The following is a 144,179-nucleotide window of genomic DNA, read 5'->3' as shown; positions in this document are numbered from 1 at the left end:
TTATATGTATATTCACATACGGTATATGGTTTTCAGAATAGCGATGTAGAGCCGATAACTACCTTTATATGTGATAATATCAGTCCCTAGTACAGTGGTTTTGGTTAATGATCAGAATGATGGTATTACGAATGCTGCATATTCTGGTAATATTTGGTTATGGTCTGACAGTATTATTTATCTATTACACACATAGACAAAATTGTTGGTATCCTTCTGGTAAAGTAAGCAAAACCCACAATGGTCACTGAAATTACTTGAAACTGAAAAGTAACTTACTGATTATCAACTAATGAAAATCAGACATTTCTTTTAATTTGTGGTTCAATGGAAAAATTAAGAAAAAAAAAATAAAAAATTGGCCATGGACACAAAGGATGGTAAGTAACCTTAATGAAGACTGAAAACAATTTGAAAAAGAGACATGTGAAATTATGGTGTGTCTTGTAATTAGCTACAAAAGTGTATACAAACTTATAATTGGTCAGTTTGCTTATTTAAAAGGGAGAAAAGTAGTCAATGTACTGTTTGTTATCATGGTATATAGGTATATACCACATTAAACATGGACCAAATAAATCTAAGGAGAGAGTTGTCTCTGGAGATTTGAAAGCAAATTGTAGATAAACATGGTAAATTAAAGACTATAAGACATCTCCAAACAGCTTGATGTTGCACATATTATTCAGAATGTTAATGTCTATGGGACTGCAGCCAACCTATCTGTGTTAAGAGTGGCGGAAGGCACTAAATAAAAAATATAAATAAAGTGACTTCGCCGCTCGGGGTTCACCGTGCGGAGGATGGAAAAACCGCAGCTAGTAGATGCAGAGCACTATGGCGGTAATGGGCACAGGGTTTAACTGCACCCAATGTGCACTGAAGCAAACTGTTACATTCACAGAGCTGCAGGCAAAAGCATACACAAAACGCTGAGTCTGTTCAGGGTCACAGAGACTCAGCGATGCAGACACGGTATTCAAAGTCACAGGAGTAGCCTTAGACAACAGGACTACTCCGTCTAGACCTACCGTTAAATTATGTGAGTGGCATCGCAACAGCGGACGCAGAGATAAGCTGCAACTGCAGCGCGGCTAGAACAGGGCCACTGGTAAAGCGCTGCGATAACGGTGGCGCAATGCAGACGCTAGGCTGCTGAGCAAGATGGAGCTAGGCGAGCTGGCGCTGGCGCTACTACTGGCAGGAACCAATCACTCACACAGACGTATTATCAGAGGGAAGGGGTTTCTTAATAAGTCATTCACCAGTCCAAGCATCCATCATCAAACATACAGCAGCAAGTATGAAGAATACTAGCGCATGGAGGAACAGCCATGCGTGCTTTTTATATCAAACGGGACCTTCCAGAAATCTCCAAGGCTCCAAGAGGAGCCAATAGGATTTGACACAGGACCTGAGCACCTGGACTCCCGAACTCCAATGGGAGCTCGTCCCATGAGCATGCTCAGTTAAGGGAACAAAGGACTTAGCCTCTGGAGAGAGTTGCCGCAAGGCACTCTCCTCTGCAATCTCCTCTGCAATTTCCTCTGCAGCAGATGAAGCGCAGGAGACTGCAGAAAGTAAGGGTCAAGATTTCAGCATAGGAGAGGTAAAAATCTGACTCCTAACAATCTGGACATGGTTGCAAGTGAAATATTAATGACAAATTGAAGAGATGGATAATACAAATGGTAACCAAAGCACCCAGAACAACTTCCAAAGAGATTAGAGATGAACTCCAAGGTCATAGTATATCAGAGTTAGATCGCACCATCTGCTGCTGTCTTGACCAACGTGAACCTCATGGAATTACCACCGATGAGCAATCCACTGTTGAAAGCAAATCATAAAAAAGCATGTTTATAAGGAGGTGCCTTCTATGAGGCTTGATATAAATCATATTGAACATCTTTGTAAGGAGCTGAAACCAGCAGTCTGGAGAAGGTGCCTAACGGCCTGAGATGCAAGTAGCAGTTTGCTCATGATGAGTGGGTCAAAATACCTGTAGACAGGTGCAAACATCTCATTGAAAGTTACATGAAATGTTTGTTTGTAGTGATTGCCTTAAAAGGTTGTGCAATAAACTATTAAAGGGGTTGTCCACTACTCAGACAACCCCTTCTCCATTACAGTGTTCCCCCTTATAAAATAATGACTCACCTCTAGTGCAAGTGCTGTTGTAGCAGTGTTGGCACTGGCTCACCCATTACTTGAACCTTGCAGCCAATCAGTGTCTGCTTTACTTTCCACTCCTCCTGTACAACCTTTTTACAAACCAGTATGATGGCGTTATTCTATCACTATATGGTGGTATTATGTGGTCATAGTGTGGCAGTTTTATTTAATCTTACATATAGATATTATGGGTAATGTTGGTTTTGCAGTAAACCTTGATTACCGTTAAAGGGAACGTGTCACCAGGTTTGACCGATACGAGTTACGGCCATTGTGGCGCCCCCAGGAGTATGGCCGCCACAGTGACTTTGTCTGCCTCCAGGGGAGGGTAATGCCAGGCTTGGAGGCAATGATGGGTCTCTGTTGCAGTCAATCCATACATGCAACACAGTTCCACTCCAGGCCAGCAGGGGGAACTCTGAACCAGGATTAAGGGGAGGGGTGCCCTCTGAGGGCCAAGAGGAAGGAGTGATCAGTTAGTCTGCGGAGGGTGAAGTGTGCAGACATGTAGAGAGCTGCTGGAGGTTGAGCTAGGAAAGGAGAGCTCCCTTGCAGTGAGAGCGCAAGGACTGGAGCCTGGTCTCCACGGCTGTACGGATACTAACGGCCCTACAGCAGATACCAGAGGAGTAGGAGGCTGTAAATGCCCTACTCCCATCTAAGACTTGAGGCACAACAGCAGCTTCGATAGAGAGCCAGGACTCAGAGAAGGGAGTCCCCGAGAGAGGCTACAGCTGTCTGCCATGCAAGTAAGGTTCTTGGGAACATCTGACAGGAGGAACTTCAGAGTAACTTAGTACTGGAGTATTTCATTCAAACAAGCGCTAGGAAGGAGACTGCACAGCCCGTCTGCTGAGAGAGAATCCCTGAGTTGCTTCCAGGCTAGCCTGCTCCGTTACCATCTGTAATCAGGACCCTGGACTGCAGTTATCAAGTAAAGGTACAGAAATTGCACCCCGCTGTGTCTTGTCTGCTTCCTACCCTTACGGCACTGCTACATCCCCGTGCCAACCACCTCTACACTGCCCTGGGACTATAGCTTCACCTGTGGGGAGCTTTTACATCCTTGCTGCACTATACCATCAGTCCCAGCGGATCTGCATGCAGCGTCGGCTTAACATTTCCCTTGCTGAGCACCACAGGTGGCGTCACGAACTATCACATAAACTATAACACAAACCACCATTGATTTGGGCGCCCAGGGCCACGGACCGGGTCACAGCTGCCGTGACACATTCCTCTGACATCGGCCCGGTACCGAGTACCCCACAGCCCTTGGAGGGCGACCCAATTTTGGCATCACGAACAGGATTACGGAGCCCGGTATCCCCGGATCCTGTGTGCCATAGACTGTGTTTGTGCAAAAAGACTGTGTGTGAAATTGCCGCCATTGGCGCGCGCAGGAACAAAGAGGTAGGCCTTCATGGGCGGAGCCTGCCGCAGAGCGTGAAGAAGTGAAGTGCCGCGTGGGAAGAGAGGACAGCGCGCCAGAGAAGGAGGAGCTGAGGCCTACAGCCCGGAGTGTCGGGCCTGTGAAGCGGCCGCCGGTGAGCTCCCGTAACCCCCGGCCCTGGCTAACGTTAACTAGGGGGGAGAGCATGTCCGTGCCCAACGGCGATGCAGCGGCAGCCGCCAGTGCCAACCCCGCAGCACCGCTACAGCGGTCTCCATAATGCCGCTGTCTATGCTCTACATACCGGGAGCGGCCTGGCTACCGCAGTACTCGGGTGAGTCGCATACCCTGAGTGAATTTAAAGAGAGACTGTGTAGTTTGTTTAAAGTATACCCTCTGTCTGAAAGCCAGAAAGTGAATATCCTGATTGGACAGCTAACGGGTGCAGCACAGAGAGAGGTGAAAGCCTGGCAAGACACTGATAAAGAGACTGTTGCAAAGATCCTGGCCAAGCTGAGGAGCACCTTTAACACTCGCACTGCAGCTGAAATCAAGATGAGGTTCTTTGGCTGTAAACAGAAGGCGCTGGACAGTATCAGGGATTATGCTCTCAACCTGCAGGAGGCACTGCGAGCAGTTAAGCAAGTTGATCCTGACAGTGTAAAGGCAGAAGATAAACTGTTAAAGGAGCAGTTCATTGAAGGACTCCTATCCAGTACCCACAGAGGACAGTTGCGTATTATAACCCTGCAAAACCCTGATCTGAACTTTGCTGATTTTAAGGACCGGGCTATTCGGGTACTGCAGGAGTTCACTGACAGCCGTCCAGCGCCCCCAAGGTGCCCAGCGATCACCTACCATCAGGAAGCGACATCTTTTCCTTCCATCCCTGTGGAGGCTGATGCACAGACTCTGGATAAAGATCCAATTGAGGAGCTGCGTCTTCAGGTCCAGGAGTTGACCAAAGGAATGGCTGCACTTACTAAAACCATGCAGTCCCTACAAGTGTCCTCCAAAGAAAAGATTCAGCTTGCTTCCAGTTCAGAGGATGTCCCGTGGCTCCGGAGGAGGAGAGCCTCGCCACTTCAAGGGAGGAACAACGATCGCTATGACCAGGACGGACGTCCCATCTGTCGTCGCTGCTACAAGGCCGGTCATCTTGCAAGATTTTCTCCTTTAAACAAGCAACCCCTGGGGCAGAGGGCCAAACCCCAGGAGTAGGATCCCCAGGCCCAAGGAACTGGAGAGCCAAATATGTGGGAGGGAGACCAATCCTTCCTGTGGTGATTGACGGCATTCCCATGAATGCTTTGCTGGACACTGGCTCCCAGGTGACCACTATGGCGTACATTCTGTACAAGAGGTATTGGGCTGATTCAGAACTTACCTGTGGCCCAACTGATGACCTGACAGTAGTTGCTAGTAATGGTCAGTCTTTACCGCAGATATAAAGAACTGACTAGAGTTGAGCGACTTTTGGTTTTTTAGGGTCGCGTTTCGTTTCGTGAAACCCGACTTTTCCAAAAGTCGGGTCGAGGAAGATCGTCCGATTATAGGGAAAAGTCGGGGTCGTCCCGAAACACGAAACCCAATGTAAGTCAATGGGGAATAAAAGTCGGCAGTGAGAGGAGGACAGGAAACACACCTACAGTGCCCATTTGAATGCCAAAAGCATCAATTCTTCTTTCTTAAGCTTGTCAACCTTAATTAACTTCATAATACAAGTTACGCACTGAAAAATGGGGGTTATTTGGCTAAAGTTGTGGGGGGGGAGGGCTGGCTGCAGGTTTTCATGTGCCCTGGGCGAAAGAGCGCCCCTTTAACACATACCACAACTCATCATGCTCCGATACGGCAGAGAAATAGCGGTATAGTACAATGAAAAATACCTCACTTTTTACATCTCATGACGAGGCCCATCTATTTCTCCATACAGAATCATTGGTCCCATATAATGTTTGAAACAGTATATGATGAGCTCCACATAATGCTACAGTATATGATGGTCCCCATGGATGAAGCTCCACTGTCTTATGGGCCCAAATAATGCTCCAAACATAATGGGCCCCATTTCTAATGCTCTAGTGTATAATGGGCCCTGTAAATGCTGCTCCAGTGTCTGATGTCCACCTTTGGAATGTTCCAGTGTATGGTGGGCCCCATCTATCATTCTCCAGAGTATAGTGCTCCCCAAAAATTGCTGTCCCAACATTGAAAACAATCAAATAAGTCTCCTCGCTAGGGAATCCCTGTACTTGTCTGGACAGGTGCTGTAGCTTGCTTAACAGCTCGCCAGCCGTTCTCACGCCCAGTATGGATTACACGTGATTGCACAAAGGTGAGAAAGGGTACCATATCCCCAGATAACATGTATGGATAGCGTACACATTCAAAATATATGTCTCAGGAGGCAGGCTCAGACGGTGTTAGGCCCAGTATGGATTGCACGTGATTGCACAAAGGTTAGAAAGGGTACCGTATCCCTGGATAACATGTATGGATAGCGTACACATTCAAAATATATGTCTATACAGCATGAGGCAGGCTCAGACGGTGTTAGGCCCAGTATGGATTGCACGTGATTGCACAAAGGTTAGAAAGGGTACCGTATCCCCGGATAACATGTATGGATAGCGTTCACATTCAAAATATATGTCTCAGGAGGCAGGCTCAGACGGTGTTAGGCCCAGTATGGATTGCACGTGATTGCACGTGATTGCACAAAGGTTAGAAAGGGTACCGTATCCCTGGATAACATGTATGGATAGCGTACACATTCAAAATATATGTCTCAGGAGGCAGGCTCAGACGGTGTTAGGCCCAGTATGGATTGCACGTGATTGCACAAAGGTTAGAAAGGGTACCGTATCCCTGGATAACATGTATGGATAGCGTACACATTCAAAATATATGTCTCAGGAGGCAGGCTCAGACGGTGTTAGGCCCAGTATGGATTGCACGTGATTGCACAAAGGTTAGAAAGGGTACCGTATCCCTGGATAACATGTATGGATAGCGTACACATTCAAAATATATGTCTATACAGCATGAGGCAGGCTCAGACGGTGTTAGGCCCAGTATGGATTGCACGTGATTGCACAAAGGTTAGAAAGGGTACCGTATCCCTGGATAACATGTATGGATAGCGTACACATTCAAAATATATGTCTATACAGCATGAGGCAGGCTCAGACGGTGTTAGGCCCAGTATGGATTGCACGTGATTGCACAAAGGTTAGAAAGGGTACCGTATCCCCGGATAACATGTATGGATAGCGTACACATTCAAAATATATGTCTCAGGAGGCAGGCTCAGACGGTGTTAGGCCCAGTATGGATTGCACGTGATTGCACAAAGGTTAGAAAGGGTACCGTATCCCTGGATAACATGTATGGATAGCGTACACATTCAAAATATATGTCTCAGGAGGCAGGCTCAGACGGTGTTAGGCCCAGTATGGATTGCACGTGATTGCACAAAGGTTAGAAAGGGTACCGTATCCCCGGATAACATGTATGGATAGCGTACACATTCAAAATATATGTCTCAGGAGGCAGGCTCAGACGGTGTTAGGCCCAGTATGGATTGCACGTGATTGCACAAAGGTTAGAAAGGGTACCGTATCCCTGGATAACATGTATGGATAGCGTACACATTCAAAATATATGTCTCAGGAGGCAGGCTCAGACGGTGTTAGGCCCAGTATGGATTGCACGTGATTGCACAAAGGTTAGAAAGGGTACCGTATCCCTGGATAACATGTATGGATAGCGTACACATTCAAAATATATGTCTATACAGCATGAGGCAGGCTCAGACGGTGTTAGGCCCAGTATGGATTGCACGTGATTGCACAAAGGTTAGAAAGGGTACCGTATCCCTGGATAACATGTATGGATAGCGTACACATTCAAAATATATGTCTATACAGCATGAGGCAGGCTCAGACAGTGTTAGGCCCAGTATGAATTGCACGTGATTGCACAAAGGTTAGAAAGGGTACCGTATCCCCGGATAACATGTATGGATAGCGTACACATTCAAAATATATGTCTCAGGAGGCAGGCTCAGACGGTGTTAGGCCCAGTATGGATTGCACGTGATTGCACAAAGGTTAGAAAGGGTACCGTATCCCTGGATAACATGTATGGATAGCGTACACATTCAAAATATATGTCTCAGGAGGCAGGCTCAGACGGTGTTAGGCCCAGTATGGATTGCACGTGATTGCACAAAGGTTAGAAAGGGTACCGTATCCCTGGATAACATGTATGGATAGCGTACACATTCAAAATATATGTCTATACAGCATGAGGCAGGCTCAGACGGTGTTAGGCCCAGTATGGATTGCACGTGATTGCACAAAGGTTAGAAAGGGTACCGTATCCCCGGATAACATGTATGGATAGCGTACACATTCAAAATATATGTCTCAGGAGGCAGGCTCAGACGGTGTTAGGCCCAGTATGGATTGCACGTGATTGCACAAAGGTTAGAAAGGGTACCGTATCCCTGGATAACATGTATGGATAGCGTACACATTCAAAATATATGTCTCAGGAGGCAGGCTCAGACGGTGTTAGGCCCAGTATGGATTGCACGTGATTGCACAAAGGTTAGAAAGGGTACCGTATCCCTGGATAACATGTATGGATAGCGTACACATTCAAAATATATGTCTATACAGCATGAGGCAGGCTCAGACGGTGTTAGGCCCAGTATGGATTGCACGTGATTGCACAAAGGTTAGAAAGGGTACCGTATTCCTGGATAACATGTATGGATAGCGTACACATTCAAAATATATGTCTCAGGAGGCAGGCTCAGACGGTGTTAGGCCCAGTATGGATTGCACATGATTGCACAAAGGTTAGAAAGGGTACCGTATCCCTGGATAACATGTATGGATAGCGTACACATTCAAAATATATGTCTCAGGAGGCAGGCTCAGACGGTGTTAGGCCCAGTATGGATTGCACGTGATTGCACAAAGGTTAGAAAGGGTACCGTATCCCTGGATAACATGTATGGATAGCGTACACATTCAAAATATATGTCTATACAGCATGAGGCAGGCTCAGACGGTGTTAGGCCCAGTATGGATTGCACGTGATTGCACAAAGGTTAGAAAGGGTACCGTATCCCCGGATAACATGTATGGATAGCGTACACATTCAAAATATATGTCTCAGGAGGCAGGCTCAGACGGTGTTAGGCCCAGTATGGATTGCATGTGATTGCACAAAGGTTAGAAAGGGTACCGTATCCCTGGATAACATGTATGGATAGCGTACACATTCAAAATATATGTCTCAGGAGGCAGGCTCAGACGGTGTCAGGCACAGTATGGATTTGACGGCCCAGATTACACAGCGGAGGAGCAGGGAGAGGTAAAGATTGCAAATGCTGGGGCCCTGCCCAAGCAAGGGGGGCCCACTCGTGGGCGTCGGTACTGGCACTGGGCCCCTCATAGTACAGCGGTGTGTCTGACGGCGGGTGTGCACCACAACCGTCAGAGACACTTGATTGCACTATGAGGGTCCCCTGTGCCAGTGCCCGCGCCCAAGAGTCGGCCTACCCACCTGTCCAGGGCAACGGCACTCGCACGGTGTCGTGCGGTAGGTGGTGACCCCAGCCATGGGGGGGGAGGCAGCACAGTTAGGGAGTTTTAGAAAGTGGCATATGTTGATGTTGGACATTCAGCTGATGCAAAAGGCGAAATAGGTGAAGTACCAGGAAGAGGTGGACCAAAGCAAGCCATTTTTCTGTCACCCTATGTGTCATCAGGGGAAGGTGGAACAAAATCCTTGGAAACCCATGCGTGGTTCATTTTAATGAAGGTTAGATCATCCACATTTTGGGTTGACAGACGGGTCCTTTTTTCTGTCAGGATTGATCCAGCTGCACTGAAGACTCTTTCCGATAGCACACTTGCAGCTGGGCAAGCGAGCTCCTGTAAGGCATATTGGGCCAATTCAGGCCAGGTGTCCAGTTTAGCGGCCCAATAGTCAAAGGGGAATGACCTGTGTGGGAGAACATCGATATGGGAGGAAAAGTAGTTTGTAACCATAGTTGACAACTGCTGTCTCCTGTCACTTTCCATCGATGCAGTATTACCAGTTGTGTGAGCGGTATTTGAAAAATCAGTCCACAACATTGTCATGAAACCCCTGTCTCCAACGCCACTTCTGCTGTGTGCACCACGAACACCTCTGCCAAGCTGACCCCGGCCCGTACGGCTCATGTGAGAACCATCACCGCTGCTGTGTGCTGGGAATGCCTCAAGCAACCGATTTACCAGAGTTGCTTGTTTATTAGCCAATATTAGGTCAAGGTTCTCCTGTGGCATGATGTTTTGTAATTTGCCTTTATAGCGTGGATCCAGGATGCTGGCCAACCAGTAGTCGTCATCGTTCATCATTTTGGCAATGCGGGGGTCCCTTTTTAGGATCCGCAAGGCATAATCTGACATGTGGGCCAATGTTCCCGGTGTCAATGATGCACTGCGAGTGCTGGTTGGAGGAGCACTTTCTGGCAAATCCACATCCCTCCAGTCACGCACAAACCCTGTACGAGACCTTGCCACGCCAACATTTTCACTTGCCCCACGAGATGCATCCTCCTCCCCTAAGTAATCATCCCCATCATCCTCCTCCTCCTCTTCTTCCTCCACCTCGTCCAGGAGAGGTCCCTGAGCAGACAATGGCTGAATGTCATCAAGGATTCCCTCCTCCTCTTCCTCCTCATCAACATTGGCTGCAGACGCCTGCTCCTTAAGGTGCGTCAAAGTTTGCATGAGCAGACGCATAAGTGGGATGCTCATGCTTAGGATGGCGTCGTCTGCGCTTACCAGCCGTGTGCATTCCTCAAAACACTGAAGGACTTTACAAAGGTCTTTCAGCTTCGACCACTGCACACCTGTCAACTCCATGTCTGCTCTCAAAGTGCCTGGCCGTGTATCCTCCCACAAATGCATTATGGCCTGCCTCTGCTCGCACAGCCGCTCCACCATGTGCAGGGTGGAGTTCCACCTTGTTGCAATGTCGATAATGAGGCGGTGGTTGGGAAGGTGGAGCAATCGCTGCAGCTTCTGCATACGAACGGAGTGTACAGGCGACCGGCGGATGTGCGCGCACAGTCTTCGCACCTTCTGGAGCAGGGCTGTTAACTCCGGATAATTTTTGAGGAAGCACTGCACCACCAGGTTCAAGGTGTGAGCCAAGCAAGGTATGTGGCTGAGTTTTGAAAGGGCTATGGCTGCCACAAAATTACGGCCGTTATCACTAACTACCTTGCCTGCCTCAAGATGTACACTGCCCAGCCATGACTCAGTTTGTCGCTTCAAGTACTCGGCCAGCACCTCGGCGGTGTGTCTGTCGCCCAAACACATCATCTGCAACACAGCCTGCTGACGCTTTCCACTAGCTGCTCGATAGGGGGACACATCATGTGCAACAGTGGCAGCTGCAGATGGAGTGCTCGTACGACTGCGCTCTGTGGACGAGCTTTCGCTTCTGGAGGAGGAGGAGGAGGAGGGTCGAACGCCTACAGCCAACTGTTTCCTATACCGTGGGCTAGGCAGCACTGTCCCACCACCGCTGTCCCCTGTGGACCCTGCATCCACCACATTAACCCAGTGCGCAGTGATGGACACGTAACGGCCCTGGCCATGCCGACTGGACCATGCATCAGTTGTGAGGTGCACCTTTCCGCTCACTGACTGCTTGAGTGCATGGACAATGCGGTCTTTCACATGATGGTGGAGGGCTGGGATGGCTTTGCGAGAGAAGAAGTGGCGACTGGGTAGGTCATAGCGTGGTACTGCATAGGCCATGAGTTCGCGGAAAGCTGTGCTTTCCACCAACCGAAAGGGCATCATCTCAAACGAGATTAGTTTGGCAATGTGGGCGTTCAAACCCAGTGTACACGGATGAGAGACTGAGTACTTTCTTGACCTACTCATAGTGTCTGGGAGGGTGAGCTGGACTTGAGAGCTGCATATGGTGGAAGTAGCGGTGGACAGGGCGGACTGAGAGAGGGTTGATGATGGTGATGGAGTTGGTGTTCTTTCTGATGGCCTAGAATCAGTCTTTCGTTGATATAACAGTGGGATTCCCTGACTGCTGTGGTCTTGCAACGACACCTCAACATTTGCTGCTGTGCTAACCGGTGGGCTTACAGTGGGGGAAACAATGTAGCGTTGCTGACTACCTTCGTTGTGATCAGTTGCACATGTGGCACTTGAGGTTTGGTGTTGTGTCCACGCTTGCAAGTGCATGCTGGTTAAATGTCTAAGCATGCAACTGGTATTCAAATTTTTCAGATTTTTCCCTCGGCTAAAGGTCTTTGCGCACTTCTTACAGATAACCTTGGCCTGATCATGAGGATTTTGTTCAAAAAAGTGCCACACTGCACTCTTCCTACTTTGGCAGACATTTTGCGGCCTAGCACGCTGTGATCTTTTGACCCTCTGGACAAGCTGTCCAGCAACTCTTTTGATGTTTGGAACCTGTCTTTGGAGTGCTCCGGGCCTGCCAGATAACAGCTGTTGCGATGTCGATGTCTGCTGTGGATGCTCCTCATCTGAGCTATTGGAAGCAGCACCCTCTTCCCCCAATGGATGCCAATCTGGGTCAACAACTGGGTCATCCATCACCTCCTCTTCTATGTCATGTGCACCTTCCTCTGTGTCACCGTGTATGGTGGTATAGTGTGCGGGAAGGGGCACCTGAGTCTCATCAGGGTCAGAATCTGGCTCTGTACACTGCGAGGACAATGTAGTGCTCTGAGTGAATGTACCAGCAGAATCATCCATCAGCGGCTGTGCATCAGTGCACTCCATGTCAGATTCATCTTGGCCTGGGTAATTCACCATTTCACTTGATAATCCAGGCATGGTATGTGAAAACAGCTCCATGGAGTAATCAGTAGTATGGCCTGCGTCATCCTTCAATCTTGGTTGGGGTGAAGGACACAAGGAAAGGTGTGGTTCATGAACATGAGCCTCCAATGACGACTCATTGCTTTTACTTTTTACAACTGAAGAAGAGGAGGCGATAGAGCTGGAGGCTGAGTCAGCAATGTAAGACAAAACTTTTTCCTGATGCTCTGGCTTTAAAAGCGGTTTGCCAACTCCTACAAAACTAAGCGTTCGAGGCCTTATGTAGCCAGACGATGACGCAGGGTCAGCACCTCCTGCATTCGGTCCTATGTTGCTCTTGCCACTACCATCAGATCCACCACCAACACCATCATTACCAGCTGCCAACCCCCGCCCAATTCCACGGCCTCTTCCACCAGCCTTCCTCATTTTTGGTAGAAATGTAGACAAAATCCAACAAACTATATAGTAATGTAAAACAAGGTACAAGGTGTCTATAGGACAGGGGAGATTTTGAATTTCTGCACACACTTTTGGACACTGGACACTTTTGGATTGTGTGAGGCCCGATGAATATCTGAGCGCTATGTGACAGGCTCGATGGCACAGCTGTGACAAAAGTGACTAGAGGATAAGGGAGATTTTGAATCTCTGCACACACTTTTGGACACTGGACACTTTTGGATTGTGTGAGGCCCAATGAATATCTGAGCGCTATGTGACAGGCTCGATGGCACAGCTGTGACAAAAGTGACTAGAGGATAAGGGAGATTGGATTGCTTTTAAAAAAGCAGTTTGCAGAGCAGTGGGTAAACAGCAATGCAGGAATGTCAGGAAGCCTTAGAAGGCAGCCCAACAACCAACACCACTGATACACCACTATACAGCCTCCCCTTGCACTGCACACACAGTGACTGGTGTGTTGTGCAGGCCAAATTGCTAGCAGCAGAAGCAGTTTTTTTTTCTTCTCAGCAGGACAAAAAAAAAAAATTGGGATTGCTTTTAAAAAAGCAGTTTGCGGAGCAGTGGGTAAACAGCAATGCAGGAATGTCAGGAAGCCTTAGAAGGCAGCCCAACAACCAACACCACTGGTACACCACTATATAGCCTCCCCTTGCACTGCACACACAGTGACTGGTGTGTTGTAGCCAGACGATGACGCAGGGTCAGCACCTCCTGCATTCGGTCCTATTTTGCTCTTGCCACTACCATCAGATCCACCACCAACACCATCATTACCAGCTGCCAACCCCCGCCCAATTCCACGGCCTCTTCCACCAGCCTTCCTCATTTTTGGTAGAAATGTAGACAAAATCCAACAAACTATATAGTAATGTAAAACAAGGTACAAGGTGTCTATAGGACAGGGGAGATTTTGAATTTCTGCACACACTTTTGGACACTGGACACTTTTGGATTGTGTGAGGCCCGATGAATATCTGAGCGCTATGTGACAGGCTCGATGGCACAGCTGTGAGAAAAGTGACTAGAGGATAAGGGAGATTTTGAATTTCTGCACACACTTGTGGACAGTGGACACTTTTGGATTGTGTGAGGCCCACTGATATCTGAGCGCTATGTGACAGGCTCGATGGCACAGCTGTGACAAAAGTGACTAGAGGATAAGGGAGATTTTGAATCTCTGCACACACTTTTGGACACTGGACACTTTTGGATTGTGTGAGGCCCAATGAATATCTGAGCGCTATGTGACAGGCTCGATGACACAGCTGTGACAAAAGTGACTAGAGGATAAGGGAGATTTTGAATCTCTGCACACACTTTTGGACACTGGACACTTTTGGATTGTGTGAGGCCCACTGATATCTGAGCGCTATGTGACAGGCTCGATGGCACAGCTGTGACAAAAGTGACTAGAGGATAAGGGAGTTTTGAATCTCTGCACACACTTTTGGACACTGGACACTTTTGGATTGTGTGAGGCCCAATGAATATCTGAGCGCTATGTGACAGGCTCGATGGCACAGCTGTGACAAAAGTGACTAGAGGATAAGGGAGATTTTGAAATTCTGCACACACTTGTGGACAGTGGACACTTTTGGATTGTGTGAGGCCCACTGATATCTGAGTGCTATGTGACAGGCTCGATGGCACAGCTGTGACAAAAGTGACTAGAGGATAAGGGAGATTTTGAATCTCTGCACACACTTTTGGACACTGGACACTTTTGGATTGTGTGAGGCCCAATGAATATCTGAGCGCTATGTGACAGGCTCGATGGCACAGCTGTGACAAAAGTGACTAGAGGATAAGGAAGATTTTGAATTTCTGCACACACTTGTGGACAGTGGACACTTTTGGATTGTGTGAGGCCCACTGATATCTGAGCGCTATGTGACAGGCTCGATGGCACAGCTGTGACAAAAGTGACTAGAGGATAAGGGAGATTTTGAATCTCTGCACACACTTTTGGACACTGGACACTTTTGGATTGTGTGAGGCCCAATGAATATCTGAGCGCTATGTGACAGGCTCGATGGCACAGCTGTGACAAAAGTGACTAGAGGATAAGGGAGATTTTGAATTTCTGCACACACTTGTGGACAGTGGACACTTTTGGATTGTGTGAGGCCCACTGATATCTGAGCGCTATGTGACAGGCTCGATGGCACAGCTGTGACAAAAGTGACTAGAGGATAAGGGAGATTGGATTGCTTTTAAAAAAGCAGTTTGCAGAGCAGTGGGTAAACAGCAATGCAGGAATGTCAGGAAGCCTTAGAAGGCAGCCCAACAACCAACACCACTGATACACCACTATACAGCCTCCCCTTGCACTGCACACACAGTGACTGGTGTGTTGTGCAGGCCAAATTGCTAGCAGCAGAAGCAGTTTTTTTTTCTTCTCAGCAGGACAAAAAAAAAAAATTGGGATTGCTTTTAAAAAAGCAGTTTGCGGAGCAGTGGGTAAACAGCAATGCAGGAATGTCAGGAAGCCTTAGAAGGCAGCCCAACAACCAACGCCACTGATACACCACTATATAGCCTCCCCTTGCACTGCACACACAGTGACTGGTGTGTTGTGCAGGCCAAATCGCTAGCCGCAGAAGCAGTTTTTTTGTCTTCTTCCCTGCCTAACGCTCTCCCTACAGAATCAGCAGCAACCTCTCCCTATACTAAGATCGGCAGAAGTAAGATGGCGGTCGGCGTGCACGCCCTTTTATACCCCCTGTGACGCCCACCAAAGCAAGCCAATCACTTGCATGCCCTTCTGAAAGATGGTGGTGACCTGTGCCTATGTCATCACGTTGCCCACTGTGTCACAGTGATTGGCTGAAAAAGAGCGCAAAACAAACTTTTGAAACGCGACTTTGGCGCGTAAGTCGCCGACCTCGTGGCCGACCTCATCCTAGGGTCGGGTTTCGTTTCATGAAACCCGACTTTGCCAAAAGTCGGCGACTTTTGAATTTTTTCGACCCGTTTCGCTCAACTCTAGAAATGACTGTTAAAGTGGGGCGGGTAGAGCTAAAGTCTCAAGGTTTAATAGTTGTTGATATTGACCGACGTGAATGCAATCCCATGATGACTCTTGGTACAAATGTAATTGAAAACTGTCTGTCCGAGGTATAGTCTTGTTGCAACAGGTCGCTGAAACTGCTGGTTCCGGAGAACAACGAGTCTTGCAGAAGGAGATCCGAGCCCTGATGCAAAGACAACAGGTAGAATTCTCTAGCAGAGAGATTGGCAGCGTCAGAGTGAGTGATGCTTTTCCCATTGCAATACCCCTCAGATGTGAAATGTTGGTTTGGTGTCGGGCAGCTATAGGTCTTAGAGGGAGAGATTACCAGGCGTTGGTAGAACCAGTATACTCCGAGAGCAGGCCCACTGTCCTGACAGCCAGAGGGGTGGTTGATGTACGAAAGGGGAGAGTACCTGTACACCTTTTGAATTGTGGGGAAGAGGAAGCCACAATACCTCGGTATGCCACAGTTGCTAAGCTGCTCACCGTTAATAACAACTCTTTGCAGGCAGCAGAACCCTTGGCCTCATCCGATCAGGTGGAGGACAATGGCTCTGTGAAGCAGCCAGATGAGTGGTGTCAGCAACTGCAGGTGGGAACTGACTCTACACCTTCATACCAGAAAAATGGGGTTTACAGAGTGACACAAGAGTATGAGCGGGTATTCAGCAAACACCCACTAGATTTTGGGCAGGCAAAAGGGGTTCAACATCATATCCCCACTGGAGACCATCCACCCATAAAGAAGAGGTACGGACCTATACCCCCAACACAATACCAGTGTGCTAAGAGTATGTTGAGGGAGATGAAGGAGGCAGGGGTCATCAGAGACAGTTGTAGCCCCTGGGCAGCTCCAATAGTGTTTGTAAAGAAAAAGGATGGTACCATGAGAATGTGTGTTGATTACAGGAAAATTAACAGCATTACACATAAAGATGCCTACCCATTACCCAGAATTGAGGAATCATTAGCTGCACTTAAAACTGCTAATTACTTTTCCACCTTAGATCTCGCTAGTGGGTATTGGCAGGTTCCCATGGCAGAGGCAGACAAGGAGAAAACAGCATTTACCACTCCAATGGGTCTCTGTGAGTTCAATTATATGCCATTTGGGCTCTGCACTGCTCCAGGAACATTTCAACGGCTGATGGAGTGCTGTCTGGGACATATAAACTTTGAGACGGTCCTGTTGTACCTGGATGATGTCATTGTTTTCTCCAAAACCTATGAAGATCATCTGGAGCACCTGGCTGAAGTGTTTGAAACTTTGTCCAATTTTGGCCTGAAGGTGAAGCCCTCCAAGTGCCACCTCCTGAAGCCCAAGGTGCAGTATCTCGGTCATGTGGTCAGTGCAGAAGGTGTGGCACCAGATCCTGATAAGGTCACAGTCATCCGGGACTGGCCGAAGCCCAGCAACCTTCATGAAGTACGCCAATTCCTTTGACTGGTAGGCTACTACCGAAGATTCATCAAGGGCTTTACTGAAATAGCCACCCCTATGCAAAATCTCCTGGTGTGGCAGTCCAAGAAGACCAAACAGAAAAATTCCACCTTTGAATGGACTGAAGAGTTGGAAAGGTCCTTCACCAGATTGAAGATGGCTCTCACAGGAAACGAAGTTCTGGCTTACCCAGATTATGACAAAACCTTTTTGCTGTACACAGATGCCAGCAACGTGGGACTAGGAGCAGTACTGTCGCAGGTACAGAATGGGAAAGAAAGAGTGATCTCCTACACCAGCAGGAAGCTGCGCCCCACTGAAAGGAACCCTGATAACTACAGTTCTTTCAAGCTGGAGTTCCTTGCCATAGTCTGGGCTGTCACCGAAAGGTACAAGCATTACCTAGCCTCCGCTAAGTTCACTATCTTCACGGACAACAATCCGTTGACGCATTTGGACACTGCAAAACTAGGTGCACTGGAACAGCGATGGATGGCTCGGCTGTCAAACTATGAGTTTACCATCAAGTACCGGGCAGGGCACAAGAATGCCAATGCTGAGGCGCTGTCCAGAATGCCTAACCTACCAGATGCAGGAGAAGACCCTGAGGCTCTTGAAGAGATAGAGCTACCTCCCTTCCACCGGCCACTTGCGGCCCAGCGTGCTCAAGGAGTGAGAAACAGACGGTCTGGCTTGAAGGAGGTCACCCTGAACCCGTTGCCCCATCATGATTTGGCAGAAACGCAAGATAGTGACCCTGCAGTCTGCCTGGTGAAAGAGTTGTTGACACGAGCTGACTCACGTCCAGAGTCGGATGCTCCTGAAGAAACTCAGCAGTTGTGGAAGGAGAGAGGCCGGCTGTTCATTTATGAAGGGAAGCTGTGTCGGAGGAGTATCAATGCCCGCACGCATGAACTGGTCTGGCGGGTGATAGTCCCAAAGAGAGAGGCATCAATGGTCCTGGAAGCATACCACAATGGAGCTGGACACTTCGGATGGAAGAAGTTGGAAGTATTGCTCCGAGAGAGGTTCTACTGGGCTGGTATGAGGAAAGCCATTGAGAGGTGGTGCCGGGAGTGTGGACAATGTAACCTGCGCAGAAAAGATCGAGACAGCCAGAGAGCTCCCCTACAGCCAATCATCACCAAGCAGCCCCTTGAGTTGGTAGCCCTGGACCATGTGAAGCTGGTTCCAAGCCGGTCAGGCTACATCTATGCACTTACCATTGTGGACCACTACTCAAGATTCCTGGTAGTTGTGCCTGTCAAAGATCAAACTGCTAGGACAGCAGCCAGAGCATTCCAACAGCACTTCTGTAGACCACATGGGTATCCTGAAAGAGTGCTTACGGATCAAGGTCCAGCTTTCGAGGCAGAAGTGTTGCACGAATTCTGTAACCTGTATGGTTGTAAGAAGATCCGGACAACGCCGTATCACCCACAGACCAATGGCATGTGCGAGAAGATGAACCAGGTAGTGATTGACCTCCTGAAGACTTTGCCCTTGGAGGAGAGGAATCTGTGGCCCGAGAAGTTGCCAGATCTGGTGGACCTCTACAACCATATCCCAGTGAACTCCACCAACTGTACCCCAGCCTATTTATTGAGAGCCAGACCTGGTAAGCTGCCTATTGACTTAGACAAGGGAGTCCTGACACCTGAAGTAGCGTCACCGGATGCTGATTGGGACACGGAGAGGCAGCAACAGTAACGGAGAGTTCAAGAATGCGTGGAAAGGAGTCTGACACAGGCAAGGCAAAAGCAGGAGAAGCTTTACAATCAAAATGCACCTGCCATTCCTTTGTCACCGGGGGAGCAAGTCTTGAAAAGGAAGAGAAGATTGCACAAGTTTGATGATCAATGGGAAGCTGAACCTTATACCATTCTGCCCTCAAATTTTGATAATACTAAGGTATGCTTTGTTAGTAAAGACGGAGGAGAGACCTCAGCAGCGGTATCGAGAGATCATTTGAAGTTATGCCCTGACTAGTTAAAAGAAAGAAAAGAAGAACCAGATAATGTCCAACCCCTAGTGGAAGAAGAGAAGGTCAGTACCGTGCTTGGGGAATTCCCTGCGAATTGGACTAGAGTGAACGATGCTATAGTGGTGCCAGTGTTGCTGTTTCCCCAATTGGTAGCACAGGAAGATGTGACTCAAGAGAATCAGGAAAATCGGGTAACAGATGTCACACCAGCAGTTGAGCCAGAGAACCCTCGCCCTGCCAGTGGTGAACCTGTTGTGCCCTTGGTGAGTCTAAGAGGTCACAGTCAGTCCAGTATCCCTGTGTTACATAGAACCCCCAGTAGTGTATCCAGTACATTACCCACTACACCAGTCTTACGCAGTTCTACCCGCACCACACAAGGTATACCACCCCTTAGATATCGTAAATAGGTAAATGTAAGTGTTGAAATTGTAAATGTAAATATGTAACTGTTCTCAAGCTTTGTACCTACAGGTAATCTATAAGAGTTTCCTTTGGAATTTGTTTTATGGACACTGAACCACAGGACTTGTGTGTGGTCAAAAGCTTTCACCATTTGCCCAGGAATGGACCATGGACACTGATGCTTGGACTTGCCATCATAGGACCATTTTTGAAGCACTTGGTTTTTGTACATTTTTCATTTTTTTTAAATCTTGTACAAATGTTATCGTCTAACTGTTTACATATGTTCATGTTTTTGTTCAGCCCAGGAGTGCTGACTTGCACTAGGGGGGAATGTGGCACCCCCAGGAGTATGGCCGCCACATTGGCTTTGCCTTCCTCCAGGGGAAGGTAATGCCAGGCTTGGAGGCAATGATGGGTCTCTCTCGCAGTCAATCCATACATGCAACACAGTTCCACTCCAGGCCAGCAGGGGGAACTCTGAACCAGGAATAAGGGGAGGGGTGCCCTCTGAGGGCCAAGAGGAAGGAGTGGTCAGTTAGTCTGCAGAGGGTGAAGTATGCAGACGTGTAGAGAGCTGCTGGAGGTTGAGCTAGGAAAGGAGAGCTCCCTTGCAGTGAGAGCGCAAGGACTGGAGCCTGGTCTCCACGGCTGTACGGATACTAACGGTCCTACAACAGATACCAGAGTAGGAGGCTGTAAATGCCCTACTCCCATCTAAGACTTGAGGCACAACAGCAGCTTGGATACAGAGCCAGGACTCAGAGAAGGGAGTCCCCAATAGAGGCTACAGCTGTCTGTCGTACAAGTAAGGTTCTTGGGAACATCTGACAGGAGGAACTTCAGAGTAACTTAGTACTGGAGTATTTCATTCAAACAAGTGCTAGGAAGGAGACTGCACAGCCCATCTGCTGAGAGAGAATCCCTGAGTTGCTTCCAGGCTAGCCTGCTCCGTTACCATCTGTAATCAGGACCCTGGACTGCAGTTATCAAGTAAAGGTACAGAAATTGCACCCCGCTGTGTCTTGTCTGCTTCCTACCCTTACGGCACTGCTACATCCCCATGCCAACTACCTCTACACTGCCCTGGGACTATAGCTTCACCTGTGGGGAGCTTTTACATCCTTGCTGCACTATACCATCAGTCCCAGCGGATCTGCATGCAGCGTCGGCTTAACATCTTCCTTGCTGAGCACCACAGGTGGCGTCACGAACTATCACATAAACTATATCACAAACCACCATTGATTTGGGTGCCCAGGGCCACGGACCGGGTCACAGCTGCCGTGACACATTCCCTTGACACCGGCCCTGTACCGAGTACCCCACAGCCCTGTTAGGGCGACCCAGCCATCACCTTTCAGGGCTTATCTACAGCATTCTATAATGCTGTGGATAACCCCCTGTGGTGTAGTGACCACTTTTTCCGCTAGGGGGCGCTTTGTGGATGTCCTAGGAGAGAGGATGAATGGCAGAGTCATGAATGACCATTATGTATTTCAAGGTGGGTGGCCTTGAGATGGAGACTTATGTGTGTGTTGATCAGCAGTGATACTGCTGACGTGTTGTTTCAATGTGTCAGGGAGAAGTCTCCAGGTAGCTGGGGAGACGGACGAACCCAGTTACCTACAAACCCACCCAGGGGGAGTGTTTAAGAACGCTACTGCAAAGTGTGTGTGAAGGGTTCAAGGACCTGTGATGAGGTCATAGCCATGTGTGTTGTGAGTTCATTTTCCCCTTCGTCACTGAGGTCTGGTGAACTCCCTATTCTGGTAAAGGAAGGTAATGAGCCTGATTATCAGGCACCTGAGCCTGATGATGATGACTGGCTGAGTGGAGTCACGGACTGGATATAAGGCTGCCGACGCCCTTCTGCCCTGCGGGTGATTTCTCTGTGGACTTCTAGGAGACCAGTTTGATTCGTGCTCCTCTAAAGCTAAGTTTTCTGCTTTGCTTGTTAGCATTTGTGTTTTGTTTTTGTTTGCCTTGCTTATCTGGATTCTGCCATTCCCTGCTGGGGTGAGCTGAATCTCCTTTTGCCGGTTGCTCTGTCTTCAGAATATTCCTGAGTACTGACATAGTTTTTTGAAGCCTAGCGTCTTCAGGGCCTTTTTCACTGTCAGTTTGTTGGCTCTTATTTTCATAGGGTTTTTCACGGATTGCAGACAGCAGCCTTCCTGTCATTTCCTATCTAGTTAGCTTGGGCCTCGTCTTTGATCAGTCTATCTTTCTGTCTGTGTTAGTGTTCTTTCTTCTTGCTTCACCGTCATTATATGATGGGGGCTGCCTTTTGCTTTGGGGTCTGCTCTGGGGCAGTTTAGATTTCCCTTTCTGTCTTTAGTCTATATAGTCCTCCGGCTGTGATCGAGGGGTCTAGGGCATCGTAGGAACCCCCCACGGCTACTGCTAGTTGTGTTGATAGGTTCAGGGGTCTGCAATCCGATAGCTGCCAACTTCTCTGGTTTTCTGGACTTAGATAGCATTTCTGTTTTTGCCTCCTACGGTGACTCATTCATAACAGAATCACCCGCCATACCGCAGATCCTAGGGTACTCAATAGCAGGAAAGAATTGTGTTTAAAAAAAAAAAAAAAAAAAGAGAGTGTGTATATTCTTTCCTCTATATCTCTGAGGTCGTAAGGGGAATTTTTTTTTCTCTCAATGGAGATAAAGCAATTGTCTGATCATGTGGAGCAGCTCGCTGCGGAAGTGCGGGGAATTTCCGCCTACCTTGCTCGTTCGCATGCTGTTGAACCAAAGATCCCTACACCTGATGTATTTTTTGGGGATCGATCTAAATTTTTGAGTTTCAAAAATAATTGTAAATTATTTTTTGCCTTGAAGCCTAACTCGTCAGGGAGCTCCGCGCAGCAGGTTAAAATTGTCATCTCTTTGCTGCGTGGCGATCCCCAGGATTGGGCGTTTTCTATGAAACCAGATGATCCTATTCTGACCAATGTGAACGCATTCTTTCAAGCCTTGGGGTTGTTGTATGACGAACTTAATGCTATTGATCAGGCTGAAAAGACCCTGTTGGAATTGAACCAGGGTCGAGATTCTGCAGAGTTGTACTGTCAAAAGTTCCGAAAGTGGGCGGTCCTTACTACCTGGAATGATAATGCCTTGGCTGCTCTCTTTCGGAAGGGTTTGCCAGAAGCCGTAAAAGATACTATGGTGGGATTTCCTGTTCCCTCTGGTCTGGACGATTCTATGTCATTAGCCATTCAGGTTGATCGGCGTTTACGTGAACGCAGGATTGCACGAGAGGTGTTGCCACTGGTTGAACAGACGTCTGAACTTATGCAATGTGATAGAGTTTTGTCTAGGGCGCAACATCAGGAGTTCAGAAGGCGTAATAAGCTGTGTTTTTTCTGTGGAGATGCCTCGCATATTATTTCTGTTTGTCCTAAACGAGAGAAACGCTTTGCACACACGTTTTCTGTTGGTGGTGTTCAACCTAAGTTTCTTCTGGCAATTACTCTGATCTGCTCCCTGTCCACATTTTCCGCCAAGGCTTTTGTGGATTCAGGAGCAGCGCTAAACCTAATGGACTTGGATTTTGCTAAACGTTGTGGATTTCCGATGACACCTCTGCAGACGCCTATCCCTTTGAGGGGGATTGATACTACTCCTTTGGTGAAAAATAAACCTCAGTTTTGGACCCAGGTGGTCATGCGGGTCGCCCCAGACCATCAAGAAAATTGCAGATTTTTGGTGTTGCATGGTCTGCATGATGCCGTTGTTCTGGGGTTTCCCTGGTTGCAAATTCATAATCCAGTTTTGGATTGGAAATCTGTGTCTGTAGTGAGTTGGGGTTGTCGGTGTGCCTTTAGTGAGGCTCCGGTTTTTTCCACCTCTCCTCAGTCGCATGATGTTCCTGACTATTTGGCGGACTTTTATGATGTATTTAGTGAGAATGAGTCTGCATCTTTGCCTCCTCATAGGAGTTATGACTGTGCAATTGAACTGAGCCCGGGGTGTAAATTTCCCAAGGGTCGGCTCTTCAATTTATCTGTACCCGATCACGAGGCTATGCGATCCTATATTAAGGAGGCGTTGGACAAGGGTCATATTAGACCATCCTCTTCACCCTTAGGTGCCGGTTTTTTTTTTGTGGCCAAAAAGGATGGTTCTTTAAGGCCTTGTATTGATTATCGTGCCCTCAACAAAATTACTATTAAATATCAGTATCCGTTACCCCTGATTTCGGATCTATTCTCTAGAGTTAGAGGTGCTTGCTGGTTTACCAAGCTTGACCTCAGGGGGGTGTATAATCTTATCCGCATTAAGCAGGGGGATGAATGGAAGACGGCGTTTAATACTCCGGAGGGACATTTTGAGTACCTGGTGATGCCTTTTGGGCTCACTAATGCCCCTTCTGTCTTCCAGTGCTTCATGAACGATATTTTCCGAGACTTTGTCGATAGATTTTTGATTATCTGTCTGGATGATATTTTGATCTTCTCCAAGGATTGGGATTCTCATGTGGAACATGTTCGGACTGTGTTCCGGATTTTGAGGGAGAATTCCCTGTATGTCAAAGGATCGAAATGCCTTTTTGGAGTACAGAGGATTTCATTTTTGGGATTTATTTTGTCTCCGTCAACTAATGAAATGGACCCGGCCAAGGTACAGGCCATTTATGATTGGGTTCAGCCCACTTCTTTGAAGGCCCTCCAGAAGTTTTTGGGTTTTGCTAATTTTTATCGGAAATTTATAGCAAAATTTTCTAGTATTGCCAAGCCATTGACTGATCTGACTAAGAAGGGTGCTGATGTGTTGAATTGGTCTCCGGAGGCTGTTTCTTCCTTTCAGGAGCTGAAGCGAAGATTTACCTCCGCCCTGGTTTTGCGGCAACCTGATGTCTCACTCCCGTTCCAGGTAGAGGTGGATGCTTCTGAGATTGGTGCAGGAGCTGTTTTGTCCCAAAAGGATCCTGTAACATCTAAAATGAATCCCTGTGCTTTCTTTTCCCGAAAGTTCTCTCCATCTGAACGTAACTATGATGTGGGGAATCGGGAACTGTTGGCCATGAAATGGGCATTTGAGGAGTGGAGACATTGGTTGGAGGGAGCTAAACATCAAGTTGTGGTCCTCACTGACCACAAGAATTTGATTTACCTAGAGTCGGCTAAACGCTTGAACCCTAGACAGGCTAGGTGGGCCTTGTTTTTTACACGTTTTGATTTTGTGGTCTCTTTTCTTCCTGGAACTAAGAATGTCAAGGCAGACGCCCTCTCTAGGAGCTTCTTTGCTGATTCTCCTGTGGTGACCAAGCCTGCTACCATCTTAGGCGAAGGGGTAGTTCTTTCTGCCATCTCGCCCGATTTGAGACTTGCTCTGCAAGAGTTCCAGGAGGACAAGCCTGAGTGTTGTCCCAGTGGAAAGTTGTATGTTCCTGACCAGTGGAAGAAGAGAGTGATGTCTGAAGTTCATTGCTCTGCATTGGCTGGTCATCCAGGTATTTTTGGTACTAGAGATCTGGTGAGTCGCTCTTTTTGGTGGCCCACCTTGTCTCATGATGTCAGGAATTTTGTGCAGTCCTGTGGGACTTGCTCCCGGTCTAAATCTTGTTCTCGCTCTAGTGGGTTGTTGATGCCTTTGCCGGTCCCCAGGAGGCCATGGACCCATATTTCTATGGATTTCATCTCTGATATGCCGGTCTCTCAAAGGATGACTGTTATTTGGGTGATTTGTGATAGGTTCTCTAAGATGGTTCATCTTGTACCACTCTCTAAGTTGCCATCTTCCTCTGAGTTGGTGCCCCTGTTTTTGCAACAGGTGGTTCGCTTGCACGGGATTCCTGAGAACATTGTATCTGACAGAGGAGTTCAGTTTGTGTCTAGATTTTGGAGGACTTTCTGTTCCAAGCTGGGAATTCAGTTGTCCTTCTCCTCTGCTTTTCACCCTCAGACCAATGGGCAGACAGAGAGAACAAACCAGACCTTGGAGTCGTATTTGAGATGTTTTATTTCCGCTGATCAGGATGATTGGGTTTCATTTTTGCCCTTGGCCGAATTTGCTTTAAATAATAGAGCTAGTTCTGCCACTTTGATGTCACCTTTTTTTTGTAACTTTGGGTTTCATCCTCGATTTTCCTCAGGGCAGGTGGAGCCTTCTGCCTGCCCAGGTGTTGACACTGTGGTGGAGAGAATGCACCAGATCTGGGACCAAGTGGTGGATAAGTTATCTCTCTCCCAGGAAAAGGCCCAGCGGTTTTCCAATCGACATAGGACCATTGGTCCCCAGTTTAAGATTGGTGATATGGTGTGGTTATCATCAAAAAATATTGCTATGAAGGTGGCTTCTCCTAAGTTTAAGCCTAGATTTATTGGACCTTACAAGATTTTGGAGATTATTAATCCGGTCTCTTTTCGTTTGGCTCTTCCTGTCACATTTAAGATCCATAATGTGTCCATAAGTCCTTGTTGAAGACGTTTGTTGAACCAGTTGTTCCTGGGGTGGCACCTCCGGACCCTGTTTTGGTTGAAGGTAACATGGAATATGAGGTAGAGAAAATACTGGATTCCCGTCTGGCTAGACGGAGACTCCAGTATTTGGTTAAGTGGAAGGGTTATGGTCAGGAGGATAATTCCTGGGTCTCTGCCTCTGATATTCATGCCAAAAGATTGGTGCGTGCCTTTCATCGGGCTCACCCTGATTGGCCTGGTGGCATGGATGAGGGTTCGGTGAACCCTCCTCAAGGGGGAGGTACTGTTGCAAGTTCATTTTCCCCTTCGTCACTGAGGTCTGGTGAACTCCCTATTCTGGTAAAGGAAGGTAATGAGCCTGATTATCAGGCACCTGAGCCTGATGATGATGACTGGCTGAGTGGAGTCACGGACTGGATATAAGGCTGCCGACGCCCTTCTGCCCTGCGGGTGATTTCTCTGTGGACTTCTAGGAGACCAGTCTGATTCCTGCTCCTCTAAAGCTAAGTTTTCTGCTTTGCCTGTTAGCATTTGTGTTTTGTTTTTGTTTGCCTTGCTTTTCTGTATTCTGCCATTCCCTGCTGGGGTGAGCTGAATCTCCTTTTGCCAGTTGCTCTGTCTTCAGAATATTCCTGAGTACTGACATAGCTTTTTGAAGCCTAGCGTCTTCAGGGCCTTTTTCACTGTCAGTTTGTTGGCTCTTATTTTCATAGGGTTTTTCACGGATTGCAGACAGCAGCCTTCCTGTCCTTTCCTATCTAGTTAGCTTGGGCCTCGTCTTTGCTCAGTCTATCTTTCTGTCTGTGTTAGTGTTCTTTCTTCTTGCTTCACCGTCGTTATATGTTGGGGGCTGCCTTTTGCTTTGGGGTCTGCTCTGGGGCAGTTTAGATTTCCCTTTCTGTCTTTAGGCTATATAGTCCTCCGGCTGTGATCGAGGGGTCTAGGGCATCGTAGGAACCACCCACGGCTACTGCTAGTTGTGTTGATAGGTTCAGGGGTTTGCAATCCGATAGCTGCCAACTTCTCTGGTTTTCTGGACTTAGCTAGCATTTCTGTTTTTGCCTCCTACGGTGACTCATTCATAACACATGTGACCCAGTGGGCGTGGGTACGGACCATGTAAGGTGGCCAGGTTAGGTCACATGGGGTGAATGCAGGGACCCGGTTGGTCCGTTTGGAAGGTCTCGCTTGTACATGTGTCTGCCTCCCTGAAGTGCCTGTGTGTAGTGGCTGCACGTGTCTGCGAGTCCCCAGAGGAGGGAATAGACATCTGCAGCATGGAGAAACAGGCATGAGGTAGAACCCTGACGGGTGAGATAACTATGAGGCTGAAGAGCCTGCATATGGAACATTGTATAACCTGTGTGACCACAGGGAGGACAGAGTGAAGCTCTGTCAAGGACGCTATGCTGTGAATATGAACTTTATGTTGCTGGTTATGGTTTATGATGCCTGAATAAACCACACGGTCTGAGATTGTTTTATGGAAAACCCGTGCCGGATGTGATTATTTGGCTGCCAAGCGAGAATCCCCTACTTGAATGACATCGCTACCTCACACCCTGATCCGACCTGTAAGAGAAGAAAAATAACCTTTATTATACTCTCCTGCAGGGTGGTCCGGTACGATGGGTATCGCAGGTCCTGGTCCAGGGCCTCTCAAAGTTCTGCAGTGGACAGGCGCTTGGTCTCTCTGACCTTTCCCAGCGCCTCGCACTGCACTACTTTGCTCTGCCCTCAACAGGGCAGAGAAGTACGCCTGCACAGGAGAGCGATGCTGGGAAGCCATGAAGCAAGCAGGAGGGCGGCATCGCATATAGATGGGAGGCGCTGCACCAAGACCTGCGACACCCATCGGACCAGACCACCCCCTTATTTTTCTTCTCTTGCAGGTCGGATCGGGGGCTTGTCTACAGCATTATAGAATGCTGTAGGTAAGCCCTGAAAGGTAGTGGCCGTAACGCGTATCGGCCAAGCCTGGTGACAGGTTCACTTTAAAGGTTTACTGTCACCAGTTTTGTCATGTGTCAACTAAAACTCATTCAGTGCCTGTGCTGCAGTGCATAAATGGCTAAATAATCCCCTGACTCGCCCTGTATGCCCTCCAAAAACCATTAAAAGTTCTCCCACGCTGTATGTTATTCCTGTGGGTTGGGAAAGACAGGAATCCATTCTGGACTTTCTATCCATCCTCCCGGTTGCTGCTTGCTGTCTTACCCCTTTGATTGACATGGTTGACGCCTCCTGTGCCATCCAAATAGCCAGGCGAAATCCCATGCTTGCGCAGAGAAATCGCTTGCTCGCACCTTTAGTGCGCATGTGCCGGAACACATCTTTCCAGCTCACATACCGGAACTATTTTGCCGCCATTGCTGTACACATATGCACCAATGTTTTCGTCTTTGCCCGCATTAGGGCTGTGCATAGTGCACAGGCGCAAGCCGGCAATTTCTCATGGGATTTCGCCCAGCTATGTGGATGATGCAGGAGGCAGGAGGACGGCGAGCAGCTTCTGGGATTAGGGAGTAAAGAGCCCAGAATGGATACTAATAACAAACTCCCAGTATCTCTTTACCATTGTTAAATAAACAATACCATTACAAATTTTATTGGCTGTACCTGTGAAAATGTGTATGTACTATAGTGTGTACGTTTGTTAATATACTCATAGATCACCATATTAACCAATTTCCAGTGCCGTGCGGGTGCTCTTCGGAGTCACCTGCATGTATGGGGTTAATTTGAAGATTATTAGCATTATGGAGGTGCTCAGCCGCTTTACTGAAAGTGCAGTACAAGGGAGAAAATCAACTTCAGGACTCCTTGGAACCGCTGGCTCAACTATTTAGAGACTTAAAAAATGGTGGCAATTGTCTGAATATAGTTTTCAGTCATGCAGAGGTGTCGGCGGGGCTTCAGTCAACTCTTATTGTACACTGAGTGCAGAATTATGAGACAAATGAGTATTTTGATCACATCATCCTTTTTATACATGTTGTCCTAATCCAAGCTGTATAGGCTTGAAAGCCACCTGCCCATTATGTAAATCAGGTGAGTTGCATCTCTGTAATGAGGAGGGGTGTGGTCTAATGATATAAACACCCTATATAAGGTGTGCGTAATTATTAGGCCAATTCCTTTCCTTTGGCAAAATGGGTCAGAAGAAAGATTTGACGGACTCTGAAAAGTTAAAAACTGTGAGATGTTTTGCAGAGGGATGCAGCAGTCTTCAAATTGCCAAACTTTTGAAGCGTGATCAACGAACAATCAAGCGTTACATGGCAAATATCCAACAGGGTCGCAAGAAGCGTGTTGATAAAAAAAGGCGCAAAATAACTGTCCATGAATTGAGGAAAATCAAGCGTGAAGCTGCCAAGATGTCTTTTGCCACCAGTTTTGCGATATTTCAGAGCTGCAACGTTACTGGAGTATCAAAAATCACAAGGTGTTCCATACTCAGGGACATGGCCAAGGTAAGGAAGGCTGAAAAATTACCACCTTTGAACAAGAAACATAAGACAATACGTCAAGACTGGGCCAAGAAATATCTCAAGACTGATTCTTCTAAGGTTTTATGGACTGATGAAATGAGAGTGACTCTTGATGGGCCAGATGGATGGGCCCAAGGCTGGATCAGTAAAGGGAAGAGAGCTCCACTTTGACTCAGACGCCAGCAAGGTGGAGGTGGGGTACTGGTATGGGCTGGTATCATCAAAGATGAACTTGTGGGACCTTTTCGGGTTGAGGATGGAGTGAAGCTCAACTCCCAGACCTACTGCCAGTTTCTGGAAGACACCTTCTTCAAGCAGTGGTACAGGAAGAAGTCAGTATCGTTCAAGAAAAACAAGATTTTCATGCAGGACAATGCTCCATCACATGCATCCATATACTCCACAGCGTGGCTGGCCAGTAAAAGTCTAAAAGAAGAAAAGCTAATGACATGGCCCCCTTGTTCACCTGATCTGAACGCCATAGAGAGCCTGTGGTCCCTCATAAAATGTGAGATCTACAGGGAGGGAAAACAGTACACCTGTCATGATACCAGTGCTGGGTGACCGGCACTGCTGGGGTTAATGTTCTGACCTCAGTGCAGACTCTCACCTGCACACCTGGGACCTATTATGGTGGCCTCTCATTGGTTCTAGGGAGGCTTCTTATAGCCTCAGGAAGCTCCCATCCCCCGTCAGTTATACTTTCGCCCTTGGCATTGTGTGGTGACCCCTGAATGTGTTAGTGCTGTGTTCTGGTTGCATGATTCTCTGTGTATGACTCGGTCTGTTCTCTGGATATTGCTTTGGATTCTGCTTGGTACCTTCTACGTCTGTTTGGTTTTGATCTCTGCTTGGCCCTGACTATCCGTTCTGTCTCATCCCTGGTACTGTACTGATATCTTGTGTATGACCTTTGGCTTTGTCTGACCTCTCGTCTGTTTATCCCTCCTGTACCTCGCTTGCCTGTACTGTGCATGACCCCCGCTTTGCCCAACTTTGAGTTTTCTACCTTCTTTGAAAGCAGGATGCTAAGCCCCGCCCCCTTGCAGTCACATGACCGTTCACATGACTGTAGGTCCTGTGCCGGCTTGCTAAACTTCTACATTCAGGTCCTGTGCATCTTTATTTTCCGGCTGTTCTTGTCCCCAGGGGTCCCTACGGTGCGGGTGAGTCCCTGCTTAGCGGAGGCTGTACGCCGGCGCTGTCAGGACCCTGACAACACCTCTTGGAACATTGTCTGGGAGGCTGTTGCATGCAATGTTGATCGTAAACAGATCAAGTAACTGACAGAATATATGGATGGAAGGCTTTTGAGTGTCATCATAAAGAAAGGTGGCTATATTGGTTTTGAATGTCAGAAATGTTATTTCTAAATTTTGTGTTATATTGGTTTACCTGGTGAAATTAAACAAGTGAGATGGGTATATATTTGGTTTTTATTAAGTTGCCTAATAAATCTGCACAGTAATAGTTACCTGCACAAACAGATATCCTCCTAAGATAGTCAAAACTAAAAAAACCCACTCCAACTTCCAAAAATATTAAGCTTTGATATTTATGAGTCTTTTGGGTTGACTGAGAACATAGTTGTTGTTCAATAATAAAAAGAATCCTTTCAAATACAACTTGCCTAATAATTCTGCACACAGTGTATTGCCGGCTCAGCAGTGAGTCAATGCAGAGCCGGCTGAAAGCTGCCTGTACTGTGAGCGGTGACTGTAGCTGTGCCGACACACCAGCATGACTCATAGCCAGCGGTTCCCAGGAGAAATAAAGTTAATTTTCTCCCAAGTGCTGCACTTTCAGTACTGCGGCTTAGCACTTTCAGTAATCAGCAGATAAAGCCTATATCTGGAGGTTAATAGCTTTATTCCACCCGATAGGTTCCCTCTGATTTTTTCAGATTAAATGGAAATATATCTTTCACCTTCTGATCTGTGTTCCGTGTCATGCTGTGTATAAAATAAACTATAAGAGATTTCCAAATCGTTGCATTTTTGTTTTCTTTACATTTTACACAGCGTCTAAACTTTTTTTTGGAATTTGGGTTGTATATTTTTGAGTGGAATAACAAAAGTTTGACACAATATAATGCTCTAAGAAAAGGAACACCAGAGATTGCTGCCATTTACTAAAACTCTGTCTAGACCAGGGTTCCCCAACTCCAGTCCTCAAGGCCCACCAACAGATCATGCTTTCAGGATTTCCTTAGTATTGCCCAGGTGATAATTGTTTCACCTGTGCAATACAAAGGGAATCCTGAAAACATGATCTGTTGGTGGGCCTTGAGGACTGGAGTTGGGGAACCCTGGTCTAGACGACAACTTTTGCCGTGACACAGGATTGTGTGGCCAAAATCGTTCTGAGCAAGTGCTACTCTGTAATGCAGGTAAGTTGTATTGCGATTAACAAGCTGCATAATGTTGGAGCCTGTTAGATATTTTGTGACTTGCTTATTACAGTCTCCTTAGGGATCACAATGTTGCTCCATTCACCTACATTGTGCTTGGGATATAGCACCTGCTCAAAGCAATTTGTGTCACAGCCAAAGTTTAGGGGATAAAAAAAAAATGTTAAAACAGGTCTACAGAATTTCAGGTGGACATTTGTATCTATATTATAAAGCAAATGTTTCCACTTTTTATGTTCTCTCTCATATTAATATTTGAAGGCTTTTCATAAACTACAGGAATAAAGTGCATAAATGTTATTATACTGCCTCTTCAATAAAACCGATACTTGTGAGTTGTAAATATCTTTTTTGAGACATCTATTTACCACTATATATTCTTTCCTGGTTTGCCTGGACAGGAATATTTGTAATTAGAAGAGATATTGTTTTATGGGATAACTATAACATTTTCAGCAAGCTTTTAACAATCATGGTTTGGGACAAGTGGCTGACAATACATCTGACAGGTTAATAGCGGGTGAGAAGTGTTTACTGTCTATGCTATAAAAGGGTTTATTTGTAATTTTATTGCTTGCCCTCCTATATAGTTTATACTCTAGGTATTTATTTTAAATCTGTAATCTAACACAGACAATGGATGTGCATCTGAACTATATGTTTATTGTGTTCCATAATATAAAAATTATGTGCTTTTTGATCTGCTGTGGCGTAAATATGGTTAAGCTGTTTGTATGGCTCCTATGGGGCCCTCATCAAACAGGGTTATGGAATCAACATTAAAGGGGTATTCCCATCTCCAGGATTCTACTCCAATATGTAGTAAGTAGAATAATAATATATAATAATATTTATTTTAGCAAATACCTCCAATTAGAAATGTAGCATAGTTTTTCTGATTCGCTATGTCTTTTTCTTCATGTGCAGGCATTGCAGGACCTTGGGTAGTGGTCACAACCACTAGATACAGCTAACTGTCACTATTTTTGTGGTCATAACCATGGATACCTAAAGTCCTGCAATGCCTGCACATAAGGAAAGAGACATGAGCACTTTATAACCATGCCCCCACAACTGATTGACAGCTTTATGCCTATGCATAATGTGCCCAAAAAGCTACCAATTAGTGGAGTGGGCGGGGTTATACAGGGATCAGCATTAGAGAATTGCTAGGTCTGCAGCAGAGAAAACAGTGATTTTATCAAAACTACACCAATCAGCCCAGTAAGTGACACATTGCTGGAATTAGAGTCTATAACCTTACATCATGCTGCTCTCAGTTGTGGTAATGAAACTTGCGACTGATTTCCTTGGTGACAGTCTCACATGACCAGGCCTCCCTCCTGAGATTTTCTGTTCGTAGAGTACCAGGAGAGGAGGCGGACAGCAGGATCAATGTGAAGAACGTCACGGGAGCAGCTGACAGTTACTGTTAGAGAGGTAGGGAGGTGAGGTCAAGTGAGACTAAAAGCTCCAACACATATTATACTAATGTTGGGCGATATCAACAGGTTTGTCCAACAGTCTAATGCGTATCGGGGCAGCGGCCAACTGATCATTGGGGAGATGTTGATAGGGCATGTCCGATTTCAGACTGCTGATCACATTGTTCTGGGTACAAGCCGCCAGCTTTCTCATAGAATGCACAGGAGCTGAACGAGTGGTCCTGCTTATGAGAGAGTTGGCTATCATTGGACGAAGCACCGGTTGGCCAACAGCCATCAAATGTATATGTCGGAATTAAGTCTCACGTGACAAGGGTGAAACAACTACTGATTTCATTTGGTGTTATATTTAGGTCAACACTGTAGGCATCTACTTTTCCTACCTATGGACGCCGCCTTTTTATGATTCTACAGTGTCTTTGTTGGATGAAACTACATGCCCACAGAGCTGAATGAAATAAAACACCCAGTTGGAAGATAGGAGAATAAGCACATTAGCCGTCATAATTTTGGTGACCTGTTCAAACGCTTTGGAGTGGAGAAAAAAAAAGTTTTTATGTACATTGCCTTGAAAAAGTATTCATACCTCATGAACTTTTCCTCATTTTTTCACATTATACCCACAAACTTAAATGTATTTTATTGGCATTTTATGTAATACTAGCTGAAGAGCCCGGCGTTGCCCGGGCATAGTAAGTAACTGCGGTTATTTATAGCAAATTATAATGATTATATATATATATATATATATATATATATATATATATATAAAAAGATGAGTGTATAGTTCCGCCCATTCCACATAGTCACATTCACTATAATATCCCACATCATCCCGTCAGCCAGAGCTACCGGACTACTACCCCTAATATCCCACATCGTCCCGTCAGCCAGAGCCACCGGACTACTAATATCCCACATCATCCCGTTAGAGTTACCGGACTACTACCCCTAATATCCCACATAATCCTGTCAAAGCCACCAGACATCTACCCCTAATATCCCACATCATCCCATCAGCCAGAGCCACTGGACAACTACCACTAATATCCCACATCATCCCATCAGAGCCACCGGACTACTACCCCTAATATCCCACATCATCCCTTCACAGCCGCCGGACTACTACCACTAATATCCCACATCATTCCATCAGAGCCACGGGAATACTACCTCTAATATCCCACATCATCCCATCAGCCAGAGCCACCGGACTACTACCCCTAATATCCCACATCATCTCGTCAAAGCCACCGGACAACTACCACTAATATCCCACATCATCCCATCACAGCCGCCTGACTACTACCACTAATATCCCACATCATCCCATCAGAGCCACCAGACTACTACCCCTAATATCCCACATCATTCCATCAGAGCCACGGGACTACTACCCCTAATATCCCACATCATCCTATCAGCCAGAGCCACCAAGCTACTACCACTAATATCCCACATCATCCCGTCAGCCAGAGCTACCGGACTACTAACCATAATATCCCACATCGTCCCGTCAGCCAGAGCCACTGGACTACTCCCCCTAATATCCCACATCATTCCGTCAGAGCCACCGCACTACTACCCCTAATATCCCACATCGTCCTGTCAAAGCCACCGCACTACTACCCCTAATATCCCACATAATCCCATCAAAGCCACCGAACTACTACCCCTAATATCCCACATCATCCCTTCACAGCCGCCTGACTACTACCACTAATATCCCACATCATTCCATCAGAGCCACCAAACTACTACCCCTAATATCCCACATCATCCCGTCAGCCAGAGCTACCGGACTACTACCCATAATATCCCACATCGTCCTGTCAACCAGAGCCACCGGACTACTACCCCTAATATCCCACATCATCCCGTCAGAGCCACCGGACTGCTACCCCTAATATCCCACATCATCCCGTCAAAGCCACCGGACTACTACCCCTAATATCCCACATCATCCCTTCACAGCCGCCGGACTACTACCACTAATATCCCACATCATTCCATCAGAGCCACGGGAATATTACCTCTAATATCCCACATCATCCTATCAGCCAGAGCCACCAGACTACTACCCCTAATATCCCACATCATCCCGTCAAAGCCACCGGACAACTACCACTAATATCCCACATCATCCCGTCACAGCCGCCAGACTACTACCACTAATATCCCACATCATCCCATTAGAGCCACCAGACTACTACCCCTAATATCCCACATCATTCCATCAGAGCCACGAGACTACTACCCCTAATATCCCACATCATCCCATCAGCCAGAGCCACCAAACTACTACCCCTAATATCCCACATCATCCCGTCAAAGCCACCGGACTACTACCCCTAATATCCCACATCATCCCTTCACAGCCGCCGGACTACTACCACTAATATCCCACATCATTCCATCAGAGCCACGGGAATACTACCCGTAATATCCCACATCATCCCATCAGTCAGAGCCACCGGACTACTACCCCTAATATCCCACATCATCCCGACAAAGCCAACGGACAACTACCACTAATATCTCACATCATCCTGTCACAGCCGCCGGACTACTACCACTAATATCCCACATCATCCTGTCAGCCAGAGCTACCGGACTACTACCCATAATATCCCATATCGTCCTGTCAGCCAGAGCCACTGGACTACTACCCCTAATATCCCACATCATCCCGTCAAAGCCACCGGACTTCTACCCCTAATATCCCACATCATCCCATCAGCCAGAGCCACTGGACAACTACCACTAATATCCCACATCATCCCGTCAGAGCCACCAGACTACTACCCCTAATATCCCACATCATCCCTTCACAGCCGCCGGACTACTACCACTAATATCCCACATCATTCCATCAGAGCCACGGGAATATTACCTCTAATATCCCACATCATCCCATCAGCCAGAGCCACCAGACTACTACCCCTAATATCCCACATCATCCCGTCAAAGCCACCGGACAACTACCACTAATATCCCACATCATCCCGTTACAGCCGCCTGACTACTACCACTAATATCCCACATCATCCCATTAGAGCCACCAGACTACTACCCCTAATATCCCACATCATCCCATCAGCCAGAGCCACCAAACTACTACCCCTAATATCCCACATCATCCCGTCAGCAAGAGCTACCGGACTACTACCCATAATATCCCACATCATCCCGTCAGCCAGAGCCACTGGACTACTACCCCTAATATCCCACATCATTCCGTCAGAGCCACCGCACTACTACCCCTAATATCCCACATCATCCCGTCAAAGCCATCGGACTACTACCCCTAATATCCCACATCATCCCTTCACAGCCGCCGGACTACTACCACTAATATCCCACATCATTCCATCAGTGGCACGGAACTACGACCCCTAATATCCCACATCATCCCGTCAGCCAGAGCTACCGGACTACTACCCATAATATCCCACATTGTCCCGTCAGCCAGAGCCACTGGACTACTACCCCTAATATCCCACATCATCCCATCAGCCAGAGCCACTGGACAACTACCACTAATATTCCACATCATCTCGTCAGAGCCACCGGACTACTACCCCTAATATCCCACATCATCCCTTCACAGCTGCCGGACTACTACCACTAATATTTCACATCATTCCATCAGAGCCACGGGAATACTACCCCTAATATCCCACATCATCCCATCAGTCAGAGCCACCGGACTACTACCCCTAATATCCCACATCATCCCGTCAAAGCCACCGGACAACTACCACTAATATCCCACATCATTCCCTTCACAGCCGCCTGACTACTACCACTAATATCCCACATCATCCCATCAGAGCCACCAGATTACTACCCCTAATATCCCACATCATTCCATCAGAGCCACCAAACTACTACCCTTAATATCCCACATCATCCCGTCAGCCAGAGCTACCGGACTACTACCCATAATATCCCACATTGTCCTGTCAGCCAGAGCCACAGGACTACTACCACTAATATCCCACATCATCCCTTCACAGCCGCCGGACTACTACCCCTAATATCCCACATCATCCCGTCAGCTAGAGCTACCGGACTACTACCCATAATATCCCACATTGTCCCGTCAGCCAGAGCCATTGGACTACTACCCCTAATATCCCACATCGTCCCGTCAAAGCCACCGGACTTCTACCCCTAATATCCCACATCATCCCTTCACAGCTGCCGGACTACTACCACTAATATTTCACATCATTCCATCAGAGCCATGGGAATACTACCCCTAATATCCCACATCATCCCATCAGTCAGAGCCACCGGACTACTACCCCTAATATCCCACATCATCCCGTCAGCAAGAGCTACCGGACTACTACCCATAATATCCCACATCATCCCGTCAGCCAGAGCCACTGGACTACTACCCCTAATATCCCACATCATTCCGTCAGAGCCACCGCACTACTACCCCTAATATCCCACATCATCCCGTCAAAGCCATCAGACTACTACCCCTAATATCCCACATCATCCCTTCACAGCCGCCGGACTACTACCACTAATATCCCACATCATTCCATCAGAGTCACCAAACTACTACCCTTAATATCCCACATCATCCCGTCAGCCAGAGCTACCGGACTACTACCCATAATATCCCACATTGTCCTGTCAGCCAGAGCCACCGGACTACTACCACTAATATCCCACATCATCCCTTCACAGCCGCCGGACTACTACCCCTAATATCCCACATCATTCCATCAGAGGCGCGGGACTACTACCCCTAATATCCCACATCATACCGTCAGCCAGAGCTACCGGACTACTATACATAATATCCCACATTGTCCCGTCAGCCAGAGCCACTGGACTACTACCCCTAATATCCCACATCATCCCGTCAAAGCCACCGGACTTCTACCCCTAATATCCCACATCATCCCATCAGCCAGAGCCACTGGACAACTACCACTAATATCCCACATCATCCCGTCAGAGCCACCGGACTACTACCCCTAATATCCCACATCATCCCTTCACAACTGCCGGACTACTACCACTAATATTTCACATCATTCCATCAGAGCCACGGGCATACTACCCCTAATATCCCACAACATCCCATCAGTCAGAGCCACCGGACTACTACCCCTAATATCCCACATCATCCCGTCAAAGCCACCGGACAACTACCACTAATATCCCACATCATCCCGTCACAGCCGCCGGACTACTACCACTAATATCCCACATCATCCCATTAGAGCCACCAGACTACTACCCCTAATATCCCACATCATTCCATCAGAGGCACGGGAATACTACCACTAATATCCCACATCGTCCCGTCAGCCAGAGCCTCCGAACTACTACCCCTAATATCCCACATCATCCCGTCAGAGCCACCGGACTACTACCCCTAATATCCCACATCGTCCCGTCAGCCAGAGCCACTGGACTACTACTCCTAATATCCCACATCAGTCCGTCAAAGCCACCTCACTACTACCCCTAATATCCCACATCATCCCGTCAAAGCCACCGGACTACTACCCCTAATATCCCACATCATCCTGTCAGCCAGAGCCACCGGACTACTACCCCTAATATCCCACATCGTCCCGTCAGCCAGAGCCTCCGAACTACTACCCCTGATATCCCGCATCATTCCGTCAGAGCCACCGTACTACTATCCATAATATCCCACATCGTCCCGTCAGCCAGAGCCACTGGACTACTACCCCTAATATCCCACATCACTCCGTCAGAGCCACCGCACTACTACCCCTAATGTCCCACATCATTCCGTCACAGCAGCCGGACTACTACCACAAATATCCCACATCATTCCATCAGAGCCACAGGAATACTACCCCTAATATTCCACTTCATCCCATCAGCCAGAGCCACCGGACTACTACCCCTAATATCCCACATCATGCCGTCAAAGCCACCGGACTACTACCCCTAATATCCCACATCAGCCAGAGCCACCGGACTACTACCCCTAATATCCCACATCATCCCGTCATCCAGAGCCACCGAACTACTACCCCTAATATCCTACATCATCCCATCAGCCAGAGCCACCGGACTACTACCCCTAATATCCCACATCATCCCATCAGCCATAGCCACCGGACTACTACCCCTAATATCCCTCATCATCCCATCAGCCTGGGGTCAGAACCAGAGCGCTAAGTGGAGCAGTCCTAACTTCCATACTGGTGATCCCTTTAAAAGAGGCCTTGTGTCAGAACCAGAGCACTGAGTGGATTTGCCCTGACTTCCATATCAATGATCCCTTTAATAGCCTGGGGTGAGAATTAGAGCGTTGAGGGATTTGCCCTGACTTCCATAACGGTGATCTCTTTAAGAGAGGCCTGGGGTCAGTACCAAAGCGCAGAGTGGATTTGCCCTCACTTCCATACTGAGGATCCCTTTAAGAGGGGCCTGGGGTCAGAACCAGAGCACTGAGTGGAATTGCTCTAACTTCCATACCAATGATCCCTTTTACGAGAGCTTGGGGTCAGTACCAGAGCATTTGAAGGCAATTGCCCTGACTTCCATACCAATGATCCCTTTAAGAGAGGCCTGGGGTCAGTACCAAAGCACAGAGTGGATTTGCTCTCACTTCCATACCGAGGATCCCTTTAAGAGGGGCCTGGGGTCAGAATCAGAGCGCTGAGTGGAATTGCCCTAACGTCCATACCAGGGATCCCTTTAAGAGAGTTTGGGGTCAGTACCAGAGCATTTGAAGGCAATTGCCTTGACTTCCATACCAATGATCCAATTAAGAGAGGCCTGGGGTCAGTACCAAAGCGCAGAGTGGATATGCCCTCACTTCCATACCGGGAATCCCTTTAAGAGGGGCCTGGGGTCAGAACCAGAGCGCTGAGTGGAACTGCCCTAACTTCCATACCAATGATCCCTTTAAGAGAGACTGGGGTCAGAACCAGAGTGCTGAGTGGATTTGCCCTAACTTCCATACGGGGATCCCTTTAAGAGAGCCTGGGGTCAGAATCAGAGCGCTGAGTGGATTTGCCCTGACTTCCATACCAATGATCCCTTTAGGAGAGGCCTGGGGTCAGTACCAAAGCGCAGAGTGGATTTGCCCTCACTTCCGTACCGGGAATCCCTTTAAGAGGTGCCTGGGGTCAGAACCAGAGCGCTTAGTGGAATTGCCCTAACTTCCATACCAATGATCCCTTTAAGAGACCCTGAGGTCAGAACCACAGCGCTGAGTGGAACGGTCCTAACTTCGATACCGTGCATCCCTTTAAGAGAGGCCTGGGGTCAAAACCAAAGCGCTGAGTGGATTTACCCTGACTTCCATACCAATGATTCCTTTAATAGAAGCCTGGGGTCAGAATCAGAGCACTGAGGGATTTGCCCTAACTTCCATACTGGAGATCCCTTTAAGAGAGGCCTGGGGTCAGTTCCAAAGCGCAGAGCGGATATGCCCTCACTTCCATACCGGGGATCCCTTTAAGAGGGGCCTGGGGTCAGAATCAGAGCGCAGAGTGGATTTACCCTAACTTTCATACCAATGATCCCTTTAAGAGAGACTAGGGTCAGAACCAGAGCATTTGAAGGCAATTGCCCTGACTTCCATACCGGGGATCCCTTTAAGAGAGCCTCGGGTCAGAATCAGAGCTCTGAGTGGATTTGCCCTGACTTCCATACCAATGATCCCTTTAAGAGAGACCTGGGGTCAGTATCAAAGCGCAGAGTGGATTTGCCCTCACTTCCGTACCGGGAATCCCTTTAAGAGGGGTCTGGGGTCAGAACCAGAGTGCTTAGTGGAATTGCCATAACTTCCATACCGGGGATCCCTTTAAGAGACCCTGGGGTCAGAACCACAGCACTGAGTGGAACGGTCCTAACTTCCATACGGGGATCCCTTTAAGAGAGGCCTGGGGTCAAAACTAAAGCGCTGGATGGCTTTGCCCTGACTTCCATACCAATGATCCCTTTAATAGAAACCTGGGGTCAGAATCAGATCGCTGAGGGATTTGCCCTAACTTCCACACCGGAGATCCCTTTAAGAGGGAAGATGTGCCTATGGGATGGAGGTTGTGTGATGGGGATATAGGCACGGGAGGGGGGATTCATTTCTGTCATGTGCTCTCTGCTTGTTTCTGGGGGGCAGACAGTGGCTGGGAGCTTATGTTCCTGGGGATGCTAGATTTCTCCCACCCGGTCAGTGTCTGCAGAGGTGTTGTGGAGCAGGAAAACTGTTGCTCATAGCAACCAACCACAGCTTAGCTTCTTTTAAACAGCTCTGGTGAAATGAAAGCTGTTTCGTGATTGGTTGGTGATACACACATACATTCAATTTTATACAGTATACGATACCAATTCAAAGTAGCAAGTATTTGGGAAGTGTAAAGGAAAAGATACGTGGTTTTCTTATAATTTAAAAACATATAAATCTGAAAATTGTGACGTGCATTTGAATTTACCCCCTGTAGTTTGATGCCCCTAAATAAAATTCTGAAAGACCAATTACCTCCAGAAGTCACATAAATAGTAAATTGAGTCCATCTGAACGTAATTTATTTTCAGTATAACTACTTCTGTCCTGTGAAGGCCTCAGAGGTTTTTTTGAAAACAATAAGGATCAAACATCAACAAAAAAGCCAAGGAGAACACCAGATCGGTCAAAGATAAAGTTGTGGAAAGGATTATAGGAGATTTTGGTAATGAAAAAAATAGCCCATGCTTGTAACATCTCACGAAGCACTGTTCAGTCAATCATACAACAATTAAAGGAGTACAACTGTAAACCTATCAACTCCAAGTCATGGCTGTCCACTTAAACTGACATCCCAAGCAGGCAAAGCACTAACTAGGGAAGCAGCCTCAGGATAGAGCCTTTATCAATGATTTATCTGTAAATAGATAGAAGACAAACGGGTCCTATACGCTGGGCAGATTCCAGCGCACCACGTTATTGCACCAGCTCCTGACTGTCTGGATATGCTCCCACTTAATTGAATGTGACCCCTATAGCTCACTAAGGAACATGTGAATCTGCCCAGCGTATAGGACCCATTTGTCTTCTATCTATTTACAGATAAATCCTTGATAAAGGCCAGTGTGCCGAAACGTTGGTTATTTTATCTGTATCCTACATTTTTTGGTCTGCTGATATTCTGAATAAATATTACTAGCAATTACATGAATTTATTGCTTGGAATTCTTATGAGTGTGCCGAGGTTTATTTGCATTAGTTTTTGCATTTACCTCAGAGCACCCACTTTATTGTAGTGAGCACCCCATTATCAATATTATTGCAGTACATAAAGGTGTTAAGGGCCTGTCACACTAAGAGATATCACTAGCAATATCGCTATAACTAGTGACGTTATAGCGATATTGCTAGCGATATCTCTGTGTCTGATACTTACCTACGACCGGCTCCCCCGCTGGTTATCGCTGATCGCGCGAGAACGTTCAGGACTGTTTCTCGTCGTCAGCTTCCTGCGGCGCTTCCTGCTGTGAGGACGAGCGACGTGTGGAGCCGGGCGGGAGGACGCAGGATCGCCTGGTGTGACAGGTAAGTAGCGATCCCCGTCCCCAGCGATGTCGCTAGTGAGATCTGCCTGTGTGGCAGCTCACTAGCGACCACTTAGCGATGTACCAGCGATCCTGACCGCGTCATATCGCTGGTCGGGATCGCTGGTACATCGCTAAGTGTGACAGTACCTTTAGCGATGTACCAGCGATCCTGACCGCGTCATATCGCTGGTCGGGATCGCTGGTACATCGCTAAGTGTGACAGTACCTTTACCTGTCACTGTAATAATGCCTCTGAGGATACGGAAACTGCTGAAAACTGTTCCTGAAAGACAGGAAGTTAGAATCAAAAAAGTCTCAGTGGTCAGTGTGAAAACTGCAAGATTACTAATTTTGTTTTTTTAATAAAGATCGTAATATGACCAAAACAATGCCAAAATGTTTGCGCGTTTATTTAGCACTTTTTTTTTACGTGTTTTTGAAGCAAGATCTGTCTGAAAAAGGCGTTGTATGCGCATGCCTTTACAGAAAAAGTATCTGCCTCTAAGATTAGGTTCCCATAATGAGTTTTCGATGCGTTTTTTCCACAGGCAAAACCTGCTCTCTTGGCAGTAAGAAACTTGCTTCAAAAAAGCAGGTTTTGCTTAGTTTTTGTTGCTTTTTTTTCTGCATTATCGCTCCTTTTTTTCCTGCGTTTTTGTCATGGTACATTTGTCTCTTGTGCATGCTGGTAAACTTTAGTGCATAAAAAAATCGGATTTTACTTCATCAGGTTTTGGCAGCAAAAACTGATACCTGCATTTTCTCAGTGTTTTTTTGCACTACTCAAATCAATGGGTGAAAAACGCTGAAAAAACACTGAAAGAAGTGAGATGCTGCATTTTGTAAAAAAACAAGGTGTTGTACAAAATACTGAGGACAAAAAATCCAAGCTGTTTAAATGAAATTTCTGAAATCTCATAGATTTTGCTAGAACTGTAAAACACATCTGAAAATTTGCATTAAAAAACGTATTAAAAAACACTGAAAAAACTCAACTTGTGAATATAGCCTAACAGTTCCAGCTAAGTGGATGAGATTCATAGAAATCTCATGCCAGCTTTGACATCACTTTAGGGGTCAGGGCTTGACTATGCTCGCCTGGTGTTGTCCTTGCAATGCAAACTGACCGTGCATTCTCTTGCTGGCTGGTCACTTCTCATCAGAGCCAGCGAAAGAGCGCACTGTCATTGTGCATTAAAAAGAATATTGTACAGTGACAAAATCCTACTGAGCATACATTGGAATTGCCAACCAATGCATGCTCACTAGAGCAGGGATTAACCCAGACCAAGAATGGTAAAAGGAATAGTAAAAAGTTTTTAAGTACGGTATTTTAGAAAATAGATTAGATTATTACATTAAATAGAAAGACATTGAGGATTAAAATAAATGTTAGCTTTGGACCACCCCTTCAAACTTTCTTATTTTGTATAAATACATTATTGATAATGTAATACAGGTTGCACCTTATTTTCTATAATGTCCTTTGCTGTTGTGAGTCATATTATCATGGATTTATGGTATGGTAGATGCTAGCCCAACATAATGCAATGATTATAGCAGCTCAGGAGTTTGACTTTGCAGTTGAAGTTTCTTGGCTTTCTGTTTTATCGCCATGGGTGCTAGAGCGATAAATGCAGCAATCTGAAAGCCTCCTGGGCTTCACACCAGGATATTGCCAGGTAAAGCTAAAATGATTCTCTCTGGAGGAAGAGCAAGTTCTCTGCCTAAAGCGTTTACAAAGTGGAAGTATCCTTGATAGACAATCTTTGATAGCTTAAGTATTAACATATAAGTTTCAGAGTGGTGGCTGAATAGCAAAAAAATACCCTTAGGCTATGGCATTTAATTAAGCTGTGAGAGTTGTTTATAACTTTCTTAATTACTTGTGCAATCAATTATTCCTAATCTAATATAAAAGTTGCCTAATTAAATAGAGAATGGATGGAGTATGGAATATAGAGGAAACATTGATTGTAGACAGTAGGATGCATTCGCTTGTCATTTGACACTTTCATTCTTTTTTGTCAATTTTTTTTCTTATTATAAATGTTTTTTTTTTCTCAAATTACATCATTATATACATTCCATAATAGTGCCGAATACATTGTCGTGGTTAAAAACTGCTTCTGGGATACTTTGGAGAAATGGCGTACCACTGATTCCATGATTCCAATGTAACGGTGAGATGAAATTGACACTGGAATAAAGACTAGAGGGGTCCAGCTATTATACACTGAGCCTCCCCACACCATATTCCTGGGAATAGGACCAGTATGTCGTTCCCTTATGAAGTCTTCATGTCATTGCTCACGTGATCTTTAGATCAATCTCTGGCTATTATGACATCCAAGACAAGATTGGGACTCATTGCTGAAGAGGATAGACCTCCATTTTTGCCTCCACTGCTGTCTTTCTCTGCACAATGAGAGTCTTTGAGAGCATTGGCGTGGGGTCAGTAGAACCCATGGAGCTGGACATTTGGCTCGTAGCTTAATGTAATGCAAACGCCTTCTGATGGCTTGTGTAAACATTGTTTGACGTCTTATGCTTGATATGAGATGTTTGATTCTACTTTTAGTATCACATGAACCACTCCGCGTCATTCTTCGAATCTGACGAGACCGCGTGGGCAACGCCATGAAGAGGCCTTCACCAGGGCACATCACACTGGTCCTACTCCCGGGATTATGGTGTGGGGTGGCATAATGTATGGTAACAGGACGCCTCCAGTCTACATTCCACGTACACTGACAGCTCGACATTACATTGATTTGGTGTCGAAACCAGTGGTACAGCAATTTCTCCAAAGTGTCCCGGGATCCGTTTTTCAACAAGAAAAAGCCAGGCTATTTGTTGCTTGTGCTACTGGGAGCCGTCTGTATGGCCTAAACGTTCTACTGCGACCATACACAGTTATATATTCAAATCTTTAAAAAATATATGTATATTGAAATTAAACTACTGTATATAATAGGGCAGTGATTTCCCAGATATGAACTACCAAGCAGCTAGATATGGAGAGCATTGCATATAGTGATGATATAATTAAGGAAACCATTGAATTTGAGATAATTATTCTGGAAGCGGTCCTTCCCCAAAACCTCAAACGATCAGCAGAATGTAGTGGAGCAGGGTTCAGCTGCAGTACTAGGCACATCCAAACGTTGCCTGTGTAAGGCCTCTTTCACACTTCCGTTTTTTACAATCAGTCACAATCCGCCAGGTTTTGAAAAAAAACGGATCCTCAATTTTTTTTTGAGGATCCGTTTTTTTCCCATTGACTTGCATTAATGGCGGATTGTGATGGATTGCTGTCCGTTGCATCCGTTTTTTGTGAGGATCCGCCAAAAGTTGCTGTCCGTCACCATCCTCAAAGATTTCAAAACGGAGCTTGTAACGTTTTTTTCTGTGGCGGATCCTCCAGACACTCATTTAACCCTAAATTCTTTCTGGGTGCCGGACCAAAAAAAAACTCTCTCTCTCTCTCTCTCTCTCTCTCCTTCCCAGCCAGCGTTTCCATTAAATTTCGGCATTTTCAGGATCTGTCTGAAAACGGATCCTGTGTCATCCGTTCACATCAGTTGAGAACGGATCCGCATGTCCGCCTTTTTGGCGGATTATAACTGATGCAAAAAACTGAAGTGTGAAAGAGGCCTTAGGGGGTGAGAGATAATGTCTTTCTTGCTTCCCTTCCCCTGATTGCCTTCCGGTTGTTAATGTTTACAAATATGTCTTTGATAAATGCCTGCAGTACTGCTTCATATAAAAAGTATGTATTATCTCTCATCTTTAATGGTATTGCCACTGTAATATATTGTCTTGTGTTCCTGTATTATAATTATTGCATAATATAATGTGTTTGTTGTGCATGTACAGTTAGGGTAAGTTAGTGCATCCTTTTAGGGACATTAGAGGAGGACACTTTTAGTATATAGTTCCTATAGACACGGGTAAGTGTAGTTCTGTTGAAGGCCACTAGATGGGGGGCATACTAGTGGGCCTGATAGGTATAGCTGATAGGATGGTTATAGAGGGTTAATTGTAGGAGGGGCTGCCGGGTAGTAAGAGGAGAGTTGGTTAGGAGGTTAGGTCAGATGGGGCCTGGGTGCCCTAGTGTCTACATGGGCTATAGGCCCGGACAGCTTGGCAGTCCCGTAACGTTTAAGTGCCGCAACCCACGTTACCCATGGCCACTGTGTATCGTAGCAGTGGGCCAGTGCAAGAAAGTAAGAATGTGGCTACTTATCACCTGGGCAGATGCTTTTAAGGCAGGAAATAGTTGGACAGCCGAGATGAAGGAAGTTGGAGCTTCGACGAGATCGGTACAGACGGGCCGGATGCTTTACCAGAGGCAACTAAACTTGGTGACTGATGATTTTGAATCTCGGGCGAAACAGATAGAAGGAATTGTCATCATGGCGAGGTCAGGCCAAGAAGGAACTGGGGAGCAGTCTATATCAGTTCGGTCCGGGTGTGTACTGCACAGAAACGACATCCAGAAAGGGAAAGGTTAGGAAACCAATAAATGTCTTGATGTACCAACTGTGGATGTAACCTGTGAAGTAGAGTTGAGCGACTTTGGTCGGATCGGGTTTCGTGAAACCTGAATGAAACAAAATTTGAGTCGGATGAAACTGGTCCGACTAGGGCAAAAAAAGTCGGAGTTTCGTCCGAAACTCGACCCCAATGCAAGTCAATGGGGAATAAAAGTCGGCATTGAGTGTATGAATGTCATCCGCTCAATGCCAACTTTTATTTCCCATTGACTTGCATTGGGGTCGGGTTTCGGACGAAACTCCGACTTTTTTTGCCCTAGTCGGACCAGTTTCATCCGACTCAAATTTTGTTTCATTCGGGTTTCACGAAACCCGATCCGACCAAAGTCGCTCAACTCTAGTGTGAAGTACTCAGTAAAGAAAGTGTTAAAGTTAACTTGGACTGTGTCTTCATTGCTGGGGGTTGCCTGGAAAAGGGACCGTCTTTGCCTGGGAAGTGCCCAGAGGAAGCTTAATTAGAAGACACAGGTATGCTGTAAGGGAAGAGTACAGTTTTCTGTTGGGGAAGGACTGGACATGGATATAGCAGTTATTCAGGTCACGACTACAGTCCTGTCCCTCCCTTGCACCTGTATGAAATCCATGGAAAAGCTATGTCTTGCAGACTGGCGTGGCGCTCGTGGTTTAACTGGGTCTGAAAATCCTGGTAAACATCTTAATGCTGGATTATCTAAGTGAGTTTGGTGGAATCTAAGTGTACATGTTTATGGGGATCTCATTTAAAGTATGGCCAGGTTTAGTGGGTTAAAAGAATCATCATCGCAGGGGTCTGATCGTTGCCATGGTGACCCGATGTCAGCACAAAGAAACATCTGGGTCACCATACATTAGCAACTTAGTTAGATCACGGCGGGCAGTCTTGATCTATCTAACTTGTGCCTGCAGGTCTGACAGTTCTAATGCATTGCAAAGCTTATGAATTGCAATGCATTGGAACTGCATTCAGACTACAGAAAGTGAAATTTCCATAGAGGAACTTGGTAAAAAAAAAAAAAAAAGTAAAAAACCTGTAAATTAAAAGAAAAGTCACAAAATAATAATAAAAAATAAAAAATATATATTGGTTTAAGATTAACACACTTCCGCAAATCCACTTGGACAGAGGAGGAAGGTCCACTATTCCCAGATGCAGCTGGTGAATAACAGGCTCTGTGCTGGTGCCTGTTCAAAAAAGCTAAAGCTGATAAGAAAAGAGATACACCACCCTATGCTGGGAAATAAAAATATATAACTGAGTACTCACTTGCTGGTGTATGAAAGAACACGTGATGGTGGGTGTATAGCAGTATCCTGAGACTATTCACCTTGTCATAGACGTACACTCACTGGCCACTTTATTAGGTACACCATGCTAGTAACGGGTTGGACCCCCTTTTGCCTTCAGAACTGCCTCAATTCTTCGTGGCAGAGATTCAACAAGGTGCTGGAAGCATTCCTCAGAGATTTTGGACCATATTGACATGATGGCATCACACAGTTGGCGCAGATTTGTCGGCTGCACATCCCTGATGCGAATCTCCCGTTCCACCACATCCCAAAGATGCTCTATTGGATTGAGATCTGGTGACTGAGGAGGCCATTTGAGTACAGTGAACTCATTGTCATGTTCAAGAAACCAATCTGAGATGATTCGAGCTTTATGACATGGCGCATTATCCTGCTGAAAGTAGCCATCAGATGTTGGGTACATTGTGGTCATAAAGGGATGGACATGGTCAGCAACAATACTCAGGTAGGCTGTGGCGTTGCAACGATGCTCAATTGGTACCAAGGGGCCCAAAGAGTGCCCAGAAAAAATTCCCCACACCATGACACCACCACCACCAGCCTGAACCGTTGATACAAGGCAGGATGGATCCATGCTTTCATGTTGTTTACGCCAAATTCTGACCCTACCATCCGAATGTCGCAGCAGAAATCGAGACTCATCAGACCAGGCAACGTTTTTCCAATCTTCTACTGTCCAATTTCGATGAGCTTGTGCAAATTGTAGCCTCAGTTTCCTGTTCTTAGCTGAGAGGAGTGGTACCCAGTGTGGTCTTCTGCTGCTGTAGCCCATCTGCCTCAAAGTTCGACGCACTGTGCGTTCAGAGATGCTCTTCTGCCTACCTTGGTTGTAACGGGTGGCAATTTGAGTCACTGTTGCCTTTCTATCAGCTCGAACCAGTCTGCCCATTCTCCTCTGACCTCTGGCATCAACAAGGCATTTCCGGCCACAGAACTGCAGCTCACTGGATTTTTTTTCTTTTTCGGACCATTCTCTGTAAACCCTAGAGATGGTTGTGCGTGAAAATCCCAGTAGATCAGCAGTTTCTGAAATACTCAGACCAGCCCTTCTGGCACCAACAATCATGCCACGTTCAAAGGCACTCAAATCACCTTTCTTCCCCATACTGATGCTCGGTTTGAACTGCAGGAGATTGTCTTGACCATGTCTACATGCCTAAATGCACTGAGTTGCCGCCATGTGATTGGCTGATTAGAAATTAAGTCTTAACACACAGTTGGACAGGTGTACCTAATAAAGTGGCCAGTGAGTGTATATTGCCTCTCATTTGGATGCCAAAACTGCTGAGTAGATAATAAAGAGTTAAATAGGAGTGAGCCCGTTGTTGTATTTCAAAACAAATTGAACCAAGCTTAATTTACTCACTTGAATGCGTCAGAACCATATAAAATACGTGCTGTAAGTGTAGCCGCTGCTAGGCACTAAGATTGAAATGTTGCAGCCTATTTCTGACGTAAAACAATAAAATAGTTGAAAAATAGAATGAAACACCAAAAAGGGAAGGGGAAAAATAGATGTTAGGGATAACCACTAAATGCTGACCTAACGGCATGCCAATTTCAACAGGCAAGGTCAGAATGATTTATCCTGTGCAGACCAGATAGTGGCACAGGTCCTGCGAAGTGAATGAACATTAGTGACAGCTTGTGCCCGCTAGTGGAACGGGGTGCTTGATTCTGGTGCACTTACTTGCAGGGTCAGTGCTCAGTGAGGCAGGCTTGGGCGCTCAGCGTGGGGGCTGCTGCTGCTAATACTCCGTATAGAAGTGGAAATCGCCGCTGCCTCGCGCGCTCCGGCCGAGAGCAATGCTGAGGGAGTCGGCGTGTGGTGGGGGCGGGGCTAGCGTGATGTCACACTGGGGATAAGACGGTGGCTCAAAGGCGGCAAAATACCGACGCGTTTCGAGAGATAGCTACTCTCTTCATCAGGGTTATGCCTCCTTGCGTACAGACCGTGAATTTATAGCAGGCTGAGCCTGATTTAAATTACCACCTGACCCAAATGCCTGATTGAGCAACTTAATAGGTATAGTACAAGGTACTAGTGTACCTATATGTAACTAAATGATTGCGGGACCCTATCATTACCAATGTACTGAAGAGATGGTTAAAATTTAACCCTATTTGATCCAAAAATTTATGAGAATAAAAAAGTCACTTTTTTACTCTCATAAATTTTTGGATCAAATAGGGTTAAATTTTAACCCATCTCTTCAGTACATTATTTCCCAGCATAGCGCGGTGTATCTTTTTTCTTATCAAAAATATATATTGTACCCATAAATAAATATTTTTATGAAAAAAAACAAAAAAGTGCACATATTTGGTATTGCCACATCCAAAACGACCCAACCTATAAAGCTGTCCCACCAGTTAACCCTTTCAGTGAACACCGTACCAAAAAAAAAAGCGAGGCAAAAATTTTGCTTTTTCATTATATCGCCAAACAAAAAGTAGAATAAAACGCGATAAAAAGACGAATGTAAATAAAAATGGTATCGCTGAAAACATCATCTTGTCCTGCAAAAGCTAGCTGCTATAGAGCTACATCTTCAGAAAAATAAAAAAGCGATGCATAAAGCGATGCAAAAATAATTATTTTATTACATAAAAAACTATATAAATGTGGTATCACTGTAATCGCAATGACTTGAAGAATAGATCTGCCTTATCAATTTTACCACAAGCGGAGCGGCATAAACCCCCCCAAAAAAACAATTTTTGAATTACTGGTGTTTGTTCATTCTGTCTCACAAAAATTGGAATACAAAGGGATCAAAAAATGTCATGTGCATGAAAATGGTACCAATAAAAACATCAAAAACAAGCCCTCACATGACTCTATCAGCAGAAATATGGAAAAATGATAGCTCTCAAAATATGGAGATGCAAAAACTGAATTTTGCAAAAAAAAAGCATCTTTTATTGTATGACAGCAGCCATACATAAATAAGTGGAAGAATAAAGTCGTCTAATCACTTATATCGCACAAGGAACAACGTAACAAATAAATAAAACCAATTCTTCACCTACTATTGATTTGTTCATTCTGCCTCCCAAAGATCGCAGTAAGTCTTGGCGCACAATTATCCGGTGTTCTACACTGAGTGCATACACCAGGATTTCAGTTTAAATCTCTGAAATACGTGATTCAGACGGAACTCAGTGGAAGATTCCCTATAATGAAGCAGATGAAGGCACTGTGGACGCTGTCTGGACTATGATCCGGCGGTGTCTGTCTTTTTAGGTTTGTATAAAAGCGCAGTCAACCACAGTTTTATGCACCTCTGAAAAGAAGGATAACGTGATCCTAAATGTCATGTAAAATGTTCCCTACAAAAACATCAAATAATTCCACAAAAAGAGCCCACATTCAGGTCTGTCATCTGTCAATGGAAATATAGTGAGCTTCCAGGTTACTGGAAGTACAAAGGATCTGGAAAAGCAAAATGGCTCCTCGCCCCCAAAAGAAATCCAGCAAACTCTGTGCTCCAAAATCCAAATGATTCCTTCTGAGCCCCAGTGTGCCTAAACCACATTTAGTATCCACGTTTGGCATTTCTGTAGTGATGAGAGCCCTCCTAATTTACGGGTGCGTGTCTCCTGAAGCATGAGCTGGACACAATGCACTGGTCACTACAATTTACTGGGCACTACAATGTACTAGGAACTACAATGTACTGACCACTAGAACAGCAGTTTGCAATTTTCACTCAGTAATATCCACTACTGCTTCTTTTTGGAAAACACCCATGGAGACAAAATCGTCTCTACACCTGTAGATAAATGCCCAAAGGGGTATAATTTTCAAAATGGGAACAATTAAAGGGGGATTCTGCTCTTCTAGCACTTAGGGGCTCTGTTTATAGAGTCTGCCAACTAGTCTAGGAAAATCTGATGTGTCACTTTCTGGGCTGCTTGTTTTTCAGTTTCAATAAAATCTACGTTTTATTAGCAGGAGATGAAAGAACTTGCTGTTTTGTGCCATGTAGTCCTCCAGCTTTACATAACCACACCCCACCACTGATTAGCAGCTTTATGCCTATGTACAGTGTACACAGAAAGCTGCCAATCAATGAAGTGGACGGGGATCTACAGAGCTGAGCATTCAGATAATTAGTAGATCTTTATCAAAGCTACAGTAAGCAGCCCAGTTGGTGATACATTGCTCGAATCAAGGTCTCTGTCTCTACATTATGTCATGTTTAAATTAATCAGCAAAAACTTGGTGACAGATTTCCCTTAAGAACGCTCGCCCTTGAAAATCTTACAGTGTAAATGCACCTTAATTTTTTCACCAAATAAAATAATTGACTGTGATTAGGGAAAAATTTGAAGAAGGATTTTTTTTTTTTTACAGTTGAAACTTCTCTTGCACTTAAAAGCGTAGGTGCACACGGTCAGTAATTGGCAGCGCTTTGGACCAGCACATGTCCGCTGCTTCTAAAACGCTGCCAGCTTTTGAACGCAGGTGAATCCGCATGTGTTCATTGAACCGTGGGGAATTACTGTGTCCAATACATTGTATGGGTGACATTTATCTTGCGGTGACTCGCGTCTTCGCAAGATAAATTGACATGCTGTGGTCTGGAAAGACACGCCGCATGTCCGTCTCGACAGGTAAGCCGCGGACGTCGGTGCATGCATAGTGGGCATGGGATATCTAGAAATCTCATCCACTGTGCTGTAACATCTGGAAGCTGCGGGTTGGACGCTGCAGATGTACGCAGCGTTCAACTTGCAGCATTTACTCATGTACAGCACCATGGAATCAATAGTGCTATATAAATAAACTAGCTGAAGAGCCCGGCGTTGCCTGGGCATAGTAACCAACTGTGGTTAGTTATAACAAATTATAATGATTATATTGCACATAAAAACATTTCACATCATATATTCAACACTACAGATTTGCAACACAAATGAACTAAACGTTTACCCAAGTATTGATAGTATTTTATTTTCAACTCATTCAAGATTTTTGGTTTTTCCTTTCGGTGCAAAAATGAACAGATTTTTGGCAGTTCCAACTCTTGAACAGACCACGTAAAGTTGACCATGAGAAAAGCATGGAGATTGCAAATCGATCCCTACTACTTTCAAGGACTGTCCCTGAGCATTGTTAATGGACATTGCAAATAGCAGTGAAACTGGAGGCGTTTAAAATAAAAAAACAAATCAGATGGAATGAGTGGAATTCTTGGAATGAAAATGTCCTCTCCTTTGGCACATCCTGTTTCTGAGCTGTGTATCTAACCCTATCCTGTGTGATAATGTCTGCTGTGTGTGTAGCTAATCCTCTCCTGTGTGATACTTTCTGCTGAGCTGTGTATCTAATGATCCCAGCAAAGAGCAAACAGATGAACGGCATACTAGGGCACACAAATCACCACATTACCAGACGGAGCTATTTATCTGAAGTATTGCGGCATATAATTCAGTCAAAAAATGAAGGTGCTTGCATGAAAAAACATGAATATTTCAATGTGAAGCGAAAAAAGAAATATGCAGCACTCACTGATGTAGCTGAAAAACTGTGAGTCTTTATTTCACATAATTTCCATCAAATGTGTGGACATGCAGGACATAGAGGAATGCTACCTGGACCCGTAGAAGCGAGTAATCGCGAAACGGCCGTTGTCCGGCACCTCCCTCCCCTAGCATTCCTCTACGTACTCCATGTCCACACATTTGATGGAAATTCTGTGAAATAAAGACTCACAGTTTTTCAGCTACATTGGTGAGTGCTGCATATTTCTTCTTTTTTCGCTTCACATTGAGCTGTGTATCTAATCCTATCATGTGTGTTACTGACTGCTCAGCCGTGTATCTAATCCTATCCTGTGTGATATTGACTGCAGAGCCGTGTATCTAATCCTATTCTGTGTGATACTGTCTGCTGAGCCGTGTATCTAATACTAATCTGTGTGATACTGTGTGCTGAGCTGTGTATCTAATCCTATCCTGTGTGATACTGTCTGCTGAGCCGTGTATCTATTCCAATCCTGTGTGATACTGACTGCTGAGCTGTGTATCTAATCCTATCCAGTGTGATACTGACTGCTGAGCTGTGTATCTAATCCTATCCTGTGTGATACTGACTGCTGAGCAATGTGTCTAATCCTCTCCTGTGTGATACTGACTGCTGAGCTGTGTATCTAATCTTACCCTGTGTGATGCTGACTGCTGAGCCGTGTAGCTAATCCTATCCTGTGTGATACTGACTGCTGAGCAGTGTATCTAATCCTATCCTGTGTGATACCGTCTGCTGAGCCGTGTATCTAACCCTATCCTGTGTGATACTAACTGCTGAGCCGTGTACCTAACCCTATCATGTGTGTTACTGACTGTTGAGCCGTGTATCTAAACCTATCCTGTGTGATACTGATTGCTGAGCCGTGTATCTAATCCTATTCTGTGTGATACTGTCTGCTGAGCCGTGTATCTAATACTATTCTGTGTGATACTGTGTGCTGAGCTGTGTATCTAATCCTATCCTGTGTGATACTGACTGCTGAGCTATGTATCTAATCCTATCCTGTGTGATACTGGGCTCCCCCTGCAGTCTGTGTCAGAGAGTGGTCTGTGTTGGCACGGTAAAAAATTGTGTTATTTCCAGCTTTACAGAAGGACGATAGCACCATAGAAATGATAAGAATAATAGGCCAAATTGTTTGGTGAATTGGAATGCGTGGGATTAAAATTTCACCTCACAACATAGCCTGTGACGCTCTCGGGGTCCGGATGTGTGACTGTGCAAAATTTTGTGGCTGTAGATGCGAAGGTGCAGATGCCAATCCCGGACATACACACATACATATAAACAAACATATACACACACATTGAGCTTTATATATTAGATAATAATAATAATAATAATAATAATAATAATAATTTACTGACCATGTGCACATACCCTAAAAGGTTTTTGAGGATGTCATTCAGGAAAAGTGTACATAATTTAATGAAACAATGCCCAAAACACATATTTGGGGTGTCATCTCACATATGGGTATAGTACCCATGTTCATATTTGACGTTATTATATACTACTTTTACTCTAATATACTGTAATATAGGCTTGTGATGCGCCCCAGAGGCCGTGGGATTCTCGGTACCAGGCCAGTCGTCTTAAAGGGATGTGTCACAGTGGCAGTGACCCAGTCCGTGGCCCCAGGCGGTCATGTAAAAGGGAGTATTGATTAGGGATAAAGTTTATGTAGTGATTCGTGACGCCAGTTGGAGTGTTCGACTGTAGTATAGCCGGCACTGCAGATAATCCCTGGGGGAGTAGATGGTGATGGCAGTGCAGATGTTTAACCCTCTCCAACCAGGGCTGGCCCCCAGAGATTGTGATGGAAGTAGAAGGCACGGAGTAATAAGGCAGGAGACAAGGAAAGTCACTTTATCATTTACTGTAGTTCAGGTGCAGTTCAGAGGAGATATTACAACTCTCACCAGGTTACAGTCTGCTCTGGAGAATGGGAGTTATCCTTCCCTCTGCTGTGACTCAGTGTAAGCTTCCTGCTATTCTAATCCCTTCAGGGACCAAGGCTTCCCAGAGTTTGGAACTTCTAGCATAGCTTCTACTCACTGTGTTTTCCTCCTCAGGCAACTTGCAGCTTGGTTCCTGTGTGAAGCTCTTCTTGCACAATCCTTCACTGATCCTAGTTTTCTGCAGTCTTTCTGGGGGAAACACTCTGCTGGTGGTTGTATAAACTCACACAGTCTCTCAGCTTACCACCCTGCTCTGAAAGCATGGAAGGCCTAGGGGGGGGTTGATTCCCTGATGCTTCTTATTAGCTTTACTCCTAGAGGGAACCCATGTCATCATGGCTTCCAGGAGCGTTCTTCTCCTCCTTCTTCACTGAACAACAAATCTCGACTCCTCCCCCTCCCAGTTAGGGTATGTCTGCAAAGCTCTAAGCTTCAGACAAGTAAGGGAGTGAGGTAAATTGTGTGTTCGTGTTGTGGTCTCTAGCAGAGAAAGCATAACTCCCGTTGCTCACAAAACAGATACAAAACAGTACATATTTAACCCTTTTGTGGTGGTAGAGATGCAGGGCGCCACACTTGTTCTCCCCTTTTTTTTACATGTAGAAGTTAAAATCTTATTGGTGCTTAATTCTCCCTTATCTCTCTCCCTTTATACCTGTTATTAGGGGCAAACTTTCTATTCCAGGAGAGGATAATCAAGGCTTTTTTTTATTGCCATATGTGTGAACCTTGGATGTAAACTATTCTACACTCAGCATTGGCAGAAAGACGATAGGATCAATTGTGATCACCTACCTAAGTACAATTCCTGCACACTATAGTACTATAGAATGTGGATGTCACGGCAATTTATTACCATTACTGTATGGTTACTTAGAAAGGTGGAATCTTGTGTTTCCTATATAGGTGCTGTACATGAATTCCATTGATTTAGCCTGGCTCCAATCAAAAATATTTATAAGGTTGGATATTAAGCCAAAAAATAGCAAGGCGCCAGTCAATGGGATACTGAAGTTCCACGATGATATCTTTAATCCAGAACAATGTAGTAATGACATTGCTCATCTCTGACAATATCCATACATTGAGTAAAAGGAAAAACTGGAAAGATAATAAGCACAAATAGAGTCTTACCTGAGTGGTCACCGGGAGACAAAATGGCAGTTATACTTAACTAGGGGGACTGTGAAGTCACAACCGCAGTACAAGCTTAGGAAAAGGCTGCCGCAGATCCATGATGTGGATAAAAGTTGTGAGGCTAGAGATGAATGGGTTAAAATCTGGGCTGCCAGTAGTCCAGAGATGAGCAGGAGACAGGAATAGTGGAAATGCGGTTTATTTGTCAATGCGTTTTGAAGTGATACACTTCTTCATCAGGACAAACTATCTCAAGCTAGAACCAAATAAAGGAGGGGAAATCAAGCGGTACATGAGAACATTTCTTAATTTCATGGTCATTTTTTTTTTTACTTAGGCCTGTTTCACACTTCAGTTTTTTGTGTCAGTCAAAATCTGCCAAAAAGGCGGAAAGCGAATCCGTTCCTAACTGATGTGAACGGATGCCACCGTATCCGTTTTTTTGACGGATCCGCCGAATGAAGAATTTTAAAGGAACCGCTGCCCGGGAAGGAGAGAGAGAGAGAGAGAGAGAGAGAGAGAGAGAAAATTTTTTTTGTCCGCCAGAAAGGATTTCAGGGTTAAATTCCAGGCTAACTTCTTTTCTCTGGGCATGCGCACTGTAAAATGCGGATCCTGCAGCAAAAAAAACGTTGCAGGGTCCGTCCAGGCATGTCGGCGGACGCAAAAAATTTGGCGGATCCGCAAAAAAACGGATCCAACGGATGGCCAAAAAATGGCGGATCCGTTTTTTTCAAAAACCGGCGGATTTTGACTGATGGTCAAAAACGGAAGTGTGAAACAGGCCTTAGTTATACCTAGTTAGACAAAACAGAGCTCCCAAAGTGAACACCCTTAAAATAGGTATGAACAAAGAATGATTTTAGTTATATTTATCATATCTTATAATAACAAGAAAAATACTATTGAGCATGATGAAAATCAATTAAAAACAAAATGAAAATACATGATCTATATATAAATATATAAAAAATATAAAGCGCAATGATCCAATATAATTATAGTCAGCAGGTGGCAGTGTAATAATACTAAAGTAAATATATTTGGACAGAGACATAAAGTGCAAGTGCGTGCATAAATAATCAAATCATAAATTAATATTGAGGAAACAAGGTACCCAGCAGGCTAAGACATGATACCAGAAATGCAACAAAAGCCGGTTCACCGTTCCAACCCCAACGTACATTTTGCAGTCAGCTCTCTTAAGGGGTTAAACTTTAGTTCATTCCATCACTGAATGTGACACCACATTTCTGCCATTTATTGCCTATCTCAAAGGTAGAATGGGACACAGGAATGGAAACTAGGTACATGAGAACACTTTTTGAGTTCATAGCCATTTTTTTTTTTTAACATGGATTTCATGACTCAAAAAAGTCTGAAAAAACTCCAACAATACTCAAAAAACCCCCATGTATTACCTATCTCAAAGCAGAATGGGATACAGGAGTGGGAAGCGAGATATACATGAGTTCATTGCCATTATGTTTACTTGCCCACTCTTTAACATGGATTTGATGGCCAAAAAAAGCTTGAAAAAACTCCATCCCCCCCGAAAACTATGAAATGAATCAACAAATGAGAAGAAGGTGCAATTTAAAAAAAACACTGTTTATAGTTGACTTTTAGCAAACATCTGACTGCAGTTTTTTTTTTTAAAAAAAGGCAAAAAATGTGATTGGATGTCGCCAGCTTTCTATGAATAACCGTGTTCTTCATTCTGTTGTGTTTTTTTCTCTCTAAGCAATAAAATAAACCTATTCTTCTTACATTTTCCCTCTACCTAATGAGGTGATAGCAGCTTTACTGTAGGCTGGAAAACGAGATTCTTTTCTTACTAGTCTGTCTTTCTACTGACATCTAGTGGGTAAACGTTTTAGTTGTAGATGACAGAATGAAAAATGAAGTTGGTCAAAAATAGTTTTGCATAGGATAATATATAATTTTTTTAACAAATGTCAGTTTCCTAATTATGTCTTAGAGACAGAGACTTCTTTAGAAAAAAATGTGAGTTAGCTCTCCTTACACCAAAAGGGTCATAGACTGGAATGACAAATAAAGTTTGAATAAACTTGGTTCGTGGTTTTTTTTCTGAAAGTGTGTGTGTTTTCAGGTGAGCACGGAAATGTAGCAAGCCACTATCTAAGGAACCATCGGGTGTTCATCTGCATTCCATTTTAGAATGATTCAGGGGAAACCCCAAACTTTACAAATATATATTGTGGATAATGGGGATTCCAGCTCATCAGTGTTGCATTATGTTCCTCCTACAGGTCCACGGATACATCAGCTTGTCAGATGCTAACAGTGAAAAGATATCCGACACTCAGTCTTCAAATTTATTTCAGGAACATAAATATAGACAGGACAGCTCCGTCAGCAAAACCAACGCGTTTCCACCAGTAGGACTTTAAACGATGATTAAGACCTTCTGGTCGAAACGCGTCGGTTTTGCTGACGTTGGTGTCCTGTCTATATTTATGTTCCTGATACAAATTTGAGGACTTCAGTTCATTCACAGAGTGCAGAATATCTTTTCACCTTCAAATATATACAACTTTCTGAACATATCAAAAGGGCTCAATTCACCAGCACACCGGCGTGCTCTTGCTCATTATAGTTTCCTAGTCTTTAAGGTTTAAGGTAGATTTGAGTCCATCAATTTCACCCTATACATCATGGAGTGATTATGGGTGTATGCAGTGAGCTCTGGAGCTGAGCCCACTCCACACGGGGCAGGTGCCGGCTGTGTTATACAGCCAGCACCTGCCTTCAAAAGGAGCGATCGAGGCTAGCTGTCTGTGATGATTTAACCACATAGATATACAGTGGCATTTTTTAAGTATCACAATCTTTCCGGGACATCTGTTCGGTTGACTATTGCCCTCCATTTAACGTGGTTGTGGGGTGCTAATGGTTTGCTGTAGCAGCCAGCAGGGCCTAATATAGGCCTTGGATGCCGCTCTCTGGGTACTCCTGTGAAGCCAAGTCACAGCAGCCAGCAGGGCCTAATATAGGCCTTGGATGCCGCTCTCTGGGTACTCCTGTGAAGCCAAGTCACAGCAGCCAGCAGGGCCTAATATAGGCCTTGGATGCCGCTCTCTGGGTACTCCTGTGAAGCCAAGTCACAGCAGCCAGCAGGGCCTAATATAGGCCTTGGATGCCGCTCTCTGGGTACTCCTGTGAAGCCAAGTCACAGGCTTCATAGTAGGCTATGATTTTCACTATATACAGAATTGAATTAACATATACCATGGGTTCAAGTTCCTAATTATAACAAAAAAATCAAGTGAGAAGTAAAAAAACCCAAAACATAAAACTTGTATCACCCACCTTTTTCTCTATTCAAAAATAAATGTAAAAAAAGTATAAAAAATAAGCATATTTGGTATCATCATGTTCGATCATATAATATTATTTAACTCATAAGGTAAATTCCGTAAAAAGAAAAAAAAAAGATTTGACTTTTTATTCTTCGGCTGCCATAGATCTACCAAAAATGCCACAGAAAGTAGTAAGTGTCCCAGAGTGGTACTAGTAAAAATGATAGCTCTGCATGCAAAAAAAAAAAAAAAAAAAATTCTCATACACCTCCATGTACAGGAAAATAAAAAAAAAAGTTACGGAGGAAACAAAGGTGATACAAACCAAATTTTTCTTTTTGCAAAGTCCTGAATTTTTATGAAGTCACTAAAATATAAAAATACTATACAATTTTGGTATCGCTGTAATCTTACTAAGGGCTCATTCAGACGTCTGTTTTTGGCGTGTGAGTTCTATTTGTATTTTTAGAATTCATACATAGTCTATGAGGCCGTTCAGCTGCCAGATTTTTTTTGCAGACCCAAGTGATCCTCGTAAAATTACGGCGACATGTCCGATATTGATCCAAGCGTCGGATCTAAATGGACGAAGGACAATGCAAGTCTATGGGTCCGTGCAAAAATCAGACAGCACTCGGAATGCTAGATAAAGAGAAGGTAGGGAAACTAGTTTTTTTTTCTCTCTCGGCAAAGAACTATTGAGGAATCTTGGACCAATCTCGAATAAAACTCGGATGGCACTCACATGAAAACCCGATTAAGCTCTGAACAAAAACACTGATTTTCTGTAGCATTTCGACACCTATTAAACAGGTTACTTGCGTTTTTTTTCTCTCTAGAAAATACGCAGTGTAAAAAACTGCCCAAAACCTCAGCATGAGAACGTAACCTAACATGGAGAATTATTCTGCTGGGTCATTTTTTACTGCATAATGATGACCATAACAGCTGAACCCCCTTAAAATGTCAGGATTGCGTTTTGTTTTTTTAACGACACATAGTAAAGCGAATGGAGTAATTTAAAACTACAAATCATCCTGCAACTAAAAAAAAAAGAAATAATCCAAAAATTTAAAATTAACAGTAAAGGAAACGTTATGACTCTTGGAAGAAAAGGTGAAAAAAAAAAGACAGAAATTGTGAAAAATCAAAGTGGCTGTTTGATTAAGGGGTTAATTAAATTGTAATATCCCTTTAAAATGCGGTTGCATTATGGCAATGTGAAAAAAGAAAGCCTTAGGGAGAGTTTGGGTATTACTGGGCATTGGAATAAAGCGTTATTCTATTTCGAGGAGCATGTATGTGGCTGAGGGTATCGTTAGCGATATTCAATGCAGCGCTAAATATTCATTAACTAATCAGAATTAATTATAATTTACTCCATTCCTCGCATTCAGGTGTGAAATTCTGTTCCTACTGGGTTTTCACATGTTAAATTGATAAGTTTCACCACCAGATGACCCCGAAATGCACTTGCCATAATGCAGGGCTAGACAGTGCGACAGCCACTAGGTGGCGCTCCAATCCACAGCTAAGGAATATGCAATTTCACCCTTTATGAAACCCAACTGATAGATATTAAAGGAAGCAAAATAAAAGATAGAGACAAATGCCAAGCCGCCGCACATCGAAGACCTAAAATAAATGAAGCATGTGATTGATGTGTGCGTTCAGGATAGTATCTAACGCATAACCTAGTAAATCTGAGGTTATTATGAACATCATGCGGCTATTCATTTGATGGAGGAAAGCGCAGGAAGAACTGGGGGATGGGCGAAGGTGAAAAGGAGGTCTACTTAACCCACACACCGCCAGATGGAATTTAACGCTCAGCTTTTAACCTTATACTGTAATTCAGCGCACATCTGTTTGCTTTTCGCAATATCCCACAGTTTTCCTTTTATTACCCATCCATATGCTTTGAGTTCCATTTTTTTCTTTCTTTAATGTCTATTTCTGTTTTGTTCTATGTCGCTCAGACACATCCAGTACAACATTTTTGGCTGGCGTTAGACGTAATGAGATTTTATTCCTATCAAATTCTTGTTCAAAGAAAATTGATAACCTGTCACCGAGCTGATTGACATAATACACGTGCCGTAGACTATCCATCCAATTCACATGCGTTTTCCAAGCCCATACCCAGAAACGTGAGAACGAAACGAAACCATGCAGTATGCATGAGATGATCGTCATTAAAAACATTGGGAGTTGATAAAATGTCATATACACGCCTATATACCAAAGCCTCTATATTTGGCCTGGGGGTTAGGGGGTTATTTTGGCTTTCCATTTTGCTGCTTTTTCACCCCCTCCCTGCAGCCATCAAATGAAAATTGTAATTTATAGGATATTGCCGCGATTGTAGAGCATTCTGTGGTTTTATAACATTGCATCATGCTGGAGGTGTGGTTTTTTACAGTGGCGGTTTTTCTTCATTGCCATCAACGGGAAATAACCGCATTATAAAAAATTTATGTGAGAAGGTTTAAAGTGGTAAAGTACATGTGGTTTTCTATAAAAAAAAAAAAAAAAAACAGTTTTAGGATAATCTGCTAGAATTGTTTCCTTAAAATGTAAACCAGATATGAAATACAAGAAACTGAATTAAGGTTATCAAGTAACTAAACTTTCTTACTGCTTTATCATATTTAGCAGGTACTTAAATTGCATGCAGATCGTTGAGGGGTGAGGTCCTGAGACCCCCACTGATTGCCCAATAGACCCCAAAGAAAACAAAGCTCAGTCAGTATACAGGAGCGTACACAACCCGGAGTACGGATTCTGCTATACGGCCTGTGTGTGTGCGCGCTCAGACAGGAGCTGCACAATTCTTGTGGGGCTATTGCATAATCAGTAAGGCCAGAGGACCTGGATCCCCACCAATCTTTAGGTAATTCATGTACCAGCTAAGTAAGAACATTAAGAGGAAAGTTTATTTACTCTCTGATATAAAAAGCTCCTATTATTTTAACTGCTACTAACTTTTAAAGTCCTTCCTTCTTTCTTTCTTTCTTTCCTACCTTCCTTTCCTTCATCCTTGTTTTCCTTCCTTCATTTCCTTTCTTTTCTTTTCCTTCCTTTCCTACCTTCCTTCCTTCCTTCCTTTCCTCTCTTCCTTTCCTTCTTTTCCTTACTTCTTTTCCCTTTCCTTTCTTTTTTCCTTCCTTCCTTCCTTCCTTCCTTCTTTCCTTCTTTCGTTCTTTCTTTCTTTCTTTCTTTCTTTCTTTCCTTCATCCTTGTTTTCCTTCCTTCATTTCCTTTCCTTTCTTTTCCTTCCTTTCTTACCTTCCTTCCTTTCCTCCCTCCCTTTCTTTCCTTCCTTTCCTTCTTTTCCTTACTTCTTTTCCCTTTCCTTCCTTCCTTCCTTCCTTCCTTTCCTTTCCTTCCCTTTTCCTCCCATGGACTCTTTCGGGTAAAAATAATTTTTGCTCTTAATTTTAATTCCAAATTTTGAACTCTTTAGATTCTATAACGTTTATGTTTCACATAACACAGCAGACTGCAGAATGCGTTTACCATGACTCTATCAGTGAGCGGTTTTACCCAAAAAACTGTGGTGTGGGCGGGGTATACAGAGCTCAGCATTCTGAGCACTGCTAAATCTGCAGCAGAGAAAACAGTGATTGTATTAAAATGACAGCAAGCTACACATCACTGGAATCAGGGTCTCAGCCCCCATATCATGCAGCTCTAAGATTACATTGCCAGATTTCCTTTAAGTAACAGTGAAAATTAATATGATAATATGCACCATATGTTGCATTATGGGTGTTATAGTTTTGAGGCTTTGTGTTACATGCTTAGTGTTCCCTTATTTCTAAAAAGGAAAGCCAGGATACCCAAATAATAGTGTGCTCTCATAATATATTGCCACTATATTATTATTCATGTTCAAGACACATTTTTTCATTGTTACTATTCTATTTTGCAGAGGGATTAACTTGAAGAAAGTGAAAATATAATATGGGAGAAAAGATAACTAAAGGGGAACTAGCATTATAAAAGAACCATGCTTTACATGAATGACACCTCCCTCTTCTACGATGGAGGTTATGATGATCACGTTGGGGCAGGAGATGTGTTTTTGAAAGAGGCTGTGATTGCAGTTGACTCTACTACACTAACATCACAGACTGTAGAAAACTCTGATACCTTCCATTTAACTCTTTTTATGTGATGATAAATACTGATCAGTAGCAGGTCTTTTAGAACGGGTATGACAGCTACAATGCCACATGACAGCCATTACGCCTTCTATTACAAAGACAGACAAGTCTAGTGATACTTTTTAGTTACATACATGTCTTCGGTGACTGAGTCTAGCAACACAACTGTGCACAAGCTACATATGTATCTCAATAAATTTTGGTTAAAAAAGAAACAATAAAAAAAAAATCATCAAAAGTTTTCCAAAATGTTTTAGTAAAAAAATATTCATGTCTTATGTATCACTGAACAAATATTTACACGTTTCCATTGTAATGTTATCAGGCAGAAAGTGTGTTGGCAATGAGTTATCCATCATGAGACTATTCAGGTGTCTCTAGATGGTGCTTTGTAGGTTGAGTGGGTGTAGGGGAGTAGGGTGGGTGGATGAAGACGTCATGGCAACAGGAGGGATGTTATGATGTTGTTTGTAGTTTCATGTGTTGATGTGTGAATATTTATAAGTGTGATTAAAAGGGTTTTATTATATTTCTATTTTTGAGAGCCATACCCCTGCCCTATACACAGTCGGCACTCGCTGTTATGTCTGCCCCATACACTTGCACCTGACATAGGATATACCAGCACAGGAAGGGTGCCAGACATCCCTTTTAAGTTTGGATTTTGAGGTGCAGGGTTTGATTTTAGCCAAAGCCAAAACATAGATCAAGCAGAAAGGTGAAATACAAGTCATTTCTTTATATTACATCCTTTTCTGTGGTCTCCCTGCTAACACCCTCGCACCTCTCCAGTCCATCCTTAACTCTGCTGCCCGACTAATTCATCTCTCTCCTCGCTACCCCTCTGCTTCTCCCCTCTGCAAATCTCTTCACTGGCTCCCATTCTCTCAGCGTATCCAGTTCAAATTACTAATACTGACCTGCAAGGCCATCTATAACCTGTCTCCCCCATATGTCTCTGAACTAATCTCCCGATACCTTCCCTCACGTAATCTCCGGTCAACCCAAGACCTCCTTCTCTCCTCCACACTTATTCGTTCCTCACCCAACCGCCTCCAAGACTTCTCCCGAATAGCCCCCATCCTCTGGAATTCTTTGCCCCAACATGTCCGACTATCAACCACATTCGGATCCTTCAGACGGAACCTGAAAACCCACCTCTTCAAGAAAGCCTACAGCCTGCAATGACCCCGCTACCTCCTCTCTCACCACTACTGGAGATATCACCTCAACCAACACCGGAACTGCTGCAAACCACTAACCTACTGTCTCCTTCCCCACCATCCTGTAGCATGTAAGCCCGAAAGGGCAGGGTCCTCTCCCCTCTGTATCAGTCTGTCATTGGAAGTTTGTTTACTGTATGTGATATCTGTACTTTGTATGTAACCCCTTCTTATGTACAGCACCATGGAATCAATGGTGCTATATAAATAAATAATAATAATAATAATAATAATCATAATATTACACATTATATTTGAAACCCCTTCTGGCTTTCATAAACTTTATCAACTAATGCACAAAACCATTGCAAATACAGGACATGTTATTTCAGCCTAACCAAACAGCTCAGAAACAATGTTCTCGGCCATAGTTGTGCTTGGTAATACAGTTATATCCCATTTATTTGATCGGGCATGAGCTACTTTACCAGAGACTGCCCATGATCATGGGTTTGTCAAAGTTGCATTGCTATGTCTCCATCACACAGAAAGGAGCAATTGGCAAATGGGCAATGATGTCTACATATATTACGTTCAATGCAAGAAGCAACTGAAAAATGGTGATGGGGCAGATGTTGTTAGTAGTTATTTTATGCTTATTACTTTTTTTCATTAGGCAACAAAAATACTTCCAAGAAACCTAAAGCTTATATTTTACCAGCAGTAAAAGCCATTATCTCCCGCCATGACTACTGTTTTGTGGCCTCCCCTCTAACACTCTGGCACCCCTGCCATCTATTCTAAATTCTGCTGCCCGACTAATCCACATGTCCCCCCACTATTCCTCGGCTTCTGCTCTCTGTCAATCCCTTCACTGGCTCCCCATTACCCAGAGACTGCAGTTCCAAACCCTGACCATGGCATACAAAGCCATCCACAACCTGTGTCCTCCATACATCTGTGATCTTGTCTCCCGGAACTTACCTGTACGCAACCGCCGATCCTCACAAGATCTCCTTCTGTACTCCCCTCTTATTTCATTTTCCCACAATCGCATACAAGATTTCTCCCATGTATCCCCCCCTATTCTGGAATTCTCTACCCCAACATATCAGACTCTCACCTACCATCGAAACCTTCAAAAAGAACCTGAAGACCTACCTCTTCCGAAAAGCCTACAACCTGCAGTAACCACAGATCCAGAAAACTGCTGCATGACCAGCTCTGCCCTCGCCTACTGTATCCTCACCCATCCCTTGTAGATTGTGAGCCCTTGTGGGCAAGGTCCTCTCTCCTCCTGTACCAGTTGAGACTTTTATTGTTTAAGATTACTGTACTCGTTTTTATTATTTATACCCCTCCTCACATGTAAAGCGCCATGGAATAAATGGTGCTATAGTGATAAATAATAGTAATAATAATAGTGGCAAATAATGGAAGTCCATAGGCAAATGCAGTAGAAGCCAGACCCCCACTAATCCTATCTTGTAACTTGTCTCCGTAACATATTCAAGTTTTCATGAAATGACAAGTACCAGAGGCGTACCTAGTGGTTTAGCTCAGGGGGAGATGAGACTTCAGAGTGGGTTACAACCATGGTGGTACATCCTAATTGGGGGACCTCAGCAGATGACCAGACTGAAAATACATCTTTATAAAAAAACAAAACTGATATTTCGGCCATACAGTGACTGTATAGTGGTAGATAACAGTCCTGCAGACCATACAAGTGATTATATTACAGTTATATACTAGATGACTTTCAGCTGATGTTCTTTATGATGGAGTTTTTCTTTTTTTTTTTTGTCTTTTTCATATGTCGTGGCTGGAGCAGTTGTCATGTCGATCTGAGACATGTATACAGAGATTACAAAAACACATTTGAATTCTCACATTTCCAGCCCTGTCACCATCTATTCCCAACCTGCACAAGCTCCTCATCCTGCATTATGTCGCACTATTGCTGCACCTGCTGTGTGGTGCAATTACATTGCTCCTCTTAAAGCCCACCACTGTGTCCCTTACAAAGTAAAACCCACTTTTGAGCCCCCTAATAAAATTACCCCCCTAGAAAATATTAATACCCTACATAATGCCAAATAAGCGTAGTGCACAGGATAACTATCCTATAATCACAAATAACTATCTACTCACAATATAGATAATTTTCAGCAAAATAGTGAGGTTCACTAGGCTAAAACATAGGTTTTAATATTTATATTAAAATAGACAATATGACCTCACATTGGCAATATCTAACAAAGGTCCAGTCTATACTTCTCATGTGGCACTGACAGTGGATCAGCTCTCCTACACACAAAATATTACTGTTGTTATGTCATTTAAAGTGCCAGTGCTTACATACATACAGGGAAGGAAATAAATATTTGATCCCTTGCTGATTTTGCAAGTTTGCCCTCTGACAAATACATAAACAGTCTATAATTTTAAGGGTAGGTTAATTTTAACATTGAGGTTGTGTGCCCACGATGCGTTTTTTAAGCGTTTCCGCCGCGTTTTTGCCGCTGCGGAAATGCTTAAAAAACACTTAAAAATGCATTCCCATGCAATCTTATGGGACTCCGCAATTGCTGTGCCCATGCTGCGGATTTTTCCGTTGCGGAATCACATAGCAGTAAAATCTGCAGCATGTCCATTAATTCTGCAGAATCGCGGCGATTCCGCTGCCATAGGATTGCTTTGAAACGCTCACTTTACGCATGTGGCTATGCCCACCATGCGTAAAGTGAGCGCTTCATGTGCGGATGGTACCCAGGGTCTGGAGAAGACTCTCCTCCATGCCCTGGGTGCCATATTCCTGTAAAAAATAGAATTAAAATAAAAAATAGGGATATACTTACCCTCTGTCGGCCCCCGAGGTCCCTCCCGCCTCTCTGCCACGCTGCCAGCATCTTCCGTTCTCAGGGATGCATTGCGTGAATGACCTGTGATGACATAGCGGTCTCGCGTGATGCTACGCCTTCAGAGGTCATTGTCGCAAGGCATCCCAAAGAACGGAAGATGCTGGCAGCGTGGTTGAGAGGCGGGAGAACTCCGGGTGCCGACAGAGGGTAAATATATCCCTATTTTTTATTTTAATTCTATTTTTTACAGGAATATGGTACCCAGGGCCTGGAGGAGAGTCTCCTCTCCTCCAGACCCTGGGTACCATCCGCACATGGAGCGCTCACTTTATATATGGTGGGCATAGCCACATGCATAAAGTGAGCGTTTCAAAGCAATCCTGTGGCGGCGGAATCACTGCGATTCCGCAGAATTAATGGACATGCTGCAGATTTTACTGCTATGAGATTCCTCAGCGGAAAAATCCGCAGCATGGGCACAGCAATTGCGGAGTCCCATAGGATAAGCAGCATCAATAGTAAAAAGTTGGTCACACTTGTCAAGCACTATGCTTGACAAGTGTTACCAACCTGTCAATCACTTTTCCAAGCGATGCTTCAAATCGTTTGGAAAAGCGCTAGCATTCTGCAAGCTAAAACGCTTGTTGGTCGCCCTCCCAGGGCCGTGGGGTACTCGGTACTGGGGCGGTGTCAGCGGGATGTGTCACAACAGCAGTGACCCGGTCCGTTGCCCTGGGCGCCCAATTAACAGGGGAAGTTGAATGGTGGAATGTAATTAATGGAATAGTTTGTGACGCCACCTGTGGTGTTTAGCAAGTGAGATGTTGAGCCGATGCTGCGTGCAGATCCTCTGGGGCTGGTGGTGTGTTGCAGCCAAGATGGTGAAGCTCCCCACAGGTGAAGCTGTAGCCCCAGGGCAGTGTAGATGTAGGGGTAGAGGAGAGGCACAAGCGGCGTAGAAACTGGTACCCCGATGTAACGGTGCTGGGTGTGTTGGCGCAAGAATCAATGGAGGACACCAGGCTTGTAGTTCCAAAGCTTTACTCACAGTCTGTAGCACACACACAGGTGCCCGCCTCCGTGCCGTGTCCTCCGGGTCAGGGACTCAATCAACCTCCAGGCCAGATGGAATGCTCCCTTCCAACACTCCGCCAACATGTGCCTTTCTGAACGTCTCCTCTTATAGCGCCTTTAAGTGTGAAGTACTGCCAGTACTGAGTTACACTGGAGTGCCTCCTGACTGATGTTCCCAAGAACTCTACTTGTACAACAGACAGCTGTAGCCTGCTTCGGGGACTCCTTACTCCTGAGTCCCGGCTCACTATCAAGGTTGCTGTTGTGCCCCCAAGTCTTAGATGGGAGTAGTGCATTTACAGCCCACTACACCACCGGTGTCTGCTGTAGGACCATTAGTATCCATACAACCTCTGGGACCGGGCCCCGGCCTTGTGCTTAGAACTTCTAGGCAGGGTTCTTCCTCTAATCCACGTCCTCTGTTCCCGTTTACTCCTACGTTCTGTACTAGTCTTTCCTTCTCATGGAAGATCAGGTTTCGGTTCAATGTCTTTCTCCTTCTTTCCTTTCCCGTGCCAGCAGACCCAGGTCACTGAGATCTGCTGCAGCACCTCCTTCCTCCATCCCTCTCTCAGGGATCTCTTTTCCTCACTCATCTCGGAGTGACTCTCTGACTGACTGACTTCAAAACCTAACCCTTCCCGCTCTTTTATGTATTCTAACTCCACCCGCCTCCCAGCACGTTTCGTGTTCCAAGCAGAGAGCCACCAAAGGTGCTCTGCTACACCCCAAGCAGGGAGAAGCAATGTGGCTTTGCTGAACTACCATATTGTGTGGGATGCAGGTGTTGGAGCGTGGTCAGGAGCCTCCAACTTACCTGGATGGTGGGGCACCACACCTCAGGAGGAGGTGCAGTACCTCTGTGGCGACTGAGCCTCAGGGGTGCCACATACCCCCCCATTAAACACAGCACGTCCGTGGGCTGCAAGGCAAACAAAGTTGACAATACAGGAACATACTAATTTTTGTAATGCTGAATAAACATTTCTTATTCTAAACTTCCCAATGTGGGAGGCACGGTTTCTTGAACGTTGCAAACAGTTTTAACTAGCTATCTAAATTCAAAATTATGCTACCTAATCTAAAGTGCTATGGAAGCAACTCAATATCAATTCACCTTTTTCTAGCAACGCATCTCTGTTCTGTTACTCTATACATTCTCTTACTTTCTTACATGACAACTGCTGGTGTCTGATTCATCACCTGTAACTTCAATTTTTTATTCACATTCAAGGCATTTGGACTTCAAAATTTTTTTAGTATACCGTTTACTAAATTTCGACATTTGTAAAACATTCACTATAAAATCTGTCATTAAGCATTATCACTTTCTAGCTTTCTGTTTCAAAAATATATTAACCATTGTCAATAAGTGCAAATAATAGACACGTTTCCGGCCAACATTTCTGGAAATGTCCTTATGCTGAGGTAATTCTTCCTTCAAGAAGAGAGAGTCCTATGTAAAACCAAGAGAGAGCACCTAAAGAGGTGCAAACTATATACAATAACAGTTCTGGACCATTCAGCATTCATGATCTCTGCAGTTCAAGTGGGGAAGCTGCCAATACAACTGGGCAACAACTGGAAAAAACAAAACTAAACCATGATGGTCAGAATAAGAAACAAAAGGCACAATGGTGCAAATACCCTCCTGGGTAACGAGAGTTATTTTAAAGAAGCATCTTGACTAATTGTTGTCCCCTCCTGGGGTTTCTGGACTGGATCTGCTTCTAGGGGAGAAAAATGCATTGGCAGTCTGCAGGTACTCCTTCTCCATCGGAGTCAAACTTGTGGTTTTCTGTACGCTTGGCTGCGGGACTGGTGTTGGTCCAGCTCGGTACGTGGGGGTAGACACAAACACTGTTGGAGTGGTCACTGGGGATGAAGGGGCAGTAGGCGGCTTCTGCCTGCAGGACTGGATGAGATCCTCCGGGACCCGTCTGATGTTCCTTGCATACCATCCTCTCAATCCTTCATGCCTGGTAAACGTTACATGATCTCCCGGATGCAAGTTTCTGGCAGGATGTCCTTTTCTCAAGTGGGGTTCCACGTCCCTCTGATTGAAGAACAGATCGGAGATTCGGCTGGGGTCATGGATGAAGCAGAACCCCCTCTCATGATTTACATTTAGGACGTGCCCCCAACCTGCCGCGTCCCGGGGACCATAGCGACTGGGACGGACCTGCTCCTTCCGGTCCAAATCAGGGCCCAGTTCAGCTAACCTTCGCTGCTCCCTCTCTCAGTGTTCAGCTGCCAGTTGTCGGATGGTCACGTGGCAGCCAGCCCAGTTCTCATCTTCCTCTCATTCCTCCCGAGACCGATCCCGGCTCGTGGTGTACCGCTGCACCATCGTCAGGGGTTCAGATGGTTCACCCCAGGGACAGATATCCCAGTCCCAGACCAGATCTAGCATGACCTGGCCGGCCACCGCAACCGTGGTACACCCTAGGGCCTTCCCAGGTGTAGGGGCTTCAGACATACCTGGGGCCTCCTGGTGGTGCGGTCTCTGCTCCGGTGCAGGCATAGTGGAGGTGGACGCCGTTTGCTGGGATGCCGGGGACGGCGGTGGAACTAATGGCGGCTCTGGGTCTGCAAGGGTCTCTGGAGGGACCTGCGTGGCAGCGTCAGGTCCGGACGGGGGCTTCTCTTCCACTGCTTTGGCTCCCAGGGCCGTGTACAACTCCTCCGGTGGTAGCGGCAGAGAGGGAACACTATACGCTACCGGTGGTATGGCAGCGGTTGCAGGCTCCACAAGGTCTGCCTGGAAAGATTCCGGTGCAGCAGTGGCGGGTACCGGTGGTGCGGGTAATGCAGGTGTAGGCCCCTCCTGGGCATGCTGCAGCTTTAAGGTCCATAGCGCTTCCTGCCTCAGTTGCAGGCGGCGTGTCAGCTTGGCTATTTCGTCCTCCAGATGCTGACGGTTCATCTCAGACTCGGGGTTGGAGCCTTCAGCCATGGCGCCGGGGAGGTCCAGCATAACCTCCTCGCGCTCCGCAGGCCTCCTCCCTTCTCCTTCCAAGATGGCGTTCTGGCATTCTTCTTCCTGTCTCGGCTCTTTTCCCGCCACTGGCTTCCGCTCCTCCTTCTTGGGGCGGCGTCTTCTTCCAGCTCCTCCATACCAAGCCAGTAAACGAACCCCTCGGGGGGGGTGGGCCATTTTGCCGTTGCATAGTAATTCAGGCAGGGGAGGCCCAGGACAGTTCGTGGTCTTTTCTTAGGACCTCCCATGTCGTCACACCCTTCTTCACCATGCCAGCGGCCATTTTTAATGTTCATTTTACAGTCTATTAAATAGGGTCTTCTGCACATCTTCAAAAACTTTAAGTCTTAGGCACACAGAACCCGATGGCATCGGGTCTCGTCATCCTCTTCACAGCACCAAGTCTGGTTTGCCCTCCCAGGGCCGTGGGGTACTCGGTACCGGGCCGGTGTCAGTGGGATGTGTCATAGAAGCAGTGACCCAGTCCGTGGCCCTGGACGTCCAATTAACAGGGGAAGTTGAATGGTGGAATGTAATTAATGGAATAGTTCGTGACGCCACCTGTGGTGTTTGGTAAGTGAGATGTTGAGCCGACGCTGCATGCAGATCCTCTGGGGCTGGTGGTGTGTTGCAGCCAAGATGGTGAAGCTCCCCACAGGTGGAGCTGTAGCCCCAGGGCAGTGTAGATGTAGGGGTAGAGGAGAGGCACAAATGATGTAGAAACTGGTACCCCGATGTTGCGGTGCTGGGTGTGTTGGCGCAAGAATCAATGGAGGACACCAGGCTTGTAGTTCCAAAGCTTTACTCACAGTCTGTAGCACACACACAGGTGCCCGCATCCGTGCCGTGTCCTCCGGGTCAGGGACTCAATCAACCTCCAGGCCAGATGGAATGCTCCCTTCCAACACTCCGCCAACATGTGCCTTTCTGAACGTCTCCTCTTATAACGCCTTTAAGTGTGAAGTACTCCCAGTACTGAGTTACACTGGAGTGCCTCCTGACAGATGTTCCTAAGAACTCTACTTGTACGGCAGACAGCTGTAGCCTGCTTCGGGGACTCCTTCCTCCTGAGTCCCGGCTCACTATCAAGGTTGCTGTTGTGCCCCCAAGTCTTAGATGGGAGTAGTGCATTTACAGCCCACTACTCCACCGGTGCCTGCTGTAGGACCATTAGTATCCATACAACCTCGGGGATCGGGCCCCGGCCTTGCGGTTAGAACTTCTAGGCAGCGTTCTTCCTCTAATCCACGTCCTCTGTTCCCGTTTACTCCTACGTTCTGTACTAGTCTTTCCTTCTCATGAAGATCAGGTTTCGGTTCAATGTCTTTCTCCTTCTTTCCTTTCCCGTGCCAGCAAACCCAGGTCACTGAGATCTGCTGCAGCACCTCCTTCCTCCATCCCTCTCTCAGGGATCTCCTTTCCTCACTCCTCTCTGAGTGACTCTCTGACTGACTGACTTCAAATCCTAACCCTTCCCGCTCTTTTATGTATTCTAACTCCACCCGCCTCCCAGCACGTTTCGTGTTCCAAGCAGAGAGCCACCAAAGGTGCTCTGCTACACTCCAAGCAGGGAGAAGCAATGTGGCTTTGCTGAACTACCATATTGTGTGGGATGCAGGTGTTGGAGCGTGGTCAGGAGCCTCCAACTTACCTGGATGGTGGGGCACCACACCTCAGGAGGAGGTGCAGTACCTCTGTGGCGGCTGAGCCTCAGGGGCGCCACACTTGTGTTTTGCGGGAAAACGCATGCGAATTCCGCATGCGTTTTACCCATGGCAGGGAGTTGCTAAAATGCTGTGGACAATTCCGAAGCATTTCTGCAACTTGGGCACATAGCCTCAGAGATAGACTATGAAAAATAAAATCCAGAAAACCACATTGTATAAATTATATAAATGTATTTGCATGTTGCAGTGAGAAATAAATATTTGATCACTCTGGCAAACAATACTTACTAACAATACTAACATAATGGGTGTCAAAAACCTTGTTGGCAAGCACAGCAGTCAGACTTTTTTTGTAGTTGATGATGAGGTTTGCGCACAAGTCAGGAGGAATTTTGGTCCACTCCTCTTTGCAGATCATCCCTAAATCATTAATATTTTGAGGCTGTCGCTTGTCAACTTGAAGCTTCAACTCCCTCCATAAGTTTTCTATGGGATTAAGGTCTGGAGACTGGCTAGGCCACGCCATGACCTTAATGTGCTTCTTTTTGAACCACTCCTTTATTATCTTGGCTGTATGTTTTGGGTCACTGTCTTGCTGGAAGACCCAGCAACAACCCATTTTTAATGTCCTGGCGGAGGGAAGGAGGTTGTCACTCAGGATTTTACAGTACATGGCTTGAGCAGGGGAACCTTGCGGGCACTTCAGGATTTTAAACCTTTATGGGGTAATGTGTTACCAATGATTTTCTTGGTGACTGTGGTTCCAGCTGGCTTGAGATCATTAACATGTTCCTCTGTGTAGTTTTAGGTTTATCTCTCACCTTTCTCATGATTAAGGATACCCCATGAGGTGAGATTTTGCATGGTGCCCCAGATCGATGTTGATTGACAGTCATTTTGTATTTCTTCCATTTTCTTACTATTGCACTAACAGTTGTCTCCTTCTCACCCAGCATCTCACTTATGGTTTTGTAGCCCATTCCAGCTTTGTTCAGGTCTATGATCTTGGCCCTGTCTTTCTTATAAAGCTCTTTGGTCTTGCCCATGTTGTAGAGGTTAGAGTGTGACTGATTCATTGAGTCTGTGGACAGGAGTCTTTTATAAAGGTGATTATGTAAGACAGCTGTCTTTTATGCAGGTAACAATTAATTAGGATCTAACTGATCAGTAGTCGGCAGAACTCTTAGTGGTTGGTAGGGGTTCAAATACTTATTTCTCCCTGCAAAATGCAAATATATTAATATAATTTATACAACATGATTTTCTGAATTTTATGTTTGATATTCTATCTCTCAATGTTAAAATTAACCTACCATTAAAATTATAGACTGTTCATGTCCTTGTCAGTGGGCAAACGTGCAAAATCAGCAAGGGATCAAATAATTACTTCCTTCACTGTATACATCAATAATACATTTAAGAATGGTCTCACCAAGATATTGCTCTTCATTGAATCAGACATCCGTCTTGATTATCATGTTACCCTTGGGAGGAACATGTTTTAGGCGCAGTTCACTAGAAGGGCCAGCTATGGACTACCCTTGTCAGGGCAGGAATATGGGGCAACAGGGTCAGCGCAGCATATTAAGGGCTATCTAAAACCTCCTCTAAAGCTCTGCCTGGCAATCTGATCTTCAAGATGCATGTCTGATGCAATGATTATTCCCTTGTGAGAAAGATCTAGGTGAGATCGTTCCTAAATGTATTATTTATGCATGTATATACAGTTGTGGCCAAAAGTATTGACACCCCTGCAATTTTGTCAGATAATACTCCGTTTCTTCCTGAAAATTATTGCAAACACAAATTCTTTGCTATTATTATCTTCATTTCATTGGTCTTAAATGAAAAAACACAAAAACAATTATTCTAAAGCCAATTTGGATATAATTCCACACCAAACATAAAAAAGAGGGTGGACAAAAGTATTGGCACTGTTCGAAAAATCATGTGATGCTTCTCTAATTTGTGTAATTAACAGCACCTGTAACTTACCTGTGGCACCTAACAGGTGTTAGCAATAACTAAATCACACTTGCAGCCAGTTGACATGGATTAAAGTTGACTCAACCTCTGTCCTGTGTCCTGTGTGTACCACATTGAGCATGGAGAAAAGAAAGAAGACCAGAGAACTGTCTGAGGACTTGAGAAACCAAATTATGAGGAAGCATGAGCAATCTCAAGGCTACAAGTCCATCTCCAAAGACCTGAATGTTCCTGTGTCTACCGTGCGCAGTGTCATCAAGAAGTTTAAAGCCCATGGCACTGTGGCTAACCTCCCTAGATTTGGACGGAAAAGAAAAACTGACAAGAGATTTCAATGCAAGATTGTGCGGATGTTGGATAAAGAACCTCGACTAACATCCAAACAAGTTCAAGCTGCCCTGCAGTCCGAGGGTACAACAGTGTCAACCCGTACTATCCGTCGGCGTCTGAATGAGAAGGGACTGAATGGTAGGAGACCCAGGAAGACCTCACTTCTTACATCGAGACATAAAAAAGCCAGGCTGGAGTTTGCCAAAACTTACCTGAAAAAGCCTAAAACGTTTTGGAAGAATGTTCTCTGGTCAGATGAGACAAAAGCAGAGCTTTTTGGGCAAAGGCATCAACATAGAGTTTGCAGGAGAAAAAAAGATGCATTCAAAGAAAAGAACACGGTCCCTACAGTCAAATATGGCAGAGGTTCCCTGATGTTTTGGGGTTGCTTTGCTGCCTCTGGCACTGGACTGCTTGACCGTGTGCATGGCATTATGAAGTCTAAAGACTACCAACAAATTTTGCAGCATAATGTAGGGCCCAGTGTGAGAGAGCTGGGTCTCCCTCAGAGGTCATGGGTCTTCCAGCAGGACAATGACCCAAAACACACTTCAAAAAGCACTAGAAAATGGTTTGAGAGAAAGCACTGGAGACTTCTAAGGTGGCCAGCAATGAGTCCAGACCTGAATCCCATAGAACACCTGTGGAGAGATCTAAAAATGGCAGTTTGGAGAAGGCACCCTTCTAATATCAGGGACCTGGAGCAGTTTGCCAAAGAAGAATGGTCTAAAATTCCAGCAGAGCATTGTAAGAAACTCATTGATGGTTACCGGAAGCGGTTGGTCGCAGTTATTTTGGCTAAAGGTTGTGCAACCAAGTATTAGGCTGAGGGTGCCAATACTTTTGTCTGGCCCATTTTTGGAGTTTTGTGTGAAATGATCAATGTTTTGCTTTTTGATTCATTCTCTTTTGTGTTTTTTCATTTAAGACAAATTAAATGAAGATAATAATACCAAAGAATTTGTGTTTGCAATCATTTTCAGGAAGAAACTGAATATTATCTGACAAAATTTCAGGGGTGTCAATACTTTTGGCCACAACTGTATACTGTATGTAAGCACTGGCATTTTATATAGCATAACAGTAATATTTTGTATGTAGGAGAGCTGAACCACTGTCAGTGGGGTGTAATGCAGGAGATGAGGATCCTCAAACCAGACAACCCCTTTAAAGTATTAGTCCTATACCACCACTCTCTGATCGGTGGGGAGGGTGAGGGCCAGTATGCCCTCTGATACTGAGAAAGAAAGGGCTACATTGTTGCTTTGGTGCTATCTTTCTCTACGTAGCAGCGCCCAGGCCAACCACTGAGAAGGGAACTGCAGCACAGCTTTATTTAAGTGACTGGTGCCGTGCTGTAGTTGTTCTTGCAGCTGGTGGCCGAAAGCACCTCTATGAAGGCATGTCGTAGCAGTGTGCCATTGTTTTTTTTTATGCAAATAAAACTTTAAAAGGGTTTAACAGTCTTTAAAAATGGATCTTATCTGTTAGATGATTCGTGCTGCCCCAACCCCACACAGCATGAACCGCAGACTGGTTGCAACATCGCAGTCAGGTATATTTTCTGGCACCTGAGAGTTACTATACTTTGGCAATCCTGGTACCGTAGCCATAGGTGAAACTATTCCAGCACAACCTCTGGCCGGCTCTTCCCACAGCTACAGCAGGTGATTGACAGGTCTCTTCATTGTGTGTACATAGGGAGCGACCTGTCAATCAATTGGATCGGTGCTGGGAAGAGCTAGCCAGGGGCAGAGCCAGACTCCAGTTATGGTCCCCGGCCGGATGTCTAAAGTTTATTCTCTCTGAAACACCCTAGCCTTTCAGACAATAATATCCTTGATTGGCAGCTGGGATGCGATTCATACTTTTTTGGCAGCATGAATCAGCTGACAGGTTCCCTCATCGGTGGCAGCACTGATTGTCCAACCTCCACCAATCTAATACTGGCGGCCTATCCTAATAAGAACTAGCGCACCACTTTAATTTATATAATGTTGGTGCATCTGATTTAGGTATTTACAAGCAGAAATATATTTCTAGAATGAGATCAAAAACATTGTAGCTGTTATGCCGAGGAATTAAGTGACTCGCACTGGACCGGTAAATGCTAAGAAAGTCCTAAGTGTTGGGATAGTCTTCACCCACTCCCAATAACGAGGAGGCCTTCCTAGCCTGCCGTTGCAGGGTAGCTGGCTTCTGGTGACACGGACAATGTTAGAGTCAAGAAATCAGGGTAAACCCTGAGCTAGCAGCATTAAACCAAAACGAAAACCAAAAGGTAACCCAAAAACAAAAGCTACGGAAGAAGAACTGGAAAGGACCGTCAGCAACTGCTGAGAAGCAACCTGGACTTTCACCAGAAAGCACTCACCCCCCCACTACGGAAGGGAACTGAATAAACAGCACTGGACTGGATAGGGCAGGCCTTAAATAGCCAGCCCAATGCTAAAGATAAAAATCAGGTGATGGATTCCTCCCGGTCATATCCAGAAAGTCACTCTCTGCTTACCTGAACAGCAGGGTGCACCCATTCCCACCATTGGATTACACCAGGCAAGGCAGTGTCTCCCGAGCCGCAAAGCAAGTGGGAAGCGTGGCGTCCTGCATTCCCACATGACTACCTCTTCCACACACAAGAAACCACCATGTGTAGTTGCACCATCCAAGTGTGCCATAGCTTCCGGCAGGGAAGTCAGGAAACCAGATAAGAACGATTGCGTCCATCGCCGGTATTCCTAACAGTAGCAAAGTAAAGCCACGATGTTCCACACAATGGGATTTCCCTTCAATCTGTCATGGAGTATGTGAAAGTGATACACTGGGTCATATAATGAGCATATACTATCAAACTAGCATTACTTATTATTAGGGCTTGTGCAGATGACTGTAATAACCAGAAGATTGCTGTCCGTGGTTTTGACCGATAACACTTGTCCCCATGTTATTCTATGTTGCCGTGCACATTTCCGAGTTTTTCCTCCAACATAGAAAAAGAAACATCACAGCATGTTCGAGTTTCATCCAATATTCGAATTACACTTGGCTATGAAAATCAATGAGTGCGTGGAAAATATTGGACTACCCTTGGATGACATCTAACTGCAGTCTAGACTGACACAATGGAGAAGATGGAGAAAATCGGAGCACACTATGCTGACAATCTGATGAAACTCTGATCAGAGTGTGATTGGCATAATCAACTCTATTCTCTCGGATGAGAGAATCTATGCTCGTGGGACACCAGCCTTACTGGCATCATTTCCCATTCTTGGCCATCTTGTATCAAAAACTACGGCAACGTCACTCCAACAAACGTCAGATATAATATATCTCGCAGTCACGCTCGGCCTCAATAGTCGGTGTAATATATAAAGCACATGTCCTGCTTCCTTCACCATTCTAATCAGTGAGGATGTTGGTGCACTTTCCCCACCTCCTGCTTTACATAGCATACAACAGTCATGTTGTGAGCTTTCCTTTGGCCTCTAGGTGTCGCTGTTGAACTGCTGTTAGCTCCACATCCTCCGCCACTTCCTGCACCGCCTGTCACTGTCTGCTGTTTAACCATTTTATGCAAGGATCCCGACTTTTCATCAGAACACATCCTGAAAGCAGCTGTTGGGAAATAATAATGTTATTGTTGGGATGCCTTTTTATTGTAGAGGTCACTGCTGCTGCAGAGGAGGATGTTTATGTCTGTACTTTGATTATAACGTTAATCCCAAATGAATAGAAATCTACTATTACCTTAACATATTACACTTTAGGCCAGACACATCGAAGATCATTCTCCAACACGAAGCCATTTAGATAAATAATGGACCTATGTACCTGTGACCTTTAAAAGTACCGCACATAAATACAGTGTAACCATAGGTATTCTCTATTGCAATGCAGCTGATCTGCCGTATTATTTGCATGGACACTTTTTATTATTTATTACTTTAGTATTATTTTATGCTGCTTATATAGCATCAACATATTCCATGGTGTTGTAAGTCTATTGTTTCCATTGAGTCTCAATCGAAGGCCGGGGTCACACTTGCGAGTGCAATGCGAGAAACTCGCGCATCAATATCCGGCACTGCCGCTGGCACTCGGGACCGGAGAGTGCAGCTACATGTCTTTCTATGCAGCTGAACGCTCCGGTCTGTACCGCCGGCGGCAGTGCCGGGTATTGATGCGAGAGACTCGCGCGAGTTTCTCGCATTGCACTCGCAAGTGTGACCCCGGCCTAATTTCCACACCTAGAAAGTGTGCAGACACACGGTGGAGAACAAAAAGATTTACGGTGCCTTGATGCGAAGTTCGATCCTGCATTGCAGCTGGACTTGGCCAGGGAAATTGTCATTTCTGCAGTCAGCACCCTAGGCACCTCTAGGCTAGTAAATGCCCAAGGCACCCAGGATTGAAGACTCCCATGCTCTAGCTGCCACAGAGGAGTGGACTGGATGTCAGACCAGGGCTGCAGGAAACTTTTTACTAAACTCTAATAGAGGAGTAAGTTGAAGTTCTTGGTTCTCGATGCAAAATCTGGGCTTTATGATACTGGTCATTTCTAACATGGAAGAGAAACTATTTAAGCACCACTCCAGCTGGGGTTTTTTTTAGGGCTGAAGTGGCGCTTCTAATGTAAGGGCCCTGCCCCGGTCTTATACTCACCCTTTGGCATCTTCATCTTTTTTCGGTGCTGCTCCGGTCCCACTGTGCCAACTTCGGACGGGCAGTAAGTCAGGAGTTACGTCACAAGCTCTCAATGCAAATCTAAAAGTGAGGCTCTCATAGATTTGTACAGAGTTGTGACCTCCAACTCGCTCCATGAAACACTGGGGCGATCCAGGGGGTGACAGACTGCGGAGACCGGCAGGAGCAGTGGCGATAGAAGGTGAAGATGGTGGCGGATAAGTAAGTATAAGAGTAGGGCGAGGGATATTAGATTGAAAGCACCACTCCGGCTGTAAAATAAAAAAAAAACGATGGAGCGGTGCTTTCAGCAACCACAGGAATCAATTCCAAAGTGTCAATGCAACCCAACAAACCACATGACTGTAAAAAAGAACACAGTAATGTCATTGCTTAGAAATAATGGATATTGTACACAATTATATGCAAAAAGAAGAAAATTCAGAAAGAGCAAACTGTGATGTCTCTGCACGGAGATAATAAACACAATGATATCATAGCACAGGGGGAAGAACCAAATGAAAGGAATGCAAGAAAACTTATGTCATAGTACAGGGAAAATATCCACTGTGAAGTGAAAAAGGAATATTGCACACAGTGATGTCGCACCACAGAAATAACACAGCAATGCACACAATGATGTCACACTGCACAGATGATAAACACTGCCCCATAGAGTTACAAGATAATGCTCACAGTGATGTCATAGCACAAAGATAATAACTACAGCAGCATCCAAAGTATAACCAAGGTATTTTCTCCAACACAGATTTATTAGTACTACCGCCATTACACTAATATATATCCTAGTAACGATGTATTTCTGTTAAGCATTATATCTGGGTATTGTAATTTCTGACAATTTCTTATTTATCTATCTATCGATAGCCTTTACTATATGGATATGCAGGTATCAATTAGCAATGCATAGTAGTCTGGTTTGGAGCTATCAGATCTCAGTTCAAGCAATTTTAATGTTATAAAATTAGTTTTAGGAACTTTGGGGTGGTTTCACAAGCTTTTGTTTTTTCTTTTCTTTTTGCAAAAATGGCGCATTTTTGCCCAATGTTTTTTCAGACATTGCAGCCAGATATTGCTTGTAAGGCACTAGACAAATTTGAAACATGTTAGTATGTTTTCTGCCGCTTGCAAGAACTATATGTGACCTCCTGACAAAGTTGTACAAGAAGCAGTGCAACGCGTGGAGTCCTTTCCCTGCACTCCCTGGACTTTCTCACCCCTAATTAAACTCTGGGACTTTATCTTATTTATGTGCAGATTTTGTTATATTTTTGCTATTTTGTTTATTACTATAATTATAGTTCATTTTAGAACACCATTGATTCCATGATGCTGCCCATGTGAAAAAGGGGTTACATCCAAAACAAAGTAACAGTGATAGACTGGTACAAAGAGGAGAGGACCCGGCCCTGCGGGCTTACAGTCTATAGGGGAAGGAGACAGTAAGTTGGGAGGTTGCTGAAAGTGAAATTTCTTTCCACAATTATATCTTAGATTATATTGTAGAAAACTTTATTTATAGCAATTGCCTAATATACAACTATGATATGACTCAGTCCTTTTACAAATGTTAGCGTATCGGCGTAATTGAGAATAGCGGACAATAGGAATATTAAAACTTTCATTAACTTTGATCATCAAAATGGTACATCTCAAAGGATCCGTACTTGACTGTCTCTACTACTCCTATAGACTTTAAATTAAGGTAAAGTGTGTATTTTTATCCATCACTCCATTCAAACAATCCCATTTTGAGTCATGGTGGGGGGGTCTCAAGGATCAGACCCCCACCGATCTAGAACATATCGCCGATACCCTTTAATTCCCTCCGGGTGCTATCTTTGGTGCCATGAACAGGTTGCAAATCACTGTGCGAATATAAGCAATAATAATTTTCTCTTTTAGCTGAACTGCTCCTATCTTTAAGACCTCCTTCACACGTCCTGGTGATTCCTGTACAGGAAAAATCAATACTGGTGACATCCGAGGTCTGTGTGCCATCCATATGTACGTATGTGACATCCATGTATTCGTTTGCCGCTCGTGTGTCCATGTGACACTTACCGGCGCCTGGGTACAAGCAGTACAGTTTGCACTAATACCAGGCGCCGGTGGGTGAAGGCAGCATTTATCATTGTCGCCTGGTCACGCTGATCTCACCGCAACCAGGAAATAGAGATGAGAGCTGCCTTCAGCTGCCGGAATCTGGGAACAGCACACACAGTACCGCTTGTTCCCAGGCCTCGGAATGTGTCATGCTGATGACATACGGTTGTCATCCCTGTGTCATCAGTGTGCACGTGTGCAAAAAACCCTGACATGTTGGCGGGTTTTTCACACGGACATACAGTCCGCGTGAAAGACCTGACATGTGGGCACCATCCTTGAATACAATGGGTGTGCGTGTGTCCGTATTTGCGACCCTTAAAAAATGGACCATATGCGGACACAAAAATACGGATGTGTGAAGGGGGCCTAAAGAGAGTATGATTCAGCTAACAGACACATGTTGGGAAATTGCTATAGAAGCATTTTTCAAATTTTATGGAATTGAGTCTGACCTTCCTATATAAGAAAAAGAGTTGGAAGTAAATGTACAATTGTGGCATAAAATTTATCTGAAAATGTGCACTTTTTTGCTTTCCCGCATAGCATTTCTATTGTAAAGAAAATATCCAGTAAATTGGGTAGTAAAGGAAATGTAAGGGCATTGGAACGCTATATGGTGGGTACTTCAAAACAGGCTGAGAGGAAATAAGCAGTGAGAGATTGGAAACCAGGCAGCAGTCCCGGATTATTCCACCACCCCTTTGCATGTGGAAGTACAAAGGAGAACCTGATGTGTGAGTCACATCTCCTCCCAGGAACTAGGGACAGCAATTCCTAGCATCTGTTTCCTTAACTATCACCCAGAGGATACGCATGGCAAATTACAATGAGCAAAAATAGAGGCAGGAGATTACCTCCAAACAAATGAGAAGCATCAGAGATTTCATGTAATAATACTTTACTCGCTAAATATTTCCTCTACTTGATGATCGTAAATATCGTATTTTTCTTTTAAATTGGTTAATTTAATTCATATTAACGTTGTATAGAAATTTATGGATAAGGAGAGTAGGCGTCTGTGATAGGTGTATAACATTTAAAAAGGCATTCTGCATTATATGGTTTCGCAGTCCACCTTCTAGAGGACTTGATACTTTTGCATTCACAGTTATTACTGTATTTTGGCATCAATGTAGTCCAAAAACCATATAGATATGATCTCATGCAATAGACATGTACCGCAACTATGAATAAGGCATGGAAAACGACCGGATTAAAAATCGCAATATTTATTGAAATAGTATATGAATAAAAAGACGTGTAATAAAAGAGATTAAAATAAATCCACACAATGAAGAAAAATAGGTGGATCAACTCGACACGGACACCCTATAGATATGCATGTATTGCTGGAGGCATATAAAGGTAGTGTTGCAAGAAGATACAGTGTACAAATTGCACATACAGTAATAAATATGGTAAGGAGTTATAAGTACATGGAATTAATTCATTAATAGTAAATGATGCTCAGTATCAGTAGCAAAAACGATAATAGCCACTTTACACACCATGCATAAATAAACTATAAATGAAAACCATGAAAAAATGGACAGTAGCTGAAGAATGGTATAGACAAGTGCATATATATAATAATGATCACAGATAGGGAATAAGAATATCCACTGACGAAGCACATTGTGCGAAACGCTCATTGAATGGGGCGGGCACTCTAGTTGCTATATTTTACATTGATCTAGCAACAAGTAAAGGACATGTGGTTTCGTGATACCACACATCAGAACAATCTACCCTTTTACATGGTGTGGTACATGTCATAGGGGGCAACATTGGAGGTTTGCATAATGGTTCAGTGCTTGCCATTTTTGCCTTGTAACACCGGTTTCAATTCCAACCTGAAGAAACATCTGCATGGTGGTATTGTGTGAATATCCCAGGAATTAGCCATAGTAGGGTAGGGTAATGAGATATTGAACCCCATTGTGCATAAAGACTAATGTGAGTGATGAGTGAGGATCTCTGTACATTACTGCATCTTATGTTTTCATAAAAAAGCAAAGAAAAATTAAGGAAAAGATCCATTCCAGAGATAGATTGTTCTATATAGTTACAAATGTTGGTTTATATCTGTCACAAGAAGTCAGAAGAAGTTTTGGAGCCTCAATGCAAACTGGATAACTTCCACCACCGACTGTGCTATTTATAAAGCTATAAAACCACCGCCTATAAATACATTGCTGGATCAGTAAGAATTTTTTACTTTACTTGATGAGAGAATATCAAGTGTTTTTTTTATCTGGCACAAAAAGAGTATAAATACTTTGAAAAGTATAATTTTGCAGAGAGACATTGGAACTCATTGACTAATTAATTTATGCTAGAATTCAGGTATCTCTGGCTCCGCTCCCTTCTCCTTGGTTTGTTGCCTTATGTTGTGCTCCACGTCGGGTTTTGCAGGTTGCATGGCGTGGATCAATGATATCATCTCCCTAAACTTTTTTAAGGCCCATTGACACACACACCTGTGTCTTGGGATTGTATCTCTAGACATCTATGTGTGGTGTGCTCCACTTCTGTGCATACTGTCCTTTACTTGCTGTCATCGCTGCTGGGTTCCACTTCATCCATCCTGGCATTCGCTAGAGCCCTGAGTGTGACAAGTCCTTGCTGCCCACGTGCCTTCCACCTTGCTGCTACAACGCCTGGGGTACGTGTGCCCACCGGCACTTGGGACTCAGAGGATCCACCTCACCTAGTGAGCCTAACATCTGGTATAAACTTAGCAAGAATTACGGTGCACCTGCCATATCCCACACTTATTAATCGGATTGTCATTAGTATTGTCATTTACTAGCCTGGCTGTATCGGTTATAGTCCAGGGCCAGACTGGTCATCTGGCAATTCTGGCAAATGCCAGAAGGACCTGTCTGGTCATGGGCCACCTTGTCTGCTTTGTTGTTAACAGAATCGGTGTCCTCAAGACACCCATACTGTTAAGAGATGTGACGGAACAAAAAGCCGCTGACTCCGTCACCCCAGCAGGCCATGGGTATCATTAGGAATATTGGTCTTGTAGTAAATCTTGCTTTCCTCCATCCAGGGTAATATTAGTAATATATCCCATCTGTTGCTTGGGAATGGGGACAGCATGGGCCTGTGTGGTTTCAAATGCCAGGGCTGAATTTCAGCTCCAGTCCGTACCTGTCCTAGTCCAATATTAAAAATTATACCCATCTTGTAGTAGCACAGTTTGTCAATGAGTAATAAAGTAATGAAGCCACATGCAAATTTGTCTTCAAGTGCCTTTGGGGGGTGTCAATAAATTCAATGCGCATTGACACACCCTCAGTGCATTTCCCGTCTCCTTTACATGCACTTTCAAGGCTTGGTTTTATCTGTTAAATAATTTTGATGGGAGAACCTCTTTAAGTATGTCCTGTCTACAAAATACGGCTCATGGAATGTTATGGGACTATGACGTTTGCTTTCATTATTTATTATACTATTCATTATGACATTTCCGAATGAATGAAGCTAGATTTCATTGTCTAGAACTTTAAACATGCATTAAAAGGGGATGTCTGGGTTATGAAAAAAGAACTGTTAATCTTATAAACTACGAAAAAACTTTCACTGCTCCTCTCTCCAGACTCCAGTACCGGAGCTCCAGCGGTTCTCTGCAACCTATCATTTAGTGGCGATTCTGGCAGTACTATCCAGTGCAGACACATCTTATGGGTGAGGGATTAATCAGGTAAGAACCTTAGAACATTTACTGTTCTTTTTTGTTTTTCAAGAGCCGGACAATCCTTTTAACATCCCTGTTGTGTTCTTAAATCATAAACTAGAAGTATAAAATAGAGGAGCACATGTGTTGTTAGTATGGCAGCTATAGATCCAGCATTTCCAGCTCACAGATTAGTATCTGGAAGTCATTGTTCTTGACGATGAAATATACTACAAGGCTTTCATCCTTAAATCAAAGTGCTGAAACACTTAGATGTTACTTGGTGTTTGGAAACATCCTTTTTTTGTGTTATTAACTGCTATATCTAAAGAAATCAGAGATCGCTTGCATTATATATTAGTTTTTACTTTACAGCGGATCTATCAGCAATGCCTAACTGGATACGTATGGACAGCAAGTCATCCTTATTTTCACATATTTTATGATCAACAACCCTTGATCTATCACAAAAACTTACTCCGGTATTCCATCTTTTTCTGATCCGTGGAGTCTGGCTGCGGATATACCCACGATCCGGAGATTGAATGGACTGCAGCACCGGTCGCTTGTTAACCATAGGGCACCCACGGATCAGAAATAGATGACATTTCCTAGATCCTAGTAATATGCCATTTCTGTCTGGGATGGGAATAACTCTTCAAACACCACATTAAAGATTTCCATTGCACTATCTAAAGGGTAGAGTCGAAAAGTCTGGCCTATGTATAGGCTTTTCCACCCAAAAGCCTCTAAATCTGAAAGCTACCAATTAGAGCTTGTGTGGGTTTTCCTGAGTAGGTTTACATTGGACGTTCAGATCGCCTCTCAAATTTTTTCTGATTTTGGTGATATTGCCTGAGAAATGCTTTCTTTTTAGCCGCTGTGAGGATCCTCTAGAAGCAGTGTTCTGGTGGAAAAGGTGTGGCAACGTATTAAAAGAGTCACTCATTGATTTCAATGGTTTCCAGTAAATACTATGTTTTCTCTGTGACAGCTACTGGTATGCACTAGATTTCAGCTGCTGAGTCCATGGCAAATTTAAAGGGAATCAGTCAGCAGGTTTTTGCTACCTCAACTGATGTAGGGGCAGAGACCCTGATTCTAGCGATGTATCACTTACTGGGCTGCTTGCAGCAGTTTTGATAAAATTACAATTTGATCTGCTGCAGTTCTACCAGTTCTCGGAATGCTGAGCTCTGTATAACCCAGCCCATACCACTGATTGGCAGCTTTCTGTGTACACTGTGCATAGGTAGGAAGCTGCCAATCAGTGGTGGGTGTGGGGTTATACATAGCTCATGAATATGGAGGACTATATGGAAGCAGGTTTTACAAGTCATCTAGTCATATTCTCCTGCTGATTAAACGAGAGATTATTCAAAACTACAGAAAGCAGCCCAGTAAGTGACACATCACAGGAATTAGGTTCTCTGGCCCTACATTATGCTGCTTTCAGATTAGATAGCAAAAACCTGGTGATAAATTCCCTTTAATATTGCAGTCATTTCATTCTTGGAAGACTGGCTCCCAAGAGTCACAGCAAAATATCTTCCTTGCAGTTGCCACTACAGGGGAAATGTAAGGGTATGTGCACCCAGAGGATTTTTTTGAGGAGGTCAAAATAATAAGTTTTAAAGCAGAAATTGCTTAAGGAAATACTCTCCCTTGGGAAGCTTTTATAGGAGTTTTTCTATTTTCTGAAGCGGTTATTAAGAGTTTTTCAATTGTTTTTGCAGGGGGAGTGGCTTTCTGACTTTTATTTTTGCAAACCGTTTATTGGACTTTGCCTAGTTTTGAGCGTTTTCCTTCTGAAGATGCTTCAAAGTAGTGGAATGTACTTTCCTTGTTTCCACCAGGCATTTTAAAAAAAATTTGAAACAGAGAAAAAAGCTCTGTAGACTGAACATATGACCAGCAAGTTGTTTTACAATAGAAATGAATAGGAACAGTCTTTCAGGCATCTTTCGGAGTGGACCCACTCTAACAAAACACCAGTGTATATGTATCCATATATTACATGTGACAAGAGCATATGTTACAAGTGATACCTTAATATCTGTGATCCTTTGTCTTATTCCAGAAAAATCCACGCTTTCATTAAACGCAAATGAGCTTGTAAGATCTATGAGCCGGACACAGTTCTACCCGAGAGTCTGCCTCCAAAGATTATTTTAAACGAAAGGTGTCATGACCAGTGTGAGACATGTAGATCAGGAGAGCAGACTGTCAGTCATTACATGTCTCACACTGGTAACGCCTCCTTTTCATTTACAATAATCTCTGGAGGCAGATTCTCAGGGAGATCTATGTCCGGCCCATAGATCTTAACAGCTCATTTACATATTAAGAAAAATGTGGGTTTCTCTGGAATAAGACATCAGATTGCGGATATCAAGGTATTACTTAAACCATCTTTCTGTTACCTACATTCACATATATATGGCTCAGGAGGGTTGATCCTATTCACAGATTCCCTTTTGAATAAATGGACACCCTTGTAATGCTAAGTTAGACTTACAGCTCCACTCACTATGTAGTGGCTGATCTGCTGTTCTCAGCAACAGCCACTAGGGGCTTTGCCACTCAGCTTTGTTCAGTGTTTATATCTGGCTGCCACCAGAGTTGGTAACAAGTAATTATTGAGGGTGTCAGGTGTCGGATGCCCACCTATCTAATATTGTTGACCTATAAGGATAGGTCATCAATATTTTCATGCTGGAAATTTATTTATCCCCTTTATGACCAATGACGGTCATAGCACGTCATGAGTGGGTGTAAGTTTCCGCATCATGAGGTACTGTACTATGTCCGTTTTGCATTTAAAACATCACAGCGTGACACTGACAGCTGAGCGGCACAGGAGGGACCCATGTCATCGGTCTCCCCACTGTGATCGGTCAGTCAGTCTGACTGATCACATCATGATCATGCAGGAGGTTCTGAAATATCAGCACCTCCCGCCCGATCACAGCAGGAGCTCAGTGCTGCTAGTGGCCGAGCTCCTGCACTAAGGGTACCGTTACACATAGCGACGCTCCAGCGATCCCGTCAATGAAACGACCTGGTAAGGATCGCTGGTACGTCGCTACATGGTCGCTAGTAAGCTGCCAAACAGCCAGATTTACCCAACGGCGCAGCAACAATCCAGCGATCCATATAACGACCTCAGCAGTCACTGGGAGCTTGTCACACAGCAGCGATTCTGTCGACTCCCGCCTGCGTCCATGATTTCTGAGTCGCTACCGAGGTCGCTCATCGGTGTCAAACACAGCGATGCGCGCTGGCCAGCAGGACACTAGCGATCAAAAAATGGCCCAGGACATTCGAGCACGATCAGCGACATCGCAGCAGGGGCCTGGTCGCTGCTAAGTGTCACACGTAACGAGATCGCTGGCGAGGTCGCTGTTGCGTCACAAAATCGGTTTTCTGTTTAGCCCCCTAAATGCTGCGATCGAGAGCAATGAAAACATTTAGGAAGCAGGCAGAGGGAGGCGGCTCCCTGTGCCTTCAGATTGATACCCCCGCAAAGTCATTTCGGGGGCCCAATCGCTACCATGGTGATCCGTGATCATAATGACAATACTTGTGCATTGCAACGCATTATACCTGCAATCAATGAGAAAAAAGTGAAAAAAAAATTGTAAAAATACTTTAAAAAAAATTACAAAATAATAAAAAAAAATTATTATACTGGTTAATATACATTTTATGTAAAAGAAAAAAAGAAAGAAGGACAAAAACAGTAGTTTTCCTCCACATATGGGTAATCAGAGTACTCAGGAGAAATTGCACAAGAAATTTTGAGGTTCATTGTCTCCTGTTACCCTTGTGAAAATAAAAAAAGGTGCTAAAGTAAAAGTTTTGTGGAAAAAAGTAAAATGTTCATTTATTCCTTCCATGTTGCATTAATTCATGTGAAGTACCTTAATGGTTAACCATCTTCTTGAATGTGGTTTTGAGCACGTTGAGGGGTGCAGTTTTTAGAATGGTGTCACTTTTAAGTATGTTCTGTCATATTGACCCCTCAAAGTATCTTCAAATGTGTGGTGGTCCCTAAACAAATGGTTTAGTAAATATTGTAAAAACGAGAAATTGCTGATCAACTTTTAACCCTTCTAACTTCCTAAGAAAAAAAAGTCATGCTTCAAAAACTGTGCTGATGTAAAGTAGACATGTGTGAAATGTTATTTATTAACTATTTGGTGTGACACAGATTTCTGGTTTATGGGCATAAGAATTAAAAGTTGGAAAATTGTGAAATGTTCAAAATTTTTGCCAAATTTCCGATATTTTCACAAGTCAATGCAAATCATATCGAACAAATTTTACCACAATCATGAAGTACAATATGTCGCGAAAAAACAGTCTTAGAGTCAGTGGGATCCGTTGAAGCGTTCCAGAGTTACAGTATTACCACATAATGTGACACTGGTCAGTTTTAAAAAATGGCTCAGTCCTTAAAGGGGTTAAGTTATCACCATGTGCAGCATCATGCAAGCATAAAAATACAGTTTCGAACATTTTGTGCAATTATTTTTGTCACATTTTGAATCTTGTTTTGCCCTGGCCTGTTCTGGGAGAAATAGGGCCTATACAAAGGGTCGGATTGTTTTTCCAACAAAATGACAATGTTCTTAGGATTTACTGTAAATCCCGGATTGTTGCCAACTATTGCCTCATTATTTTTAGATTATAAATAAAACGCCACAGATTGTTTCAAACACTTTTTTTTGGGATGGGGAAGGGGACACAACAGCTATTGAAATTGAGTAAGTCCACTGGGTAAATTATAACATGCTGATACACTTGAAGTAAAATATGTACCAGCCTGTTAAGAAACCTTTTTCTTTGAAAGTTAGTAAACAGGAAACAATTCTGAACCGTCATGTTTTACCCTGGCAGTGACTGCATTGAATTTAGCAGGAGAAAATATGGTGTTGTTGCACTCAGTTATTTTTAAGTGGGTGTTGCTGTGAAAGCTACGGATTCAAACAACTCGAGTTTAAAGATTTCACTGACTTTTTTTTCTGTGTAACATGTTCATTAGATTCTATTTTATGAGAAATCTATAAATACATTATTCAGCCATTTTGGCTTAAAGAGGACCTGTCACTTGCTAAAAAGAAAATTAGTTAAATACCTTGTAGAAATCCCTGAGCTCCCCTGATTCTGCCGCTAGTTTCTATTTTGCACTGTGTTATTCCATTGTAGAGATATTTACATTTGTTTATTCCGGAGCGCAGCATGTGAAATCTCGGTTTGCAATCCAACCTGAAATTTCATCATAGTTTTCTCACCCCTTCCAGAAGGTGCCAATCACAGTTTAACAGCTGATCTATCAATCTCAGATGCTGCCAAACTATGCCAGTGTCAGACTTGTGTAATGCCTTACCATGGGAATTGGATGCTCAGAGCCTTTGATCCGGATAAAAAGCAGTAGAGCACGGACAGATGGCACTGATGCGGTGAGGTTGATCAGTTGGAAAAGTGGAGGAAAAGTGGCTGTAGAGGTTGAAGACTCAGCATGAGAAGGCTGATGAAGCAGAGTTCAGATGATGGCACGGTAGAGTAGTCTCGTCAATGTGGCAGAGCTGAGTAGATCAGAGTTGTAGCAGAATCCAGGAGCACAGTAGAGCTGGTCATGTCAAGAGACTCACTTGTGGTGACATAGCAGAGCCAAGCAGCACAGCAAAGCTGGATATGTCAGAAGACTCACAAGTATCAATGTAGTAGAGCCCATTTGGACAGCAGAGCTGGGTATGTAAGAATACACACTTGTGATTTAGCTCTAAGACCAGCAGCACAGTAGAGCTGTGTATATCAGGAAACTCACTTGTGAAGAGCCCATTGATCTAGCAGTTGGCACTACAGTTAATAGTGGATTGATATGCAGAACTAGGGGCCGGATTTACACATTTCTATGCCCCAGGCCAAAGCACATAATTCTATGCCCCCTCTCCTTCCTTAAAAAGTTGGATAGAAATGCATTGATTCGAAGTTATCACGCCGGCTTAAACGAACTTCACCATCACGTGTCTCATTGCATTGAAGTTTCCTGAGAATCGAACGCTTTTCATCACAATCATATGCTTTCTTTTCAGAAATGTTGAGTTTTTTTCCCTCACATCAATTAAACTGTTCTCGCAGTTCTATCAAGAACTTTACTAGTGATTTGGTAGCAACTTCCAAAACATCAATTTCCATGTTTTGCTCTTACTTGCTCACTCGGTGTAATCTGAGCACCACTTTTCCCCAAAACTAAACGCTGTTTCAAATCTTCGCAGCTTGATGAGTATACTTCTAGCTTCTGCTCGAGCTTCTGATTTTGAGGTTTCGCCACTTTCAGGGTATGTTAGAGCATCATTAGTGGTGCTAGATATGTAGAAGTCAAGCGATATGAGCTCAATGAGTCACTTGGAATCACTATTGTAACGTCAAATCTGGATTTTTCCTTTAACACGTGGTTTACGTTGAGTGTGAGAGAGAAATAGCAAATGCTTTTTGCCTGTGACTGAGCAAGAAAGTGCAAGCTGTAGAGATGGGCAGCTAAAATATACCGCCAAATTTTTTTAAAATACTGTATATGGACATACAGTATATTTAAAAAAACAGCTTTTATATGGCCTTTTTCAAAATAATGCTGAAAAATTTGTAAATATCGGTTATTTCTTCTGTATTTGTGCCCCCCTTGACTACTGCGCTCTAGGTCACGGCCTAGAACCCAGTGATGTAACAAAGCTGGGTTTATCAGGAGGTCAATGTCAACTACCTTTGGATGCCAACTACTTGAATACTCAGGTGGTGTGTCATTCCCTGAGCCAGCCTATAAGACCTGAGAGAATGACCTCAGATATGCACGTCAGGTTACCATGGAAAACCAATGCACGCAGGATTATTTATTTTGCTCAATTATAGCGCCATTAATTCCACAGCGCTTTATAGACAACATCATCACTGTCGCCCTTGGGGCTCACAATCTAATTTCCCTATCAGTATATCTTTGGAATGCTGGAGGAAACCAGAGAATCTAGAGGAAAACCACGCAAACACGGGGAGAACATACAAACTCCTTGCAGATGTTGTCCTTGGTTGGATTTGAACCCAGGACTCCAGCGCTGCAAGGCTGCAGTGCTAACCACTGGGTCACTGTAAGGACAGAGAGCCCGACACTAGAGTAGGAAAGGCGAGTAATAATTTGGATAACATTACTATGTAACGTTCAAATTCCTTGCAGTTTTTATTTTTGTTGGGTTTGAAGAAATGGCTCCATTGCGTCCCTCACAAATGCCGGGATCAGAGTGTTTAATTATGTTATCAACCTCTTCGTCCCCAGGCGATTTTCCATTTTTTGTTTTGGTTTTTTGCTCCCCTTCTTCTCAGAGCCATAAGTTTTTTTTTTAATTTTTTGTCAATCTGGCTGTATGAGGGCTTGTTTTTTGCGGGATGAGTTGTCCTTTTGAATGACACCATTGATTCAAGCATAAAGTGCACTGGAAAACATGGAAAAAATTCCAAGTGGGGTGAAATTGCAAAAAAAGTGCAATTTCACAATAGTTGTTTTTTTTTTTTTTGCCGTGTTCACTATATGATAAAAATTCCCTGCTATTATGATTCTCCAGGTCATTACAAGTTTGCAGATACTAAACATGTATAGGTTCTTTTTTATTTAAGTGGTGAAAAAAAATCCAACGTTTGTAAGAAAAAAAATGTTGCCATTTTCCGAGACCTGTAGCATCTCCATTTTTTGTGATCTGGGGCTGGGTGAGGGTTTACTTTTTGTGTACCGAGCTGGAGTTTTTATTTATATCATATTGCGATATATATGATGTTCTCATCACCTGTTATTGCATTTTGTTATAAGGTTTCGGTGGCCAAAAAAATGTAATTCTGGTGTTACGACTTTTTTTCTTGTTATGCTGTTTATTATCAAATTTTATCAAATTTATCAAATTTATCAAATTTATTATCGCCAAGTACATATTACATATATACAAGGAATTCTTTGTGGCAAAGAGGCAACATAATATATAACAACAGATACAACAAGTAACATCTAACAAGACAGATACAGTATATAGTCTACACATGACGATTTAATTGTTGAACAGAGCGTGGATATAAGCTGTTCATATGGCGGTTGGTGCTGCATTTGGGGACTCTGAAGCGACGTCCTGAAGGGAGTAGCTGGAATGAGGAGTGTCCCGGGTGAGAGGGATCGGATGAAATTTTCAATGCGTGGGATCGAATACTCTTATCATAAAGATCCTGGATTTTAGGCAGGGGGGAGCCTATAATTCTCTCTGCTGTTCTGAAAGTCCTTTGTAAGCGGAGTTTGTCATGCGCAGTGGCTCCCCCATACCAGACTATCAGAGAGGAACAAATCACAGATCTGATGACAGCATTAAAGAATAAGATCAGCAGATTCTTAGACAAACCATATCTTTTCAGCTGACGCAGGAAGAACATCCTCATATCCTCATATCAATCCTTATTGATATGATTAATTGCAGCGATACAAAATGTGTATTTTTTATTTATTTTTAAGTGCTTTATTTTGGATGGTGCAAAAGGGGAGTGATTTGAACTTTTGTGTCTTTATTCTTATACTTTTTAAATATTTCTAATAATTTTTTTTTTACTTGCTTCAATAGTCCCTTTAGGAGACTTGTAGCTGTGAGCATCTAGTCACTAGTGCTACACGCTATGTGTAGCACAAATCATGGTCTCCTATGAATGCCAGCCACAGGCCGGCGTTCATAGGAGATTTACAATGACAGGCATGAGGGGGTCTTCTGCAAACCCCTTGCTGTCATGAAAACCCATCTGCGCCCCAGGGTAAATTGGCTGGGGTGCCAATGGGTGGGTCTTGTGACATGCTTCCGGCCAGGGCATGTTAAATGCCGCTGTCAGAGTTTGACAGTGGCATTTAACTTGTTAACAGCCGCCGGTGGATCACAAATCCACCCGTGGCTGTTAGATGCACATGATAGCTGTTCCGATCAGCTATGATGTGCAGGGAAAGATGTGGGCTCTTCGCCGGAGCCCACATCAAAGTCAGGGACATGACCGATTACATACCTATACGTCATCGATCGTGAAGGAGTTAAGGACTGGAGTGACAGGTTAGTAAGTATTTAAATGATTTTCAAAGACATAAAATATAAAAAAAAATCCAGAATGTGGCTCAATTATAAAATTATGCCCTTTATGTCTTACATTTATATTTTAAGGACATATTTAACTTTAGACCTATGTCTTTTTTTTCAACCATGGTACGGTAACGGTAAAGCAGATGCTTCTACCCTCCTTGTATTATTATGAGCTGCACATTATTGTGCTGTAGATTAAGTATTTGATGTCTACCATTCAATATGGTAATCCTTGACTCTATGAACCTCATCCGAAACATAATAAGCCATCATCCTCAAGCTTCAAATCAAAATTGGTAATTCAAGAGCAAATTTATTAATAATGGTAATTTAATACAGAAATTGACTTGTATTTGCCATTTATTGAATGGTAATTATTTCCCCTTTGACAAGTTGACGATTTCTTAATTACTTGAGGGCAATGGAGAGTTTTGTGGTGCAGGTGATAAACATTACGACAGTAATGATTTTTTGTCACATTTGTAATTTAATTGTGTAACATTCATGGTCCTCCTCAATCTACAGTACCCATTAATAGGGTTCTCTGCTTTTTCTATGAAAAGTTTACTTATAGATAAGAATATAATCCTAATGTGATCATGATTAAACATTCATGTGACAAGTTTCATTTGTTGAAGTGCAATGGTGATTTTTGCTCTTTAAAAAATGCTGCAATAAATGACTTTATATCACTGCCATATAACTGTCACTTGCAATATGAACACAGTGTCACCCAAAAGTCACAAGAATAAAAGGGCTTCTACATTAACGTTTGAACAGGTGGGGCCTGATTCCAGTGTGCAAAATGGAGCCGCCATATATTGATTCTCCACACCGCACTGAAGCCACAGCGGCAAAAGATGGGGGTCTGGATATAAGAATCTGTAGGCAAGTGAATACATATTCTTGAAATATTCCATCAATTGCTATGGTTTTTAAAAGGAATCTGTCACCTGAAGTTGGCTGCCTATGTAAATGGCCTGTGTCCGGTCCGATGGGCGGTGTTTCTTCTTTTTTTTCTCCACCCCATCCGTGGCCCCTGTCCGCGATCTTTTCCGGAATTCTAGTAGTTCTACTCCATAGTTCACGCGAGCGCAAAGCAATCTTGCTTCGCGCACGCGCAGTATTCTTTGCCCAACTGCGGGCAAAGCCGAAAATCATTACTGCGCATGCGCTGGTACACTATGTCCTGGAACACAGCAAAATACTTCCGGGACATAGAAAAAAAGAAGAAACACCGCCCATCGGACCAGACACAGGCCATTTACATAGGCCGCCAACTTTCGGTGACAGATTCCCTTCAAGGTCTATTCATACAGCACAAACTGTATGTTGACATACCAAATCCTTTCGATATTACTTTATCGGGTACCCATATTTGACTCTAAGGTCATGTCCACACAGCAATTTTTTTTAAGGAAGGTGTCTCCGACACCCTCCTAAAAAGCGCTATCTAAACGCTTGCAAAAAGGAACATATGCATTTCTATGCAGAAACTATTCACTGTGCAAATGTTCAGACTTTTGAGAGTCTTTTAACTGCGTCAGGCATTTTCCTCTCTGAGGATGATCTATGATTTGCAACACAAGTCAGCGGGAAGGCTAAATAGATGCTGTTTATTTTGCCAGCGTTTTTGCCACTCCTGGCGTCGGCACCGGAGAATACTTGCATCATGTGCAATATAAGGATTCACAAGTCTGCAGTCACATAGAGCGACTGCAGACTGTCACTTAACACTGGACAACCCCTTTAACTGTATCTCAAGAATTAAGGTGAATCTTCTATTGATTAAGTTCTTTGCCTCTTTACCATGTTTCAAGTAAGTTTGTAATAATTCTATGTGAGGAGTCACAAGTCTGCAGTCACACAGAGTGACTGCAGACTTGTAGCTTAAGATTGTACAACCCCTTTAAGGACTATTCTTTGCTGGTGTTGGCTAAGGTCTCTTTGGCACTGCTGAATATGTGATAATAAAGATCCAAAATTTGCCCTCATGAAGCAAGTCTACGCCTGTTTTTTGATAGCTACATAAATTATGTAGTTCCAGGAGTATAACTTGCAAAACCAAATTCTTATAAATAAATAATTCCGTAGATTGCATTTTGGGCGAAATAACTTCAGGATAAACATTTTAGCACAAATATATGAGCACAAACATTTGTGTCCCTCTGTAAAAGGAAACAAAACAAAAATGAAGGCACAGTATGGATACATAGCAGTCTGAGTGCCCCCTAATAGATCTGTACAGCAGAGATCATTAGCGCCTTCCACACACAATAGATGATTGTCGGACGAATTATGGTTTGGCCAAAAGCTATCTCCCGACCCCACCATTAGGCTCGTGCAATGATTTTCTCATATGAATGCTATCTTTGGTTTTAATGGATAGCACTCATACATATGATCTTCTACAGTGATGTGCATATGTCCGATTTTTTTTCTGAGGACTCAGTGGTCCACGGAAAAAATTGGAGGCATGTTCGATTTTGATCCTAGTGTCGGATAAAAATCGACAATGCAAGACTATGGGTCTCTGAATAAACATCCAAGTACTGTACGATCCGATTTTCAAGGACTGACAGAATGATGGTGGAGAAACAAGAAAAATTTCAGAGAAAAACTGATTCCGCTCTGGTCAACCTCTGATCACAATAATCAGACCATTTTGTAAGATGTGTAGACATCGGTTGTGTGAACCTACCTTTACACAGGAACACTTGGCTCTGCTGAGAGCTTCTGTGTTGTCCACGAGAGATCCACTACCAGACTCCACTGGTGGTGACATCTCGCTGAGAGCAAAAGTATCAGTAGTCTCAAATTGGACATGCCAGATCCTTATCTCCTCCAACTTCATCTGTTGGGGAAGACTCAGGAGCCCCCTACACACATTAAACCGTCAGCCTATCCCGCCGATATCAGCTGGGTTCAGCCGACGTTAATCTAATGCATGCTTCACAGTATTCAGAAATAGAATGTAAGATATTTTCAAGTAGGCTCACCATATAGTCTTACACTTAAGCAATAATACAACAATCTTGTTGTTGGGCATCTTTCTATCACTTCTAGAACATGGGCAAAAAGTATTAATTATCAAGCAGATTTTCTGTGGCAAACATATAGGTTTGGACAAGACCTTTATACTATCTACTCACTTTACCTCCTATTATATCTCGTTTAGAATAAGTTTTGAGGCCAATAATTCATGTAATGTGTGGACTCCAATCGTATGGTCCCAGGGAGTCCTACTGTATTTCACGTTTTTTAGTACAGTAATGCAGAGGTGAAGAATTTTCAAGTGGAAGGAAAGTTGGAATACTGTAGATATAGGAATATTTAGTGATAGAAGCCTATGCTTTCATCTAGAAATTAGATATCTAGTGTCTAGTCCAAGCCATTATCTAGTGAAAGAAGTCTATGCCAACATATAAATCAGATATAAACAATCCAAGACACCTAGACACCTCTTATATCTCTATCGCACCTATCTAACACCTTGTCACTCCCTTGCCAAAACAGGGCCGTACAGGGTGAGCAGAGAGAGCCATCGCAGAGCGTGGGCGCCACTGCGCAGGTTTTAAGGTGCCAACCTCTGCTGGTAGGTAGGGATACTTAGGCCAGTGTAGGGAAAGGCACCTCCCTATGGTGATCATTTCTATTTGTTTTTTGATGATGGTATGATGTGGTATTTTTTATAAGAATTTTTTAGCATATAATAAAGGTTGTTGTTTTATTGTTTAAGTGTAAGACTATACGGTGAGCCTAATCTAATGCATGGAAGCCTTAATACAGGGTCACAAAACAGAGCCCCCTACCGTATTTTTAATATAGTTTCTAGAGGCGATGCTATATTCCAATGTTGGTGACATAATGAATAGACAAGGACTGCAGGTCTAATGTATAGTTTAATAAAGATGAGTAGGTCAAGACAAGAAGAAGAGGTCATTTAGAGTCAAGACATGATTTTCTGACTCGGATACTCCAGCCAGCTAACGGAAAAGGTAGTTTCATTAGAAGACATTCACTTTGATTACCCCATTGATTTCCAGACAGCGAAACAAATACCTTATCCTTATGAAATGCATTGAGCGGCCCTAATGTCATGTCTTACTTATTGACTGTGGTTCTCTGACAACATGAAAATTCTAATATTGACCTGATCACTTTTGCTAGAACGTATTGCGCTACTTTCAAATGCAAAGCCGGCATGAATGTGTAATATTTTACATATGTTATACAGTTGAATATATAATAATATTTACCTACCGTATTATATCTGCAGGTTATCCAAATAGAGAAAAACCCAAAGAAAAGAAGGAAGCCATAGCAGCTACGTATATATTCAGATGATACAACTTTAGTAAATAAATTCAATCATTTATAATTCACATATTAACCCCTTAATGACCAGAACTTTTTTCTGCTTTGCGTTTTCGTATTTCGCTCCCCTTCTTTCCAGAGCCATAACTTTTTTATTTTTCCGTCAATATGACCATATGAGGGCTTATTTTTTGCGAGACAATTTGTATTTTTGAACAACACCATTGGTTTTATCATGTTGTGTACTTGAAAACAGGAAAAAAAAATTCCAAGTGCGGTGAAATTGCAAAAAAAGTGCAATCCCACACTTGTTTTCAGATTGGCTTTTTTGCTAGGTTCACTAAATGCTAAAACTGACCTGCCATTATGATTCTCCAGATCATTACAAGTTCATCGACACCAAACATATCTAGGTTCTTTTTTATCTAAGTGGTAAAAAAAAATTCCAAAGCATTTAGCTAGTTAATAGGCGCGAGCGGATTGCGATTCCGCTCTTGCCTATTGCGGGCACATGTCAGCTGTTCAAAACAGCTGACATGTCCCGGCTTTGATGCGAGCTCACTGCTGGAGCCCTCATCAAAGCGGGGGATGCTGCCAGCTGACATACTATACCGTCAGCTGGCAGAAAGGGGTTAAAACAAAAGGGAAGAAGTGACAAAGAGACCCCACACATCTGGGTTTGAAGAGATAGGTATAACCCAGTATATATGCAATAATCGTTTTGAAGTTGCACTGGTTACCTACCCGATGCAGAGTCCAATATAAAGTTATCAATCTCACCTGCAAAGCGCTCCACCGTTCAGCACCACCCTACATCTCCCTCGTCTCAGTCTTACCACCCTACCCGTGTCCTCTGTTCTGCTAATGACGTAAGACTAACATCCTCTATTATCCAAACCTCCCATTCCCGTCTCTATACCTTCTCACGTGCTGTGCCAATTCACTGGAATGCACTAACAAGTACAATTCAATTAATTCCCAATATCAGCAGTTTTAAGCATGCCCTAAAAACACACTTCTTTAGACTGGCCTAACCTCTCACCTCGCTTATCCGACTATCCCTGTTTTGCTCATACAAAACTCTCTTCAAAATCCGACCTTCGTAGCATGTCCACATACCCTCCATGGACTTACTAGCCCTCTGTCTGTACTTGTCCTGATACTGGCTGGTGACAGATCACTCAGTGTTATTTGAATTCCCCTATGTATTTTATCGCTGGCCAAACTGTACAATACAAGTATTTTTTTACCATTCTCCTTTCGTGTCTCCCCCTGTTTCCCCCATAGATTGTAGCTTGTGAGCAGCAGGGCCCTCACTCCTCCTGGTATATGATTTATGTGCTACTCTGTAATGTCTTTATTGTCTGTTAAAGTCCCCTTTAAAATGTAAAATGCTGCGGAATATGTTGGCGCCATAAAAATAAAAATGATTATTATGGGAATGTAGCGTAAAGACCCGATTTATTTTGGAAATTAGCGGTGAGCTCTAATTATAGACTTCATTAGTATATTCCACATACCGAGACATATTGGAGAATCATTTACAGATTATCTTTTTTTTTTTATTTTTACCTTTAAAGAAATCACTGCACTTTAAATCAGAGGTAAACAACCTTTTTCTGGTCCAAGGGCCACAGTCAGGGTTGCAATAAAACGTAAAAGCATTTTCAACACTGAGACCTTTGTGGCATTCTGACAGAAGATACTATAATTATCAATTTTATTTCTTAACTTTTGGAACTTCTACCTATTAGAAAAATGTAAGCCTCCTGCTTCCTAGTTTAGAAAAAGATATGGAGTGACTGGATGGTTATACAGTTATCTCTGTTGTCGTTTAGAAAGTTATGGATATAACTAAACTTGAAACTACAATGGGGATAGTTACAAATTTGAACGTACCTTGTTTTTATCCTCTCTGGAGTGCCTGTCAGACCCATCAGGTATTTAAGGTATACCTTGTCAATACAGTCATATGTTAACGTTTGGGCACCCCAATTAATGTTAATCTTTTTTCTTTATAGCAATTTCAGTTTTTGCAACAGCTATTTCAGTTTCATATATCTAATAACTGATGGACTCAGTTATATTTCTGGATTCAAATGAGGTTTATTGTACTAACAGAAAATGTGCAATCTGCATTTAAACAAAATTTGACCGGTGCAAAAGTATGGGCACCCTTATCATTTTCTTGATTTGAACACTCCTAACTACTTTTTACTGACTTCCTGAAGCACTAAATTTGTTTTGTAACCTCATTGAGCTTTGAACTTCATAGCCAGGTGTATCAAATCATGAGAAAAGGTATTTAACCCTTTCGCGCCTGAGCCTGTTTTTGCCTTCGTGACCAGGCCAATTTTTTCAATTCTGACCAGTGTCACTTTATGAGGCCATAACTCTAGAACGCTTCAATGGATCCTGCTGATTCTGACATTGTTTTCTCATGACATATTGTACTTCAGGATAGTGGTAAAATTTCTTAGATATGAACTGCGCTTATATGTTAAAAAAATCGAAATTTGGCAAAAATTTTGAAAATTTTGCAATTTTCAAACTTTTAATTTTTATGCCCTTAAATCAGAGAGTGATATCGCACAAAATAGTTAATAAATAACATTTCCCACATGTCTACTTTACATCTGCACAATTTTGGAAACATAATTTTTTTTTTTTTAGGAAGTTATAAGGGTTAAAAGTTGACCAGCGATTTCTCATGTTTACAACAAAATTTACAACACCATTTTTTTTAGGGACCACCTCACATTTGAAGTGAGTTTGGGGGGTCAATATGACAGAAAATACCCAAAAGTGACACCATTCTAAAAACTGCACCTCTCAATGTACTCAAAACCACATTCAAGAAGTTTATTAACCCTTCAGGTGCTTCACATGAATGAATGGAATGTGGAAGGAAAAAATAAACATTTAACTTTTTTTCACAAACATTTTACTTCAGAACCATTTTTTTTATTTTCACAAGTGTAAAAACAGAAAATGAACCACAAAATTTTTTGTGCAATTTCTCCCAAATACGCCGATACCCCGTATGTGGGGCTAAACCACTGTTTGAGCACACGGCAGAGCTCAGAAAGGAAGGAGTGCCGTTTGACTTTTTCAATGCAGAATTGGCTGGAATTGAGATAGGACGCCATGTCGCATTTGGAGAGCCCCTAATGTGCCTAAACAGTGGAAACCCCCACAAGTGACCCCATTTTGGAAACTAGACCCCTTAAAGAACTTATCTAGATGTGTCGTGAGCACTTTGAACCCCCAAGTGCTTCACAGAAGCTTATAACGTAGAGCCATGAAAATAAAAAATCATTTTTGTTCAACAAACATGATCTTTTAGCCCCCAATTTTTTATTTTCACAAGGGTAACAGGAGAAATTGGACCCCAAAAGTTGTTGTCCAATTTGTCCTGAGTACACTGGTACCCCATATGTGGAAGAAAACTACTGTTTGGGCACACGGGGGGGCTCGGAAGGGAAATAGTGACGTTTTGGAATGCAGACTTTGATGGAATGGTCTGCGGGTATCAGGTCGCGTTTGCAGAGCCCCTGATGTGCCTAAACAGTGGAAATCCTCCACAAGTGACCCCTTTTTGGAAACTAGACCCCCCCAAGGAACTTATCTAGATGTGTGGTGAGCACTTTGAACCCCCAAGTGTTTCACTAAAGTTTATAATGTAGAGCCGTGAAAATAAAAAAATCATTTTTTTTCCACAAAAATGATCTTTTAGCTCCCAATTTTTATTTTCACAAGGGTAACAGGAGAAATTGGACCCTAAGAGTTGTTGTCCAATTTGTCCTGACTACGCTGGTACCCCACATGTGGGGGGGGACCACTGTTTGGGCACACGGTGGGGCTCGGAAGGGAAGTAGTGACGTTCTGGAATGCAGACTTTGATGGAATGGTCTGCGGGCGTCATATTGCATTTACAGAGCCCCTGATGTGCCTAAACAGTGGAAATCCTCCACAAGTGACCCCTTTTTGGAAACTAGACCCCCCCAAGGAACTTATCTAGATGTGTGGTGAGCACTTTGAACCCCCAAGTGTTTCACTAAAGTTTATAATGTAGAGCCGTGAAAATAAAAAAATCATTTTTTTCCACAAAAATGATCTTTTAGCTCCCAATTTTTATTTTCACAAGGGTAACAGGAGAAATTGGACCCTAAGAGTTGTTGTCCAATTTGTCCTGAGTACGCTGGTACCCCACATGTGGGGGGGGACCACTGTTTGGGTACACGGTGGGTCTCGGAAGGGAAGTAGTGACGTTCTGGAATGCAGACTTTGATGGAATGGTCTGCGGGTATCATATTGCATTTACAGAGCCCCTGATGTGCCTAAACAGTGGAAATCCTCCACAAGTGACCCCTTTTTGGAAACTAGACCCCCCCAAGGAACTTATCTAGATGTGTGGTGAGCACTTTGAACCCCCAAGTGTTTCACTAAAGTTTATAATGTAGAGCCGTGAAAATAAAAAAAGCATTTTTTTTCCACAAAAATGATCTTTTAGCTCCCAATTTTTATTTTCACAAGGGTAACAGGAGAAATTGGACCCTAAGAGATGTTGTCCAATTTGTCCTGAGTACGCTGGTACCCCACATGTGGGGGGGACCACTGTTTGGGCACATGGTGGGGCTCAGAAGGGAAGTAGTGACGTTCTGGAATGCAGACTTTGATGGAATGGTCTGCGGGCGTCATATTGCATTTACAGAGCCCCTGATGTACCTAAACAGTGGAAACCCCCAATTCGAATTCCAACCCTAACCCCAACACACCCCTAACTCTAGCCCTAACCCTAGCCCTAACCCTAGCCCTAACCCTAGCCCTAGCCCTAACCCTAGCCCTAACCCTAGCCCTAACCCTAGACCTGGCCCTAGCATGCCTACCTGCTTTTTTTTTCTTTACTTTTTTTTTTATTTTTGTGTTTTTTATTTTTTGTATTTTTGACTCATAGTAACGCCACTTCTCCTCTGATCTCACACTGGCAGATGATCAGAGGAGAAGCAGCGTTACTATGTGACAAGATTGCTGCCCGGCACATAGTAACGCCACTTCTCCTCTGATCTCACACTGACAGATGAGCAGAGGTGAAGCAGCGTTACTGTGTGACAAGATCGCTGCCTGACACAGCTGTGCCAGGCAGCGATCAGCTGTGCCAGGCAGCGATCTAGTCACACTGTAACGCTGCTTCACCTCTGCTCATCTGTCAGCATGAGCTCAGAGGAGAAGTCGCGTTATAATGAGGGAGATTGCCGGGAAACAAGCAGCTTTCCCAGCGAGCTCTCTCATTGGCTGCTGTGACGCGACGTCATCAGGACCTGAACCAATCAGGTCTCGATGACGTCGGGGGTCCCAGCATGTATTGTGCACCGGGATCCCCGCGTTATAAGGTATGAGGGGGTCCCGGGGGGCACAAAACCGCCGACAGTAGATAAACGTCGGCGCTGCACAAAGCCCAGCAAGCGCCAACGTTTATCTACTGTGGGCGGTCGCGAAGAGGTTAAGGTGGCCACTTGCAAGTAGTTCTCCTATTTGATTCTCCTATGAAGCGTGGCATCATGGGCTCCTCAAAACAACTCTCAAATGATCTGAAAACAATGATTATTCAACATAGCTTTTCAGGGGAAGGATACAAAAAGTTGTCTCAGAGATTTAACCCGTCAGTTTCCACTGTGAGGAACATAGTAAGGAAATGGAAGAACACAGGTACAGTTCTTGTTAAGCCCAGAAGTGGCAGGCCAAGAAAAATATCAGAAATGCAGAGAAGAAGAATGGTGAGAACAGTCAAGGACAATCCACAGACCACCTCCAAAGACCTGCAGCATCATCTTGCTGCAGATGGTGTCACTGTGCATCGATCAACAATACAGCGCACTTTGCACAAGGAGAAGCTGTATGGGAGAGTGATGCGAAAGAAACCGTTTCTGCAAGCACGCCACAAACAGAGTCGCCTGAGGTATGCAAAAGCACATTTGGACAAGCCAGTTACATTTTGGAAGAAGGTCCTGTGGACTGATGAAACAGAGATTGAGTTGTTTGGTCATACAAAAAGGCGTTATGCATGGAGGCTAAAAAACACAGCATTCCAAGAAAAACACTTGCTACCCACAGTAAAATTTGGTGGAGGTTCCATCATGCTTTGAGGCTGTGTGGCCAATGCCGGCACCGGGAATCTTGTTAATGTTGTGGGTCGCATGGATTCAACTCAGTATCAGCAGATTCTTGACAATAATGTGCAAGAATCAGTGACGAAGTTGAAGTTACGCAGGGGATGGATATTTCAGCAAGACAATGATCCAAAACACCGCTCCAAATCTACTCAGGCATTCATGCAGAGGAACAATTGCAATGTTCTGGAATGGCCATCCCAGTCCCCAGACCTGAATATCATTGAACATCTGTGGGATGATTTGAAGCGGGCTGTCCATGCTCAGCGACCGTCAAACTTAACTGAACTGGAATTGTTTTGTAAACAGGAATGGTCACAAATACCTTCATCCAGGATCCAGGAACTCATTAATAGCTACAGGAAGCGAACAGAGGCTGTTATTTTTGCAAAAGGAGGATCTACGAAATATTAATGTCATTTTTATGTTGAGGTGCCCATACTTTTGCAACGGTCAAATTTTGTTTAAATGCAGATTGCACATTTTCTGTTAGTACAATAGACCTCATTTGAATCCAGAAATATAACTGAGTCCATCAGTTATTAGATATATGAAACTGAAATAGCTGCAAAAACCAAAATTGTTATAAAGAAAAAAGGTTAACATTAATAGGGGTACCCAAACTTTAACATATGACTGTATATCATAAAAGTTCCATATAGGAATAACCCTTTTCAGAACCAATCTGAGAAAAATGAAGGCAGTGTGATTAGACTAATGCAAGGTCTTTTGCTGTGATACCAAAGAGGACTAAACAGAGAATGCAAGTTAAATTCTCCACTATGTGTAATACAATAACTGTTTTGCATCGGATGATCCTTTAGCCCCTTAAGGACCAGGGATATTTCTGTTTTTGCTTCTCTGTGTTTTTGCTCCCCTTCTTCCCAGAGCCATATCTTTTTTACTTTTCTGTCAATATTGCCATAGAGTGGTGAAACTGCAAAAAAAGTGCAATTCTACCATTTTTTATACTATGTTCACTAAATGCTAAAACTGACCTGCCATTATGATTCCACAGGTCATTATGAGTTTGTAGATACCAAACATGTATATGTTCTTTTTTATTTAGATGGTGAAAAAAATCCAATGTTTGTAAAAAAAAAAAAAAAAAAAAAAAGTTGCCATTTTCCGAAACCCGTAGCGTCTCCATTTTTCGAAATCTGGGGCTGGGTGAGGGCTTATTTTTTACGTGTCGAGCTGAAGTTTGATGCCATTTGAGGCTGGATACAATGTTTTGATAGGTCGTTATTACATTTTAATGCAATGTTGTGGCAACTAAAAAGCTCTGGCATTTTGATTTTGTTTTCGCGTTTACTGATCGGATTAATTATTTTTATATATTTATAGATCAGGAGATTCTGAATGTGGCGATACCAAATATTTGCATCTTTTAATTTTATTGCTTTATTGTGAATGGGGGGGTGATGTAAAGTTATATATTTTTACATTTTAAAAAACCCTTTTTTTCACTTTTTGCTTATTTCAACAGTCTCCATGGGAGACTAGAAGCTGTGATCATCTGATCGCTTGTGCTACACACAGCAGGACTTCAGCCCTGCTCTGTATAGCAGAAAAACTCACTTGCTATGAAAGTCAAATGCTGGGCGGCGCTCATAGCATTCCGACTATGACAACCACAGGGGTCATGCCAACCCATTGGCGACACGAGTGCTGATGGGCGTGATTTGCGACATGCTTCCGGCGCGTGCATGTAAAATGAGAGATTGACAGCAGCATTTAACATGTTAACAACTGCGGGTGGATCATGATTCCACCCGCGGCTGTTAGATTCACATGACAGCTGATCAGCTCAGCGCTGGAGCCTGCCCCAAAGATGGGGAGACACCCAATGAAGGACACTACACATTATTGGGTGTTGAGGGGTTAATTTTCCTAAAATAGAACTCATGCAGCCCCTCATCCCCCACATAACAGTTTCTGATGATGCCCCTGTGGTATAGCATCTCAGGTTGCATTTTGCCTTTGGATCCCCAGATATGCACCCCTGCTTTGAAAGGGGTTATCCAGGACTATATAACTTTTTTACTATGGGCCTATGAACTCATAGGCAGGTGGTTGCTGCCTAATTACCTGATGTACCTGACTCCAATCTCTGCCGGAACAGAGCAGTCACAGACCATTTTTGCCAGCGATTCAGCAGTTTCCGATGACGTCATCTTGACATAGCAGAGCAGATGAGAAGCTGCTACTCTGTCGACTTGATATCAAGCTTTTCATCTGCTCTGCTTTGTTGATGGAACGTGACTACCAATGTCATGCTAATCTACAGCCAGCTCACCACTGCCAAACTTCAGCGAGCCAGATGTCAATCAGCATGATATAACCATTCACGCCCCGTCAACAGAGCAGAGTGGAAGAAGAACCGCTCTATTGCAGATGAATCTCCAGCAGAAGTGGTCAGTGACCACTGTGCATCAGCGCCAAGTAGAACAGGCAGGAAGTTGCCTCTGGTAGTAACTACCTGCCTGTTAGTCTTTAGGCCCATAGTAAAAAAATATATAATAGTCCTGAACAACCCTTTTAAGATAGAGGTACATTTATAACAGCAAGAACTATTTATGATTGCTTGAAAATGGGAACAAGTTGTGCCATTCCCATTGCTTAGATAGAAACAAGATATTCTTTAGTACTGTTGTCATGATTGCCCACCGTCGTGGCCTCTGCATTTTGTAACCCTGACTACTGAAAGGCTTTATTTCCCTGCTCCCCTCCTAGTGTTCCGGTGCAGCCTCCAGCCCATTGACATTGTCCTCTTGTTGGCACCTTCTGACCAGCCTCTAATGTGTGCTCTCTGATTGGTCTCTTCTCCCATCGCTCACTGGCTATGCAATAAAGTTCCTTTTGGCTTCAATTAGAATTAAAGTGTATTTTAGTTACGAAGGGCGTTCATTAAAGATTTCCCCTGACCCACTTCAATTTATCACAGGATGCTGAAACTGCACATGAGTAATGATACAAGTTTTTATAGGTTACGTGCCAATTTTCAACTCAGAATTGATATGGTCTTGATTTTACGGCTACCGAAGTAGTGTCAGGTTTGATAATGGACCCAGTGGAATACAGAGCAGTCATCAAGTTCCTTTACTTGAAAGGCCGCACACCAAAGGAGACGTTCGATGAGATGAAAGAGGTTTATGGTGACGATTCCCCATCATATGATGTAGTCAAGAGCTGGCATTGTCAATTCAAATGTGGTTGGACTGCAAACAGCTCCAATTCCAGGGAGACCCCACTCTGCTATTGATGAACACACCATCCAGCAAGTGGAGGTAACCATTTTGGAAAATCCCCCCCCCCTAATTATTCGACACCTAGCCCAAAATGTCAAGATTACTTGTCTATGAATGCCCCTTTTTCACATGTAAAGCGCCATGGAATAAAAGGGGCTATAAAAGTGAACAATAATAATAATAGTAATAATTCCGGAAAGCCTACAACCTGCAGTGATCCTCCGTCTACTGAACCGCCACACGACCAGCTCTACCCTTTCCAAGTGTATCCTCACCCATCCCCTGTAGACTGTGAGCCCTCGCGGGCAAGGTCCTCTCTCCTTTTGTACTTGTGTGTGCCGTGTATTGCTCATGTTTATTGTGCTTGTCTGTGTATGCCTCTTTTTCACGTGTAAAGCCCCATGGAATAAATGGCGCTATAAAAATGAATAATAATAATAATTAGTGTGGGGTCCATGAAAAAAATCACCCAAAACCATCTTCACATGAATAAATTATCCGCTCCCTGGGTTCCTCGGCTGCTCACACCTTTTCAGAAGCAGGAACGAATCAAATGTTGTCAGGCTCTATTGACGATGTGCCATGGAATCCTGGAGGAATTTTTAAACAGACTGATCACACAGGATGAAAGCTGGGTCCATCACTATGATCCTGTGATCCTGAGACTAAAGTCCAGACGATGCAATGGAAGCATCATGACTCTACCGCCTCCAAAGAAGACACGTGCCCAACCCTCGACAGGCATGGTCATGCTCACAGTGTTTTGGGAACAGCACGGAGTAGTATTGATGGATTTCCTAGCAAAGGGTACCATTATCACTGGGACACTGCTGTGGAAATTGCAGCCATCAAAAACCAAGAGATGTGGCATGCTCACGAAACGTGTCCACCTTCTGCAAGACAATGCACCAGTTCACAACTCACATGTTGCTCAAATGGAAGCATGCTCCTGTGGCTTTGAAACTCTACGGCATCCCCCTTATTCACCCGACCTTGCACCATCGGACTTCCGCTTCTTTCCAACAATGAAGCTATTTTTGAAGGGCAAACATTTTCCAGATGATGAGACTTCGATTTCCGAAGTCACAAGGTGTCTTTGGGAGCTACCTGTTGACTTCTACAAGCGAGGTGTTTACAGTTGCTTAAAGAGATGGGAGAAGTGTGTGTCCCTAGGTGGCACCTATGTAGAGAAGGACTAATAACTGTGCCAAGTTTCACTGCTCTCAATCCACAGGAAGTGGGTCAGGGGAAATCTTTAAAGAACGCCCCTCATATGTCTGCTCTGCTACTAACCTGGCCAGTTTCCTGACCTCATTTGCTGCCTGCCCTGATCTTCTGTCTGTTTACTGTTGTGAGAAGACTCCACCTGCCAAACCCTTTGTTTGTTTGACTATGCTTCAAAGTTCTTGCTCTGGTACTACACATTAAAATCCTCTATTTGCCAAGTATTGCTAAAGGAATTTACACTGAGGATATGACCTAGTTCGATGTCCAGATCCTTTTGCAGTGATTAAAAAGATCAAAACTGAAAAAGTAGTTTAGACTCCAGTTTTCAGTTTTTCCTTAAGTAATATTCATTGTAACTCAAGTAGTCCACATCATCATCACTGAGTCCTGACATCTGTACAGTGATTCTCAACATTTATATAGGTTTTCATTATTTAATTTCCCTATTTTACACACACATGCTAGAAATGTTTTATTAGATGTCAATTAATCTATCAATAGTTTTTAGTAGTATGATATGAGAGCCACACAGATATAGGGGTGAACATACAAACTCCATGGAAAGCTTGCTCTTGATTCGATCCATGAGCCCAGTGCTCCATGACAAAGTGCTAACCACTGAACCACCAAGTGATGGAGAGTCTTACCAAGAATTAACAAAAGATTTGTGCCCATCACCAATAGTAGAATTTTTTTTTAAAGTTTCTCTACATTTCTAGGGAATTTCTGGTAATACTCGTTCTTGGCCATCATTACGGATATATGATATGACTATGTTGCCCCTATACTGTGGAGTAAACACTTACAGTGGGGCAAAAAAGTATTTAGTCAGTCAGCAATAGTGCAAGTTCCACCACTTAAAAAGATGAGAGGCGTCTGTAATTTACATCATAGGTAGACCTCAACTATGTGAGACAAACTGAGAAAAAAAAATCCAGAAAATCACATTGTCTGTTTTTTTTTCATTTTATTTGCATATTATGGTGGAAAATAAGTATTTGGTCAGAAACAAGCAATCAAGATTTCTGGCTCTCACAGACCTGTAACTTCTTCTTTAAGTCTCCTCTTTCCTCCACTCATTACCTGTAGTAATGGCACCTGTTTAAACTTGTTATCAGTATAAAAAGACACCTGTGCACACCCTCAAACAGTCTGACTCCAAACTCCACTATGGTGAAGACCAAAGAGCTGTCAAAGGACACCAGAAACAAAATTGTAGCCCTGCACCAGGCTGGGAAGACTGAATCTGCAATAGCCAACTCGCTTGGAGTGAAGAAATCAACTGTGGGAGCAATAATTAGAAAATGGAAGACATACAAGACCACTGATAATCTCCCTCGATCTGGTGCTCCACGCAAAATCCCACCCCGTGGGGTCAGAATGATCACAAGAACGGTGAGCAAAAATCCCAGAACCACGCGGGGGGACCTAGTGAATGAACTGCAGAGAGCTGGGACCAATGTAACAAGGCCTACCATAAGTAACACACTACGCCACCATGGACTCAGATCCTGCAGTGCCAGACGTGTCCAACTGCTTAAGCCTGTACATGTCCGGGCCCGTCTGAAGTTTGCTAGAGAGCATTTGGATGATCCAGAGGAGTTTTGGGAGAATGTCCTATGGTCTGATGAAACCAAACTGGAACTGTTTGGTAGAAACACAACTTGTCGTGTTTGGAGGAAAAAGAATACTGAGTTGCATCCATCAAACACCGTACCTACTGTAAAGCATGGTGGTGGAAACATCATGCTTTGGGGCTGTTTCTCTGCAAAGGGGCCAGGACGACTGATCCGGGTACATGAAAGAATGAATGGAGCCATGTATCGTGAGATTTTGAGTGCAAACCTCCTTCCATCAGCAAGGGCATTGAAGATGAAACGTGGCTGGGTCTTTCAACATGACAATGATCCAAAGCACATCGCCAGGGCAACGAAGGAGTGGCTTCGTAAGAAGCATTTCAAGGTCCTGGAGTGGCCTAGCCAGTCTCCAGATCTCAACCCTATAGAAAACCTTTGGAGGGAGTTGAAAGTCCGTGTTGCCAAGCGAAAAGCCAAAAACATCACTGCTCTAGAGGAGATCTGCATGGAGGAATGGGCCAACATACCAACAACAGTGTGTGGCAACCTTGTGAAGACTTACAGAAAACGTTTGACCTCTGTCATTGCCAACAAAGGATATATCACAAAGTATTGAGATGAAATTTTGTTTCTGACCAAATACTTATTTTCCACCATAATATGCAAATAAAATGAAAAAAAAACAGACAATGTGATTTTCTGGATTTTTTTTTCTCAGTTTGTCTCCCATAGTTGAGGTCTACCTATGATGTAAATTACAGACGCCTCTCATCTTTTTAAGTGGTGGAACTTGCACTATTGCTGACTGACTAAATACTTTTTTGCCCCACTGTATGTGCGCTGGAGCTTTATCTGTAATGCCAATTATCTATTTTTGAGGAGCTAATGCCATATATATTTGTATATGCTTTCACTATATAAAATAGCTTTTTTTTCAAGCATAGAGGATGAATGAAAAATTCTCCTATGTTTAGTTAGGTGATGCCAAAGTCTTAATTGATAATGACGTCACCCTGTTGAAGACTGGCTGAAAAAACGCTTTCCACCATTGCAGTAATTTATATGAATAACCTTTTGCTTTAGAAGCCAAATGTCTGAAATGATTTACCTAGCCCTTAAATGCTCCTGATTTGCATTTGTAAATTACCGAGCTGTACGGAGATGTTTGCATCATTGTCAAAAGATGTTCTGAAGGATTATAAACATACTATTGGCAATTCACAGCATGGCCTCTTAGGTACAACTATATATCCGGGCTATGTGTCATCTAATCTACTGTCATCAGGTAGAAGTGTTGTACTTGATATATGTGACATATAAAATGTTGTGTGAGACTATAGAACTAGAAGCAGAGAAATGATCGATATATAGATATTAGGAGAGGTTTCCATCTGTCCGGGCCATCCGTATTAGATTTTTTTGTGTGGGGGCCAACAGATTACAACTGATGCCAAAATGGCATCAGTTAACATCTGTCTTTTTTATCAGTTTCTACTATGGTTTTTTACTTTGAAAAATGTACCATAGAAGATTCTTCATTCCTGCAAGTGCAGCCTAAGTACCATGATCTCTCCACTAAAGTGGATTGCTATTTGGAAGATTTTCTCCTCCAGCCATTGCCCTGCAGCTGCAGATTCTAAGGCTCTTATAGGTGTTGTGTCCATACACAACTCCCCCAAATTAGCACTACCATCAATCTCACCCTCACTCATTTCTCTTGCGGTATTGCCCTAATGTGTGGGTCGCCCTCCCAGGGCTGTGGGGTACTCGGTACCGGGCCCGATGAGCTTCAATGGGAGATGTCACGGCCGCTGGGACTCGGCCCGTGGCCCTGGGCCCCATTGTAAAAGGGGAATGCTCAGTGTGCTTATGATGATTAGAGTTTATGAATGAATGAGTCGTGACGCCACCTGTGGTGTTCGGCAATGAAGATGTTAAACCGACGCTGCAGACAGATCCTCTGGGACTGATGGTGTGGTGCAGCAATGATGTTATAGCCCTCCACAGGCAGGGCTGTAGTCCCAGGGCAGAGTAGTGAAGTGACACTTAGATGGTGTAGTGTCGGGCGCAGGGGATGTAGCAGTGCTGGGCAGTTTGACGCAGGAATAAGTGGAGGACACCAGGGCATGTAGTTCCAAAGCTTTACTCACCATCTCTTGTGGCACAAGAGCCCACATCCGTGCCGTGTCCTGCGGGTCAGGAGCTCAGCCAACTTCCAGGCAAGATGAAGTACTCCTTTCCAACAATCAGCCAACATATGTGCCTTTTCTGAACGTCTCCCTCTTAGCGCCTTTTAGTGAAGCACTCACAGTACTGAGTTGCACTGTAGTTCCTCCTGTCAGATGTTCTTAGAACTCTACTTGTACGGCAGACAGCTGTAGCCTGCTTCGGGGACTCCTTACTACCTAGTCCCGGCTCACACACATTGCTGTTGTGCCCCCAAGTCTGGTATGGGAATAAAGTGGTGACAACTTCTATTCCTCCGGTATCTGCTGCAGGACCATTAGTATCCATACAACCTTGGGGACCGGACCCCGGCCTTGCGCTTAGAACTTGGGAAGGGTTCTCCTCTAACCCTAATCCTGAGTTCTCTTCTTCTCCTCACATTCCGTACTAATCCTTTCCTTCTTATGGAGAGTCAGGCTTTCTAATAATGTTCCTTTCCTGTGCCAGCGGACCCAGGTCACTGAGGTCGGCTTCAGCACTTCCTTCATCCATCCCACTCCGGGGATCTCCTTTCACAGACTGACTTCTTCAGACTCCTGTGACCAACTACCTAAATCCTACACTCTTCCCGCTCTTTTGAGTGCAAACTAAACTCCACTTACCTCCCAGCACGCTTCGTGTTCCAAGCAGGGATCCACCAAAAGGTGCTTTGCTACACTACTATGTTGTGTGGGATGCAGGTGTTGGAGCGTGGTCAGGTGTCTCCACCTCACTTGAATGGTGGGGTATCACACCTCAGGAGGAGGTGCAGTACCTCTGTGGCGACTGAACCCTCTGGGGTTCCACATACCCCCGTTAAACACAGCACGTCCGCGGGTTGCAAAAAAAACAAAGGTGGACAAATACAGGAACATACAAAAATTTTGTAATGCTTAATAAACAATTATCTAATCTTCTCAACATGAAAGGCACTGTTTCTTGAACGTTGCAAAACAATCTTAACTAACTATCTATGTTTTAATACAGTACCTAATTCAAAAGTGCTATTGGCAGTAACTCACTACCACTTCAAGTATTCTTCATCAACACATTTCTTCATCATCTCTTCTTTCACATTTTCTACTTCCTATTATTAATCTTCAGTGACAACCGCTGATGCCGGGTTCGTCACCTGCAGGTTTTTAAATCTTTATTCAAATATCAAAGCATTGGTCTAACTTCTATAAAACATTCACCATTCTCTTTTTCTATCAAAAATGCTAAACATTATTAATAAGTGCAACATAGACATTGATCCAGCCAAGATGTCTTGAAATGTCCTTAATATTAGTGAGGTAGTCCTTATTCATAAAAGACTTATGTAAAACCAAGAAAGGGCACCTAAAGAGGTGCAACTATTTACAAGAAAGTTTGTGATACACTCCAAGTTCATGATCACTGCAGTTCAATAAGAAAAACGCTGCCAATAAAACTGGGCAACAAAACTGGAAAAACTTGAAGAAAACATGATGAACAAAAAGGCACCATTATGCTAATACCCTCCTGGGTAACAGTTTAGTTATTTGGGGAATGTTCTTTATTAGTGGTCTCCTCCTGGGGTGGTGGAGGCTGGTTTCTTTGGCTGCTTCAACGGGAGAACTTCTGATTTTCCTCTTCCTGTTGGTTGTTGCACATTGGATGAGGTAGTCTCTGGTTTGACTGCTGCCTGTGGTACTGCAGGGGTGGTGACGTGTACCAGTGGGTGTTGTTCCTCAATTTCAGGCGGTACTGTAGTTAGCGGCACTACTATCTTGGTTTTTGGCCTGACATCTGGTGGTACCGGTGTTTGGGGGCGCTTGTAGGGTGAAGTGCAGGGGTCCTGAATCTGTGGCAAAGGGAACCCGTGAATGCTCCCCAGCCGTTCAGACTCTTCTGTCAAACCCACGAGATGCCGAATGGGACATGCCTGCTCCAGTCTCACTCATTTCAGCAGGGACTTCTTCCACTTCCCCATCTCAGTAAGCCTAGTGCTTCTGAATTGAGAGCACAGCTAATCTAATTGTCCCATCTGGAGTTCAAGCATGCCGGCCTCACTATATGAAAACTCAAGGGGTAACCCGTTGGGAGGGGTGGCGGTCATACCTGGAGCCTCCCGGCGGTGTACGACATTCACTGGCGCTGTGGGACCCAAGGTCGGGGATGATGGTGGGGCAGATGGCAGCTCCGGTTCCGCAGGGGTCTCTGGTGGGACCTGCGCAGCCGCGTCAGGTCCAGGCAGGAGCTCAACTTCTTCCTCCACTTCAGCTCCCAGGTCCTCGGACAACTCCTCCTGGCAGGCCTTACCCAGCGGTGATGGCATTGGGGAGATAGTGATAGATGCTGCCGATGGTATTGCAGCGGCCGCAGGCTCCACGGGGTCTGCCTGGGGGAGATCCGGTGCAGCAGTGGCGGGTACCGGTGACTGGGGTACCGCTGATGGAGGCCCCTCCTGGGCGTGCTGCCACGTCATCCTCCATAACGCCTCCTGCCTCAGTCACAGACGGGTGGTCAGCTGGGCTTTCTCATCCTGGAGCTGCTGACTGTTCATGCCGGAAGCCAGATCGGAGCCTTCAGCCATTACGCCAGGGAGATTCAGCTCAGCCTCCCTTCGCTCTTCAGGCCTCCTTTCTCCTTCCATCATGGCGTTCTCTCTTCCTTCTTCTTCCTGTCTGGACTCTTTTCCCGCCACCGGCTCTCGCTCCTCCTTCTGGGGGCGGCGTCTTCTTCCTACTCCTCCATACCAAGCCAGTATACGGACCCCTCGGGGGAATGGGCCATGTTGCAGTTGCATAGAAGTTCAGGCAGGGGAGGCCCTGGACAGTTCGCGGTCTTTTCTTAGGACCTCTCATATTGTCACACCCTTCTTCACCGCACCGGTGGCCATTTTTAGCGTTCATTTTACAGTCTATCAAATTGGGTCTTTTGCAGATTTCCACAAGTTTTTAAGTCCAATAAATCGTAGGTGCACAGAACCCGGTGGCACCGGGCTTCGTCATCCTATTCGTGACGCCAAGTTGGGTCGCCCTTCCAGGGTTGTGGGGTACTCAGTACCGGGCCTGATGAGCTTCAATGGGAGATGTCGCGGCAGCTGGGACCCGGCCCGTGACCCTGGGCGCCCAATGTAAAAGGGGAATGTTCAGTGTGCTTATGATGATTAGAGTTTATGAATGAATGAGTCGTGACGCCACCTGTGGTATTCGGCAATGAAGATGTTAAGCCGACGCTGCAGACAGATCCTCTGGGACTGATGGTGTGGTGCAGCAATGATGTTATAGCCCTACACAGCAGGACTGTAGTCCCAGGGCAGAGTAGGTGAAGTGACACTTAGATGGTGTAGTGTCGGGCGCAGGGGATGTAGCAGTGCTGGGCAGCTTGACGCAGGAATAAGTGGAGGACACCAGGGCATGTAGTTCCAAAGTTTTACTCACAGTCTGTCGTGGCACAAGAGCCCACATCTGTGCCGTGTCCTCCGGGTCAGGAGCTCAGCCAACTTCCAGGCAAGATGAAGTACTCTTTTCCAATACTCAGCCAACATATGTGCCTTTTTTGAACGTCTCCCTCTTAGCGCCTTTTAGTGAAGCACTCACAGTACTGAGTTACACTGGAGTTCCTCCTGTCAGATGTTCTTAGAACTCTACTTGTACAGCAGACAGCTGTAGCCTGCTTCGGGGACTCCTTACTACCTAGTCCCGGCTCACACACGTTGCTGTTGTGCCCCCAAGTCTGGTGTGGGAATAAAGTGGTGACAACTTCTATTTCTCCGGTGTCTGCTGCAGGACCATTAGTATCCATACAATTTCGGGGACCGGACCCCGGCCTTGCACTTAGAACTTGGGAAGGGTTCTCCTCTAACCCTAATCCTGAGTTCTCTTCTTCTCCTCACGTTCCATACTAATCCTCTAATCCTTTCCTTTTTATGGAGAGTGAGGCTTTCTAATAATGTTCCTTTCCTGTGCCAGCGGACCCAGGTCACTGAGGTTGGCTTCAGCACTTCCTTCATCCATCCCACTCCGGGGATCTCCTTTCACAGACTGACTTCGTCAGACTCCTGTGACCAACTACCTAAATCCTACACTCTTCCCGCTCTTTTGAATGCAAACTAAACTCCACCCGCCTCCCAGCACGCATCATGTTCCAAGCAGGGATCCACCAAAAGGTGCTTTGCTACACTACTATGTTGTGTGGGATGCAGGTGTTGGAGCATGGTCAGGTGTCTCCACCTTACCTGAATGGTGGGGTACCACACCTCAGGAGGAGGTGCAGTACCTCTGTGGTGACTGAACCCTCAGGGGCGCCACATGTGCACTTGTGTCACAACCGGAGCTCAACAAAACTAGTGATCTGGATCAACATTTAGCGTTTTCTGATCCTTTAACCCCTTCATGACATATGACGTATTTTTACATCATATGTCATATCCCTGACTTTGATGCAAGCTCTGGCACTGAGTCTGCATCACTCCCTGCACATGACAGCTGATTTAATCATGTGTCATGTGCCTTTAACAGCCATGGGTTTAGAGGCTATTAGCAAATTAAATCTCTGACAGCGGGGTTCAACATGTGCCAGTTGGAAGCGCATCCCAAATCCCACCCATTGGCGCCCCTGTCACATGATCGAATTGCCATGACAGAGGTCGGTCTGCAGAAAACCCCCAGTGCCTGTCATTGTGAATCTCCTGTGAACGTCGGCTTGAGGCCGATGTTCATGAGTCGTGATTTCTGCTCTACATAGCAGTTCTCAAGCCCTGCTATGTGTTGCACTGTCAATAGGACGATGGCTGTTTCAAGTCTTCTAAGGAAACTATTAAATAAAGTAAAAAGTAAAAAAGTTTTTAAAAAATCGGAAAAAAATAAAAAAAGCACAAAATTACAAATCACCCCCATTTTCCCCCAATGAAAATAAAACAAACAAAAAATACATATTTGGTATTGCTGTGTTCAAAAATGTCCTGTGGTTCAAAATATATAATAAATTAATAAGATCAGTAAACAGCATAACAAGAAAAAAACAATGTATCTACCCCAAAATAGTATCAATAAAAATGTCAGTTCAGGGTGCAAAAAATAAGCACTCACCCAGCCACAGATCTCAAAAAACGAAAATACTACTGGTCTTGGAAAATGGCAGCAAACGCACAAATGTTTTGTTCATACAAATTTAAGAATTTTTTTTCACCACATAAATAAAAAAGCCTATATATGTTTGGTGTTTGCGTACTTGTACTAACCTGGAGAGTCATATTGCCAGGTCAGTTTAACCATATAGTGAACATGGTAAATACAAAAGCCATAAAACAATTATGGGATTGTTCTTTTTTTGGTGGCAATTTTACCGCACTTGGAATTTTTATCCTGTTTTTTAGTACACTACATATGATTTGGTAAAATCAATGGTGTCATTCAAAAGTACAGCTCATCCCGCAAAAAACAAGCCCTCATACAGCTATAGTGATGGAAAAATAAAAAAGTTATGGCTCTTGGAAGAAGGGGAGGACAAAATGAAATAGACTCTACTTATAAAATAAAGGTACTTTGCACACAAATTGGCCAATTCATGTATGCCCACGAGCCACAACAAGGCGGCCTTTCTCTTGTAGGACCCTAGACCTAATATTTATCAAATGTGCTTTTCCTGGGCTGTTTTTAGTTAGCGCTGGATCCTTCCTGCACTTTAAATTTGTGGGCTTATAGCCCAGTAGAGGAATGTTTGATAAATATTATGTTTAGAACCCTGCCAGAGAAAGGCCAACTTGTTAAGACTGGTGGGCATGCATTACTTGACAATAATGCAGTTTATATTTCATATAGTCAATGTTTACAAACATCATAATATATGCAGGGGCTGCTGTATTCTTTGATTTGCATATTATGCACTTATAGCAGATTCCAGCTGTTAAGATTTGCATTATTCTGTTAGGGTAGCTGGTCATTTTTTGTTTTTGTAGTTAGATGGATAGATATACGGTATATGAAAAAAAACTGAAGGAAATTCAGTGTAAAATTAGAATACGGTAGCAAGCCTCCAAATTTTGGTTTCAAAGTTTCTATACAGAAATCCAAAATAATAAGGATGGCAACACTGCAAACTTGCTGATGGCTGGGAGTTTGACTGCAGGAACCCATGGATCCCAAGCCTTAGGCTTTAGAGAGCTCTCTTGAGTGGAGCAGTGGAGCCGAAGTGCACATATTCTACTTTTGCTCCATTCAATGTCTATGGAAGTGCCAGAGAAGAAAAGTGCTTGGCTTTTTCCAGTAGTCTCATTCACAATGAATGGAGGGGAGGTCAAGCATGTGCACCTTGGCACCATCCAAGACGGAGCTCTGCAGATCCCTATTCTGAGGATTAATAATAATAATAATAATAATAATAATAATCTTTATTTATATAGCGCCAACATATTCCGCAGCGCTTTAAATTTTAATAGTTTCAAAACACAAGTCATTAGTAACAACGTTAACAATGCAATAATTAAAGCAAAATAAGACGACCCTGCTCATGAGAGCTTACAATCTACAATGAGGTGGGGGAGATACAAGGTACAGGTGTATATTTACAATGGTGTATTTGTGGGAAAGGTGAATTGACGGACAGACTTGACTGGGAGTAGGAGGGGACGATTTGTGCACTATAGACGGAGATTGGCAATGACAGAAAGGTAACAGCAGGGAGAGACAGAAAAGGGAGTGCAGTACCGAAATTTGACCACAAGATGGCAGGGGGGAGTGTAGTTCAGGACTTAACATCAGCTTGCGTCTATAGAAACTGCTTAGTCATGGGGGGCGGGGAGATAGGAACCCAGGAGGGAAATTCCCAGTGAGAGAGGGGATAAATAGGACAGGTTAGGGTTCCAGGCTAGGCTAGTCCCGGGAGAAGCTCAACAGAGGAGGACTCAGGACAGAAGATGGAGAACGGTGAAGAACTCGACCAGGGGACTGACAAGAGAAGACAGTCGGGGGGGTGGCCCTGACACGACGTACCGCAGGACAGACGAGGCCCCAGGAGTACCGACTGGACAACGACCTTGGGCAGGTGAAGCGCTGGTGGTAGATTGATCTAGGACAGCCCCAGCGAAAGATCCATGAGGGATGTCATCACGACTAAAGGAGAGGTGAAAGGTACCCGGGCCTGGAAACGGAGAGCTATAAAGGAACTGCGGTGCATGGCTAAGGTCGTCAGGAGGACGGCAAATAAACCCGGATCTGTTACAACTGAATTCTGCCTCTGACTCGTCTTTGCCTCGTCCGGTTGTGGTAAGCAGTGGACCACCCCCAATCCGGTCCCCTACCACATATTTACAATGATGGTCCAGCCATCTTGAGGGAGTGAGGGATGGATGGAGATAGCCCATTTACTACACATGCACACTTACATATAGAATGACTTTGATTAGTGAACGTGATAGGCTGCTCTGAACAAATGTGTTTTGAGGGAGCGCCTGAAACTATGCAAATTGTGGATAGTCCTAATTTCTTGGGGTAGAGCATTCCACAGGATTGGTGCAGCGTGGGAAAAGTCTTGGAGTCGAGAGTGGGAGGTACGGATTATCGATAGAGACAAGCTCCTGCATAAACCTTCTAAACGAGCTAATGCCAATACTGTTCGCTCCACGATTTATCACCAAAATTTAATTCAAACTGGAATTAATGTCTTGTTCACTTTTTTGTCTGGGTATTTTTAACCTTTTTAACTTCTCATTATCCCTTTCTTATAGCGTTTCCATGCCTGTTATGCTGATCGGTATTTTGCCTTAGAACGGATTTTATTGCTACTATCAATTGGAACTGACCGCCATCATGGACATTTCCTCTTTTTGAGAGGTTCCCCTTTTTTTCAACGGATATTTGTTGCCGATTAAAGTCGTCTCATGTATTATATTGTATAACATGTTGGATTTATGCAATTGTCAATTTTTTGTCTTACACTATACTGGAAATGATGGCTATATTATTAGCCTGTGTTTACATGTGTTTTTCTGTCCGGATTTAAATATAACAGACGCCTATTAAACATAGTTAGGCATTTCTAATTATGACTTTTTGACTGTCTTGTAAATTCATTTGTTATATAGCTGGCAGTTTTTGATTATGTTTTATATCGCCAGTCTTTAACTTCTATCTGACTCTCTGTCAAATTTGCTAAGATCTTCCTCTCATTTACTTCCTGGCACAGACGCACTCCACGTGTGCGCTGTGACCCTGCCGTGGCGTCAGGATGACGCGCGCGTTGCCTAGGCGATGTGCAGTGACGATCATTACATCCTCCTGCTCATTGGCCATGGGCGCACGTGCGCTCCTCCCCCTCCACGGATGGGCACAACACGCTGGATGGGCGCCGATTTGCTGAGCTATTATGGCTGGACTATAAAAAGCCCATGACGCTGTTAACAGGCACGCCTCCTGATGAAACCACAAGGAAGTGGTGAAACGCGCGTCGAGGCTTAAAGAGGGTCCTCTCTGTCTCCTGCTCTGCGTCCACACCACACCATGTCTGAAGGTAATGAATTCTAGAAACTTTGCCGCTATTTTGCATCTATATCATTGATCAGACTCTGGTCTAAATATAGCTCCATTTAGACGTGGTTAGATAACCAGTATTGAACTTCTATTCTTATCAGACTTTTTTACCTCAATTGTCCTTACTGGTCTACTTAATTATGGTGTTGCTGCCCTGCGGGGTTCAGACTGTGACTTCCCTTTCTTTCCTTTCTCTCTGTCAGGTGTGTGATATAGTTCAATATTTACATACATGCAATGAATACCATAGTGTTACTTTTGACACCATACTCACCTGTAATTTCTCTGTGATTGCTGCTGTGTACTACATGTTCTTTCATTCCACACCTGCCCTCCCCCTCTTTTCCCTCCCCCCATCCCCGGCCTTTTAGTGTGTGCATACCCATGATAATACCTTTTTGTCAAATTTTTTCAAGATTAATAAAAATAAAAATATTTTGCATAAATTCTAGAGAACTATGTGAGCCTCTATTTATTATTCAGGGTGTTTTATATGATTATATTCTGTGCACTTAATTAGACATTTTGTTTGGTATTTGTGTTATTGTGCTCAGTAACTACTATTGTCTAGATATTTCCTTGTTTTGCAGTTTTTTCTTTTTGGTTTAACGGATTAATGCAGAGGTTAGTCGAAAGTCATTTGCAGAGCGCAGCGGTCAGTTAGGCCGATAGACAGAAATGAGGGAGGAGATGTAGGGGGGTGCCGCACTGTGGAGAGCTTTGTGGGTGAGAACAAGTACTTTGAATTGGATCTTATAATGAATGGGCAGCCAATGTAAAGGGGGTTTTACACATAGCGGTATCGCTAGCAATATCGCTAAAGCATCACCGATTTGGTGACGCAGCAGCGATATCGCTATGTGTGATACTTACCTCCAACCGGCTCCCCCGCTGTCTGTCGTTGATCGCGCGAGATCACGCAGCTCCATTTCTCGTCGGGCGCTTCCTGCTGGCGCTGATGCGGACGGGAGGACGTCAGGATCGCCGCGTCTGAAAGGTAAGTAACGACCGCTGTATCGCTGCTGCATCGCTGTGAGATCTGCCTGTGTGGCAGCTCACTAGCGACCATTTAGCGATGCACCAGCGATCCTGACCGTGTCGTATAGTTGTTGGGATCGCTGGTGCATCGCTAAATGTAAAGGGGCCTTAAGGACTGGCGAAGAGCGGACATGTCTGAGTACCGATTAGCCAGATAGATGACCCTGGCTGCTGCATTAAGTATGGACTGGAGAGGGGATAGTTGATTTCCAGAAGAGGGTCCCCTTTATCACTCACACAATGATAAAAAGAAATACTAGATAGACATTAGAAAGTTAGGATGATTATCTTGAAAGATAAACTAACACTGCATGTTTCCTTTTAATTCACATCCTTTGAAGAACTGCAGTTACAATGGTCTTGGGAAATGAGACAACAGTGTGTTTTTTATTTCAGATATCAGCATTTTTATCGCTATTTTTGTTATTTCTTATGCCCAAATCAGAAGTTATGAAGATAAAATGCAATGTGTACAATGTCACCCTGAGTTAACAGTTGTTTTTCACTGAGGTCTTAATAACACAGCCACACTAAACTTTCCATTTCTCGAGACCTAACAGTCTTCTCCCCTTGGGAAAGATTGCCATATGTATAAATGATGACTTACTAGGAGAATTCCAGCTAAGTCATAATTCATAGATAATTCATTGCCATGCGTGAGTATTAATTAGGATTTTCTAAGACGTAGGAGTAGGATAACCCAGCTCAAGTAGGAAACTCTTCTGCTGTTAATTTTATTATGTACACAGCCTTTATTTAGCGCTATGCAATGTAAAATTAAAGAATAAGGAAGTGTTAATAAACTGCTTCTGCCTTCTCTCCAGGGCGCCTTGCAAATTCTGACAGCCAAGCATCCAATTTTTAGCTGCCGTTGGCTTAAACCTGCCCTATATATTTATTACTGTGCATGTTTCCAGCCTAGGATCCCATAATGTGTGTGTATGTTGTATGATCCTTAAAGGGGTAAACACATCTTGTTTGGTGTACATTGACGTGAAATGCGATTTATGCATCTAAACGTTGAATGGGGATCTGAAAAATTGCCACAACTACATGATGCTTTCCTCAATGAAGCTTGTTGGAGTTATATATAGAAAGACTTGAAATTACAGTGCTAGGCTTTTTTCTTAAAGATGACCTATCAATTGTCATAAATAAATATTTTTTTTTTTTGCTGGTGTAAATGCCATTGTTCGGAATATGGTATTGCTTATTTTCTATTCCTGCGCCTCTCCGTTCATCAGATTTAGTGCTCTCTTCAGTGTATATAAATCTAGTCTTTTTAGTCAAATGGGCATTGTCCTCAAGAAGACTACCAGGAAGAAGAGTCCACCTTGAGTCTCTTATGTTTCCAGGAAAAGAGTTATGCACAGGCATAGACAGAGTCGGACTGAGATGTCTGGGGCCCACAAGAGGTATTGACTCTAGGGGCTCACTCTTCAGCTATATGTAAATACCTGTTAGTGTGACACCCCAGAGTTCGGTTGTCACAGTGACATTGCCTCCCTCTAAGAGGTGAAGTCATGCTTGGAGGCAGAAAGGGGACCCCCATGCCAGGTAACATAGATTAAATCACAATTCCTGCTGCAGGTCAGAAAAGGGAGATGCCTTATAAATTCTGGCTAGCAGAGGGGGTTGGTGAGTCAGCTAGAAGTGAGCTGAGGGAGTTGTCATGGAAACGAGAGCAGCTGTGAGCAAATAACAAGACAGTTAAATGTGAGGTAAAAAGATCTTTCTGGAAGATCCAGTCAGTTCAAGACAGGGAGCTGATCTGTGAGGAGCTGGTGAGGGGAAGCTGATCTGTGAAGAGGGAAAGGATAGGAGCAGAGACAGAGAGGCTCTGGGGAAGCTAAAAATACTGAGTATAGTAGACCCCCAGAGCGAAGCGCTAATAGAGAGAAAGGGACGCCAGAGTCCTGGGTGGGCAGGAGCTGTATGTCCTCCCGCCGAATCTGGAAGTACAGGGGATTGTAAACTCCTGAGCGACATTGAACACCTGAGGGCACGGCAGCAGCTAAGGAGCCCAGGGCTGATGGAGAAAAAGGACGGTACCCATGGAATAGGCTCATGCTGACAGCCGTACAGGTTAGTGAAATTATCACGTACAGTTGTGGCCAAAAGTATTGACACCCCTGCAATTCTGTCAGATAATACTCAGTTTCTTCCTGAAAATTATTGCAAACACAAATTCTTTGGTATTATTATCTTCATTTAATTTGTCTTAAATTAAAAAACACAAAAAGAATTGTCCTAAAGCCAAATTGGATATAATTCCACACCAAACATAAAAAAGAGGGTGGACAAAAGTATTGGCACTGTTCGAAAAATCATGTGATGCTTCTCTAATTTGTGTAATTAACAGCACTTGAAACTTACCTGTGGCACCTAACAGGTGTTGGCAATAACTAAATCATACTTGCAGCCAGTTGACATGGATTAAAGTTGACTCAACCTCTGTCCTGTGTCCTTGTGTGTACCACATTGAGCATGGAGAAAAGAAAGAAGACCAAAGAACTATCTGAAGACTTGAGAAACCAAATTGTGAGGAAGCATGAGCAATCTCAAGGCTACAAGTCCATCTCCAAAGACCTGAATGTTTCTGTGTCTACTGTGCACAGTGTCATCAAGAAGTTTAAAGCCCATGGCACTGTGGCTAACCTCCCTAGATGTGGACGGAAAAGAAAAATTGACAAGAGATTTCAATGCAAGATTGTGCGGATGTAGGATAAAGAACCTCGACTAACATCCAAACAAGTTCAAGCTGCCCTGCAGTCCGAGGGTACAACAGTGTCAACCCGTATTATCCGTTGGCGTCTGAAGGGAAAGGGACTGTATGGTAGGAGACCCAGGAAGACCCCACTTCTTACCCCGAGACATAAAAAACCAGGCTGGAGTTTGCGAAAACTTACCTGAATAAGCCTAAAACGTTTTGGAAGAATGTTCTCTGGTCAGATGAGACAAAAGTAGAGCTTTTTGGGCAAAGGCATCAACATAGAGTTTACAGGAGAAAAAAAGAGGCATTCAAAGAAAAGAACACGGTCCCTACAGCGAAACATGGCGGAGGTTCCCTGATGTTTTGGGGTTGCTTTGCTGCCTCTGGCACTGGACTGCTTGACCGTGTGCATGGCATTATGAAGTCTGAAGACTACCAACAAATTTTGCAGCATAATGTAGGGCCCAGTGTGAGAAAGCTGGGTCTCTCTCAGAGGTCATGGGTCTTCCAGCAGGACAATGACCCAAAACACACTTCAAAAAGCACTAGAAAATGGTTTGAGAGAAAGCACTGGAGACTTCTAAGGTGGCCAGCAATGAGTCCAGACCTGAATCCCATAGAACACCTGTGGAGAGATCTAAAAATGGCAGTTTGGAGAAGGCACCCTTCAAATATTAGGGACCTGGAGCAGTTTGCCAAAGAAGAATGGTCTAAAATTCCAGCAGAGCATTGTAAGAAACTCATTGATGGTTACCGGAAGCGGTTGGTCGCAGTTATTTTGGCTAAAGGTTGTGCAACCAAGTATTAGGCTGAGGGTGCCAATACTTTTGTCTGGCCTATTTTTGGAGTTTTGTGTGAAATGATCAATGTTTTGCTTTTTGCTTCATTCCCTTTTGTGTTTTTTCATTTAAGACAAATTAAATGAAGATAATAATACCAAAGAATTTGTGTGTTGCAATCATTTTCAGGAAGACACTGAGTATTATCTGACAGAATTGCAGGGGTGTCAATACTTTTGGCCACAACTGTAAATAGAGGGTCTCAGCTTGGTTACAAATAGCAGAGACCCACACAAAAAGCGCAGAAGGAAGGCCCTAAATCCCCACCTGGCAAGGTGGATCCCCTGAATGCCTCCAGGCGAGCCGGACTCAAGCCATCACCTGTATGTGATACTCCAGATTGTAACCAATTGCCAGTAAAAGGTAAAGAAACTGCACCTCTCTGTGTCCTCTCATTTCTCTGCACCCCAATGTTCACAGCCATCTTAACTATTAATCAAACATCTTTGTCCTGGGACTATTGCTCTACCTGTGGATAGCTATTTTCACCTCAGCTGCGACACACTAACAGTCTCAGGCGAACAACACCGCAGCGCTGGTCACCTCTGACCAGAATACCACAGGTGGCGTCACGTATTTAATCATCTATAAACTTTATCTTCATTTTTACCACATCTAACAACATCACAAACAACTTTCCCCTTCCCCTATTTTATTTAATGGACGCCCCAGGGCCACGGACCGGGTCACCGCCGCAGTGACATCGTCCCCCATTGATGTCGACTGGCCGCTCATGCGCCTGGGCGCTCCTTTAGCAGTTATCTCCATTATAGTGGAGCATTGCCTGTAAAACACAGTTGGCTCCTGCACATCTACTGTACGCCCCCATAACTGGGATGTACAGTTACGGTAGTTAAAATTAAAGTGGTTCTTTGGTGAAAACACACCGATCCATGGGCTCAACAGGATAGGTGATAACTTATTGATTGTTTGGGTCCAACCATTGGAAACTGCGCCGATCGGAAGAATGAGAAACTTTTATCTGTGCCAGGACACTTTTATCCCCATTTTAAAATGGAGTGGCAGGTGGGATGTCTGACTACAGCTCCATTTATCCTCTCTGGAGCTTCCAGAAAAAAAACAAGCGCAGAGCTCGGAGCCACTGAGGGAATGAATGGATCAGTGGTCAAGTCACACATGCCGCTGCAGTCTAATGGGCATAAAAGCTCCACATTCTGCCGGTTCGTGCGAGTGACAGCAGTCAGACCCCACCATTCAATAAGTTATCGCTTATCCTGTTGAGAAGTGAATACTTGTTTTCACCAGAGAACCCCTGTAAGTGCATCTTGTATGTATGTAATCACTAATGGAAATAAAAAATCTTTTCCTAATTAATATCAGAGTGAATAATTGACCACCATATACAACACAATCCACTATTCCATGACCAATAATACACAAGACACGACATCCAGATCCAAAATGTTGTAGCAAATATCACTTTATTAGAAAAACAGGACATATAGAGATATAGAGTTATTTATTGCTAAGGTGAAGTCATTATATTTTGCTATTATGATTAGGTCCATGAGGTTCTTTAGGATAAGTGCCATCCAATAATCCTATTTTCTTTATATGGTTTGCAAAGATGCGTCACTACATGTTTTGTTATCCATTATAAAGGTCCACATGGGGTTAATATGCTTGAGTACTGCTATCATACTTATACTCAGTTTGAATATTCCTTTACTGCTTTTATGCCGGTTCTCCTAAGAGGCAACTCTCATGGCCATGATAGCGTCCTGGTGACGCTTGCGCACCACGCCCCGGGCGTTTATGGTGACCGTGGCGTCTCTATGCATGGGGTGGACTCCGGTAATCCTCTGGAGCCTCCCACTGCATGACGCGGCGTGCACTTTGCGTTCCGGGTTGTCATGATGATGCACGCGTCAGTTCTGGCACGCGTCAGAGGCCTTCCGGTCCGGCGCTATTTTAATCTGTGCACATCTTTCCTCACCACGTCCCCTGACGAAGGAACCTTGCTCCGAAACGTGCGTCGGGGAGACGTGCCATCATCCTTCCTGACCGCACATGTGCCCACATAGGTAATTACTGGGTATTTACCCCTGCTCCTCTGCTCTCTCCTTCCCCCTGTCCTCTCGTTACACTCTGGGCAGCCTTCTGAATCATCATTTGTAGGGGAATTTTTGTATCCAGCATTAAGCCTACATACTTCTATCGTACCATTGCTTGGGGATACTATGGAGTTATATGGACACCATGCCAATTAGGTGGGAGCTCGGTGGGAATTTATTAACCCTTCACCCTTGCTATTCCGCCCAACATAAGTATCATATAGATTGAGCATCTTTGAGGGGCCAATTTAACATCAAGGGGCACATTTTGTAGGGACAGCTTCATTATCTATGTTAAATTTAACTCCTTAATGCCTATGATGATGATGGAATACATACTAATGGAGAATATTATCTTTTACATGGATGTGGCATATTCAACTTAATGAACTGCTTTCAGTCTACAGCTAACTATGTATTGACACTGCTTTGTGAGAATTCTTGTTTGGTTGTTTGGCGCGTCTTTCAGCACTGATGCACTTTATTGTCTTTGATACCTGCTCCCCTATTTTTTCCTCTTCTGTCCTGTTTTTCTAATAAAGTGATATTTGCTACAACATTTTGGATCTGGATGTCTTGTGTGGTTTTCCACACTTCTGCTCTATATTGTTTAAATGATGGGTCCTTACTGTCCATCTTTTTGAAAACAGCACAGTTTCACGGTTTTTGATTATAGCATGCTGTTTTTTTTACCTTTGCTGTGATATTATGCCATTTTTCTGTGTTATGCACAGGTTGTTGCTTCGGTAACATGGACTACAAGGCCAGGGAGAAATCCTGGCTAGGACAAGTAGATGAAGTCTTTGGACATGATGGGACCAGTGGTATGAGGGCTGGTGTACACATGAATGATGTTACGTTTGAATCTGTTCAAAAAATGTTAATCAAAAGAACAAAGATCTGGTGGAACAGAATTTTTCTTGAAAAGTATATTCTTAAAAACATGATATGCAGGGGTCTCCGGGTTCGGGTTCTACCCACTTTCCCCATTGGTGATGCCGACTTCGTATCCGGGAAGATGCGTGTGGGACATGCTCCATGACTCTTATGAAATTGTTAGTGGGCCTGAATACTAAAACAATTGACAGTCTTGACAAAAACATTGATCAAACTTTGATAGAGTTGCGAGCTAATTGCTCAGCGGAACAACTAAAGTCGTATGAGGACATTTTGGAAAAAGCAGTTGACACGGTGGTAAAAAAGATCAATGAGACGCAGACGTCTAAATTCAATAGAGATCTAAAGGATTACCAAAATAAAATTGTATACTTTTGGAGAAAGCCAATGACACATGCACCACCGCTACATCGTAGTACATCCAATACCTCAGTGTCTTCTCTTAGTACACAGTCGGATGCCTCCACCTCCTCATTTGTCACCCGTTCTGGCACGAACTATGGGAGAATGAGAAATTATAATTATCATCCCTACAAGAGAAAGAAGAATCGCTCCTTTGAGGGCTCGGCCAATGATAACAAGGTAATTAATCTTAGTAGTCACGTACTTACACAAGCGGACTGTACCTTGTTACACAAAGGTTTATTGTTTTCACCTGTGGCGGGCTTTGATAGGTTTACAGCCATCAAAGACCTGAATATTTTTGCCAGATCCCTCCTTTTTAAGTGATTCTTCTTTGATGATAATTTGAATACATTGTTCCCCACAGAAGAAGAACAGTCGGCACTGAGAACAATCGAGGATCTCTCTGAGGAACATCTAACTCCCGAGGGAGGTAAGATACCTCCCTCTTTGAAGATACGCTCGAAGAGATTTCCCCCCCTTTCAAATTGCAGTGCAATAGACCTCTTTGTGAAGGTAGTGACCAATGAATTCCTGAGTGTACCACAATACATCCAGAAACACAATTTGTCTGTGGAGGAGATAAGACGTTTAACTTATCTGAGGGATCTCCCTGATGTTGTGATCAAGCCGGCGGACAAGGGGGGTAACATCGTAGTTTGGCCCAAAGAGTCTAATGAAAAAGAAGCGATGCACCAATTGAACAACACTACGTGTTACAAGAGACTTACATTTAACCCCTTGTCTGCCTTCTGTTCGCAACTCAGGGTGATCCTAACAAGGGGGATGGAGGTCAAAATCATCACTAGGGAACTGTGGTCTACACTGCTTGTGGTTGAGCCCACTATTCCCACCTTTTATCTCCTCCCCAAGACACATAAAAATATGCAACCCCCCCAGAGAGGCGTATAGTGTCGGGGCGCGGAGGATTTTTGGAGTGTGTAAATAAGTGGTTGGACTCAATACTCCAACCATTAGTTGAAGATCTGCCTTCATATCTAAAGGACACAAACCAACTTTTGCGAAAGACTGATGGTCTCACCCTAGACGATGACACGTTCCTGTGCACCATGGACGTGGAGTCTTTATATTCTAATATCCGGCATGAGGATGGCCTACGGGCAACAGAGTTCTTCTTGTCCATGTCTAAGATCTCTTTGGGCCTGAGGAACCTGAGTTTGGAGGTACTTGAATTCGCTTTGACCCATACCTTCTTCCTTTTCAGGGGGTCCTTTTTCCTACAGCTCCAGGAGACAGCGATGGGGGCGGCCTATGCGCCTTCATACGCAAATTTGTTCCTGGGGCTGTGGGAGAGGGACCTCCTGATGTTGGATCGACTGTCATCTATGGAGAGCGTCCTTTTATGGACACGCTACATAGATGACATTCTATTGATCTGGCAAGGGGACAGCGGATCACTAGAAGACTTCATTGGTCATCTAAACGATGGTGAACGCAATATAAGACTTACTGCCACCTTTGACAAAGACAAAGTGGAGTTCTTAGATGTTTTGATAAGTAGAGATGAAGAGGGGATGGTTCAGACTACCATCTATAGAAAACCGACGTCTACGAACATGCTCCTGCACGCTTCCTCTTCCCACCCGCCACATATGGTGCGGTCAGTACCTATTGGGCAGTTCCTGCGCCTCCGACGCATTTGTTCAACGATGGAAGAATTTGAGGATCAAGCCAGGGACATGAAGATCCGCTTCTCTGAGAGGGGTTATAGTAACCGCTCTATCAAAAGAGCTTATTTACATGCTAAATTTAGTGACAGGAATGTCCTTCTATATAAACCAAGAGATGAACCAGCTAAATCAGATGTAGTAGTAAGGTTTATTACTAATTTTAATACCCGTTCAGAGCAAATGCGGACCATTTTGAAAAAATCTTTGCCAATTCTTAAAACAGACCCAATAATTGCGAAAATCATTCCTGATACACGCCAGATTACGTTTAGGAGGGCCAAAAACCTGGGAGACCATTTGGTACACAGCCACTATGTTGGGAACCCCCCTAGGATATTTTTGGATAATTTTGTACGCAAGAGAGGTGGTGGCAGTACCGCCTGTGGCCATTGTGGCCAACATGGTGAGAGAGGACACATTTACAGACTCTTCAGGTAGCAAGGTATACAAAATATTGAAATCTATTACATGCACGTCTTGGAACGTGGTTTACTATGCCACATGTCCCTGTTCCCTAATCTATGTTGGGTTGACTACCCGACAACTCAAGGTTAGGGTCAGGGAACATGTTTTAGGCATAGAAGCCGCGGCCAATGAAACGGATGTACATTTACTAAAAACCATACCGAGACATTTTAAAATCGTTCATGACTGTAATAACAAATGCCTCAAAGTAAGGGGTATTGATATGGTGGATTTGGGAATACGGGGTGGGAGAATATCCCAACGCCTTGCCCAGAAGGAGACACGGTGGATTTGGGCTCTAAACACAGTCCATCCACAAGGGTTGAATGAAAATTTATCATATGTGCCATTCCTGTGATACACTCTTCCTCTGTGGGGCAGTGTGGCAGTAGGCATGTTGGCCACAGTGCTGCATTTGTTTTTAATTTATTTTAATTTCGCTTTGCTTTAATTGTTTTTAGACCCCTTTTTTTCGTGCCTGGATGGGATCTGATGGTTGCCCTTCCTTAATTCCTGTATCTTACTGGGGAAGAAGATCTCTGGATTCCTCCAATGAAGTCCTTCTAAAATCTGGATGATATGGAGAACCTTTATGTTACCTATTATTTTACATGGAGTGACTCATTATCTATCTTTGGATCCATGTGATTATTTATATCAAGAGAATTATACGTTGGTTGATGTATAACTTTACTATATCATAGGAATTATGATGACTTTGCCTTATATGTTGCCTTTATTATATCTATCACATTTTTATAGTCTATCTGTTTGATAATTTGTGAGACATAGAGTTATTTATTGTTAAGGTGAAGTCATTATATTTTGCTATTATGATTAGGTCCATGAGCTTCTTTAGGATAAGTGCCATCCAATAATCCTATTTTCTTTATATGGTTTGCAAAGATGCGTCACTACATGTTTTGCTGTTTTTTTTACCTTTGCTGTGATATCATGACCAATAATAGCACATACAAGGGAGAAATACAGCCACTCGGTGACCAAACCACATATTACCACCGCATAGTGACCGAATAACACCGCATACAAGGGAGAAATACCACCTCACCATGACCAGACCACATATTACCAGCATATAGAGACCAAATAATACCACATGCAAAGGGTAAATACTGCCAAACTGTGACCAGACCACATAGTGACCGAATAATACCATATAGAGGGATAAATACTGCCACATCATGACATAGGATGTCTGGGGCCCACAGGAGGACATAGTGACCCAATATTACAATACTGATCATTAACCACAATACTAATAGCACTGTTATTACCACTAGCTAGATTATATACAGGAGCTCTGTATATAGTATACAGTATATCCTCTCTCCCTTCTATATCAGTCAGTGATTGTTAGTTTGTTTACTGTAAGTGATATCTTTAATTTGTATGTAAACCCTTCTCATGTACAGCATGCAATAATAATAATATAGTGCAAGTATACAGGTAATATAGTGACTCACCAATGACAATATATACACAAGCTCTGTATATACTGTACAGGTAATACAGTTATCATCAGTGACATTATACACAGGAGCTCTGTATATAGTGTATAATGTAAGTGTACAAGTAACATCTGACTTACCAATGACATCTCTATTTGAAGTCCTCCATCTTCACTTTTCTACTTCATCTGGCACAGACCGCGATCACTACTTCCAACCAGGACTTGTCTCTGCAGAAAATAACACACAATTATCAATAGCTGATCACTTCTAGAGCACATTGCCCGACTTCTACACTATGCCAGATGAAGAAAAAAATGATATAGTGACACCCTGAACAGTAACAGGACCTCCATTTTGTTTCCCCCATGGAAAACCGTATTCTAAAAAGTTAATTATATTACAGCAGTAATAATGTCCCCTAATTGGCCCCTACAATAATTATCTCCATCCACTTGCCACCATAACCTAATAATGTAGGTTCCTAATTTTGGCCTCCATGCAGAAATTAAGTCCCTCAACTTGGCCCCTTTAATTAATAAGGTCCTCTATCTTGGGTTCCTAGGTCCCTGGTACTGGCCCATAGGTCCCTGGTGTTGGCCCATAAGTCCCTGATGCTGGATCCATGTCTCTGGTGCTCGCCCCATGTCACTTGTGCTGGCTCCATGTCACTTATGCTGGCTCCATTTCCCTGGTGCTGGCCCCATGTCCATGGTGCTTGCTCCATGACCCTGGTCCTGACTCCAGGTTCCTGGTGCTGGCCCCATGTCTTGTCCCCATGCCCATGTCCCTGGTCCTAGCTCCATGTTCTGGCCTCATGCCCCTGGTCACAAGCACCTGGTTCCATGCCCCTGGTCATAAGCACCTGACCCCATGTCCCTGGATCTGACCCCATGCCCTATATACCATGTCACTGGCCACATGTTCCTGGAGCCATCTCCCTAGTCCCATGTCATGCTTCATCTTTAGAAGAAAAAAATATTCTTTTTACCTGTCTGCGATTCCGGTGCCGAGTGGCACACTTTCCTTTTGGATCTGGCTTTGTTGTGTTCACATAGCCACAGATAAAAAAACACTTTAATCAAATTCAACCCACTTGCCATGACGTCTTTTGAGCTACCGCTGACCCGCCTACAGCTGTGTGACATTTGTCAGGAGACTGGCGGGTGACAGAACACTGTGGTCAGATGAACAGTGCCAGTCCTAGAGGTAAGTATTGACATTTTTTATTTTATTCTATTTATACTGCACCCCGAGGCTATTAATAAAATAAGTACAGTGGTTGCCAATTTAACTTAATTAGGTCTGCCACCATTCAGACTTATTGAACGTTGGCTAAAAGTAGCATCATGGTTTTCATATATAACAGAAGCTATGTAGCTATGACAGATCAATTTTTCAAAGGTAGGTGTTTTCACTCCTTTTATTGCAAGAATCATGCTGTAGTCGGTGCTTCTTTTGCCGTTAGATATATTGGAACCCTGACAAAGCTCCAAACGAAATTCCCGCTACTAGTACAGAACCCGTTTCTTTACGTTAAGGGCTCATGCACATGACCATTTAAGTCGGACAAGTACTATCTGTGATTTTGATGGATAGCGCTCATACCCATGTTATTCTATGGGGTGTCTGATTTTTTAAATAGATCAAGTGATCCCACAAAAAAATCTTTCACATGTCCGATTTTGATCTGTGTCAAATCAAAATTTGCAACGCAAGTCTATCAAGAGTAAAACATTATACCTCACTTGGATAACATCTGAGTGCAATCTGATTTTCTTGAAATGTCTAAATAAAGGAGGTGGAAAAACTTTTCTTTTCTTTCTCCACCTCTGAAAGAAATGAATCCTACTCTGATCAAACTCTGATCAGTCTGATTAGCATAATTGGACGGTTTTTCTTGGAAGGAGAAAACAGTTGTGTGACCTTAGCCTAAAGCTAGGATCACATGAGAGTATAAAACACAAAGTCTGATTTTTTTTTCCAAAAATAAAGGACAGATTACCATATATATTTGTATGGCATCTGTATGGCATTTATTTTTATACATCAGCAGTAAATAACATTTACAAGACCAAAAACAGTTTCCTATGCTATTAACCCCTTTACCCCCAAGGGTGGTTTGCACGTTAATGACCGAGCCAATTTTTACAATTCTGACCACTGTCCCTTTATGAGGTCATAACTCTGGAATGCTTCCATGGATCCTGGTGATTTTGACATTGCTTTCTCGTGACATATTGCACCTCATAATAGTGGTAAAATTTTTTTGATATTACTTGGGTTTATTTGTGAAAAAAATGGAAATTTGGCGAAAATGTTGAAAATTTTGCAATTTTCCAACTTTGAATTTTCATGCCCTTATATCACAGAGATGTCACACAAAATCCTAAATAAGTAACATTTCCCACATATTTACTTTACATCAGCACAATTTTGGGACCAAATTTGTTTTTTTTCTTAGGAAGTTATAAGGGTTAAAAGTTGACCAGCGATTTCTCATTTTTACAACACCATTTTTTTTAGGGACCACATCACATTTGAAGTCACTTTGAGGGGTCTATATGATAGAAAATACCCAAAAGTGACACCATTCTAAAAACTGTCCCCCCTCAAAGTGCTCAAAACCACATTTAAGAAGTTTATTAACCCTTCAGGTGCTTCACAGGACTTTTTGGAAGGTTTAAAAAAGTGAACATTTAACTTTTTTTCACAAAAAATTTACTTCAGGTCCAATTTGTTTTATTTTAGCAAAGGTAACAGGAGAAATTGGACCCCAAATGTTGTTGTACAATTTGTATCGAGTACGCTGATACCCGATATATGCAGGTAAACCACTGTTTGGGCACACGGGAGAGCTCGGAAGGGAAGGAGCGCCGTTTGACTTTTCACTGCAAAATTGGCTGGAATTGAGATTTCACTAGAGGAAGGGTTTAAGAAAAATAAAAAAGCCTATTTTGGACCTTTACATTGCATGTGAGTGGTCACTTTGGCCGGGCATGGGTTTGATATGTGTCTGTATAATATGACCACATCTAGCCAACATAATGAAATTCGTTCTGTAAATGATGTAGGAAGGAGACCTTTTGGAAGAGAGGACAGCTGTTTCCTACATCCTAAACTTGAATTCCCGAAGGATAAAGCAGCCGACTGAGAAAAGACCCTGCACCTGCTGGATGTTACCACAGCCATGATAGATAGTTTCAAGAAGAACCGACTCAGCAAGATGCTCTGTGTATCTGTCCCTCCACTTAGAATTAGCGGAGAACAGATTAAAACTCACTGTCTCGATATAAACAATAACACTGATTAAATGGATCATTTTGCCAAGGGATATGTTCCTTGAGTGGTCATTTTTCATTCAAATGCTTAGGCTGAAGAAGAGTCGCTTGCAGCACTAAATATATTGAATCACTGTTAACCCACTAAATAAACCTAGATACTAGCACACTTTATTAAATGAACCTGGCTGTTTTATGGCTGATGCTAACAATCCCTTTGATAGCTCAAGACGCAGTATCGTTAAGTTAGGTGGGAAATGGTTTTGATAGAGTTTTATTTGACAACACGCTGTCTGACCTCATAATTAATATTAGATTTATTGCACCTGTTAAGACTGAGAAGGAGGATACAAATGGTCATAACACATACAGTTCTATAAAGAAGAGTAATCTCGCACCTTGGGCAACTACTTATGGACCATAAACGACTTTGGTCATAAAACTAATTGTGTATTATTTGTGCATCTGACATCTGAGTCATTTCTGAAGTTCTTATAATTGGTAAATGTCTTCATTTTTGCAAGCTAGGTGTTATAATTGTAAGGCATTTAATTTCCCTTAGGGTTCACGCAGACGACTGTATCTTCAGTCCTAGTGCAATCTGACAAAGCATCGGATCACACTCAGACCAATGTGGCCGTGCAAATTTCCAATTTACCAAAGTGCACGATTTGCATGCATAAATCTGATCGCACTTGGCCACGCAAATACATGGGCCCGTCAAAAATAATTGGCTTGCGTTCGGATGACATCTGTGTACAACCCAATTTCCATGGACTGATAGAATGGAGAAGATGGAGAATTTTTTTTCCCATCTTCTCCGCATTCTAGAAAAAAAGGATCACACTATGAACACTCTCTAATCAAACTCTGATCAGAAGTTGATCAGAGTGTGATTAGCATAATCGACCCCAATCTCTTGGATGAGAGAAAATATGGTTGAGTGACCTTAGTCTTAAAGGGGTTTTCAAGAATTTGCCATAAATAGGCAATTAAATTGAGAGCATTGGAATTCCAAGAAATCAACAGAAAATAAGGGTTAGTAGGACGGAATTACCTTCAATGCAATATCCCGTGCTCCAGCTGTGTCTGGTACTGGAGGTCAGATTTACTATAAATGGGGCTGTGGTGTGGCATTGCCGAAGTGCCAGACACAGCTACATAGACGATCCTTGCTATGAATCCTGTGCTGCAGAAGCACCAGCACTCCAATGGTAGCTGGAGGAACAGAGGGTGTAGAGGTAGGGTTATGGCACAGTAGAGTAGCAGAGAAGGATAGGACCGGAGGCTAGCCATATAGATGGAATAGAATTGAGTGTTGTAACAGAGCCCAGCAGAACTGTACAGCTGGGTATGTGAGATAATGCACTTGCAGTGATGTAGCAGGGTCGGGCATGTCAGCAGACTCACTTGTGATGATGAAGCAGAAAATATAGGTGCAGGAAAATATATATATCTTTGTACCGTGTTAACCAGTAGATAGAAAAATATTTAGAATTGAGAGTCCTCAGTGGTTGATACCTTTTAATGGCTAACTGAAAAGATGGTAACACAATGCAAGCTTTCCAGACTACTCAGGTCTCTTCATCAGGCATAGAATAACACAAAATCTGAAGAGTCACATATTTATGCACAAGAGGACACAGGAATAATGAAATACATAAGACAAGTTACATGAAGCAGAACTATAGATGTGGAACAGGGAGAAAACAGTTGTGGTCATAAATTTTGGAACAGTTCATAGATAAGGAGTGTGAAAGTTTTATTGTCCTGTGATTAACTTCTGGTCCATGATTGTGATGCCTTCAATTTGTCTGATGAGCACATTCCTTAGTTGATATAGAAAAACATAGGACATATAGAAGAATTCAGGAGAGCCCTATAGTAATTGGTAACGGTGAGCATCCCAACTACTGAAATGCTAAAGCAGCATTATGCCACCTCAGCCTGCCTATATAGCCATAAAGTGTGACCTCCGAGGTGAGCACTGGGTTAGGCCTGTTTCACACATAAGTTTTTCAGATCAGTTGTAATCCGTGAAAATAGCGGAAAACGGATCTGTCGGCGGATTCACATCAACGTGTGGCACCGGACCGTTGTATTTACGGATCCGGCGAAGGCTGAATTTTAAAGGTGAAAACCTCAAAAAGAGGAAAAAATTCTCCAAAAAATTCAGATACAAACCAGACAGGCCTAAATGCATCTGCCCTAATACAGGGTGCAGCGGACCCAATAAAAATGGCAGCTGCACAGGTGCATAAATACCAAATGAAACAGCCAGCCTACAGTCAGGGATTGGCCGTGTGGTACACCAGTGCAGAAGAAATAATCCGCATGTGGCAGTGTTCACACAGGGAATGCAGGGCTTCTGGTTCACAACCTCTTAGTAATACCGTATAGGGGGGCTGCCCAGTGCCAGCTAGAAAGCATCCCGTGTGAACAGAGGCCACAAGTTTGCAGAACCATTTGGGCCCAACTGCACCCTGAAAGAAATATAAAAAGTGCACAAAAAAGCCTGTATTAGTGCAGATGCATTTAGGCCGGTCTGGTTTGTATCTGAATTTTAAAGGTACCCGTGCCCGGAAAAAAGGAGAGAGAGAGAGAGAGAGAGAGAGAGAGAAAACTGCTCCCGGCTTTCACCTTTCGGGCATGCGCAGTTAAAAAATAGCGGACCGTCAACCAAAAAAAACGTTGCAGCGTCCATCTGGTCCGCCCGGGAGCCGCTAAAATTCTCACGGATCCGTCAAATAACGGACGACCATCAGTCAAAATCCGCCACTAATGCAAATCAATGGGGGAAAAAAAACGGATCCGCCCCTTTTTTGGCGGATCCATTTTTTTAATAAAATTGGCGGATTTTGACTGAAGACCAAAAACGGATGTGTGAAACAGGCCTTACCGGACACACAGAAGAGTAGAGGGAGCCGGGTGTAGGAGAGGGATCACTGAAAGCTCAGAGCTGGAGCCAGGACAGGTTGGTAATAATAGCCCAATGATTGCCAGTCCTAGAGGCTAGTACTCTAATTTCACAGAAACTCGTTGTAAAAGGAATCTGTCAGTAGTATAAACTATCCTGAGATGTCTTTACGGGCACGCAGGTCGGAGAAAGTTGAATAAAATTATAGATTAACATCTGCAATCTATTTTTGGGTAATTTGTAAATGAGCTGTTAAGATCTATGGGACAGAAATAGATCTCCCTGAAAATCTGCCTAAAGAGCTTATTTTAAATAAAAGGAGGCGTTCCCTGTCTGAGACTGTCAGTCATTACATGTCTCAAACTAGTAACACTCCCTTGGATTTAAAATAAGCACTGGAGGCAGATTCTCAGGGAGATCTATGTCTGCCACAAAGATCTTAACAGATCATTTACATATTAAGTAAAATATGGATATCTTAGAAATATAAATTGCAGATTGCAGATATCAAGGTATCATTTTTTCATCTTTCTATGACCTAAATGCCCATAAAAACTGTTTAGGAGGGGTGATCCTACTTACAGATTCCTTTTAAAGACAAGACAAAGTATCTAGAATATGTGATATTATTTTCCTTAGGATAGGTCATTAAGATCAGATCTGTGGGAGTCCAACACAGGGGTCCGTACATAAGATCTTACTGTATCTCAATACGCTTCCAAACTAATAGCATGCTCCATCGAATTCCTTATTTATGGAGATTTCATCTTTTAGAACAGTTTAAGACTGATTAAATCTTTTTATAAGGCACGCCATAAGAGTTTGTGAAGATGACCGTATTTTCGTTCCGAGAGCTATCCGACAAAATATTGGATCGCACTCGGACCAATGTTATTCTATGGGGCTGTGCACATGTCCGATTTTTTTCCTCTAGTCTGTCCTCTGAAAAAAAAAATCACAGCATGCACAATTGGCATCTGATATTGGGATTGAGCTTGGCTATGCAAGTCAATGAGTCGGTAGAAAAAAATCGGATTGCACTTGGATGACGTCTGAGTGCAGTCAGATTTTTGCGGATTGACACAATGGAGAAGATGGAGAATTTTTTTTTCCATCTTCTCATCAGATTACGGTATGGTTACACTCTGAGCAAACTCTGATCAGGGTGAGATTAGCACAATCGCCCCGATTTTTTTCAGATGAGATAAAATACGTTTGACCCTAGCCTACGGAAGTATAATACGTAAATGTGATGGGAAATTAAGGTTTCTTTGATATTTCTAGAATAACGTAGACAAAAATAAGAGACAGCCATATGAACTGTAAAACGTAACATAAAGGAATTACATTTGTCAGTAAAAAATAAAGCCCTAGGAAGGTTACTGAGATGCATTAACATTTAGTGCTCTCCTTGTATGATCTAGCAGATTACAAACTGCATTTGTACATAGAGACCTATAAATGAGTTTCTTCACGAAACCGCCGCTGCACTGTTCCTTTCACACCCCCTGCCAGCTAAAAGCTGGGAACCAGATGCTTTAAGAAGGTCAATATACTCCTCAACTCTATAAAAAGAAAATGTCCTACTGTGAATGTTACATACTATTTTTCACTGATAGTTTCCTCCAGTGTCAACAGTATCCAGGTTGCTTCAAGATGAAGCCAAGGGACTGGCAGAAATCAGACTAATGATGATCATGTGCATGTCCTCCTAGAGATAGTAATTGTTTCATTTTTAATGAATGCATGTTGCCAGTTACTATCTGTCTGGTTTATTTTGCCTTAAATATACATTTTATTCATACTAATAATAATGTACCTAAATATGCAATAGTTTTTCTGATAAATATGTCAGTGATGATATTAAAGGATTGAGCCAGTGTACAGTGTGTATGCAGATCATTTCTGTGTATGCATTAATGACTATTAGGCGAGGATCACATGACCATGTTTTTTCTCATCCAAGAGAATTGGGTCGATTATGCAAATCACACTCTGATCAGTGTCAGCATAGTCTATCATAGATAGAATCATAGAATCGTAGAGTTGGAAGGGACCTCCTGGGCCATCTGGTCCAACACCCTGCTCAAAGCAGGATTCGCTAAATCATCCCAGTCAGATGTCTGTCCAGCCTCTGTTTGAAGACTTCCATTGAAGGAGAACTCACCACTTCTCGTGGCAGCCTGTTCCACTCATTGATCACTCTAACCAGGGGAAGAGTCTTGAGGAGATCATTTGCATATTCCCAGTGCCTTCTGGGATAAGTGAAGAATCTCCGCGAGCTCAACGATCACTGGGTTTTGGCCGTTGCAGCTGAAAAGAGGAAATCGGAAAACCAGGGGAAGAGTCTTGAGGAGATCATTTGCATATTCCCAGTGCCT

At 43.9% G+C, this 144,179-nt stretch overlaps 1 long non-coding RNA gene across 1 annotated transcript; it reads left to right on the top strand.

The window, feature by feature from the left end:
- The first annotated feature begins 31,969 nt into the window (after positions 1 to 31,969).
- LOC141091874 (uncharacterized) lies at positions 31,970 to 124,382 on the top strand. Its single transcript, XR_012232602.1, has 3 exons — positions 31,970 to 32,068; positions 87,543 to 87,647; positions 123,210 to 124,382. It is a non-coding gene; the product is annotated as an uncharacterized lncRNA (long non-coding RNA).
- Positions 124,383 to 144,179: the final 19,797 nt, after the last annotated feature.

Source organism: Dendrobates tinctorius, unplaced genomic scaffold (assembly GCF_039654945.1).
Source record: "Dendrobates tinctorius isolate UK_male_01 unplaced genomic scaffold, ASM3965494v1 ptg000056l, whole genome shotgun sequence".
NCBI classification, from domain to species: domain Eukaryota; kingdom Metazoa; phylum Chordata; class Amphibia; order Anura; family Dendrobatidae; genus Dendrobates; species Dendrobates tinctorius.
This window is presented reverse-complemented; position numbering and strand designations above follow the sequence as displayed.